The following is a 121,896-nucleotide window of genomic DNA, read 5'->3' on the forward strand; positions in this document are numbered from 1 at the left end:
CTGGCCCGCGGCGCCGAGAGGCATGCGGAGCCCGGGGAGGAGCTGCGAACCTGGCCTGCCCCCCGGGGCCGCGCGCCCGGACGCGGTCTCAGTCGCGCACAATGTTCTTCGCGGCTATGGGTGCAGGCGTGTGGGGAGCGACTTGCGAGGCTCAGGCCTCCGGGACGAAACCCGAGGCTGGGGCCTCGTGAGCACCGGGGTCCAGCAGACGCGGCCGGGTCTGTGCTGCCCTAGCCTCCAGCCGCGCGGGTGCGTCCCAGGCCGAGCAGCGCGCTCCCGCCCCTGCGCGCTCACCTCCCCTTCGCCTGCACGCGCGCCCCTGCCGACCACCGGTCCGGGGAATCCGATTTACCTTGCGAACGTGTAGTTTTTCTGGGGCCACCGTGGTCACCCACTGGTGAACACGCTCAGTCCTCGCGCTTCAGAAGAATGAGCTGCGGATCCTTCTCCCAATCTTTACAGTCTGCCACCGCCAGCGCCGGCGCCCCACGGCTCCGCTGCAGTCCTCTCTGGAAACGCGGACAGAGCGAGGCAGGCTGTCTAGCCCAGCACGAGGCCCCGAAAGCGGAATACCCGAGCGAGCTGTACGAGCGTTTCCAGGCTGACAAGGCGCCTGACGATGCAGGGGCACCTGTACAAACAGGGCCGTAGCACCTCGTCCTCGGGCCGCGATGCTGCTCCAGCCGAGGTCGCAGAGCGCGTTTGCGTCGGAAGAGCTGGAGACAGTCCGGAACCCAGCTCGGAGAGGGTAGCTCTGCGCCGTGCGGGGAGAACGCGACCCCGGGCTTCCTCTAGGTCTTGCTGGAGGGCCCTGCTCTCACCCGAGGAGAAGGTGTCTTGGTGGCACGGAGCGCCGGGCGCGATCCGCGGCCTGGTTCCTGGTGGTTCGGACGTCTGACAGTTAGCGTTTGGGGGAGGCCCAGGAGCTGTGTGTTGGGAGTAGAGGGTTATGGTCAGACCGCGAGGACCGGTCCGCGTCTGCAGGGCACAGTGGGAAAGCTTGCCGGGTTTGTGTGCAACTGATCTGGGAATCCGATTGGAGAAATTTACATCAACTAGGACCTTGCCTTTTCGCCTCCATCCCACCTCCTGCAGAAAACACCCGCATATCTCGTCATCTCTACCCAGTGGCTGGATAGGTTGTTCCATAAAATCAGTAAAATCTTGTTTTCCACCTAACCTACCACGTACTGGTTATCTATTTTAAAACTCCAAGTCTTTCTCGGTGCACTCAGTAGGGAGGTGGTGAAGCCGCCTGGTGTTAACCTTGGCAAGTCAGGAGGGGAAAGTCACCGAGATTTCCTGGGTGTGCTATCAGCTGACCTCCCCCACCTCCCAAAGTATCAATGCGCATCCCATCCCCTCTCTGGTCCCTAACCTCTCCCCGAAAATCCCCTCTGCGGTCCCTGGCCGCAGCAGCGCCTCCTGGCGCAACGCACGGGACAGCCAGACTTCGCCCTGCAGGCCAGGCCACCACAGAGGGGCCTCGCTACTGGCTTTGGAAACTCCGTTTTTTCCCACAGTATTTCACAATCATATTACTTTTAACACCCTGTTAGGCAGTAATAACACTGAACCTGCTAAATACTTCCATGCACCAAGTCAGCCCTCCCTCAATCACGGCCTTCATGGGCCTTCTCCTGGTGAGGAGATGGCTTTCTCAGCACGTGGCTGCGCTGGCTTCCTTCTCTCCTCTCCTGAGATCTATCTTCAGACCCTAGGAAGGTGGTCCTGGTGGTCGCTGCTGGGTGGGGGCACACAGCTGTGGAAGAGGTCTTAGCCCTGGCCTTCAAGGGTGGGAGAGGGGATGGTTGTGGGGTGTGGGAGGAATGGATGTGGGGACTGTTTCAGTTTTGGTAATTATGTCCTGCTAGCTGGGCTATTGTTCAATAAACAAGGCCTTGCTTCATACCAGGAGCAAGACAAGAAGTAAAACCTGGCCTGCACAGTAAGTCCTGCCTTGCCTTCAGGAGCCCCGGGGTGCAAGGGGTAGCATCTGGGCACTGAGGGGTCTGGGGTGGGGGTGGGGTTAGAGCCCAAGACCAGGTCCAAGAGCTTCAGAGCAGAGGAGAGGTCAGGCTGGTGAGGAAGCCCGGCTCCCTGCAGCAAGTCACCCTCTGGCTGTCGGGTGGATCCTGTGGAGTGGCACTTGCTCCCAGAGGAAGGGCAGAAGGAGCCTTAGAGTCCTGTTACAGTGCCCTGGACCCTATCGGGCACAGTCAACAACGTGGTCCTGGCCCTCCCCTGTGTCCCAGGCCTGAGTTCCCCGTGTGTGCTGCAAGGTATAGTGAGGGGGCACCTTAGCAGGACTGAAGCAGTGGTCCTGAGCTTCAGTCTGAAGAGTCCGGGGAAGTTAAGAGTGATCCTCTGCTGCTCCTCAGGATCCTACCTCAGTTCTTCCATCAAGGGAAGCTATGATATCTGCTCTGGTTGGGGTGGGAAGGAAATAAGTTCTAAGGAGAGCCCCTTATGTGTGAAGCAGTTTGCAAGCTGCATATTGTTTAATCTTCACCAACTGTAAGAGGAGTATTTCCAAACCCTATGTGTCTGCAAGGAAGCTGAGTTGCAGAGATGAGGGACCTGGCCATAGCCATGGATCTGTGCCTCCAAACATACTCCATGCCCCCTACTACCATTCCTACTACCTACTACCTATCTACTACATTCTAACCATGTCCTGTGAGTTGATGACACACCAAAGCCTGGGCCAAGTCTCCTGGTGACCTTGACAGGGAGTTGAGCTGCCTTCCATGAACCTCTAACATGCATTCCTAGAAGCTGATTGAGGTCATAGGAAATTCGGGAGCGGGAACTTGAAGCTTTGGGCACTATACAAGTTGTAGTGCTTTTCTACCGCTTCCTCCAAAATATCCAGGATAGCGGAAGTTCCCAGACTCTCTTCCTCAACTCAAGGAGCCCAGCATCCATCACATGTATTCCTCAGTGTCACTTATGGTGCCCCACACCAGCACTGAGATTGAAACTCTAATTCACTGGATTTGTTTCTGCTCTCCCACTAATATCTAACATGAGCCCAGAGCTCTCCCCTCAAGACTAGGGAGGCTTGGGAAGGGATTCACATGGTTCCTAACTTCCAAGGGCTGCCTCAGTTTTTTCTCCACTTGTTAGGGCTAGAGTTTAGAGTTGGTCCTGTGAGCAGAAGGGACCACCCACCCCTAAGCTAGGGGAGGAGGACTGAGTGTGGGGCCTTGGAAACTCATGTGTCAAGTTTTGGTAGTGAAACCCTGGGAGCCCCACCTCCTAAACATTGTTATTTGTGTGTATCCACCTCCCAGCACTTGTTCAGTGGTTGCCTCTTGGGGTCCTGGGCTCCCCTTTCATCCACAGAGAGGTGGTCTGGTGACTCTAGAGAAAATGCTTTAGATTTTGGATTTGAGGCATTGTGGAAGGTATGGTGAGCCAGAAGGCAGAAAAGGGGTGTGTGCAGGCCTGTGGCAGGAGATGGTTGTGATTTGAGAGTTGCTTAGGGAAGCGATTTTTCCGTTTCCTGTCCTACAGAGACAATCCCAGCCCAGATCCTCTCCATCCTCTATTCACTTTCTCCATTCCGTTTTTCTTTACTCTCCTGATGCTGAGCCTGGGAAAGGAGCATTATGGAGCAGGAGCCTACATCCTTCTTTTTAGGGCAGTCAGTGGCACAGAGGAGTGATTCCAGGTGGGCATTAAGGACAAATTGTTTTAAAGAACCCCTGAAGCCATACTCATCCCTGTTAAGCCCTCTTTTCCCTTTGGGCATGAAGAGGAAGTTCTGGAGCAGTTCCTCAATTTCTGCTTAATCTAAGAGCTCTGGACCCTCATTCCCTCTGGACCACTATTCCAAATCCGGAGGCAGCTAAATGAGTGGTCATTTAACAGGACTTTTAAAACCCTACAGGGTACATGAATTCATTTTGCATTCATGGGGGAGTGGGAAAGAGGGAGTAACTATAGTGATTTCCTAAATGCCAACTAGTAACTAGCCCCCCTAGCCTGCCATTTTGTTTAGTAAACAGTGATGTATTACGTGACTCTGGTGACGAACAAGACTGATAGACAAGTACAAACCAAGTTAGGGAGGCGCAATGCACACGTGGATTTCTCCTCCGTCATCCTCTGTCATCATTTCCACCCCTACTTGTGGCGGGTTGGCCACATTCAACTTTAGGAACACCAAGTCCAAGAGACTGAACAGAGACTGGGATTAGATCACCAGTCTGAGTTGAACTTGGTTTTTCTTCCTCCGACCAGAATGCCTTAACCCGGAAGTGAAATCTCCTCTCCTTGCAGGGACTCAGTCTGGAAACAGTAAAAACAAGGCACTCGAGATGGAAATGAAAAGGACCAGAAACTGTAGGAAGAGGAAGAAAGGGGGAAGTAATTGTGCACAACATTCGAAGAGCTTTCGGAACTCTGCGTGAGTTACCAACAACCGAAGCTAAAACTTGTTTGTCTCCATTTGGCTCGGTTTCTCCACACGGTTTCTAGAGCGCGTTCCCTAGCTCAGTATTTCAGGGGTTCTTCGCGTGGGAAGGGCACTTGCGAGCGAGGCTGCCCTCCTTCAGGGCTCTAGTCACCAGCGGTGGTACTGGAGGGGCACCGCGCCCACCGCCTCAGCGGAGCTTCTGGGCTGCTCGCCGTTCCGGAATACTCGGACCAGTGATATTATTACAGTTATGACCAGGGTGATTTCTTAAGCCAAAACCAAAAAGAAACAGCTCCAAATGAGAACACCAGAGCAGCTGGGCTGTGCGCGCTGGCTGAGTGGGGATGGCGCCGGCGACAACGCCCCCAGCTGCTGCCTTGGTTCCGTGCCGGCCGACAGGCGCAGGACAGTGGGCATCGAGCCGCGGAGGGTGCGATGGTGCCGGCCTGGAAGGCAGTGACGTGAAACGACTAGGCTAAGACACCCCTGGCTATTTAAGGAGAGTTACTAGCTCCAACTTCCACCCAGCAGCAGGTTTAAGGTAAGTCTCTCCTTTCCTGAGGATGATATCCCTCCCCCAAAGCCTTCAAGGGTTCAGACAGTTCCAGGACTCTTGTAATATTAGGAACGTCGCGATGATCCCGCTTCAGCTCTTTGCCAGCGGCTGAGTGGCAAGCGCCTTAATGCATTTCGGGGCCAGGCACGCCTGAGCTGAGTCCTGGCTTCTGGACTTGATGATTTGAGCCAGTATCTTAGCCTCGCGAAGTTTGTTTTTACGTTTGAAAAACTGGGACCTGTGCCCAATAAGGGTTTGAAAGTGCCGCTTCTAGCCCTGGTGAGCCTTATCACTGTGTATTTGTCTTTGGGGAAATCCGCGTCATTTTTTTCCTAGAAACGCGGGATGTGATGGAACTGCCATCCCCTCTCCACGAAGTGTGGCTTCCTAAGCGACACCCTGCCTCCCCTGACGGCCGATTCTGGGGTCTCCAAGTCCATCCCTTCGATCTCACAAGCGATTTGCTCCGAAATTTGCATTCTCCCTTCCCCGCCCCCAGTGGGCGAGATCTGACCCTTGCATTCTTGTGACTGCTTTCCAGTCTGTTCTATTATTACCCTCTCGCTGCACGTCTCAGAAGCCAACATTAGACGGCCCCACATTAGACGGCCCAAGAGGACCAGAACCTGTGCAAAAACCCACACTCCTGATGCAAGTAGAGCAAGGTCTCTTATTCACCTGCCAAACGAGCCAGGCCCCACATGCATGACTAGGGGGCTTGGGAGTGGAAATGTGCAGTGGCCAGCTGGCCACAGGGACCAAGGGGTGACAACAACTGGCCGGTGGAAGAACCCAGGGATTTGGGTGGTAGGAAGCCGCCTGGGCTTGGGGTCCTCAGTCCCTCCCCCTGCCTTCACCCTCGCAGAGAAGGGTTCAAGGTTGGCGGGCACTGGGCCCCTCTCACCGTGTGCTGCTTCCGAGGGAATCCTGCATTGTGTGTCAGGCTCTTTTTAAAATTTTTTCACTAAGGAAAGTTAAACATCTTGTATATATTTCCATAGTGGCCAGGCCCTAATTACACCCAGGAGGGCACTGGGACCATGGAAGACGCTTGCAATTATAAATAGAAAAAATAAAGTTTAGTTTGGACCGTTTTGGAGTGTCCAGAACCGACAGGTTGGCCACTCAAAGTGGGCACCTGAATCCATTCCAAAAAGGGAGCCTCTGTGTCACCTTGCAGTTGAGAGCTTGAGAGGCAGTAGGTTAGTGAGATGAAGCTGCCTCTCTTGGACTCCTTCCTGGGCTCATATTTGGCCCTCACCACATTCAACTGGAAACCAGTAAAAAATCTCTTAAGTTTGCAGACTTGGAAAGAGAGGACGGTTGCCAGGCAACAGAATTGCGGTCACGTGAGATTTACTGCAGATCAGGAAGTTATCTAACTGCCAAAAATCTTCTGACTCCAGAACTCCAAATGTTGACTATTTCTCACACCTCACCACCAGGGTCTGGGGTCTGCTTCCTTGGGGGGTTATCCAGATTGCCTATTCCTTTTCTGCTTCAATCTACCCCCACCTGCCCGGTTGCATTTGGAGATGATTTCCTTTTCTCCATTCCCGAGACCATGTGGCTCCCATACTTACCTGGGCTGGCTCTTCCCCCACCCACCCTCAGTAAGGGGAATTCCAGATCTCCTGAGGAGGGAAAGCCAGGTTGAGGAAGGGTCGGAAAAAGGAAGTGGAGCCCAAGTCCAGGCATGAAATATTATATTCTTCTCTGGGTGCCTTTGATTCATTCCAGAAAAAAGCACAACAGAAGAAGTAATTTTAATGTGCCCCCTCCTTTTTTTCTACTAATGCACTAATATCCAGTTCTGAGCCAGGTTCACGGGCAGAAAACTGGCCTTCTGTGGCCTTGGATCCCTCAAAGAGCTGGTAAAGATCTGAGCATACAGTAGGAGCTGGGACAATAGATCATGGTTGACAGACGGATGCTCCGAAGGAAAAGGAGCAATTGTTTGAGAGCAACTGTAAATAAAGCTGGGCATGTGCCTGTGCCTACCCACTTAATTTCAAGCTCATAAACGAGATCACCTCAGGTAGATCAGCTCCTACTTTCAACACAGCACTCAAACACAAGGGGGCCCAGTCCAGCTGACCCACTCAACGGACAGGGTATCAGTGTGATTTCTGCTGCCAGTGCTTCTCTCCTGACCTGCGAGTCTCTAGGCGACCTGAGCCTGCCCGACTGAGTTCACACTCAGGCCAGATTCACCCCAGACAACCAAGACCTTCTTGGAGACCAAAGCACATAAAGGCCGTGCCTCGTGTGCCTGGTGAACTTACCCTGACTAATGGGGCACTCGGGCCGTGCTCGAGTACCTGCGATGACAGGTGGGGCAGGGATGCTGCAGCGGCACCCTGGTCTTCCGCTTATGATCTCCCTTCTCTGAGCAGACGCTAACGTGCTTGAGAACTGGAGGTTGATCATGACTAACTGGAGAGGCTATAGTGTCACCCTCCTGGATGTTACCGTCGTCTAAGGTAGTTTACTGCTCTTTTGGCTCTAACCTTCGCCTTGAGTATTTGTAATTAACCACAGGCGCCTACACAGTCCGTGTGGCTGCACCCGGAAGTACTTCCAGAGACCTGGAAGTGGTGGGAGCTCTGATACAGCTGCTCTTGCTAGCTAGCGCTCTCCGCTCCGCCCACTCGAGGAGCTGGGATTATCCAAGGCTTGTGCGCCAGAGTCACTTCCAGGACTTCTCTGCCTCTGGGTCGCGGTGGGTGGCAGCCTTGCCCTCCCTATTGCTGGGAAGAGCCCTAGCGGATTTAGGGTCCTTAGAAGGTTACTGCGGAGGTAGAGGGAGGCAAAGGGAAGGAGGACTTCACAGTGGGCACATGAGGGCCTAACTGGGTGTTAGGAGTTAGATGACTGGGTGACTCCTAACTCCTAACTGCCGTCGATAGGACACTTCGGGTCCAGCCTGGCTGGTGTCCACGACGGGAGAGCCCGGGGCCGCGCTTCTGTCCACATGGCGGATCTGCTAAGGGCCTGAGGCCTGGCCTCGCCGTTTCCCTGTTTTGGGGTTCAGGCGCAGTTGGAGAAAGAATAATGTCTCTACTTTCAGGAAAAACATCAAAGACCGGGTCTGCGCAATATGGAACACATATGGAAGGTCTCGGAAGGCCGGGCCTGCCAAAACACGTTTCGCAGGATTTTCCTCCTCCTCTTTTTTGTCCATCCCTGCCCCACCCCCACTCTAGTCTACTTTTTTTTTTTTTCCTCCCGCAAATGGGAGGGAGCCACGGGCTTGGGTTCTGGGGGAGTCTGGCTTTCGCTTGAGGCGGCTGCGGAAGATCCACAAGGACTTTGGGAAGGTGATTTTCACCCAGAAGGGACTGTAGGAACCGCAGAGCCATGACTCTGCCGGGGGCCAGAGCAAAAGGGCCAGGTCGCTTTTAGCATTTTACCGGGTAAAAGCAGGTGAGTGTCCTGCTGGTAAGCACTCCCTTAATGTCAAGTTACACCAGCTGAGTTCCAGGCCTGCCTTAGCGCATGGCTTCTTCAGTTCAGTTCAGTTCAGTCGCTCAGTCGTGTCTGACTCTTTGCGACCCCATGAATTGCAGCACGCCAGGCCTCCCTGTCCATCGCCAACTCCCGGAGTTTACTCACACACATGCCCATCGAGTCGGTGATGCCATCCAGCCAGCTCATCCTCTCTGGTCCCCTTCTCCTCATGGCTTCTTAGGTAAGGGCAATTCAATACTTAATGAGTGTTGAAGCGAAGGGCGGGCAGGAGCCTGCACACTTGGCTCCAGTTTACTTATTACTTCGGTCTAAACAAGATTTGGGGCTTCCTAGGTATCTCAGTGGAGAAGGCAATGGCAACCCACTCCAGTACTCTTGCCTGGAAAATCCCATGGGCAGAGGAGCCTGGTGGACTGCAGTCCATGGGGTCGCGAAGAGTCAGACACGACTGATCGACTTCACTTTGACTTTTCACTTTCATGCATTGGAGAAGGAAATGGCAACCCACTCCAGTATTCTTGCCTGGAGAATCCCAAGGACGGCGGAGCCTGGTGGGCTGCCATCTAAGGGGTCTCACAGAGTCGGACACTACTGAAGCGACGCAGCAGCAGCAGCAGCAGCAGCAGGTGTCTCAGTGGTAAAGAATCCGCCTCCAGTGCAGGAGAGGTGGGTTTGATCCCTGGGTAGCGAAGATCCCCTGGAGAAGGAAATGGCAACCCACTCCAGATTCTTGCCTGGGAAATCCCACAGGCAGAGGCGCCTGGCAGGCTGCAGTCCATGGGGTCATGAAAGAATCACACATGACTTGGGGACAAAACAACAACAAGATTTATTTAACAGATGCAAACTCCTCTTCCTCAACAGCTATTTTAACGTTATTATTACTACTGGATAATAGTAACTATCACAGTTTTTTCAGTTACCTTTCTGAGAGAGGCATGGGACAGTTGGCCCAAAGTTCAGGCAGTTTGCTTCAGGAATTTCTCAAGATAAAATCTGAGCATGTAAGGGGTCATTAAAATGATCTAGTTTCAGCTTCTGGATTTCCCTGAAAATGAGCTGAGACCTAACAAGATAGCTACTTGCCCAGGGCACATACTAGGATGAAACTGGGGAACATGCTCTCTTTGAGCTTACTGCCCCTCAGTTGAAGGACAAGCTGGGTAATTTCTTCTCTCTTCGCTACTTCCATTAAATGGATTCCTATGATCAGCTCTGAAAAAAATGTTCTCAGGATATTCCTCAGCAAATTTACATGTAGAGTTGCTATTAAAGGCAGGGGCAAATTCATGGGTTCTCCCATTTAAAAGCAGATCCATGCTGTCACCAGGACATGCAGCTTTTTCTAATGCACTATTGATGATGGTGGGGAAGGAAACATGCCACACATGGAGCATTAAACATGAGTCTTACTGAATCTTCCAGTACCTGGTGACATAATTTGCCCACACCTGGGCCAGTGGGCAAATTTTCTGACAAGTAGTTAGAAAATCTGAACTTTCTACCTGGCTTTGCCATCAGCCTGCTGCACGTATGGACCAGTCGGTTTCTCTGGAGCTATTTGCACATACTTTTAATTTTTTTTATATACACATATTTTAATTTTTATTTACTTATATGGGTGTGCTATATATTTGTGTATATACATATGCATGTATGTATGTCATTCATTAAATTTTTTTTTAACTGGAGTATAATTGCTTTACAATGTGTTTCTGCTGTACAACAATGCATATTTCATTTTTAATCTTGGTAATCTGTTGATTCATAAATATTTGTCTTTATGTTGTCTGATGCTATTGTGTGTACCAACATACAGTGAGTCCCTTACTCATAGCAGATGGAGAAGCAGCAGAACCAACTATGGCACCCTGCTTATTCTTGTATTAAGTACGCAATGAGTGTTAAACTTGCAAAGTGCTTTAGAGTTGCTTCTGCCCCTTTCTTGCAGATGAGTATAGGAGCCCAGAGAGCTGATTTCCCCAGGTTGTACAGCTGGAGAGCCCAGGATTGCTTCTTGCTCTGTGCCACATTCCTCTGTGAAAATTTTTACAAAGACAGGTCTCTAGGAGCCAACCATCTGTACTCCTCACCCCATCTTCTCATTCAGAACAGCAATACCTGAACCAGAATATAATAGTCTTGGGTTCAGGAGTACAAAATTAAAGCAAAACAAAATCAGCACCTTGTCACTTGTGCTGTTTCTTTAAACATACCAACTCTGTTGTGTGAATTTTGAGCCCACGAGGACCTTTGGGACAAGGTTATAGTTCCTCTAATGAGGATACAGTGACAAGTCTCACTTGTTTTTAGAGTCTTGAACTCAGTGTAAGAGAGATAGAAATCAATGATCAAATAAAGAAGCAACATAATAATTAACAAATGTATAAAGTAAAGTCAGTGTTCAGAAGTGATCCTTTTCTCTCACATAACAGACTCCCAGATTATCAACAGTAGGGGCAGGTAGAAGAGCTAACAAAGGAGTTATTCACTACTAATGATAATATGGTAAAACTGCTTTTGCTTACTTTGGGGAAGCACCTCCTTGATGTGAGATATGATGTGGGGAACTGTCTGCCATGTTGGAAATTATGTCTGGGTGCTTTCTCCTGTTTTGATTGACCTTGATGAGCCTTGCTGGAATCCAGGGATATGTAGTAAAACAAGCAGTTTCTCTGCACTGAAGCAGTCTCTGCCTCTATCACCTGCAGGCTGGGAGACCTTGACAACTTGGAGGCTAAAAGAACCCCACACAGCACTGGGGCTGAGGGGTGTCCCTCAGCAAAGACCTTACGTCTGTGGGGATGGGCTGCCAGCCCAGACAACCACTCCTGGCTGTTGTCCTGGAGCAAAGATACTCACCTTCCACATTTGAGTCTGACTGATTATGTAAGGTGTTCATTACAACTCTACCTAGAGCTCTCCAGCCCCTACTTGTAAACCTCATCCTCAGGGTCCTGTTCTAGAACTTTTTCTCTGCTGATATGAAAATCTCTCATTGGGCAGTAGTCAGTCTAATCTAATCTAATCTTAGGAGTATCCCAGAGATTGTTATAAGAACTAAATGAGAAAACCTAATAGTAAGTACTAGATGCATGTTAGCAGTTATTATCATCACTTTTATTATTTTTAGCCATTCTGTGGTCACAGATGATGTTGATGGCAGATTTTTCTACAATTCAAACCTTTTCTAGGAGCGCTAGACCTGAATATCCAACCCCGTACAGGAGGGCATTTCCATATCCTAAGTAGATGTACTTAGATTTTTAAAATTCACCATTCTCAAAATGGAATGTAGTTATAGTCCCTGTTGCAACTCATCGTCTGGTCTAGTCTCTGTGAATGGCACTGATAACAGTCGGGCTAGGCCAGTAACCTGGCAACTATTGCCAGTTCCTCCTATTATCTTTCAAATCCACCTTCTTCACCTGCCCCCACCTCCTGCCTTAGTAATAACAGGTTCTGACTGTACCTGCATCGTTCTATCATTTCTCCTCCCACCCGTGTGCACTTTAGTTTGTCCTTGAAGCAACCAGAGTCATCTTTATATAATGTGATCATATCATTTGCCTACTGTAAGTCTTTCATTCACTTCCCACAAACTGTCAGGAAACGCTCCTTACATAACATCTCTTTTCTCACCACTTTCCCTTCTCACATAGTGAAGCCTGGCTCTGCTGAAAGGTGGTGGACACCAGTGGTTTTTTGCCTTCATGTCTCCACATGTGCTGTCTCTCTACCCCATGCACACCTCCCTCCTCCCTCATAAGTTAGAAGGATGTCATTCTATTGGTCCTTCAGGATTCAGCCTGGGTGTCTTCTCTTTTAGGAAGTCTTCATTAAGTCTCAGGCTGATTACGGAGTTTATATTCTACAGGATTGTAATTTCTCTCTCTTCCACTAAGTGTGAGTTCCCAAGAACAGTAGAACAAGTCTTTAATCTTGATGGCCACGGTGCTTTACTGGTGTATAGAAGGCGTCCATCACATATTTGCTGAATATGAGAATGGCCTGGAACTAGAATAAATATATTTGGTTTTATAGCTTCTTTTATGCTGATTCGAAGCCATCCTCACTTTCAGTAAATATGTGATAGATACCAACACAACATTTTTTCCAAGCTGCAGGTTTTTCACCTGTAAAATAGGGACTAATGATGCCCCCTAATGTTGTGATGATTAAATGAAAAGTGAATGTAAAAGTCTGCTTTAAAGTGTATAGCACGGTGCCTGAGTCATTATAAGAAATGCAAACCCACATTTTCATACATGCACAAAATGTGTGCATGTTATATGCATCCAGGTGTCTGTTGGTGCACCTGCATGCTTACTCGGAAAAACAGCTTCCAAAAATTCACTGCTCTTGATCCCTCCGAACAGACCTGCTGAAATAGGTGGGTAGATAATTTTGATAAGTAGTCCAGGTTTAATAGCAGTGCTGTCCTGTTAGCAGTCCTATGAATTCATCACATCCATACACACAAATGCAAACTCAGTGCGAACTTATACAGCACTGAACAGGTATTAGAATCCATTACAGCTTTTCTTACGGCTGTTGCTGCTTTTTCTACTAAAGCCTTTATGTTGAAAGCACTTCCCAGTCGGGCTTTTGTTTTATTTTCACATCAGTTCCTGAACGCGTAGTTTGCCCAGTTTGCATGCCAAGGGGGTCCGTTCGACAGCCCTCCCCATTTCCAGTGCTCAGCTGGGTGGGTGGCAGAGCCTGCCGTCTTTCCGTTCCCGGAGGTGGATGGAGGAAGTTTGTGCAGAATAGGTAATCGGTAAAATCCGCCAGAACCCATCAAGGCGTAAACCGACCGGTGCTTGTTTATAACGCTTTGAGTTGCCACCATTATGTTTGCGCTTCAGGCCTGCCCTAAATGTGGAATCTGCTCTTCTAACGTCTGTAGCGGGGGAAATTCTAGGTCTTTCGTTTCCCAGGAGGGTAATTGCCTCTCCTTCCGCAGCGCGGGTTGCCAGCTGCCCGGCTGCCCCGGGGCTTTGAAGTGGGAGGCGCTCCGAGGCGCCCTCCCTCCGCGGTGCCCGCAGCCCCTCGCCCACCTCCTCGACCTCCTGCCTCCCGTTCTGCTCTGAAAAGCCAGGTGGCGCCAGCCCGCAAGCCCTGCCGGAGTGGAGGGCGCGGAGTTGGAAGGAAGGCAGGCTGGGCTGGCGCTCCCTCCCCTGCGCACCCCTGGAGGGATACGAGGTGTCCTGTGTGCCACATGCAGCTTGGGGAATGGAAGTAATTAAAGCCATGAGGTTTCTGGCTTTTCACGGTGTTTTCGGTGGGTTTTGATTTGGGGAAGGAGGGCGAGGAGTGGGGCAGGCCTGTTCCAATCTCGCAGCATCCTGTGTCCGCCCGTCTGCTGCAGATGACGCGCGCACGCGCTGGCAGGGTCGGAGACCTGGTGTCCTGAGCCACGCATAACTGTGCCGAGTGACAGAGCCCCGAATGCAGGTCCTAAAGAGGCAGAACCAACCTGGCTGTGAAAGGAGGGCTTTGAGCTTCCCTCACAGGACAGTTGAGGGTCTAACTCTATTAGGGAAGGCACACGTTTCACCTTTCAAACCCCATTCTTTATCCTTCAAGTGCTTCCAGTCTTTGAGCTACTGTCATTTAACAGGGAGAAGAGAGAAACTCCATTATGCGATGATATCGATTTACTTGATTTAAACCAAACTTCATTGAACAGAAATGTTTGTTGAAACTTAGAAAATAACCACTTATCTGGTAATGAGAATTTAGCCATCTACATGTACTGCTGTTTCAAATCATCACCAAATTTTAAGATGAATCCAATAAAAGTAATTTTTTGGTATTTATTGGAAAACTAGGAACACAGAGTTGGTATTATGCCCTGTAGCAATTTTAGAACTTTAATAGAAATGACAGTAACACATATGCAAACACATAGAGCTCTCAGCAATGTGGGTCATGATGACAGTGTGCTACTAATGCTGCCTTTTCTGTGATGCTGGTGGTATGTTTATTACAGTGTGGACTTCAGAACAGTGTTTTTCATACTGCAGGTTGCTATCCATTAGTAACTTGTGAAATTAGTAATGTGCAATTTGACTAGCAGTTTTAAAGTGGCATAGAAAAGTTTTCCCCATGTGTGTGTATACATGTATACTGAGTCACAATGCAAAATGTATTTCTTGTCGTGGATTACATTAAAAAGTGTGAAAGTGACAGTGGTAGAGAAATCCAACAAGGACCCCATCAGTGTTACACTCTTGGAGTTTGGGGTGCAAGGCTGGGGCTCCTGCTGCTCTGTGGTGAGCTAGAGGGTATATGCCCTCTTGCAGACCTGACGCTGAGCATGATCCTCCGTGAAAATGAGATAGGGAGATGAGGATTCAGTTTTTCAAATCTGTGGGTTTTTTCCTGGTTATAAAGTAATACATGGTAACAGATCAAGTTAGACCTCAGGCCCCAGGAAAAAGACTGGCATGGAAGAGTGAGATGCAGCCCCAGACCTCAAGGGGAAGGTGGCAATGGTAAAATGGGGATATAGCAGAAGCCTGCTTATTCATTCTGGGTGTGAAGGGGAGGGCAGCTGGAGCCAGACATTGGAAAGGGAAGTCTTCATCTTACCTTATCTTAGCAGGGGAAGGTAGAAAGAATAGTCTTAAATCAGTTCTTAAACCAATTCCCAAGCTCGGGAACTGACACTGGGATGAGGAATGCTTCTGTCCCTCATCTTCCTCTCTGCCCCAGTGTCTAAGAGGAGCAGATGCTTCAGGGCCCTGATTAAACCGTATTTACTAGAGGGCAGGTCTTGTGTGTTAAGAGTCGATCTCCTATATCCTGGTATAGGAGCCTGCCCTGTATGACACCAGGCATATCAACCAAGGTTCTCTTCTTCCACTCCAGATACTTGGATTAGTTATCTGAGCCAGACACAGACTGGATGTGGCCTTCCTTCTCTGTCTTCCCTGCATTCATGCTGGTCGTGACTTTAACCCTATCTCATGTGGTCAGCCAGAGGGAAAGGAGACATAGGTTTAGACTTTGGGGTAATGGACCTAGCCCAGGCTCTATCTGAGCCTGACCGGGACCTCTGCTGAGGTATATGCTGTGTTCACCACTAGTAATCCAGTGGGCCTTGTTTCCACTTTCTGTTGCTCCAGAAATGCCTAATTTCCAACTGCAGGAGTTCTCAAACTTCAGGATGCAGCAGAATCAGCTGGAGGGCATTTTTAGGCTACAGATTACTGGGCTCTGTCCCCGCTTTGATGCACCAGGCCTGGGGTGCATTTTTAACAAGTTGCCAAGTGATGCCGATGCTGCTGGCCCAGGACCAGACCTTGAGAACCAATGATCTGTAGACTCTTGGGAAGGGGATTGGGGGAGAAGGTGACTGGCAGGGCAAGATGAAAGCCTTCCTGGTATCTTGTCCTTAATACCACCTTAATTCCATGAACCCTGCTCCTCCCCCCTCCACCCCAAGCCAGTCCCCTAACACTCAAGGCTGCTGGGGGATCAGATCTGGAGGAGGGTGACTCAGTAACGCTGGCTCTGAGTGGTGTATTTGCGGACTCTCCATCTTGAGGGGACTCAGGAGAGGAGGGTTCCAGGCATCTTCCTCTTGGCAGGCCACTAAGGATGTGGATGACTGTCCCTGAAAGAGAGCCCTGCCCATGCCTGTGGTACTCCTTGTGCTGGGGACCCAGGGTACACGGACTAGAATTCCCAGGACGTCTGCAGCAAGAGGCAGGATGCAGGGCAGGTTCTGATAATGAAATGCAGTCACATTGCATTTGAAAGGCAGACAAGAGGAAGATATTTGTCTTTCCTCAGCTGTGGGGGTGTCTAGGAGGGCTCTGGAAGGTGGGAGTTTGGGTAGTGGCCCCATCCCATTGCCAGCTGCCTGTTCCCCAACCTAGAGGGTGTGTGGGGCTCTCACGGTGGCTGTTCCTCCAGCCCTTCCACGTCTACGCTACTTAAGAGACTGTATTTTCGATTTCCAGCCTGAGGCTAAACAACTAGTTACTTGAGCGAGTTGGCCTGGCTCAATGTGACCTGGTTGCTAGATGGACGATGTGGATCCCAGCCACAGTGGGGCTGCTTCCTCTGTCCGCCTTGCTGCCTAAGCCCCACCCTAACACCCTGAATCTGCAGATAGTGTTCTGGAGCTGATTCTCTGGCTCAGCAATTCTTCCTGAGCAGAGGCAAGACTGAATCTATGTCACTTACTAATTTTTTCCACAAGGACTTGGTTGCTCTGCTACCGTCCCCCTGCTCCCGGGCGCAGTGCCCCTCCCTGCAGGGGGAGACCTCCCCACTGTGCCATGCTCTGGTGTGACCCCGTGAACTGGCTCTTGCCAGTGAAGTGGGAGTGGAACTGCCTGCCCTTGGTCTTTACTCCCTCTGACTGCAGGTCAGCCATGATGCAGATAGAGGCAGCTCCCCAGCCAGGGCCCCAAAATGATGATGACGCTGCAGGAACCCAGGAGGGACATGGTGCTAACACTCTCAAAAAATATTAATTCTCTAGTAGTTAATTGAGTTCTGTGAAGCAGTTGGGATTTTAGAGGCCTCATAGGTTGTACCTCTCACCCCAGCTAAGGTTTGGTCCAAAAGAGCCAGTGGTTCTTCCAGATGCACCCATGGGCTAGGTCAGCAAAGGGTGCAGGGAGTTACTCCAAAGGCAGTCCTGTTATCTGAAACTTCAGGGTGGGGAATAGGAGAGGTTCCCAAAGGGATTTCATTACTGTAGGACTGTATCACTCTCAGTATCTTACAGGATTTGCCAGAAATAGAAATATAAGGAGAGGCCATAAATGCCTTAATTCTTGTCTCATCTTCATTCTTGCATAATTGAAGGCCTAGGGAGACCATTCAAGTGACGGATCAAGGCATTAAATAAAATTTTAAGCAACGCTAATCCTATCCAGTAGAGTTTCAGCTCCTTACCAGCTGAACCGTGGCCGGAACATTAACAGGGTGGACTCTCTGCCAAGACATCCCTGATTCTGAGGCCTGGCTGCTCGTTAACTGAGGCCTGTGGCTCCCAGAACAGTGCTCTGCTCTGGCTGCCGAGCCTCAGGGAACTGGGTTGTTTTGAAACCCGGTGCTCTTAATGAAGCAGTTCCTGGCCCTGAAATGTGCGGAAAAATATCTAAAAGTGCGACGAAAAACTGGTCTGTTGAAAAGCTAATGACCTTTCCAGGGTTGATTTTTAAATAATAGATTTGTTTTATTTGACACTTTGGTAAATGATTTAATAAAACATAACAAGGTCAGAGAAATTGCTCAGTGTATTTCATGTCCTGAAGCCTGGAATATCTGAACCCTGTGCTTGCAAACGAGCATCATTATTAGTGAAAATTTTGTTGTAAAATTTTGCATGGACTGTTTTGGAGTGTCAGACTTCTAGGCGCTATCACAGAGTTGGCAAGGTTCAAGAGATCTTTTTTTACTGACTTAATAACATTTTTCTTTATTGTCTCCATAATCACCTGCTTTATGAACTGTGGCTAGAGCAGATGTTGCAACTGGTAATTTTCTTAGAACCCAAATGCATTTATATTTTTCCATCTTTTGATTTTCATCATTTCTGGGAATTGTTAGTAGATGGAAAAAAAAGAGAATACATTATAAACAATTCAAAACACTAAAAACAAAATTCCTTGGACCTTTTACAGATACCACACATGCAAATAAATGTGGCTTTGCATTCCAATGACATTTGAGTGGGGATTACATTTTCCTCATTAACCTCTTTCTTAACCAAACAGTATTGTTTTTCAAGTCTGTTTTATTGAAATCAAGTTTGACATTTTAAATTAATTCACATTGACTCAGTTCAAGTGAAGAGGCAGAATGTCTTCTTTTGATCCCAGTCATTTGTGCAGTCCTGGTTGAACTGTGCAAAGTAGGAATGCCTCCTGGTTTAGGATGAAATTGGGAGATTGATTGTATTGCTTGCAAAACCAAAACATTAGGGTACTAAGTATGTTTTTTCCCATCCTACTAAGGAGAGAGGTAGAAAAAGCAATCATGGATGCACACCTCAGATGTGAGGTGCTTATTTTCTGTAACTGAAAGTGTTAGTTCCTCAGGTATGTCTGACTCTTTTCAACCCCATGGACTGTAGCCTACCAGGCCCTCTGTCCATGGAATTCTCCAGGCAATAATACTGGATTGGGGTGCCATTTTCACCTCCAGGGGATTTTCCCAACCCAGGGATTGAACCCAGGTCTCCTGCATTGCAGGCAGATTCTTTACCATCTGAGCCACTGATGGCAAGCTATTTGTAAGATGAATATACTTACTCTAATCGAAGAAGCACCCAATCTGTCTTCCTTTGGTCATAACCCATGATTTCTCTGCTGATAAGTAGACTTAATTTGAAGCAGTGGGAGTCTTCTCTTTTCTCCAGGAAAGTCAACAGAGTTGTTTAGAAAGACTGCACAATTTTGGTAGGAACAGAAATCTAACTTGAGGTTTTATTTAAACTTATATAAACACTTAGGCATGTATCTGCAATTCTTGCCCTGACACAGAACAAAGGTATACATCATTTTCAGTGTTGATATTTGGCAGTAGATGGTGAAATATTTTGGAGTAGGAAATCACAACCCACTCCAGTACTCTTTGCCTGGAAAATTCCATGGACAGAGGAGCCTGGGTAGGCTACGGTTCATGAGGTCACAAAGAGTTGGATGCAAATGATTGAGCATGCACACACGGTGCAATATTTGTGAGTATTTAGGTATTCTAAGTAAAATGAGAGAGGTTAAAATAAGTCTGGGTCTGAGTTACATGCACCAATTTTAGGAAACCTTGTAGCGTTGTCTTCGCTCTGCTGTTGTACTCTCTTGTTTTGTCAGGGTTTCTTTTTCATTCCTCCACCTTCTCATGCATTGTTTTTAGCTCCTGTAATCCTAGCTCAAGATGGCATGAGTTAGAGTTGGAAAGAGAAGCAACACTAGTTTTCTCAGTGTCCACAGTTTCAGAACACACCCTTTCATGCTATTTGACACCGTTTTGTACGGGTGCTTTCTTTAGTGGAAAATACGTTATTGAGAGTTTGTCAGATGATACCATATTGCAAAATGTTTGCAAAACCGAATTGTTGACAAAATGCATGTGATTCTGAAAGGGACTGCTTGATTGAAAGCAGTTGCAGTATTTCAGCATGAGAATACTGTTCATTACTGTTTTTCACTTTTGGTTTTACAAAGCATACCCCTGGACTTCTGCTGTCCACAGATAGCAGTTTCTACACTGGTAACTTAGAACAGATTAGAGCTAAGGTTTCAGAACTCTCTATGCCTTCTACTCCTGGAGTGAGCATTCAGGAGAATCGCTGTCCTATGATCAACTCCAGTTCACAGGAAGCAGAATTCCCCTGCATGCCTGCAGTGTCTCACACCACCTACTGAGTGGTGTAATCATGAGTGTGTAGTCCTAGCATGTGCTTTGGTTGTCATGATACAAGTGTGCCCTCAGTAGGTCCTTTGAGAAGATGCTCATTCAGAATTGATTTGCTGTTCATGCCTTAGCACCCAACTTGGCTGACACTTAGCCTGTGTCTGCGAATGAAACTAGAATCAGTTCTGCCACTAATTATAATAGAAACAAGGCAATTTCATCATGAAAGCACAATAGCCTCATGAAAAATTGCATTTGCATACTTGGGGATAATAATTGAGATGTTTAAAAAATTTTTAAAGCCCAAAAAAGTAGTGTATGTGATATATAGTGAGAGAGAATTCTTCAAAAATATAATGTATTTTGCATCTCAGTTGCCTTTTGGCTAACACAGAATTAGCATCCTGAAAACTGACCAAAGAAGGAGAAAAAAATTTGCTATATTTTTTCATTTTCAATACACTTTCTTTGTCAAATTACTTTCTTAATTAATAAGGAAAACCATCCACAGCAATGTAGTTCATCTTTATTTGGAATTCAGAAAAGTTACTGTTCCCAACTGTCTTCTGAACTTTTCAAAGAATTTTTTGCTGTTGAGCTTAGTCTCGTTTAAAGATGTTAGAGCTGCATTGAAATTAATATCAACAATCAGAAAGTAATATCACAGTTCTGGTTGTCATTATCCTGTTTAGACATGCTAGAACTGGATTGCCTGTGTTAGCTTAATGGGTTAGAGAAAAGAAGCGTTAAGATTCATCATGATGGGGGCTTCAACTACCCTGGCATCGCCAGATGCCTCATTTTCTAAACTCAGAACAGCTGATAAATTCATGATTCACCTTAATTACTGTTCTCAGCCATGTCTGGCTGTTAGAATAATCCCATAATTTTTTTTTAATAGGTAGAGCAGGCTCTACCCATTCTAATTAAAGAAGAATCTCTTGGAGTAGGGCCCCAGACATTGTTTGTTTGTTTGTTTGTTTGTTTAAATGTCCCTGCCCCCAAGTGATTCTAGTGTGCAGCAAGGTTGAAAGTCACTAACTCACATGATAATTCCATCTTTCAGAAGGGAGAGGATTAACACTCTGCTTCTAATTCTGGCCAACTCAGAGGCCCTGCATGGAAAATCAGAAGTGACAGGAATCCTGGAAGCGGGCCACCTGGCCATCAGAAAATTCCAGAGGGATGTGGTCACTACCAGACACACTCAGTTAGTTTGAGTTTTAAAATATCTCAGGAAATTATAAAAGCTTGACTTTGCCCCTTGGTCTCCCCTGGTCTGAGGGTCCAAAAAAGAAGCAGGGGAGAGTTCTGAGAATGAAATTCTGATGCTAAAATTGTGAATGGTCCAAAGCGAGGGCTGGAGGCCAAGGGGAAGAAGAGAAGAAAAGAGAAGGGGGCAGCCAAAAAGATTTACTATCTTTGTGCAGGAAGCTGGCTGTTGAGATGAGATGTTTTTCAATAGTGTATATAAATGTGAAATATGATCTGAGAAACAAGCACGGATACAGAAAATCTGTCAAGAACATGTGAGAAAAGAGTCAGAAAGACTAAATGCAGAAGGAGGCCACCATTCCCGATAATGAAGAGGGTCATTTGAAAAAAAGCAAGTACGGAAGCCACACCTGGCTGGATGGCGTTTCAGCCATGTCATGTCAGCAGGAAAGGCACAGGGTGACCACACCCTCAGACTGTTTCACACTTTAGAAAGGATGGGACAGAGTTTGGTTAAAAGGGATTGAAGAATAAGATCACTTAGGAGCAAATGCTCGCTGACCTAAATAAGTTCAAACACTTGTCTGGAAATAACAAACTGGAATATTAATATAATTTTCAGACGAAATTGCTTTAATCTTTTAAAATAAGAATTTAAGATGAGCCTGAGGACTGTTCCACATTTTTTTAAGAGGAAAGTAGAAAATATCTTTGAAGTATAGACTCAAAGACCTGCTGATTCTTCAGTTCAGTAATTCTAGGTCATACTTTAAAATGCAGTTTGAATACATGACTTGCCACATTAAATCATACCAATGATGTAGTTAACAGAGCAGAGACAAGGAATTATAACCTTTTAAATAATCTAATTCAAATTCAGAAGTTCAATAAAGAGAATTTGAGAAAAGCTGAAAACCCTCTTGGAATAGTTAAATAATACATTATAACTGACCACCCCAAAACTCTGTGCCTTATAACACTATTAAATTTGCTCACAATTCTGTTTTCCTGGGCCCAGCTGGCTAGTTTTGTCTGGTGTCCCTTAGGCAGCTTCATTCGTCTTTATCTAGAATGAGGCTGGATAGACCAGGACAGCTTCTGCCACCGGTGGTCATTGCTGGCTGCCGCTGCACCACAGCTCTGCCTCAGGGATGCAGGGCTCATTTACATGGTGGCAGCCTTCCAAGAGAACAAGGGCAGAAGCTGCAAGGTCAAGGCTTACAAGTCACATATCATCACTTCTGCCTCATTCTGTTGCTCAGGGTGAGTCACAAGGCCATCCCAGACCAGGGGACAGGGAATCAGATAATACCCTTCGATGAGAGTTGTTGCAATTTGTACGTCTTATCTATCATTCTCTCCTCAGAGAAATGCTTCTACACTAATGTGCATGGAATAGTTTACTTTCAGGGGATCCACAGACCCTTGCAATCCATGTTAAGAGACTATTCTAACCATTGGCCTATTTAAACAAGGAAATTAAAGTCCAAAGACACTAAGGACTGTTTGTTTAGGACACAAGCATTGCAGAGTGGGCTGTCACATAAGTTTCATAACTCCCAAGCCTGTGCTATTTTCATCCTGCCCAGTTGATAATCACCTCATTATTATCAGAAGGGAATTTTAGTGATTTCAGAAGTCAGCTTTGATTCCCAAATCTGGACAACAATTCAACTGAAATGTATACAGTAGAATGTAAGTATTGAATATTTGATCTCATATTCTACACATATATCCAGGGAGGAAAATTGACTGGCTAAAATAGATGTGGGGATTGAATCTGCCTGCAGTGCAGGAGACCTGATCCCTGGGTCCAGAAGATCTGGAGAAGGAAATGGCAACTCACTCCAGTATTCTTGCTTGGAGAATTCCATGGACAGAGGAACCTAGTGGGCTACAGTCCATGGGGTCGCAAAGACATGCCTGAGCAACTAACACTACACCACTACGCTATTATTGATTTGTAAGCTGGCATAACAATTTATAAGTTATGGGCAGTTCCTTACATGTGGTTCTTTTTTTACTGACAGCTATTCTTTATGCTTCAACTTACTCATGCTGAAAAGTTGATTACACGGATAATTTGAGATTAGCAAGATTCTTTTCACTTTTACACCATCTATTTAAAATGCATTCATTAACAAGAACAGCACATTTTCAGTTATATTGATATTTACCAGGCACTGTTACCATTCAAGTTTTTGTTTCTTCCTCATAAGATAAAGACAATTAAAGGAAAGTTGAAGTGGTTTAGTTTAAATTACTGCCTTTTGTTGTTGCCAGTGGATGACTTTATGTGAAAACTGCAGATTTTACTTAACATTGATATTAACCATTATTATTTTATTATTTTATTTTTTTGGTAAATTTGCCAGGTGGATCTGGTCCAGATGGATGGAGAGAAATGAATTAGTTTTGAAACATCTACTTTTCAGAAATTATTGACTCATGAAGTTACAGGGTTTTTTTAAAAAAAACTTTTTATCATAAAATATTCAAGCAGGAAGAGAAATAGAAAAAAGTACAACAGATACCCATAATCCCATACTTTTAATCCATAATTGTCATCATTTTGCCATCTTTGCTTCATCTGTGTTCTGTTGTTATTAGGCCATTTTAAAGTCAGTCACCCCAAGCACTTCAGGACACATCCCCCAGAAATGAGAACATCCTTTTACATAATCCACTTAATAAATTAATTCCCATACGTAGTCCATATTCCAATTGTAACCTTGGCTTTATAGATTTTTTTTTTCCAATTTAGAATCCAATCAAGGAGGGCATGTTGCAGTTGGTCTGTCTTCAGTTTCTTTTTATCCAAAATAGCACACACACACCACTTTCCCATGCTCCTGACTTTTAGAAAAGGCCATGCCAGTTGTGTTTTAGAATGCCCTAATTCGGGACTGTTTGGATTCTTTCTTCATGTGGTTTAACACATTCCTTCATGTTTTATATGTCCTGTAGAGTCTCTATAAGGCTCAGGTTACACATTTGAAGAATATTCCATACATGAGAGCATGTGCCGCATCGTGTGTGACACCAGCTGGGCACTAAGCATGGCTGCCACACTATTACTGATGCCTGGTTTGACCCCTGAGTTAAGGTGATGATAGTCCCATCTCTCTCCATTTGTAAGGTGGGTTTTCCCTTTGTCAATTAGCAAATCATCAGTGGAGCCATGAAAATATCCAGTTCCCTAAAGTTAGTCTGTTTTTAAAGCATACCTCACTGTGCTTTCTATTTTAATAAAGAATTATATTTGGTTTTTCAACACTTTCATCAAGTTGGTATATTCAACTTAAAATTATGAAAACAAATCAATGTCTGCATTAAGCCAGTAGGTAATTATTCATTCTCTCCCTCCTGTCTTTGTCATTCTTGGCACCATTCTGGCTTACAGTGGTCATGCATATCTGGGCTAGTACATTGGCCATCATTTGGTTCCCAGAGCTGAGTGTTGTAGTTTCCTCACCCACTCTTGGTATTTTACGGTTGCTCCATGCCTATGTTCAGACCTAGAGCAATGTAGACTGCTGTGGACGTGAATGACATATTGTCCTGAGTAATGAAATGAGATCCAGGCAGGACCCAGTGACCAAGAAGGTGGGCTTTCCTGTAGGTATACGATGGCTGCTGGACTCTGACCATAAATGAATTGAGCCACACACTGGAACTGAAATGGAGGCCCCTCAAAGTGACTTCTTTGTTTCTTTTTTTTTTTTTTAGCAAGGTCAAAAGACATGAATGAAAGCAGAGCAGTAACCAAACATGGTGGTATGAAGCCTAATTAGGAATAGAAAATGATTTCTAAAATCTGTGTCTGTTCATTCTCTTTCTTCATTTGTTTTCATTTTGCCCTCATCTGTGATCTATTTGCCTTTTGTCATCTTCTACCATGGCTTCTGCAAAAATATCCATCTTGAAATGTCCAGCATGGCTCGCACCCACTTCAAACATTGTTTACAATCTCATTTATTATTTTGTGCTGTGGTCTCACTTAAAAGCCAGGTTACTGAAACTGCAGAGCACATACCTTTAATTCCCAGCGTTAGAAGGAGAAAGAGAGAGAGTGGGAGGGGGGGATGCGCTAAAACTGTGAGACGCTCCACAACAGACATACCAGGAAAATAAGAAAATTCAGAAGCCTTACAGGCAACTAAAATCTCTAGATGCAAGGAAACTGGGAACTGCGCAAACCTGGGCTCAGTAGAGTATAGAAATGTGATGAAGACCAGGACTGGTATTTTTTTTCCCCAACAAGAGGTTAGTTACTTAAGGACCACATTCCCAGGATTAGAAGGATTTGCCTGAATAGCCAAGGGAACACTTATCTGCAGTAGAACTAGTGAAATGAAGATGGGGATTCAGTGCAAGCTGCCTGTTATAGGAGACTATATTTAGAACTTGAAATTGGCACTGGGAATAATCATATTAGATTGATATGAGCAGATGAAAGCTATATTAAGTAGGAATTATGTTTTGCTAATTAGCTTAAATTTTCAGATACTAAAATCCAGGTGTTTGGGGGAGCCACTAGGGTTTAGCATTTCCTATACAGAAAAACAAACACAGACCATGTGGGGGACATATCAGGCCAGGAACTTAATCATATTCATTCAGCTTGGTTCCTTCCTTCGTGCCCAAATAGAAAATAGGCACCTGCAGTAGAAAACTGGGCTTCACTGGTGGCTCAGTAGTAAAGAATCCACCTGCAATGCGGGAGATGTGGGTTCAGTCCCTGGGTTGGGAAGATCCCCTGGAGAAGGAAATGGCAACCCACTCCAACATTCTTGCCTGGGAAATCCCATGGACAGAGGAGCCTGGTGGGCTATAGTCCATGGGGTTGCAGAGAATCAGAGACGACTTAGCAACTAAGCAAGGAATATATAACATTGCATTAGTTTTCAGGTGTACAGTAGAATGATTCAATATTTGTATATATTGCAAAATGATCACAATAAGTTCAGTTAACATCCATCAACATACACAGTTACAATTCTTAAAAATTTAACTATAGTTGACTTATAATATCGTATTAATTCCAGGTATACAACTTCAGCTTCTTTTCCACTGTAGATTATAAGATACTGAATATAGTTCCCTGTGCTATACAGTAGGACCTTGTTTATCCAGTCTATATATAATAGTTTGCATCTGCTAACTCCAAACTCCCAGTTCATCCCTCCCCTCTCTCCTGGGCAACCACAAGTCTGTTCTCTGTGCTTGTTGAGTCTGTTTCTGTTTCACAGATATGTTGATTTGTGTCATATTTTAGATTCCACATATAAGTGATATCACATGGTATTTGTCTTTCTCCTTTTGAGCTACTTAGTATGACAATCTCTAGGTCCATCTATGTTGCTGCAAATGACATTTCATTCTTTCTTATGATCTGAACAATATTCCATCGAATATTGGTCAAGAATATTGGTCTTCAATGACCAATTCATTGAATATTGATCAAGAAAAGCTATGAAAAACATAAATAGCATATTAAAAAGCAAACATTACTTTGCTCTCAAAGGCCTGTCTAGTCAAAGCTATGGTTTTTTCAGTAGTCATGTATGGATATGAGAGTTGGACTATAAAGAAAGCTGAGCACTAAAGAATTGATGTTTTTGAACTGGTGTTGGAGAAGACTCTTGAGAGTCCCTTGGACTGCAAGGAGATCAAACCAGTCAATCTTGAAGGAAATCAGTCCTGAATATTCAAGGGGAGGACTGATGCTGAAGCTGAAACTCCAATACTTTGGCCACCTGATGCAAAGAACTGATTCACTGAAAAACACTCTAATGGTGAGGTTAAAGGCAGGAGGAGAAGGGGACGACAGAGGATGAGATGATTGGATGGCATCACTGACTCGATGGACATGAGTTTGAGCAAGCTCCGGGAGTTGGTGATAGACAGGGAAGCCTGGTGTGCTGCAGTCCATGGGGTTGCAAAGGGTTGGACACGACTGAGCAACTGAACTGAACTGGGAACTGGATATTCCATTATGTGTGTGTGTGTGTGTGTGTGTGTGTGTGTGTGTGTATTTGAATTATAGCTTTGTCTGGATATATGCCCAGGAGTGGGATTGCTGGATCATATAGCAACTCTAGTTTTAGGTTTTTGAGGACCTCCCTACTGTTCTCCATAGTGGCTGCACCAGCTTTTATATTCCCACCAACAGTGCAGAAGGGTTCCTTTTTATCCACTCCCTTCCAGCATTTATTGTTTGTAGACTTATTAGTGATGGCTGTTCTGACCAGTGTGAGGTGATACCTCATTGTGATTTTAATTTGCTTCTTTCTAATAATGAGCTATGTTAAGCTTCTTTTCATGTGCCTATTGACCAGCTATATGTCTGCAATTAAATAATACTCAGATTAAAATCATTTTCTTGTAAGGAAAAAAGACAAAGCAAAATATGCATTTCAATCAAGATGAAAAATGTTGGCTATACCTGCCCATAGACATGAACACAAACAGGCAACCATCTAAGAGAAAATACATAAGAATTGAATTGATAATTTTTTTAAATTTATAAAATAAAAAATTTTAAAGTCACTGACAGCACCAGATGGAGTCACAGGTGATGGAAGCCCAGCCACATTATTCTGGAGCTTCCATGCAGGAGTCCTTGCCTGCAGAGTGCCTGCACCAAGACACTCTTTACCTCTGGGTCCTTGCTATGTGTGGTTTGCAGCAGTTTCCGAGAGAGGGCGTCCTCCACCCAAGAGCTGGGGAGCCTGATGGGGGACTTGGAACTCTCACTCCTCTGGGAGAACCTCTGCAATATAATTATTTTCATTTGCGGGTCACCCACCCTGCGGGTTTGGGGTTTAATTATATTGCAAAAGTCCCCTCCTACCATTTTACTGTGGCTTCTTTTTTTGTGTTTGGATGTAGAGTATTTGTTTTGGTAGGCTCCAGTCTGTTTTGTTTATGGTTGTTCAGTAGTTAGTTGTGATTTTGGTGTTTTTGTGAGGGGATGTGAGCTCAAGTCCTACTCCACCTCTTTTCTCTACCTCCATTTTGAAACTAACATAATGTTGTATGTCAGTTATATCTGGGGAAAAAATTTAAAAATCAACTTTACTTCCTAATTTATGTATTTGGCTGCCTCAGCTGCTGGGCAGGACATTAATTCCTGGCTGACAGGAATGGGTTTCTCTCCTTTGGCATCTGAATACCCCGCGTCTGGCACAGTGCCTGACACAAAATACATACTCAACTGATGTGTGCACGGTTGATAGATGATTTAATGAACTAGTTAAATAGTGGCTAATATTTGTAGAATTGTTTTTGGTGAAACAATAGTTTTTCAGGGAACACTGAAAAGGCCAACTAATTTTCCCTTAAGATGGCTCACTGAATCTTCAAATGCTCTATAACTGTATACTTGAACTTATGTTGCAAGCATAATTTTTCAAAGTAAATCTATCAACACTCATTTAATCTTATAATTGAATCTCACCTGCTGTGATGGTTAATTTTATGTGTCAGCTTGACTGGACCAAGGAGCGCCAGACATTTGGTCAAACATGGTTCTGGGTGTGTGCATCTGTGAGGGGGTTGAGAGTGAGATTCACGTTTGAGTCAGTAGACTGAGGAACGCAGTTGGCCTGCCCTCATGTGGGTGAGCCTCAGCCAGCCCACTGAAGGCCTGAGTGGAAGAAAAAAGTGACACCCCTGTGAGTGAGAGAGAACTCATCCTGTCTGAGCGCCCTTGAGCTGCTATATCAGCTTTTTCTTGCTTTTGGACTAAAACCAAAACATCAGCTTTTTGGGTGTCAGACCTGCCAGTTTTTAGACTGAGACCCTACCATCAGTGCTTCTGGTTCTCAGGTCTTCAGATTTGGACAGGAACTGCATCAGTTCCCCTGGGTCTCCAACTTGCTGACTGCAGATCTAATAATCTCAGCTTCCATGATGGTCTGAACCAGTTCTTTATAATAAACTTGTATGTAAACACATGCATGCATGCATATGTGTATCCTGTTGGCTCTGCTTCTCTGGAGGGCCCTGACACCGGCAAAAGAAAATCTAGTTTTGTCAGGTTCAGCCATGAAGTATCACAAAACTTCACATAAAAATAATACTTCTAAAGTTAATGTACTGGAGCTGCAACTTATAGAGGAAAGCACATACGATAAAGATAAAATATCCATGAACAGCCAAGCATTAGACATTAAGTTTTATTTTTCTGTTCTCCTCCTTTAAAGAGTCTTCCATGATAAACTCTCCATATAACAAATGAAAACTTTTGTTGAAACTAAGGAAGAAACAGGTAAGAAAAGGAAGAAGCGGAGGTAGTAAGAGGTCAGTGTGAGTCTCACTTTCAAAAGTCATTTCCCACCCCTACCTCCAGGAGCTAGTGCCTCTCATGGGCAGGCGGTTGCAGAAGCTACCAGGGTAACCAGTGCACTGTATAACCAGGCAATCCAATCCAAAAACTTCTTTACCCGATTTTTTTTTAACTCTCAAATGGCCACGAAAACCTTTAAAATAGATTTTAAATACTCATTGAGTATAAAATAGTGACTTGTTGGGAGGAGACTGTTCCAGTTTTCATATTGAGCTGCCCTGTGGATGGGTGATTCTCATCCAGAATCCAGGTCAGGACACATAACTACAATCAAGAAACCAAGAGGAGGGACTTCCCTGGCAGTCCAGTGGTTTAGACTCCATGCTTCCACTACAGCAGGCACAGGTTCAATCCCTGGTCAGGGAGCTAGATTCCACATGCTGCGTGGTGTGCCCAAAGAAGAAAAAGAAACCAAGAAGACTCTAAAAGCCTTTTTAAGCCTCCAACCTAAAAATGCATTGTTTTCTCCCAATGCACCCAATATTTATTAAGAACCTACTATGTGTTTGACATTATAGAGGATGATTTTAATTCTTTGCCTTCTCATGAATTTGGAATTTATTCCCATAAGTCAATCAGCTGATTTCTTGTTTTCTGAGTCTGTATTCCATTTCAAATCTCAGTATCCAGGACAACTAGACTTTAAAAACTTTGTGTGTAGTCAATATTATTTCATCACATGGGCCAAGTTCCTATGTTTCTTTTAATTTTCATAATATATATAACATCTTCAGCTTTTATTTCTTTGTAAATACTTAACCTTCAAAGGATAAAAATTATCACAGTTTTGAAATTTGATTTTACTCTTACCCTTTGATCTTTGGGAGAAAATACATTTAAAGTCTATTGCTCACAGAGGTTTTTTTTTTTTTGTTTTTTTTTTAATGCCATGTTTCCTAGAGTCCACTGATACTTCATGAGATTTATTCATTTTAGTCATGTTTTTGTATTGAACTATGAACATGTCTAACTTTAAAAGCTAGTAAGTAAAACTTATCAATAAATGGTTACTAGTTAGGGTAAGTGTTTCTAAAAGTTCACATAATGCTACAAAGTAACAATCAAGGTGCCAAATCAAGATAATTTCATTGAACTATATTGAAAAGAAATAAAGACAAAAGTTATAGAGCTTTTTTAATGTTGTATAATGCAAAAACTCAGTAAGGAAATGTTCTTATGAAGTACATTTAAAACAAAATGGTTTTCCCAGCACCACTTATTGAAGAGGCTATCCTTGTCCCATTGTATATTCTTGCCCCTTTCATAAAAAATAAAGTACTCATAGGTGTGTGGGTTTACCTCTGAGTTCTCTACCTTGTTCCATTGGTTTATATTTCTGTTTTTGTGCCAGGACCATACTGTCTTAATGACTGTAGCTTGGTAGTATAGTCTGAAGTCAGGAAGGTTGATACCGCCAACTCCATTCTTCCTTCTCAACACTGCTTTGACTAGTCAGGGTCTTTTATGCTTCCATATGGGTTGTGAAATTTTTTGTTCTAGTTCTGTGAAAAATGCCATTGGTAATTTGATAGGGATTGCATTAAATCTGTAGATTGCATTTGGTAGTATAGTCATTTTCACAATATTGATTCTTCCTACCCAGGAACATGGAATATCTCTCCATCTGTTTATGTCATCTTTGATTTCTTTCATCAGTGTCTTATAGGTTTCTATATACAGGTCTTTTGTCTCTTTAGGTAGGTTTATTCCTAGATATTTTATTCTTTTTGTTGCAATGGTGAATGGTATCGATTCCTTAATTTCTCTTTCTGATTTCTCATTGTTAGTATACAGGAATGCAAGTGAGTTCTGTGTATTGACCTTGTATCCTGCAACTTGTATTGCTGAATTCACCGGTTAGCTCTAGTAATTTTCTGATAGTTTCTTTTGGGTTTTCTATGTAGAGTATCATGTTATCTGCAAACAGTGAGAGTTTTACTACTTCTTTTCCAATCTGGATTCCTTTTATTTCTTTTTCTTCTCTAATTGCTGTACCCAGGACTTCCAAAACTATGTTGAATAATACTGGTGAGAGTGGACACCCTTGTCTTGTTCCTGATCTTAGAGGGAATGCTTTTAGTTTTTCACCATTGAGAATAATGTTTGCTGTGGGCTCTTCATATATTACCTTTACTATGTTGAGGTAGGTTCCTTCTATGCCCATTTTTTGAAGTGCTTTTATCATAAGTAGATGCTGAATTTTGTCAAAGGCTTTTTCTGCATCTAGTGAGATGATCATATTGTTTTTATCAATAAGTGGTGCTGGGAAAACTGGACAGGCACATGCAAAAGAATGAAATTAGAACACTACCTAAAACCATACACAAAAATAAACTCAAAATGGATTAAAGACCTAAATATAAGGCCAGAAAGTATAAAACTCTTAGAGGAAAACATAGGCAGAACACTTGATGACATAAGTCAAAGCAAGATCTTCTATGACCCACCTCCTAGAGTAATGGAAATAAAAACAAAAATAAATAAGTGGGACCTAATTAAACTTAAAAGCTTTTGCACAGCAAAGGAAAATACAAACAAAGTGAAAAGACAATGCTCAGAATGGGAGAAAATAGTAGCAAAGGAAACAGCTGATAAAGAGTTAATTTCCAAAATATACAAGCAACTCATACAACTCAATACCAGAAAATCAAACAACCCAGTCAAAACATGGGAAAGGGACCTGAAGAGACATTTCTCCAAAGAAGACATACAGATGGCTAACAGACACATGAAAAGATGTTCAACATCAGTCATTATCAGAGAAATACAAATCAAAACTACAATGAGATACCACTTCACACTAAACAGAATGGCCATCATCAAAAAGTCTACAAACAATAAATGCTGGAGAGGGTGTGGAGAAAAGGGAACACTCTTGCATTGCTGGTGGGAATGTAAACTGATAAAGCCACCATGAAAGACAGTATGGAGATTTCTTAAAAAGCTAGGAATAAAACCACCATATGAACCAGCAATCCCACTCCTAGACATATGTCCTGAGGAAACCAAAATTGAAAAAGACACATATACCCCAGTGCTCACTGAAGCACTGTTTACAATAGCTAGAACATGGAAGCAACCTAGATGTCCATCAACAGATGAATGGATAAAGAAGCTGTGGTACATTTGTACAATGGAATACTACTTAGCCATAAAAAGGAACACATTTGAATCCATTCTAATAAGGTGGATGAATCTAGAGCCTATTATACAGAGTGAAGTTAAGTCAGAGAAATACAAATATTGTATACTGACATATATATGGAATCTAAAAAGATGGCACTGATTAATTTATTTTCAGGGCAGCAAAGGAGAAACACAGAACAAACCTATGGACACGGGGGGAGGGGAGGAGGGAGAAGGGGAGATGTATGGAGAGAGTGACACAGAAACTTACCACACCAAATGTACAATGGGCATTTGCCGTAAGACTCAGGGAACTCAAACAGGGCTCTGTGACAGGCTGAAGGGTGGGGTGGGGAAGGAGATGGGAGGGAGGCCTGCGAGGGGGGGGACATGGGTGTACCTATCACTCATTTTTGTTGAGGTATGACAGAAAACCACAAACTTCTGTAAAGCAGTTATCCTTCAATTAAAAAAAGTAAAATTCAAAGCCAAATTTGGAATCGTAAAGGCTGGGATGGCTCTATGAACTGTGGGATGTCAGGATGATGACAAGGATAAAATAAATGTCAGGAAATCCTCAAAAAAAAAAAAAAAAAAAAAGGTAAGTGATCCAGTTTGGATCTTTGTTATTTAACAGTTAGCTTTGGTTGAAAGGTAATTTGTGTGTGGTTTTTTTTTTTTTTTTTTGGTCTTTGCTTCTTTTTTCTACAGTCTTTACCATCACTTGCTTAGCAATCAGTCTACCTGACACATTAATATGATTTAAACACCAAATCGCCTGTGAGTTGATGTCAGTCATTTAGACTGTGAATGCCAAGGGGGAAAGAGGGATCAGACCCATTCATCTTGCACCTCATGTCCCTTTGACTAGCATGGTGGAATGCTTATACAGTGGAGACGCTCAGTTAAAAGCCTTTTAACTTCTACTATAGACAGAGTGCCTGATGAACTATGGACGGAGGTTCGTGACATTGTACAGGAGACAGGGATCAAGACCATCCCCAAGAAAAAGGAATTCAAAAAGGCAAAATGGCTGTCTGAGGAGGCCTTATAAATAGCTGTGAAAAGAAGAGAAGCCAAAAGCAAAGGAGAAAAGGAAAGATATACCCATTTGAATGCAGAGTTCCAAAGAATAGCAAGGACAGATAAGAAAGACTTCCTCAGTGATCAGTGCAAAGAAATAGAGAAAAACAATAGAATGGGAAAGACTAGAGATCTCTTCAAGAAAATTAGAAATACCAAGGGGATGTTTCATGCAAAGATGGGCTTGATAAAGAACAGAAATGGTATGGACTTAACAGAAGCCGAAGATATTAAGAAGAGGTGGCAAGAATACACAGAAGAACTATACAAAAAAGATCTTCACAACCCATATAGTCACGATGGTATGATCACTCACCTAGAGCCAGACATCCTGGAATGTGAAGTCAAGTGGGCCTTAGCAAGCATCACTATGAACAAAGCTAGTGGAAGTGATGGAATTCCGGTTGAGTTTTTTCAAATCCTAAAAGATGATACTGTGAAAGTGCTGCACTCAATATGCCAGCAAATTGGGAAAACTCAGCAGTGGCCACAGACTGGAAAAGGTCAGTTTTCATTCCAATCCCAAGGAAAGGCAATGCCAAAGAATGTTCAAACTACCGCACAATTGCACTTACCTATTGCACTCACATGCTAGTAAAGTAATGCTCAAAATTCTCCAAGCCAGGCTTCAGCAATATGTGAACTGTGAATTTCAAGCTGGTTTTAGAAAAGGCAAAGGAACCAGATATCAAATTGCCAGTATCCACTGGATCATCGAAAAAGTAAGAGAGTTCCAGAAAAACATCTGTTTATGCTTTATTGACTATGCCAAAGCCTTTGACAGTGTAGATCACAATAAACTGTGGAAGATTCTGAATGAGATGGGAATACCAGACCACCTGATCTACCTCTTAAGAAATCTGTATGCAGGTCAGGAAGCAACAGTTAGAACTGGACATGGAACCACAGACTGGTTCCAAGTAGGAAAAGGAGTACGTCAAGGCTGTATATTGTCACCCTGCTTATTTAACTTATATGCAGAGTACATCATGAAAAATGCTGGGCTGGATGAAGCACAAGCTGGAATCAAGATTGCCGGGAGAAATATCAATAACTTCAGATATGCAGATAACACCACCCTTATGGTAGAAAGCGAAGAACTAAAGAGCCTCTTGATGAAAGAGGAGAGTGAAAAAGTTGGCTTGAAGCTCATCATTCAGAAAACTAAGATCATGGCATCCGTTCCCATCACTTCACGGCAAATAGATGGGGAAACAGTGGTTGACTTTATTTTGGGGGGCTCCAAAATCACTGCAGATGGTGATTGCAGCCATGAAATTAAAAGACGGTTACTCCTTGGAAGAAAAGTTATTACCACCCTAGACAGCATACTAAAAAGCAAAGACATTACTTTGCCAACAAAGGTCCATCTAGTCAAGGCTATGATTTTTTTCAGTAGTCATGTATGGATGTGAGAGTTGGACTATAAAGAAAGCTGAGGGCCAAAGAATTGATGCTTTTGAACTGTGGTGTTGGAGAAGACTCTTGAGAGTCCCTTGGGCAGCAAGGAGATCCAACCAGTCCATCCTAAAGGAGATCAGTCCTGGGTGTACATTGGAAGGACTGATGTTGAAGCTGAAACTCCAATCCTTTGGCCACCTGATGCAAAGAGCTGACTCACTGGAAAAGACCCTGATGCTGGCAAAGATTGAGGGCAGTAAGAGAAGGGGACTACAGAGGATGAGATGGTTGGATGGCACACCGACTCAATGGACATGAGTTTGAGTAAACTCCAGGAGTTGGTGATGGACAGGGAGGCCTGGCGTTCTGCAGTCCATGGGGTTGCAAAGAGTCGGACACGACTGAGCAACTAAACTGAACTGATAACATCCTATACCACCTGGTAAACATATATTATGGTGCTTACCAATGATAAACAGATATGAGAGAGCGTTGGGGAAGGAAAAAAAAAAAGGAAATGGACAGGTCACTAATATGAACTGTAACCCTGTTCCTAAATCTGCCTGGCTTCTCTGTCTGGGCTGGGCCAGACGCTCAGCCTCCCGATGAAAGTAAGACTCTGGAAAGGCTGTCTCTCATGTATTAGAGAGACATGCGTGCAGGCACAGAGCCTGGGCAGCTACAAGGCAGCATAAGCAACAACATATGCCTCTTACAGAGTCCATGGCCACATGCAGACAGTCAGGCTACAGGAGCAAGCTTCCCCCTGGGCTGGAGGGCAGCTCTTCCATACCTACACCCAGAAGGCCAGACTCCACGAGCCCCACCCCACCTTCCCCCGCCCCTCCTTCCTGCAGGCTGCTTTGTTGGTGTCTGATGCTGACAGAGGAATTCGCAGGTAAGAATTTATTATTCACTCATTTATTCAGCATCTTCCCTCCAGTGAGAAGAGAACTGCTGCTCATATCCAAAAATATCCTAATAGGGAATTTGCTTCCCATCAAAGCAAAATCCTCAATACATGAAATCTGAGATCTAGCCAATTTAATGAATTCCTTATAATTTTTAAATAGCATATATTATTTTAATGCTTTACCCAGTTGGAAAGTTACTGAGGGATAAATTGGCAGCATCTCTGTTTTCTTTTGAGAAAACAAATTCATAAAAATAAAATGTTCAACATTTTTTTATGTTATTACTTTGGGAGCTTTCTTTTTATGACCAAATTCTGAGTCATCTTATATTGTCTGAATTCTAAAAAGATTCAACTGATTGCAGAAAAGTTTTCTTAAAAATTTGCTTTTCCATTTTTTTCTCTGGCTAATCCCTGGGTGGTTTTATGCAGTACTTACTATTTAAAGGACCTAATTTATTTTTTATGGCACATCACCAATATCCAAGATAGTATCCAATTCCTTAATTCTGAACTCTGCCTTGAGTGACAGCCAAACTAAACGAAATGAAAATACCTTGGGCAGTCTTTGTTTACACACGGTGGCAGGATTAACTAAGTTACACGGATCACTGCACTGGGGATACTCCGAGTCGCTGCTCTGTATATGCCTGCCAGAAACTTTCTACTCCCAGCACTTCAGGTAAAACAAGACATTGTGAGCACCTACTCTGAGCAGAACATGGTGCTGGAAACCCACAGGCAGCCAGGCTCACTGCCTGATCTGCGGGCCTCGCTGGAGTCGGGTCTTGCCCTGTCCTGTCACTGCCTACTCTGTCTCTGGGGCAGAGAGTTCTCACTCTTGCTGTTTTTCAGGAGACAGAGTCTTATTCTTGTCCAGTACATCTATTAAATGTTTATCTTCATAGGTCTATCTGTGTTGCTGCAGATGGCAAAATTTCATTCTTTTTGATGTCTGAGTTATTTTCTATTGTACCTATATATACCACATCTTCTTTATCCATTCATTTGTTGATAGACATTTAGGTTGCTTCCGTATCTTGGCTATTGTGAATAGTGCTGCTGTGGACATTGTTGGGCACGTATCCTTTCAAATTAAGAGTTTTGTCTGGATATATGCCCAGGAGTGGGATTGCCAGATCATACAGAGTTTTAAGGACCTCCATACTGTTCTCCATAGTGGCTGTACCAATTGACATTTCTACCAACAGTGTAGAGGGGTCGGTCCCTTTTCTTTGAGTTTACTGTTGATGTGCATATAGTACAATTCATTTTGTGTGTGTACATTTCTGTAAATTTTGAGAGATGCACAGAATCATAGATGCACCACCATAAGGACCCAGAAGCAACCACTCCATCCCGCAGAAAGCTCCCGCTGCTGCCCTTTGCTGTCAGCTCCCTCCTTCCCACCGACCCCTAGCAACTGCCTTCTGTTCTCTGTTACTGTTGTTTTATCTGCAAAGTTTGTGTTTCTCAGTGGGTTTCAAAGTAGGGATGCATCCACTTTCCAGTCAGACTGCGTCGTTACTGTGCTGGCCTCTCCACAGTCAGGGTCTTTCTCTGATGTCTGTCAGTTGAAAAGGGGAGAGTCATGGGATACTCTAAGGACCTTTTAAGTCTCAGTCTCCTTCTTCTGGGTTATGTAAGAGCATCAGTGGGAGAGATGCAAGGGCATCGGGTGGCTGTCCTCGTCTGGTTGGAGCTCAGAGAATGGCTCTTGGAGCAGGGCAATCGCCCTCATACAGAGTATTGTCTGGATGCCCACCCACGTGCTCGGCACATAGCATGCAGGATGGAAAGGTTTTCATCAGTGAGGGGTAAGTGGGAGGAGTTTGTGGGCCTATTGGCCTAAAATATGTAGGGAGCACTGACTTATCATCTAGACATCATTGAAATAATTATTGAACACTATTGATTTTTTTTAATAATTCCATTTTTACAAAGCCTTAGTTCCATTTGGGTTCAATTATTTGGGGAGAAATCTCCTCATACCCCACCCTCTTGTAATTAAAAAACATGTTCTTCTTAGATGATTTCAAAATGTTCTCCAACTCCCAAGCTTGCTAGCTTGACTGATTTGATGTGACTCCACATCACTGGAATAGAAGAACACGTGTGGCTTTGGGAATTCAGGTGAAGTGGAACTGGGAGCAGGTTAAGGCAGCATAGAGACACTGAACCTTGGAGGACCATTTTAACAGGAGTGTTTTAATGCTAATAGTTAGCTCCAGCTGAGGGGTTACAAGAATTATAGGCAAATGTCCCAGTTGTCTTTATGAAATTGTTGGCAGCGTTCTCCCAAAATAATCCAAGGCAAAAAATATTCTGGCCTTTGGTGACTAGCAGTTTTTGTCAACAAATGCGGGCTTTTCCGCCTTCCTCTCAGTCACATGAACCCAAAAGGCAACAGCTGCAGGTCATGGGTCAACGGTTGTGCACCTGCGCTGGCTTGTCTCCTGCGTGGATTCACTGACTTTTAATCTGTAGAGACTTGAGTAGTCCATTAGGTTAAATTCTAGTGATTCTTTTGCATAATACAATAATGCCTAGATTCTAGACCAATGCCCCAAACTGGGTCCTGTGATTCTTTAGTACCACAGGAAAATGCCTTTTGTCAGTAGACTGTTTACTCACATCCAAATAAAGAATAGACTACATTAACTTGATAAATTATAATTAAGAAAAAAATTTAAAGCATTGCTTCAATTCATTGTGTATTCCATGAGAAATTTTTTGTTAGTCCACATGACCCAGAAAATTCCCAGTTTCCTGGAATTTTAGATACATATGTGTACAGCTACTACCCCTCTGTAATCTTAATATCAGGCCCACATTTGGAAGAGGGGGAGAACTCATAGCTGATAATAGTTCAGAAAGTAGGGAAACTAGTTGATAGGCTAAGTTCATTTTTTCCCCTGTGGACATTCATGGTTAAGGTGTCTATATCAGGTCTGTGAGTGAAATAGAATATTGGCATTTTCTTAAAATCTCAGATAAAGTAAATGAACATAATATTTCAGAATTATACATCTTAAGTCTGTCATAGCCCTCAAATTGATCATTTTTTCCAGTTCACAGTGTACAGTTCAATTCACAATATACAGTTCACTACGTTTTTATAGTTTTGCATATTAATGCCATCATTTTGTCACATATTACAGAGTTGAATGCTAAAATATCATTAAACCAACCACTTATCTCAGGTACCTGGGACAGGGCTGAGTTAAGTATTTGTACTGTTCCATGTTTGTGTCAGGTATTTACCAGGCCTGCCTTATTATTTTGTCCATCTTCCTCTTTACCTTCTGAGCCACCAGGGAAGCCTGCCCTAAGTGAATATATTGTACCAAACCTCAAATTGCTTTCTGATTGGAATCTGGGTCTCTCCTCACACCAACACAGCGTTGGGTCCCAAATTGTATAAGGTTCCAGTCCTAATTTTCCCATTTGACTATATCTCTTTAGGTGGATCTCCCCTGTAGCTCAGATGGTAAAGAATCTGCCTACAATGCAGGAGACCTGGGTTCGATCCCTGGGTCAGGAAGATGCTCTGGAGAAGGGAATGGCAATCCACTCCAGTATTCTTGCCTGGAGAACCCCATGGACACAGGACCCTGGCAGGCTACAGTTCGTGGGGTGGCAAACAGTAGGATACAACTGAGCAACTAACACTGCTACACTGCACTGCTCTAGACGGAAGATGATGGAAAAATCTTGTGAAACTTCTAATGAAAGGCCTTGGAGGTTTTTACTCTCTGCACACTGAACAAAGCTTGCTGGGAATTGTTCCTTGGATTCCCTTCCTGGGATAGAATGTAACATATTCCAGCTGGCGCTGTTCAAGGCAAGAAAATAGATCATGATTAAGTTGATGAATGACTCTGAACCTCTCACTGCTTCTTGGGAATTCTCCCTTCGAGCACACTGCCTAGGACAAGTCTATGTACCAAGTAAAGAATTTGTTTCATTTGACCGCAAGTGTAGTGTATTCTGCAGTTTACAAGGTTTTCTCCTCCTCCTGCTTCCTCTTCTCTTTTTAACCTGTCTCCCCACAACCTCTTTTTTTTTTTTTTAAACTTCAGATTGGCCATTTCGTCCATAAATGTTCTTTAAGCCAGCCAGATGTGGGCCTGGCTCTAAGGTAGCAAGCACCAAGTCTCCCCTAGAGCTGGTTTTCTGGTGCGCAAAGGAAGATGTGAGGAGAAGAAAAGGACACCCTGCACATGTGGGGAGACAGAACGCTTGCCCCACACACAGAAGACCAGGTCTGGACAGGGTGTGTATTGTCTGTGTCAGGCACCACTGACACTACACACACAATCTTGGACTAAGCCTTTGCTGTCTGGTATGGAAGCCACGATCCTCATATGGTTATTGAACCCTTGAATGTGACTTGTTTGAATTGAGACTCACCATAGGTATAAAATGCATGCCACACCAGGAAGACTAGCATAAAATGTGAACTATTTCCCAAATAATTTTATATTGACTGCATACTAAACTGATCATATTTTCTGTATATTGGGTTAAATAAAATATTTTAAAAAAATTTTCAGTTGTTCAAAATCTTTTTTTTTTTCATTAATTTTTATTAGTTGGAGGCTAATTACTTTACAATATTGTAGTGGTTTTTGCCATACGTTGACATGAATCAGCCATGGATTTACATGTGTTCCCCATCCCAATACCCCCTCCCACCTCCCTCTCCATCCTATCCCTCTGGGTCTTCCCAGTGCACCAGCCCTGAGCATTTGTCTCATGCATCCAACCTGGGCTGGTGATCTATTTCACCCTTGATAGTATACTTGTTTCAATGCTGTTCTCTCTGAACATCCCACCCTCGCCTTCTCCCACAGAGTTTAAAACTCTGTTCTGTACATCTGTGTCTCTTTTTCTGTTTTGCATATAGGGTTATCCTTACCATCTTTTTAAATTCCATATATATGTGTTAGTATACTGTATTGGTCTTTATCTTTCTGGCTTACTTCACTCTGTATAATGGGCTCCAGTTTCATCCATCTCATTAGAACTGATTCAAATGAATTCTTTTTAATGGCTGAGTAATATTCCATGGTGTATATGTACCACAGCTTCCTTATCCATTCATCTGCTGATGGACATCTAGGTTGCTACCATGTCCTGCCTATTATAAACAGTGCTGTGATGAGGTACATGTGTCTCTTTCAGATCTGGCCTCCTCGGTGTGTATGCCCAAAATATTAAAATTAATTTAACCTATTTTTCATATTTTTGATAAGGTTACTAAAACATTTATGGGCTTCCCCAATGACTCAGCAGGTGAAGAATCTGCCTGCCAATACAGGAGACACGGGTTTGATCCCTGGGTCTGGAAGGTCCCCTGGAGGAGGAAATGACAACCCACTACAGTATTCTTGCCTGGGAAATCCTGTGGACATAGGAACATGGTGGGCTACAGTTCATGGGGTCGCAAAAGTCAGTCACGACTCAGCAACTACATACTAAAACATTTAAAACTCCATACATGACTTGCATTTTACTTCCATAGGACAAGCAGAGCACTAAACAGTTGCTTACCTGCTTTTTGTTTCCCTGACTGGACTCACTTGTATGTTTTTAAACTTCCCCAAAACAGGGTCAGGACGGCTATACCCCCCCGCTACACCCCAGCCCCTAACAACCTATTAGGAGCACTTTCAGCTCTGAGTTCAGGTCACCTCAGTGAGTCCTGCCACCCTGAGGGCTGTGAAATTCTCGTTCCCCAGAGGGTATTCCAGTCCCAGACCAGCAGTGGTCTGTCCCTGGTGGACCCTTATGCCCTGCCAGGGAACCCTAGAATCCAGGGCAACCCAAGGCCCCCTAAATTCAGAAACACAGACCTTATACAAGAGATACGCGTTCACTCAGGGCACAAGAATTTCTTCAGGGAGACGAGAGGATGCTGAGGGGTGGGACAGAGGGCCAACAGGACACACGGATGGGCAGAACCTGACTCCATCTGTCCACGGAGAGCAGGTGTGACTTCCACATACTCCTCAGGACACGGCAGGTTTGTGAAGCATCGCCCCCATCTGCACACCCGCACGTGGGGCGGAGCCTCTTCTGGCTTGAGGTCACGCTCGCCCCTCCGCCCCCACCCCCAGAGCTCCGCCCCCGCCCCAGAGCTCCGCCCACCCACCGGAGGCCGGGAGTGTCTGGCGCTTCTTTCGTGGTGACTCGCTCCACGTGTACTGTGTCACGTTAGTCTTTGTTCCCCACGGCCTCTCCTCTGTCTGACATCTTGCAGGCAGAGACGCTGCCACCGGTGTTCTGGATGGACTGTCTTCACAAGGATGCCTCACAGTGGACGGCCTGAAGTACAGAGATGGAGTTTCCCTCTGCAGAAGGCCGGCAGCCTCACCTCCCATCAGACAACCCTTGCATTCCTTGAGCTCACAGTGCCTCTCCTGTAATGCCACCTGCTGCTGCGCAGCTGTCGCCCTATGGGGACTGAGGCTGGGAGCTGCCCCAAAAAAGACTGGCACTCAGACTGTTGCTGTAACTAAGCCTTTATCTCTGACCCAGGGCCCTGTGTCTTCTGCCAGCCCCCAGGACACTGGCATGCTGGCACCTCACTCACAAGTAGGAGAGAATCTCAGACATTCCACAGTTCTCAACAGGACCTTCACGCTGGAAATCTAAATGCACGTGGGCAAGGAGCAAGTGTCGGCGCCTAGCGAACAAGATGAAGGGAATAGGTTCCAGAATCAAGCTATGGTATAGACTGCTGATTGCCTCTAATTATTTGTTCTCACTTTTTTTCTTTGTAAAAATAATCCTAACTATTGTTTTAGCTGAGAACATTATGGCTAACTGAAATCATACATTTCTCAGTCTTCTTTGTAGCCAGACCTGGCAAATCATGGAGTTCTAGCTGAGGAGACATAAGTGGAAGTGGAAGAGAGTGTTCCTTCATTCTTGCTCCCTTTTTATTTTTGCTCCCTGGACTGCAGATATAATTGTTGGCGCTCCAGCAGCCATATTGGGCCATGAGATGAATTTGAAAATAGAATTCATGCATAGTGAGTAACAAGATAGGAGCAGAAGTCCTTGACACCAGGAAGCCACCAAACCATCCATGAACAGACTCCTGACCTCTTTTCATGAGAGAAAAATAAACTATTTTCTTTAAGCCACTGCTGTTTTGGATCTTCTAGCAATCTACTTCTAACTAATAAACAAACTCAATTTTCACTAAGTGTAGAGTATATTATAAATCACATTTACTAGGAAAGGTGCCATCCTATGTCTGTTTGACAGTCAAAATGTTGAAAAGTGAGGGCTACAATTAAACCATGTGCATGTCTCCATGCAACCCAAGAGCAAACCCATTTTAAACAAGTGAATTCAGTTCTATATTATGAAGAACTTACTCTTACACATGTGAATAGTATGTCTTAGCAATACTTACCTCAACCTACTTAGGAATGGCTTGTTTCAAATATTTTCTAACACTTTGAACATAGAAATTTTATCACCTTAAAAAAAGATTTCTTAGTTACTTTGAAAATGTTTCATAACACTGCATGCTGCCAGCACTGCCCAATTCAGGCCGGGTCTGGCTGCCAACCTTGGCATCCTTCCTGTTGTACCTCAGTCAGCCCTGATTTTAATTTCTCGGGCCAACCCCACCAGCACCACACCCTAGGACCTTGCCTCCAGCTGACCACTGCTGCCATCGGCTGCCTTGTGCAGAAGCATGGTCCTCAATAAACCCTTCCATAGGATGTGGAGAAGAAGCAGGGCGGGGCAGTGCTAAGAGCACTTGTGTTCTAGATTCTAGCCCCAGTCCCCGGGGTCCTAGCTGTGCTGCCCTCAGGAATGCATGGGCATTCTGTCTCCATGTCCTCACCTGAAAGAGAAGGAATGATACACGGGCTTTGAAGTTTGACTGAGCAATTCATGAGGAAGAGCTCTGTAACTAGAAGGGCCCCACTGTGTCACAAGCCATGAAGTTGGGATTCCTGACAGAAATCCAATGGAAAAAAGGAAAACAAGGGCTCAGCCCACTTGGTATAGATTGATTTTATAGGGGTGTCAGCCTCTATTACCAGTGACTTCCTGGGGTCTATCAACCCAAACCTACTAGGATCTTCCTTGGAGAAGGAGGATCTCAAACACCATGAGGAGAACTTAATGTTTTCCTGGAGTTCTTGGTCAGGGCTTTAGAGAGAAGACCAGGGTTCTGACACAGAGCTGCCAACATCAAATGCGGGGGCTCCTTGATTCACTTGCCAACCTGCTCACCCCTAGTAGGTGGTTTCAGTTTACATCCCAGCTTTGCTGTTCGCTCTGGTAAAATGTCTGCCGGCAAGGTGGAAAACCTGGGTTCGATCCCCAGGTCAGGAAGATCCCCTGGAGAAGGAAATGGCAACCCACTCTAGTACTCTTGCCTGGAAAATCCCATGGACAGAGGAGCCTGGTAGGCTACAGTCCATGAGGTGGCAGAGAGTTGGACACGACTGAGTGACTTCACTTTTCACTTTCACTCACGTGAGCCTGGTTCCATAACCAAACTTCAGTTTCCTCATCTACAAAATGGGAATAACAAAATGTACGAGATGCTTGTTACCCTCAATCCCATTCCTCCTAGTTTCAAAAAAAAAAAAAAAAACACAAAAGAATATCTACAAGATCAGAGACCACTGCTTCATGTGCTGGAGACTTGGGGACTGGGCCTCGCTTTCTGCATTGTCACAGGGCTGGGAAGAGATGAAAGCCGATTCAGAGATGTGCCCTGGAGAAACAGCTTCAAACATTGTGTTGGATGGGACTCTTGGATGACCTCAAATCAAAGAGACAGGATTGTGAAGTAGACAAAGTCTGTTTTCAGTTCCTCTGTCTCCTAATTCCAGGTCCCTTCTCCCTCCCAAGAAGGTGTCCCTTTGCTGCTCGTGGAGGCACCGGGTTGTCTTCCCCTCCCGTGGAAGCCCGGTGGCCAGGGTAGATCTCAGCCCCCACCCTCTCATCTCACCCATCCTCATCACTATTTTCTTATGCCCAAAGCTACCCTCAGTTCAGATGCTTCTCGAGGAAGGATGCTCAGCAGTTAAGGAGCTAGTAAGATTCTTGGACTTTCCCTGTTCAAGATAGTTTGCAGTTCCTCCTGTAGGAGATTTTAAGGCTAAGGCACCACTAAGAAGCCCTTTTTCTATCTTTCCTAATACCATCTTGAACCCACATGTGAGAAGACTTTTATTTGCCAAAGAGGCGAAGTAAAAAGCAGTCACTCAGTGCTTGCCATTGGCTGAAGCCACCAGCGCGGCCTGGGCCTCACTTGAACTCTGTGGGTAGCTTGTGAACCCATTACTAGGTTTCTGAGATTAGCCTTTAGAAATTTATGACCTTAAGAAAAGAGGATTTTGAAAATAGGCTGGTATCGTACCATTTTTTTTAAGGCCATAAACTATGTAAGGGTCCACTTATGTATCGACAGGAGAGGCACATCTTGGTCCAAAGCACTGCCTCTGTATTACCTGGCCTAAGAGAGGAGACACTGAGAAAGGGGGGAAGTCCTTTCAGCCTTAAAGGCTGGGAACAAATCAGTGCTGAAGTGGCAAAATAAAACCACCCATAAACAAAGCTGCCAAAGGACCCAGCCCACCTCAAAGGCCTCTCCCCCGACCCCCTGAAAACAGAGTAGCAAGAAAGCTGGCCCCCGCCTGCCTGCCCAGCATGGGCACACGGGACAGCAAACGGCCGGGTAGGAGGGGAAATCCCTGGTCACAGGACCCAGGGAAAGATGCTCAAGAGTGGAGACATTTGTGGGCCGTTGGAGCCAAGGGGCTGAGGCCAGGGTTGCTGGGTTGCTGCAGATGGAGTCCTGATGCTCTGTGACAAGCTGAGCTGAGTGCTGGGAGGCCCACACACAGACCCCACACAAGCTCTCCATGCCCCATCCCACCCCCCGCCCCATAGAGAGGCCTTATCATCTGTCACCCGGATATTTTCAGTCACACTTGGCTACAGGGAGAAACAGTGTCCACGATATCATCCTTGACTACAAAGGACATCAGGGCCAGAACTCAGGCCCTTTGCATTTGAAGATAGCCTTGTTCGCTACTGTGGAGACCAGGTCGTCTATTGTCAGTAGAGCTTCTCAAGCTATTTATACCTGCGGTGACTCACACGACATCACCCCCCACCCCGTGCCCCTGCTTTTAGCTGCTTCCCTGTGACACAGCAGAATGGAAGAAAGCCTGCTGGGCACAGTGACACTTCCAGCATTGGCTGGATGACCACTGAAACCACAACCACTGTGGGATTGAGGCCTTGCATTCTGGCAGCCTCTCCACCTCAGCCCATCTCTCCATTTCCCTGGGGAACTGAATCCATGGCACAGAACACTATCTCATCCTTCATCCTGGAAACTCTGAAAGCCTCCCAATAGGGTAAATCACTCTGTGAGACTCCTTCAACGCCCAGGCTCGACCATGCCTGCAAGGATTCTTGAAGAACCTGCACAAGGAGGTTGTTGTAAGCATGTACAAATAGATGACACAATTCCAAGGCTTACACCCTCCGCCAAGTTAAACTGCTGTGGAGCAGCTGTGCACATGTGAAGTGATGCCTGGCACCTCCGGAGATCCATAAATCAGCCCCTGCGTACTTTCATCCAATTAGGAGAGTCTTAGAAGAAAAAATCCGCAAATTAAGATGTGTCTAAGACATGGATGACATCGCCCTGCCTCTCCAAATGCAGAAACAAATACAAATAAGTCTTCATTTTGCTGGGGCTTCTTTTCAAGGGACATGAGTTTTCTAGCACCTGAATCCTGGCAGAAAACATTGTTCTGGACAGAGTCACATTGGGCTGGTTGGTGTATCTTTCTGTATGTTGCAGGCAAAAGAGAGAAGATGACTCAACCTGAGAGGCAGTTGTGCTTTAAAAGGAGTTGACGGGTAAGCCAGAGGCCAAACCCTCCTTGAAAATTATACGCTCGGGGCCCTGTCTCTGTGCAGTTTGTCTCTCTGTTCTGACTTGTTCATCTGCAGGACAGTGATACGTGGCAGAGGTCAGATGGCCAGGCCAGCGGATGCCTCTCTCCAGCTTTGGCTGGCCTTGGGTGAATAAGCTTAGCTGGAGAAGTCAGGTCAGACTAAGACGGACTGAAGTTGCATTACTAAGAATGCTGAAGTGGTCACCCCACTAGGAGACTGAGTTTTAGGCTATTGGGGAAAGCGGAATCATCTTTGAGTCTAAACAAGCTGATAATTCTCAGCTTCTCTTTAGCTGAGTGATGTCAACACAGACAATCCAGTCCATAGCTCAAATGACCATAGGATGGCATCGAGGCTGCCATTAACATAAGTTAATTGAGCCTTTGCTTTGTGCTCCATACGGCACTCTACTGAGTAGGGATAAAAAGGAAAGTGTAATTAATTCCTCATTTTATTAATACTTGTATTTATTTATTTGGCTGGGCCAGGTCTTAGCTGCAGCATGTGGGATCTAGTTCCCTGACTAGGGATCAAACCCAGGCCACCTGCCCTGAGAGCATGGAGTCTTAGCCACTGCACCACCAGGGAAGTTTGCCTTGCTTTCATTTAATTCTGCTTTGCAGAGTACAGCCAAGTAACCTAGGCTAGCTCCAAAGAGACTTGCTTTTATAAGGAGACTGGGGGCTCTTCCCGGGCTCCTCCCCTGTAGTTGGACCTATGGTCCTTCACAATAGCTTTCAAGGTCAGGGTCAACAAGCATACAGACTGTTAGCTGAAGCTGTTAGAGGAGGGAGGAGAGAGAATACTGTATCTCCGTAGAGAGAGGAGATCCGTTTCTTCTGTGGCTGACTCTTCATAGACAATTCTTCAATTCGTTGTTATTGTTGTTTAGTCCCTCAGTTGTATCCAACTCTTTGCCACCCCATGGACTGTAGCCGCCAGGCTCCTCTATGCATGGGGTTCTCAACCCACTGGAGTGGGTTGCCATTTCCTTCTCCAGGGGATCATCCTAACCCAGGGGTTGAACTCGAGTCTCCTGTATTGTAGGCAGATTCTTAACTGTCTGGGCCACAGAGGAAGTCCAACTCTTCAATAGGAGTCCCCCAAATGTCATGTGAATAAGTTTATGACCTCCTCAGGGAACTACAAGAAAGAAATGCTTTTATTTGGTTTGGGAAAGTTTCTTTATTTAAAAATCTCCCTGTCTTAGAGTCAGGCACATTAAATCCTTCTACACCACTAATAAAACGAAAACACGATGCTCTTATGTGGCTACCACTGTTAGAAGGCAGATAAATATATGCTCTGTGGTTGGAACTGAAATTCTATCCTTCCTGATTATAGGAGCAAAACATTTTTATTATAGAAAAGTTGGAAATTTTAGGAAAATAAAACTTAAATCACCTAAATTATTATTATTTTATAGTTTCATGCTATTCCTTTTCTGTGCACATATATTTTCACATAGCTGGAGTCACTGCACATCCATTTCAGTGTTCTGCTTTGTACCCCTGACATTGTATTTTCATGTTTCCTGAAGTACATTTTCAAGTTTGTGGTTCTGGAGCCCTTTACACTCTTTATAAATACTGAGTACCCTGAAGAGGTTTTGTTAGTTGTAGCTATTGACATGAATCATATTAGAAAATAAAAGGGTGAAATTTAAAAAATGCATTTACTATAGGACTTTCCTGATGGTTAGGAATCCCCGTGCCAGTGCAGGGAACACAGATTTGATCCCTGCTCCTGGAAGAGTCCACATGCTGTGGGGCAACTAAGCTCATGAGCTGCAACTACTGAAGCCCACCACCCTAGAGCCTGCGCTCCGCAACAGGAGAAGCCACCAGCCCAGGAAGCCTGCACCCCACAACAAGAGAGGAGCCCCCGGCTACAATTAGGGAAGGCCTGTGTAGTAACAAAGACCCAGCACAGCCAAATAAAAATAAATAAAATTTTAAAAATTATGTAAAAATTTACTATTCACTTTATGTTAATAATATTCCTTATGAAAAATAACATCTTAAAAAATCAGGGAGAAGTGTGGCACTGTTTTAATACCTTTGCAAGTTTCCTTAGTGTCTGACTTCATGGGAGGCAGCTGGTTCTCCTATCTTCTTGGGCAATCAGTCTACTATGATATGTTGTTTGGGTGAAATATATGAAGAAAATCCATCCTCTATCAGATATATCATTGGCAAAGGGAGAAGAGTTTTAACAGCCATCTCAGATGGTTGCAGCTCTTCCTCTCTGACTCTGAACCACAACTGGGCAAGTGGTGTTTGCTTCAAGTTTACATAATGTGATTCTAAAACCCTTCAGTGGACTTTGAATTCCTTCCAAAAGCTGACATGTTTCACAGTGCAATATCCAAAAAAAAAAAAAAAAAAACCACAGTAATTAGTAACACCACTGACTCATCAGAAATGCCTCCAGTATTGAGAAGCTATCAAGCTCTGACAGTAGCAGACACATTTTTCAAAATTCAAATTTTCACTTGAAAGTACACTATCACTGGCAACATTCCTTGAAGTAACTGGCTCACTTGGTTCATTTTAAAGAAAAGATATGCCAAAACTCAATCTGAATAACTGTAGTCTGTCTTTCAAGTAAAAATAGTGCTTAATGAAAAAAGAGGTTCATTTAGCTTGTAATGTAGATAATGACACAAATGCTTACCCATGTAGGACTTCACATGCAGTAGAAGTGCTTCATGCGTCATAGAATATTATTAGCATGCATGCTCAGAGTTGAGGTTGAATAAAAGTCATAATTTTTACTAATTCTTCAAGAACATGCTTAAATAAAGTGGGCTTTTTTGGGTTCCTGTGAATGCACGGCAATGAAGAATGCAAGGCTGACCACACAGCTGGATGCCACAGCACAGTTTCCCACTAAGGGGCCAGTTTCACCCACTGTTGCCTTGAACTGTGGGTAAAAAGCAGACAATGTCTTAGCATTATTGTGACCTCACAGGTCCCCTGAAATATGACACTTACATGGGCCATAGCCTAATCACAAAGAAAATAAATACTAATATAATCCTCACCAGCATGAAGGGGGAGCATTTTTATTCCGTATTGTCTGAGTTTTAAGAAATAATCCTGTATGATTTTACAGTTAATAAAGTGAGAAAATAATTGGCTTAGAAATACCTCCATTAAAAAAGTGGGTTTGGGGCTTCCCTGGTGGTTCAGTGGTAAAGAATCTGCTTGCCAATGCAAGAGACGTGGGTTTGATCCCTGATCCAGAAGATTCCACATGCAGCAGAGCAACTAAGCCTGTGTGCCATAACTACCGAGCCTGCGCCCCTCAACAGGAAACCCACCGCAGCGAGAAGCCCACCTACCGCTAGAGGAGGCCTGGCCCTCCGCGACCGCAGAAAAGCCCATGTGCAGCAACGAAGACCCAGTGCAGCCGAAGGTATGTAAAACTGATTTCAAAAAGCAAGTGTGCATGATGTCTTAAGAAGTTATCATGTGGGCCCAAATATCCTTCAACGTCTCCTCAAAGAGTCTTGTGAAATGTCCCCTAAACCCCCCAGTTGATTCTGAGATCTGCCAGAGTGTTTATTTCCTGCACTGAACATAACGGAGGAATTATGAAGGAGACAGAGGATGAGATGGCTGGATGGCGTCACTGACTCGATGGGCATGAGTTTGAGTAAACTCCAGGAGCTGGTGATGGACAGGGAGGCCTGGCGTGCTGTGATTCATGGGGTCGCAAAGAGTCGGACACGACTGAGCGACTGAACTGAACTGAACTGAAGACAAGAACTACATGTGATACATATTCACAAGAATCTGAATTTGAAGAGGCTGACTCTATTCTGTCCTAGTTATCAGTTACATGCTCTGTAAAAAAAACTTTCTAGAAATACATCATATATGTTTGACTCAACATGGCCTTTAAAAAAATTAATTTCTATAAAAAAGTTGGACACTGGGTTCTCTATCAGAACTGTGTTATGAATTGGGACTTCCCTGGTGGTCCAGTGGCTAAGACTCCATGCTCCCAAGGCAGGAGACCCAGGTTTGATCCCTGCTAGGGGAACTAGATCCCGCATGCCACACTAAGACCCAGCACAGACTAATAATAAATGTTAAAAAGAAATGTAATATGAAGTATATAATATTTCTTCAAAGAGAAGCCAGATTTAATTTACATCAATTTAACATCTTCTTAAACATTTCTGAGGTATAGGTGTATCAATTAGTATGCTTTCTTGCAAGGAAAAAGGCTAACTGGTTTACCTGAGAAGAACATTGATTAATTCATGTAGTTTGGAGATCAAATCAGAGTGGGCTTGGGTGAAGCACGTCAGGGTCTCTCTCTCCCCTGGATTCCCTCAGCCTTGTCATCCTGCCAATGCTGGACCATCTTCAGCCAGGGACTTCTGGTGCAGACCTCAGGGAAAGGCTTCCCTGAGTCTAACACACCGTCTCTTGTTTTCCTGTGGACCTTGCAGTGTTGGGAGCAGCCATTGTGTACAATGACTGCTGCAAGTCAGCACAGCTCTAAAATCATAGGGAGGTGGGAGGGGGGATCGGGATGGGGAATATATGTAAATCCATGGCTAATTCATGTCAATGTATGACAAAAACCACTACAATATTGTAAAGAAATTAGCCTCCAACTAATAAAAATAAATGAAAAATAAATAAATAAAAACATACTCTCTGTCCTCAAAATGCAGAAAGAAAGCTGATGGCATATCATCACACTGCGTGAATCATATAAACTGTGAGTCAAGGTTAAAGCACAGAGTCACAGACGTAGAGATCAAACATACAAGGGGGAAAGGGGGTGGGGGGTGGGATGAACTGGGAGACTGGGATTGACATATACACATTACTATGTATAAAATAGATGATTAATAAGAACTGACTATATAGCATAGAGAGCTCAGGGCTCTCTGGTGACAAAAAGGGGGATATACGTTTATATACAGCTGATTCACTTTGTGGTACAGTAGAAACTAACACATTATAAAGCAATTATACTCAAATAAAAATTAATTAGAAATCCAAGAAACATGAGAGTTCAGAGGAGAAAGTCATCAATAAAGGCAAGGCAGAAACATCTCCCCAGGACACAAATTCTCCTCTAGCTGTCTGGAGACACAACACAAACCCCACTCTCTCCAGCCTCCCTGGGTCTGGGGGCTCGCTCTCCACAGACAGGTGACCAGCATCTGCAGGTCAGTCTGGACCACCGGCACCACAACTGTAATAAGACCATCCCCTAGTCATCTCAGCCTTAATCATCCCAGGATGCTAGGGCTGATTCTAGATAAAAAATATAGAATTTCATCCTTGTTGACCGACTTTGTTGATACAAGTCCTAGATCATTTTCCACCTTTTCTGTGTTAATTCCCTCTTGTTCTCGACTATTAGGATGTCTTCTAAGGGGTCTGAAAACCCTCTTCATAAGAGGTAAAACTAGAAGCCTCACTCCAGTCAAGAGGTTTTACATTGAAAGAGATTAGAAAATCCTCGAACTGAATGAGAAAGGAATTTGTGGGTTCTTCTCCCTTCTCATCAAAACTACCACTTTTAGGCACTTGCTAACCTGATTATTCAAATGTCTGCTGTGAAGCACCATGCATCAGGCTAAAGGATGCATATTGAAAGGATCCAAAAATATGGAGAAACAGCCTTCAAATTCCTACCACATCTGCCCTCCAGAACTCCTCAGAACACGCAGACTGAAGCTGAGGTGATGACTTCAGATTTCTCATGAGTTTCATGAGGTGAAAACTAGATGGGAAGCAGCCATAGATTAACACAAGGAAAGGATGCCAGGCTGGTTGTTGTGTGTGTGTCTGTGTGTGTTGCTCTAGGTGTCTGACATAGTAAACTGTTTCAAGATTCTTCGGTAACCAGACTGCACGCTCTGGGAAGCTCAGGGAAACTTTGCTTCTTCTCTAAAGTAAGGGGCAGAGAGCTTACAGTAGAAAGAAGATGGTGAAAGCCGGACTTCATGTTAACACAAAAGACAGTCTGTCTTTCATGTTCTCCTGGATTCCACGGAGAGGAATCTTAACCTCATTACTGAGCCATAGATGTTTCTGGTGAATTTGGGTGTGTGGGCAGAAGCGGTGGAGGGGGCAGTCAGTCACAGGCCAGGACCCTAACTAATCACAGGTTTTGGAGATGCTTAGATGAGTGAGGCTGTTAAAACCAAGACACAAGATATACACACTACTATATGCTCAGCAGCAAACAATCTACTGGCCAGTGCAGGAGATGTGGGAGATGTGGGTTCGATCCCTGGGTCAGGAAGATCCTCTGAAGGAGGAAATGGCAACCCACTCCAGTATTCTTGCCTGGGAAATCCTATGGACAGAGGAGCCTCGCAGGCTACAGTCCATGGGGTCACAGAGCAGGACACGACTTAGCAACTAGACAGCAACAATGAATATACAAAAGAGATAACCAACAAGTCAATATCTTACAATAGCCTATAATGGAAAAGAATCTGAAATTTATATACATATATATATATATCTCAAAGTGATTCAATTATATAATGTTACATATAATACATATTATATATATAAAAAACTGAATCACTTTGTTGTACACCTGAAACTATTAATAACACAATATTGTAAATCAACTACACTTCAATTTTTAGGAGGAAAAAAAACAAAAAACAAAACAGCCCATGAAGGCAGGCCGGAGAGAAAACCGGAGAAGAGTGATTCATGGACACGCAAGCCCAGAAGCAGCGCAGCCTCTCTGTGCAGCCCACCAGGTGTCCCGGAGCCCTGGCACGCGGCCCGGTGCGCGCTGCACACAGTTGCCGAGATGTGCGCACAGCTTCAAGTGCACCCATTACACGTGCAAATATTTCATGCACGTTTGTGGGCGGCATATACACTGAAGAAAACAAGAATGCACAGAGCAGGATTGTTTTGCTTCGGTGTGTAGGTGAACTCTGATGGAACTTGGTAGAACTCAGAGCGTTTACGAGCATGATGGATGACCCTCCGGGGGCTCGTTTCCCACCCCCCGGCCCCGCTGGAGCGCAGGCCTGCGGTGACAGCACTGGCTACGGAAGGGACGAACAATGGGTCCTGTGAGTTCGCGGAGCTGGGGCTGCCCTGCCTGAGTGGGAGGTCCGAGCATCCGTCTTGAACAGCACATAATTCAGAGGGGAGTGGAGGGGTTCTAGTGGCATGTGGAAATAGCAAGGGGGTAAAATGAGAGCGAATCGTGAAAGTGCACTCCAGTAACCCAACGTGCTGAGGATTGTTCATGTCAACAGATCCCACCACTGAGAAGCTGCAAGTGAGCTTCCCGATCAGATCCAGGGCCCACTCTTCCGTGCTATGCCCCCTACAACATCACCCAGGCTGGGAGGCACAGGTGACCAGCCGGCTCAGTTAGAAGATAAGTAGTCTTTTCCATCCCTTTAAAAACTTGTTCGCTTGAACTTTTAAAATTCTAATACAGGTAAATCAGCAGGATGGGTTGCTTCCGCTGCAAGCCCAGAACAGGGCTGCCCCCTTGCTCCACCTTCCATCCGTCTGCGACAGTCATGGAACCGCTGCACCCAAGCCACAGGATCCCTATTTTTCTTGATCTTAACAGATCTGGCATGCTTTCCTCTGACTGTGAGCAAAAAGTTCCTGACATCCTCAATTTTGTGACAGGTGGCAAGGAGGTAGCAGGAAGAGCAGACACCCTTCTGCACATTTCCTTAAGAAGCGGGTCTTTGTTTGCTTCCTTGTTTTTGATACTGAGGCTGTCCTCTGCTCTATATTTCATTTCAAAGTCATAAAGCAAGAAAACTGACCCAGCTAAAGGTCAATGAAATTCTTTCTTGCTGCTCACCCTGGCTATGTACTTGCAAATGTTCTTTCAGATGTTCATAGGCAAATCTCATATGCTGGAAAGAATATTCATAAGGCCTTATTATTTTCAGAAACTATTAACAATGCAATGTCTATCATAATTTTATAGATCTTCTTAGGAATGGTATTACTGAGCCTCTCTTGGGTATCTATTTTACCGATTGCCAATACAGAGAGTATTTGGATCCAGCCTAAATTCTTCCTTCTGCAAATCAAACATATTTCCTCTTGTTCTATTCTTAATGGAGACCAGACTTCTTACATAATCACCCTTCTTTATAGTACTGAAGACCTACCCTCCCCGCCACACATTCCACTGCACTGTCTTAGTTACCCAGCCCGACAAGGATATCCTGCAGGGAACGGGGTGTCTCTCTTTATGAACCAAGTGCAATTTTCTCCTTTCTAGTTTTATTAGCAGTAAGAACTTCTCTTCAAACAATACACTGAAGTGAAAGGTGCCACAGAAAATGCACCACTTTCAAATCCCACAGGGGCTTGAAACTGTCGCTCTTGTAAATATTTTCCAAGTCATGCTGTTTGTAGGATAACTGCAGTCTGAGTTTTTCTGTCATCAGAATCAAGTGACTGCTTCTCTGGTGACTTTTTTCTGCTCTAAAAACATAATGATTCTGACTGTTTCTGGCAGATTGTATAGTCCAAGGGTAAACTTTAGTTCTCTCTCTGTTTTCAAAGTGAACTAAAATGGAGTGTCATCAATTCAACATCAGTCAGTCTGGATAATTAAATACTATCTCTTCTATTCACCATCTATCCTACATCCCTGCTCTTTCTCTACCCTAACCACATACAGTAACATAAAGTTCTTTATTCTCAATATTTGATTCTTATGCCTAAGATTTTCTGAATATTTATACATTTTCCCCACCTAGACCTTCTATGTTTGTTGTTATTGTTTAGTCGCTAAGTCATGCCCAACTCTTTTGCGACTCCATGGACTATAGCCCACCAGGCTCCTCTGTCCGTGGGATTTCCCAGGCAAGAATACTGGAGTGCGTTGCCATGCTGTCCTCCAGGGGATCTTCCTGACCCAGGGATTGAACCCATGTGTCTACTGCATTGGCAGGAGGATCCTTTAACACTCAACCACCTGGGAAGCCCGACCTTCTATATGCTGCTAAATCACTTCAGTCTTGTCCAACTCTGTGTGATCCCATAGCCGGCAGCCCACCAGGCTCCCCCGTCCCTGGGATTCTCCAGGCAAGAACACTGGAGTGGGTTGCCATTTCCTTCTCCAATGTGTGAAAATGAAAAGTGAAAGTGAAGTCGCTCAGTCGCGTCCAACTCTTAGCGACCCCATGGACCGCAGCCTACCAGGCTCCTCCATCCACCGGATTTTCCAGGCAAGAGTACTGGACCTTCTATATAGGTGTCCATTAATCCCAGAGAATAACCATGTACTCATAAGATCATTATAAAATAAGATAAAACTGTTAATTACAACCGCAAAAGCTGCTAATTGTTAAGTATTCCTTATAATCCAGTGTTTCTGTTAGGTGCCTCCTATAAATTACCATATTCCATTCTTTCAGCAAAATGCTGTAAGTTGAACTATATTCCCCCCAAAAGATACCCTGGAGTCCAGACTCACAGTACTTCAAAGTGAGACCTTATTTGGAAATAAGGTCTTTACAGAGGTAATTAAGTCAAGGTTATGTATCAGGGAGAACCCTCATCCAATATAATTTGTGTCCTTTAAAAAAAAAAAAAGAGGAAATGTGGTCACAGAGACACACACATGAGCGCCATGTGACTATAAAGACAACTGTCTACACCATCTACAAACGGAGGACAGAGGCCTGGAGCAAATGCCTCCCTCACAGCCTCAGAAGGAACCATCCCTTGGTCTCAAACTTTCAGCCTCCAGACCAGGAGGTAACATCCTTCTGTTGTTTAAACCACCAACTTTGTTACAGCAGCCCTAGAAAATGAACGCACAACCTTACAATTGCAGTCTTCTCTTTTTTAAAATGAGAACTCTGTAGCATAAGGCAATTAAAGACCTTCTCCAGATCCTACAGGCAGTAGTGGTAGGGCCGCCATGCAACATAGATCTGTTCTGTTCCTAACGCTTGCTAGTCTGTCTTGCTGCCTCCAACCTAAGCTTGCACATGGGCTGACTGTGCACACCTATAATTGCACAATCAGGGATTTTTATATTGCTTACTCTGAGGAGAACTTTCTGGAGACCCACTTCCCTATGTTTGGGGAATGAGTTATCACAGGAAGCTTGAGAAGGAGGTAGAGAGAGCGACCTGGTTTGGAAAAGGCAAGGTTATATAAACAAAAAGTGAACTTCCCTGGTGGTCCAGTGGTTACGACTTTGACTTCTAATGCAGAGGTTGTGGGTTCGATCCCTGGTCAGGCAGCTAAGATCCCACGTACCTCTTGGCCAAAATATCAAAACATAAAACAGGGACATGCTTATATTAATTTTTTCCCTTGTTTAATTGAAATTAAAATTTCACTGGTATTTTTGTAATTTTATTTGTTAAATCTGGCAATTAAAATTCTACCCGAGGAGAACTTTTAGTCTGGGGCCTCAGTCCCCGAGCTGGGAGTGAGGGCATAAAAGTGGCAGCAAAGGTGGGGACACCTAGGCCTGCTCTGCATGTAAAGTTCTTGAATTGTCTGGTAAATGCTTGGGAATGTTCAATGAATACTGCCTAGTTTTATTATGGGGGCTTCCCAGATGGGCCAGCAGTAAAGAATCCACCTGCCAATGCAGGAAATGCAGGTTTGATCCTTGGGTCAGGAATATCCTCTGGAGAAGGAAACAGCAACCTGCTCTAGTGTTCTTGCCTGAGAAATCTCATGGACAGAGGAGCCTGGTGGGTTACAGTCCACGGGGTTGCCAAAGAGTTGGACACGACTTAGCGACTAAACAACAACTCTCATTATTATAGCAATTGGGAAGTAACCCCTTAGGTCCCAGGAGAAGATGCAGGGGAAGGCAGGAGGCAAGAAGAGAAGAGCTGTTATTATTATTCCAAGGGTGGATTGGCACTGGAGGGCTTATGTAATGAGGTAAAAGAATGATAAGATATGCCAGTTTAATGTCGAAATCTGGTCTTCCCGTGCATCTCATTGGGCATTGAGCCAAGGGAATGAAAGAGCACAGAGCTCTGACCACACAGTGGACTGAGGCCTGGAGACACAGTGGCCGCGTACTGACTCCTTAGGGGATGCGGGAGAGACTCAGTAGATGTCTGACACACATGGAAATGGATGTCTTTTAAATTAAGTGGAATGAAAGAGTATTATGGCATTGGAAAACTGCCGGGAAGCCCAGCTACCAATCAAAACAAGCAGAAAATTCCTTGCTGCTGAATGAAACTCAAGAAAAGCATACAGTGATCTTTTCGAACAGCTTACGCCTTCTGAGTTTCTGGCTAGACACTCCTAAGGAGTCATGAGAGATCCTTTGGAAAATGGAAAGAATGCCACAAGACCAAAAAAAATTAATTCAAAGTCGTGGTCATGAAAGTGGAAGCTCACTGATAACCCTTTTTTTCTTTATAGTTTCTTTTTTAAAAAAAGGATTTTATTTATTTTCTGCTGTGCTGGGTCTTCGTTGCCGCACAGGCTTCTCTCCAGTTGTGGTGCACAGGCTTCTCACCGCCGAGGCTTCTCTTATCGAGGAGCACAGGCTTTAGTGTGCATGGGCTTCAGTCGTTCTGGCTCCCACACTCTAGGGCACAGCCTCAGCAGGTGTGGTGCATAGAGTTAGTTGCTCTGCTACATGTGGGATCTTCCCGGACTAGGGCCTGAACCCATGTCTTCTGCATGGGCATACAAATTCTTTACCCCTGGGCCACCAGGGAAGCTCCATCTTTTTTTTTTTTCTTTAAAATACACTTCTACTGCTGGGTTTACTGGATGTTACAGAACTATGCAAGTACTTCCAAAGCAGCCAATTCTTGTCACTTCAGGAATCATAAAGTACATATGTTGTTTTCTTTCTGATGACTGGCATAGGAACATGGAAAATTGGCAGAAATAGATGATGACTGACAATCTTCCATGTTCCTATGCCAATAGGAAGAGATTCAGTAGATGTGTGAGAGAATATTTATGATGAAACCTTATCAATTCAAGACACCAGGTAAAGCAAAATCTCAAATTTCTGTAACTTATTTCAAATGGTTTTTGACATCAGATACTTTGAACCATTGTATAGGATCCTCCTCCTCTACAGAGGCAAACTGTTTAACTTTAGAACTGTTGTTTTCCTCCATTATCTTTATGACAATTCTCCTACCTTTCAACCTTTTTATTTCCTAAGATGTATCCTTTGATGGTGATAAAAGGAAAGGGATGAGATTCAAATGAACACTTACACTCATGACAATTCTGGCAAATGTGTGGATGGGGAGGGGTGGGATGTGACTGGCTACAGTTAGCACCAAGTACATGTCTGTGAACAGAGAAGTCTCTCCATAAATCCTTCAATAATTAATTAATGAGGGACTCAACCAATTTCTGCCTTCTGGCCATTATCACACATAATCAGAATTTCATTGTAACTATAAAACCATATGAAACGACCAGTGACCGCAAGTTATATTTTAAAAAATTAACGGGCATGTTAATGCCCACTCTACTAAAGGCACATGTGCTCTAGTTTTCCAGCCTCACAAAGCATTGGAAAACCACAGCTGTTGATAATGCTTTCTACTTGCCAGATACTGTAACCATGCACTTGCCCTCAACATGGCATTTGTACCACATTAAAGTTTGGCAAGCTTAATCTTCACTAACCACGGGCAAATGGGAACATGCTATAAAATATAAAAATAAATTTCAGCCGAAAGCCATTATCAAGTATATGTTTGTTTGGATTTGACTAAGAACCTCTCATTTGTTCATGCACACTTGGCGTCTTTACATTCCGTGTATCGATTACACTCGCATTGAATATATCACATGCCTAATAGTCCAGGAAGGCTCTCAGCCCAGGAGAGCAGGAAAGAGAGGGGAGAAGAAGTACTATTTCACTTCGGTCAGAGTGAAGATGTACCTCCTCTGTAAACCTTTGGGGGGACTCTTCCTCCTCTCCTGCCCAATGTACCACACTAAAAGTGTTGTTGAGTAGTTGGTAGTTGATTCTTTCACATCATCAGAAAGGAGAATCCAACCTTGCATTTATCTAGCAACAAGCTTCATAATAGAATAAAACTATGTTATCTGGCTATTTGCTTCTCAGGTGGCTCAGTGGTAAAGAACCCGCTTGCCAATGCAGGAGACTGGGTGGGTTTCAATACCTGGATCAGGAAGATCCCCTGGAGAAGGAAATGGTAACCCGTTCCAGTATTCTTGCCTGAGAAATCCTATGGACAGAGTCTGGTGGGCTACAGTCCATGGGGTCACAAAGATTTGGACGTGACTGAGCTACTACACAACAACAACCCCCCTTAGTGCTCCATCCATGCCTACCTTCCAGTATCTTGAGATGGGAACCCCATTCCAGGCATCCTTTTTCAGTGTCCAGTAAATGGACATGTGGTACGAATAAACGCCAAACATATGTACCCACATTCTGGGTTTCAGTTGGATTTTGTTCTATCGAGGAAATAAAACAAAGCAGCCCCCTAAAACAAACCAAAACAAAGAAACAGATCCTTTTCTTAACAGTCATCGACTCGCTCGCTTCTTTATTCAGTCATTTTTGAGCTTCCACTAAGTACTAGGTGTGACCTTTGACACCATTCACTTCAGGGAGTGGACAAGATGGCCCGCTTAGCACAGTGCCTGTACCTAGGTGACTGTACTTAGCACAGTGCCTGGTATGTGGGAGGCAAGCCACGAAATTAGATTTCTTTCTTTCTCTAATCCTTATCCTTGAGCTCATCAATCGACCAAAAGCCATCAATCGGCCAACCTGAAGAAAACGATTAGCTTCCAACCCTGTGTCATTGTCCCTTTAAGTCCCCCCACCCACCACGCAGTCATACACTGTGAGGTTAAGATGTAAGTCAGGGAGAATAAAGCCACACAGGCAGAGTCACGGCTCATGATTCTTGTTTTGCCACGTTTTGTTGTAAAAGAGGAGAGGAAATGGTCAGTGAAGGGTTCCAGGATTTCTAGGCTGTATCTGAACGTACACACAAATACACATACACACACTTTGGGGAGGTTGTGTTGTTAATCTAGGCAAATAGCTTTGCAACTGACACTAAGCATTTACTATCCTCTCTGGTTGTTCGTCTAAATTTAACTTTTATTTACAAGCAACTATTATAGATACCTTAAAGCCAACACTTTATGCCCCATTTTCATCCTACTTGACATTTTTTTCCTTGGCTCCCAAAACTAGGTCATAGACGGAGAAGAAAACAATCTGAGGCATCATCAGTTTGTCACTTTCAGCAGTTTTCATGATATATATCAAATGCCACCACCAGATTGATCACTGCCACAGGGCAACCCACACTAATCCCTGAGACATCCAGAGTGAACAGACCCTGACATAAAAGCAGATGTAGAAGTCTTTGTGGGTCCAAGGTATTTAAAGAACTCATCTATGACCTCTACTGGTCAAGCTATTAAAACACAACAGCTACCATGATTTCAGAAGTGCTTTCATTCATTCTTTGATCAAACACTTTTTAGCGTCTACTATGTGCCAGGCTTCCCTGGTGGCTCAGATGGTAAAAAATCAGTCTGCAATGTGAGAGACCTGGGTTCAACCCCTGGAGAAGGGCATGGCAACCCACTCCAGTATTCTTTCCTGGAGAATCCCCAGGGACAGAGGAGCCTGGTGGGTTGCAGTCAGTGGGGTCACAAAGAGTTGGACATGACTGAGCGGCTAATCACACATATGCCAGGCACTGATGAAGGAATGACAATAAACAAAACAGACCTAAAAGCTCCTTTCCTCTTAAAATTCACCTGGGCAGCATTTAAACAATATGTGTTGTAAATAAGTTGATTGTAGAGTATTTTGGAAGGTAATAAGTGCTTTTAAAAAGAGGAAAAAGGAAATCAAGGGAAAGAGACTCAAAAGCACAGAGTAGGTGGAACTGGAGAAGCAGCTTGCAGAATTAAATCAAATCCTCAGGATACGTGTCAGTGCAAGGGTAGAATTAAGCAAGGAGTCCAAGGAGGCGAGAATCTTAGTAACTTCAGATGTAACACACAGGAACTTCCCTGCCAGTGGCTAAGACTTCTGCAGTCCCAATGCAGGGGGTCTGGGTTCGATTTCCTGGTCAGGAAACTAGATCCCACATGCCGCAACTAAGGATTCCACATACCACAACTGAGACCCAGTGCAGCCAAATTAGTTAATTAATTTTTCAAATACAAGATTCATTTAAAAAAAGGCCTAACACATAGATTCTCAGATTAGTTAAATTAGACATCGACTGAGAGCAAGTTTCTTTTTCACAGTTTCGCAAGAGATTCTAGAGCCAGTCAGACTTGTGTTCAAGCCTGTATGGGTCAGCTTTGCTGCAGCAACAAAAAACCCCAAATTCTCAATGGCTTAAAGGACAAATATTCATTTTTTTGCTTATGTCTCATAAAGGCTGGAGGCTAACTCTGAGTCGATGGTGACTGGTGGGCTCAGCCCTGCTCCACGTGTGTCCTATTTCAGGGGTAGAGCTGAAGGGACAGCCACCTTCTGCGGTATGTTGTCCCCACAGAGGACCGGGCTGCACCACGGAACTTACAGCCTCTTCTCATTTGGGGCATGCATCAAGTTCATTCACATTCCATTAACCAAAGAAAGTCCCACTGGCCAAGCTCAGAGTCAGTGGGAGCAGGGAAGTGTAAATGTGGTCCAGACACAAGGGCACGGAGGGAGTGGATAACGGTGAGGAAATAATACAGCATCACTGTGGTGAGTCACTCAGACTCTCACCTTATCTATCAGTGAAACAGGAATAGGAACAGGCTACCTGTGAAGAATAACTGAGATATTATAAATGTACTTAGCAAAGTAACTGGTTTATATGAAGGGATCAGTGAAAGTTAGTATCCTTTTGTCATCTTCTTCCAGAAGTTGCATCATCACTCTGGCCCAATTCCTCGGGAGGGTTGGGTGGCTGTTGGGTGGGAGGTGGGGTGGAATTCCCTGGCAGTCCTGTGTTTCCTTTGCAGGGGGTGTGGGTTCAATCCCTGGTTAGGGAGTTAACATCCCACATGCTGCATAACCAAATAAACAAATAAGCCAAATGTACCTTTTAAAAAAGTGTTTAAAAAAAAAAAAAGAGGTTATGGGGGCAAGGAGTGGATGTGTGGGAAAACTGAGAAGCCTGGGACTTAAATCTTGATCCAGTTCTTTCTCTAAATCCTGGATAAGTTACTGATCTATAAAGTGAGGCATCCATCTAAATGATCTCTAAGGTTCTTTTCTGGTGCTAAAGATTCTCAGTTTGGGATAAAACATTAACAGGGTTTTTTTCTTTTTTCTCTAGAGCCGCTGCTGCCTAGTTCTAACACCAGGTGGCGCTAGACAACAACTTAATGGAAAAAGATGAGCGCTTTTCTGTGGAGATTGGAGAGTCTAGAATTATTTTCTTATAGATTTGTTACAAAGCAGAGCTGTTGCATCTGATAGCTTTTCAGAAAGCACCACTTTGAGGAAAAACCACCCCCAGACATCAAATGCTCCCTCTAGTCCTAGGACCTCATGATTTGGGAAAGGACTCTGGGAAGTTGGGAACCACCAGTTTCTAGGGATTTTGGAATAGGAGAGGTACTTTTTTTTTTTTTTTTTTTTTTGAGCAAAAGCATGAGATCATTGGAGCTGTGCTATAAGATGATACAGATAGCAGCCATGTGATGGGAACAGAGGAATTTGGCATGGGGGAGAATTATTCAGGAGACTCATATGACAGCATGGAATCCATGTTCATGGATCTGAGACAAAAAAGTGGGAGTGAGCACTGCAATGGGTGAGATGGTGCAGCAACAGACTCTAAAACTTGGCAACTATTTACATCAAGAGGCTTCAAGTAGGATAAATCATAATGAAAGATGGCTCCCAGATAAGTAGGAAGATGTTAGGCCACTGACAGAAATCACATGACTTTGGGAGACAGTATGACTGTTATTCCTGCACTTCCAGATGCACACCCAGAAGAAGGAAACATGATGGTTCCTGCCTCTTAGGTTCCAAGAAACCCCGGGTGCACGAGTATGGGTCCTAAAGGGGCCAGACCTGCCAGCTGTGTAAAGCACTGAAATGCTCCAATGTGACAACTAGCCTTTTCTCAAGAAATGTTTCCTTATACATTATTTTAACGGTGGTACTTCATAATCTTGGAGTAGGAAATGGCAACTCACTCCAGTATTCTTGTTTGGAAAATTCCATGGACAGAGGAGCTTGGCAGGTTACAGTCCATGAGGCTGCAAAGAGTTGGACATGACTAGCATGCACACACACACACACACTTTAAAATCCAGAGGCATTTCTCTGTTGATAATGGGGAAAGGGCTATATTGGATATCTCTGTACCTTTCAGTCAATTTTGCTGTGAACCTAAACTGCTCCAAAAAAAAGGAAATCTTTTTTTTTTTTTTTTAATTTTGGCCAATTCTGGGAAGAGGATGAAGTAGGAAGTTCTGAGAATCTGTGTCCCACCCTGGATAACATTTGAGCTGGCAGAATCTGTCTGATGTAACTACTGTGGAACTCTGGACAGTTTGTTGAAGGTTTGCAATGTCCAAGAGAAGATGTGGACAGTTAATTTTGGCCAATTTCAACTCTCAGGACCACAGCAGCCTTGCACCCTCACTCCATGGCAGGCAGCTATGCACGGTTCCTGGAGCAGCTTGTCCACAACTTGCAGGAGCCTGGGTGGGCAAAATGGATACCAGTGGTCTGTGTTCTGATCACTGGTCGCTGCTTGTGACCACATAGGTCCAGACAAAGACGCAGTGTCACTGTTATAGCCCCTCTCCCCAATAATGAAAGTCCCTCTTCATCTGGCTTAAGTGACAGCCAGGAGATTTAAAGGGAACAGCGTCCTTTTCTTTTTTAAAACAGTGCTTGTTAGTGAGGTGCTAACAAGCAAACAAACACACACATTCTAGAGGTCCCAGAAAGAGAAGAGAGAAAAGGGCAGAGAGGATATTTGAAGAAATAATGGCTGAAGACCTGCTAAACTTGATGAAAAACATGAATATAAATATCCAACAAGTTCAACAATGTTCAAGGATGGTGAGCTGAAAGACTTCCAAAAAGAGAACATCCAGGAAGCAGCAATATAGCAGCAAATAATCACACACAAGGGATCCTTAATAGGACTATCAGTAGATTTTTCATTAGAAACTTTGGAGACCATAAGGCAGTGGGCTGGTAGAGTCAAAATGCTATAAGAAAAAGAACCCGTCAACCAAGAATTCTATATCTAGCAAAACTGCTCTTGGAAAGTAAGAGAGAAATTAAGATATTAAGATAAAAGTGAGGGAGTTTGTTACTAGTGGACCTGTTGTGCAAGAAATGCTCAAGAGAGTCCTGCAAGGTGTAATGAAAGGATACTTGAAGCCATGAGAGAAACTCAAATCTCTATGGAAAAATCACAAGTGTTAGTCACTCAGTCCTGCCTGACTCTTTGTGACCCCACTGTCTGTAGCCCACCAGGATCCTCTGTCCATGGAATTCTCCAGGATTGCCATTTCCTTCTCCAGGGGATTTTCCCGATCCAGGGATGGAACCTGGGTCTCCTGCATTGGAGGCAGACTCTTTACTGACTGAGCCACCAGGGAAGCCCATCAGACAGAAAAACTTTTATCTTTTTCTCGTCCTCGAGAGCCCTGGACCCCTTTGTCCTCCTCGAGAGCCCTAGACTGCTTATCCACCTACCTATGAATTAACTCTTATACAAGATGCAAAAATCAAGATCTCAATAAAGGTAAACACATGGATAATTATGAAAACTAGTATTGTTGTAACAATGGTTTGCAACTGAACTTTTTGTTTTGTACATGGCTTGCTACTGCTGCTGCTAAGTCGCTTCAGTCGTGTCCAACTCTGTGTGACCCCACAGACGGCAGCCCACCAGGCTCCCCCGTCCCTGGGATTCTCCAGGCAAGAACACTGGAGTGGGTTGCCATTTCCTTCTCCAATGCATGAGAGTGAAAAGTGAAAGTGAAGTTGCTCAGTTGTGTCCGACTCTTAGCAAACCCATGAGGCTAAGGCTCCTCCGTCCATGGGATTTTCCAGGCAAGAGTACTGGAGTGGGGTGCCATTGCCTTCTCCTTTGTACATGGCTTGACAGTATTGCATTTTAAAAATATAATATTTTACATTTTGGGGCACATGATGTAGACAGAGGTAATTTTATGATAAGAACTGAAAGGGATGGGGGTGGAGCTGTAAAGGAGTTTGGGTGTGTTATTGAAGTTAGGCTGGCATAAACTCAAACTATACTGTTATAACTTTAGGATGTTAAAGGAAATCCTTGTGGTAATCACAAAGAAAACAGCTATAGAAGATACACAAAAGGAAGTGAGATAGGAATTTAATATTTCATTACAAAAAATCAACTGAACACAGGGTCTTCCCTGATGGTCCAGGGGTTAAGACTGTACTACTTCTTTGCAAGGGGACCTAAGATGCTGCAAGTCACACAACAGGCTGAAATAATAATAACTTTTAAAAATTAAATTAAAAATCAACTGAATACACCATAAGAAACCAGGAAGTAATGCAGGAGATGAATGCTTAAAAAAAAACAAAGCTACAAGACATTTAGGAAACAAATAGCAAAATCACAGAAGCAAATACCAGTAATTATTTTAATTGTAAATAAACTCTTGTGTGGATCACAACAAACTGTGGAAAATTCTGAAAGAGATGGGAAGACCACACCACCCGACCTGCCTCTTGAGAAACCTGTATGCAGGTCAGGAAGCAACAGTTAGAACTGGACATGGAAGCACAGACTGGTTCCAAATAGAAAAAGGAGTACATCAAGTCTGTATATTATCACCCTGTTTATTTAACTTATATGCAGAGTACATCATGAGAAATGCTGGGCTGGAGGAAGCACAAGCTGGAATCAAGATTGCCAGAAGAAATATCAATAATCTCAGACATACAGATGACACCACCCTTATGGCAGAAAGCAAAGAGGAACTAAAAAGCCTCTTGATGCAAGTGAAGTTCAGTTCAGTTCTGTTGCTCAGTTGTGTCCGACTCTTTGCAACCCGATGACCTGCAGCACGCCAGGCCTCCCTGTCCATCACCAACTCCTGGAGTCCACCCAAACCCATGTCCATCAAGTCGGTGATGCCTTCCAACCATCTCATTCTCTGTTGTCCCCTTCTCCTCCCGCCCCCAATCCCTCCCAGCATCAGGGTCTTTTCAAATGAGTCAGCTCTTCGCATGAGCTGGCCAAAGTACTAGAGTTTCAGCTTCAGCATCAGTCCTTCCAATGAACACCCAGGACTGACCTCCTTTAGGATGGACTGGTTGGATCTCCTTGCAGTCCAAGGGACTCTCAAGAGTCTTCTCCAACACCACAGTTCAAAAGCATCAATTCTTCAGTGCCCAGCTTTCTTTGTAGTACAACTCTCACATCCATACATGACCACTGGAAAAACCATAGCCTTGACTAGACGGACCTTTGTTGGCAAAGTAATGTCTCTGCTTTTGAATATGCTGTCTAGGTTGGTCATAACATTCCTTCCAAGGAGTAAGCGTCTTTTAATTTCATGGCTACAATCACCATCTGCAGTGATTTTGGAGCCCAAAAAATAAAGTCAGCTACTGTTTCCACTGTTTCCCCATCTATCTGCCAAGAAGTGATGGGAACAGCTGCAATGACCTTAGTTTTCTGAATGTTGAGCTTTAAGCCAACTTTTTTACCCTCCTCTTTCACTTTCATCAAGAGGCTCTTTAGTTCTTCTTTGCTTTCTGCCATAAGGGTGGTGTTATCTGCATATCTGAGGTTATTGATATTTCTCCCAGAAATCTTGATTTCAGCTTGTGCTTCATCCAACCCAGCATTTCTCTTGATGTACTCTGCATATAAGTTAAATAAGTAGGGTGACAATACAGCCTTGACGTACTCCTTTTCCTATTTGGAACCAGTCTGTGGTTCCATGTCCAGTTCTAACTGTTGCTTCCTGACCTGCATACAGGTTTCTCAAAAGGCTGGTCAGGTGGCCTGGTCTTCCCTCTTTCAGAATTTTCCACAGTTTATTGTGATCCACACAGTCAAAGGCTTTGGCATAGGTCAATAAAACAGAAATAGATGTTTTTCTGGAACTCTCTTGCTTTTTCGATGATCCAGCGGATGTTGGCAATTTGATCTCTGGTTCCTCTTCCTTTTCTAAAACCAGCTGGAACATCTGGAAATTCACGGTTCATGTATTGCTGAAGCCTGGCTTGGAGAATTTTGAGCATTACTTTACTACTGTGTGAGATGAGTGCAATTGTGTGATAGTTTGAGCATTCTTTGGCATTGCCTTTCTTTGGGATTGGAATGAAAACTGACCTTTTCCAGTCTTGTGGCCACTGCTGAGTTTTCCCAATTTGCTGGCATAATGAGTGCAGCATTTTCACAGCATCATGTTTCAGGATTTGAAATAGCTCAACTGGAATTCCATCACCTCCACTAGCTTTGTTCATAGTGATGCTTGCTAAGGCCCACTTGACTTCACATTCCAGGATGTCTAGCTCTAGATGAGAGATCACACCATCGTGATTATCTGGGTCATGAAGATCTTTTTCGTACAGTTCTTTTGTGTATTTTTGCCACCTCTTCTTAATATCTTTGGCTTCTGTTAAGTCCATACCATTTCTGTCCTTTATGGAGCCCGCCCATCTTTGCATGAAATGTTCCCTTGGTATCTCTAATTTTCTTGAAGAGATCTCTAGTCTTTCCCATTCTATTGTTTTCTTCTATTTCTTTCCACTGATTGCTGAGGAAGGCTTTCTTATCTCTCCTTGCTATTCTTTGGAACTCTGCATTCAAATGGGCATATCTTTTCTCCTTTGCTTTTTGCTTCCTTTCTTTTCACAGCTATTTGTAAGGCCTCCTCAGACAGCCATTTTACTTTTTTAAATTTCTTTTTCTTGGGATGGTCTTGGTTCCTGTCTCCTGTACAATGTCACGAACCTTCGTCCATAGTTCATCAGGCACTCTGTCTGTCAAATCTAGTCCCTTAAATCTATTTCTCACTTCCACTGTATAGTCATAAGAGATTTGATTTAGGTCATACCTGAATGGTCTAGTGGTTTTCTCCACTTTCTTCAATTTCAGTCTGAATTTGGCAATAAGGAGTTCATGATCTGAGCCACAGTCAGCTCTCGGTCTTGTTTTTGCTGACTGTATAGAGCTTCTCCATCTTTGGCTGCAAAGAATATAATCAATCTGGTTTTGGTGTCAACCATCTGGTGATGTCCATGTGTAGAGTCTTCTCTTGTGTTGTTGGAAGAGGGTGTTTCCTATGACCAGTGTGTTCTCTTGGCAGAACTCTATTAGCCTTTGCCCTGCTTCATTCTGTACTCCACAGCCAAATTTGCCTGTTACTCCAGGTGTTTCTTGATTTCATACTTTTGCATTCCAGTCCCCTATAATGAAAAGGAAATTTTCAAAATATAATGAAAGTGAAAGAAGCGAGTGAAAAAGTTGGCTTAAAGCTCAACATTCAGCAAACTAAGATCATGGCATCCGATCCCATCACTTCATGGCAGATAGATGGGGAAACAGTGGAAACAGTAGCTGACTTTATTTTTCTGGGCTCCAAAATTACTGCAGATGGTGACTGCAGCCATGAACTTAAAAGACACTTGCTCCTTGGAAGGAAAGTTATGACCAACCTAGACAGCATATTCAAAAGCAGAGACATTACTTTGCCAACAAAGGTCCGTCTAGTCAAGGCTATGGTTTTTCCAGTGGTCATGTATGGATGTGAGAGTTGAACTGTGAAGAAAGCTGAGCACAGAAAAATTGATGCTTTTGAACTGTGGTGCTGGAGAAGACTCTTGAGAGTCCCTTCGACTGCAAGGAGATCCAACCAGTCCATCCTAAAGGAGATCAGTCCTGGGTGTTCATTGGAAGGACTGATGTTGAAGCTGAAACTCCAATACTTTGGCCACCTTATGTGAAGAACCAACTCATTTGAAAAGACCCTGATGCTGGAAAAGATTGAAGTCAGGAGGAGAGGGGGAAACAGAGGATGAGATGGTTGGATGGCACCACTGACTCAATGAACATCAGTTTGAGTAAACTCTGGGAGTTGGTGATGGACAGGAAGGCCTGGCATGCTGCAGTCCATGGGGTCGCAAAGAGTCAAACATGACTGAGCAACTGAACTGAACTGAAATAAAATCTTCAGTCAAAAGACAGAGACTAGCAGAATTGATAAAAACACATGATATGACTACATCTACAAGAGACCCATTTCACATCCAAAGACATAAATAAAATGAAAGTAAAAGGATGAAAAAGTTATTCCATGCAAACAGCCACCAAAAGAGAACATGAGTAGATGTATGAGGTACTAAGAGTAGTCAAATTCTTAGAGACAAAAGTAGACTGCTGGTTCCCAGGGGCTGGGAGAGAAGGGAAGGGGGAATTATTGTTTAGTAGGAACACAGCTTTAGTTTTATATGATGAAAAATGTTACAGAGAAGGATGGTGGTGATGGATGCAAAATGTTATGAATGCATTTAAGTACCACCAGGAGAGAGTGAAGAACAGTGCTGCAGTCCATGGAGTCACAAAGTCAGAGAAGACTGAGCACCTGGACAACCACTGTATCCACACCTCACTTCTCCTGTGTAAAACTGAGCAGAAGAGGGCATGTTTTTTCAGCTTTGAAGGTACTCTACTGCCTGGAGAAAGTTACTTCATCTCTCTGCATCTTAATTCCACCCTTAACATAGGGGGAAATAATATCAGTCTCACAGTTTAGCCATGAGAAGTAAAGATAGGGTGGTTAAATGTAGGTTCTTGTTCCCTTTAAATACAAGGCTGTTAGGATGCCCTTGTATGAATTTGTCAGACAAGCTCAGCATCAGCAGAGATAAAAATAAGGCCATAGCTTTCTGTGGGCACTTTTTGCAAGAACCGTTGAGCTCTCATGATATGAGATATTCAAAAATCAGATCTATTAAACTGGCCTATAGCTTGATACTAGGGATATTCACTGGTTCACAATAAATAAAGAGGAAGAAGGAGTTACACAATGCATCTCTGTTCTAATTACTCAATCACTACCCAACTGAAACCTTGCTTCATAAGAGATTAGCCACAGCTTCTGGGAGCAATAAACATCTTGCATTGCAAACCCCATTTTGCCATCTCACAGACCCTTCATAAATCTCAGTTGTAAGTGAAGGCATCTCTTATTTTATCTATGTAGCGACTATTTCAAGCTCATTTTTACAACAGTCATCATTATTAGTCCTTTGGCCAACTCTCCCAGTCAGGGAAAGAAGACATTAATATGCAGTGTTGATATTTCTATTTTGCATTTAGGGCCTCCCTGGTGGCTCAATGGTAAAAAGTCTGTCTGCCAATGCAGGAGATATACGTTCAGTCCCTAGGTGGGGAAGATCTCCTGGAGAAGGAAACGAAAACCCAGTCCAGTATTCTTGCCTGGAGAATTCTATGGACAGAAGAGCCTGGCAGGCTACAGTCCGTGAAGTCCCAAAGAGTTGGACATGACTTAGCTACTAAACAATAAATAACAACAACCTCCGCAGAGAGTATTAGATAACCAGCAACGAATTCCCATTCCATGTCTCCCCTTTTCTAAACAAACCCAGATTATCTGTCTACCATACCTCCAGCCACATTAACCCCAGACAGGGTTTCCTCAGATGGAGCACAACACAATTCTGCTCTGTTCATATTCAGTCAGTTTTCTGAGTCTGTGCCTGGCTCATCCTAACCGTTCCCCATCTTCTCAGCGTGTCATTAGAGGCTCTCAGAGAGAGTGGACTGTACGGTCTCTCCCCTTATGTCCTGATTCTTATTACTTCCATGGATGGAGTGATTTTCCAGGTCCGGGAGCACTTTCGTAAGTGTGTGACAAGTTCCCGCAGCCTTCCTGGAGCGGGATGATGCCTCTCACTGCCTGGCTCAGCACCAGTTATTCTGTTCATCTGTGGCATGCCCTTGCGATGTGTTGTATTTATTTTGCCTGCACGTATTCCTGCCTTCCTAGAGGAAGAGGTGAATAAACCACCCGGTCTTTCCCCGCAAGAAAGTCATTTTTCACCTTAGGTGGGCCATCTGTTTCTCTGAACACAGCTCTGCTTTGACTTGACTTGAATACATCTTGTCCCAGGCGTTTTGCCAGCTGTACCAAAAAAAAAAAGCTGTAGGCTCCAGGAAATGGAGCAACTAAAAGTGGTTTCCCTGTGATGTCAGGTCACTTTTTCTTTCTGAAATGCAACTTACGGAATTAACCTAAAGGAAATTGTGCATCGCTCTCCATAGGGGTGGTTTGCAGAGCGGCAGGAGGCCCTGATAACAACCAACCATGAATTTCCTAAGACTCAGTCTCACTGAGGTATGTCACTAGATCCAGCACTGTGCCTACAAATGGAGAGGAAAACTGGGTGCTTGTACTGGGCCCCAGAGGACCCCTAAGCTGAAGGTTCTCCCCAACACCAGACGCAGACGCAGTCCAGACATGGAGCTTCAGTATTCATTTCTCAGTCTCACTCAAATGGTTGCTCCTTTCTGTTTTTTTGTATTTAACTTTTTACTTTATACTGGAGTGTAGCCAATTAATGATGTTGTGACAGCTTCAGGTGGACAGCAAAGGGACTCATCAAATGGCTGATTCTGGTGCCCAGGTGTGTTAAGAAAATTTTCCTTCAACCATTTGGGATTAAAGATCTCTTCTTAAGTGCCCAAGCTATTGGGGAAAAAAATATTACCCAGGGCAGAAACAGTGTCAAAATATTCAGGCTGCACAGCAAAAGAAACACTCAAGAAAATGAAATGACATCCTACATAATCATAATGGGAAAAAATATTTACAAATCTTAAGTCTAGTAGGGGATTGATAGCTAAAATATATTAAGAATTTATTCTAAAATCCTATAGGAAATCAATCCTGAATATTCCCTGGAAGGACTGATGCTGAAGCTGAAGCTCCAATACTTTGGCCAACTGATTCAAAGAGATGACTCACTGGAAAAGACCCCAATGCTGGGAAAGACTGAGGGCAGGAGAAAGGCAACAGAGGATGAGATGGTTGGATGGCATCACCGACTCAATGGACATGAGTTTGTGCAAACTCCAGGAGACAGTGAAGGACAGGGAAGCCTGGCGTGCTGCAGTCCATGGGGTCACAAACAGCCAGACATGACTTAGTGACTGAACAACAATAAAGAATTCATATAACTCAGTAGCCAAAAAAACTCAAACAAATAATCCAATTTAAAAACGGGCCAATTCTACTTTTGGTTTATTTAAAATGGAACTACCATATGATCCAGCAGTTTTACTTCTGGGAATATAACTGAAGGAAATGAGAACACTACATTGAACAGATATCTGCATCTCCATGTTCATAGCAGCACTGTTCACAACAGTCGGAACATGGAAACAACTGAAGTGGTCACTGATAAATAAATGGATAAAGAAGCTGTGGTCTCAGCAATCCCACTTCTGGGCATACACACCGAGGAAACCAGATCTGAAAGAGACACGTGCACCCCAATGTTCATCGCAGCACTGTTTATAATAGCCAGGACATGGAAGCAACCTAGATGCCCATCAGCAGACGAATGGATGAGGAAGCTGTGGGACATATACACCATGGAATATTACTCAGCCATTAAAAAGAATTCATTTGAATCAGTTCTAATGAGATGGATGAAACTGGAGCCCATTATACAGAGTGAAGTAAGCCAGAAAGATAAAGACCATTACAGTATACTAACACATATATATGGAATTTAGAAAGATGGTAATGATAACCCTATATATGCAAAACAGAAAAAGACTCAGATGTATAGAACAGACTTGTGGACTCTGGGAGAAGGTGAGGGTGGGATGTTTCAAGAGAACAGCATCGAAACATGTATATTATCTAGGGTGAAACAGATCACCAGCCCAGGTTGGGTGCATGAGACAAGTGCTCGGGCCTGGCGCACTGGGAAGACCCAGAGGGATCGGGTGGAGAGGGAGGTGGGAGGGGGGACCGGGATGGGGAATGCATGTAAATCCGTGGCTAATTCATTTCAATGTATGACAAAACCCACTGCAATGATGTAAAGTAATTAGCCTCCAACTAATAAAAATAAATGGAAAAAAAAAAGAAAAAAAAATGCAAAATAAAATAAAATAAAATAAATCAGTAAAAAAAAAAAATAAGTAGAGAGGAAATCTAAAAAAGAATAAATATAAGATATTTTCTGAGGAGAAAAAAAAAAGAAGCTGTGGTCTACACACACACACACACACACACACACAAAATGGAATATTCAGTCATAAGAAAGAAGGAAATTCTGCCATTTGCAAGACATGGATGGAACTTGAGGGCATCATGCTAAGCGAAATGAGTCATACACAGAGAGACAAATACTGTATGACCTCACTCACACGAGGAACCTTGAAAAGAAAAACTGCATTGAAAAAGAGATCAGATGTGTGGTTACCAAAGGCAAGGGGTAAGGAGAAGACTCGGGACCCTGAGCTACTCAGAAGGGACAAGACCATGGCTGATATTCAGCCTCTATGCACTGGCATGGTGTTCCTCCAGGTTAACACACAGAACTATGGCCCTGAAGGTTGGTTAAGAGCTGAGGTTAGACCACGAGTCACTAGATGACCATCTAAGGTCACCCAGCAGGTGGCAATGGACTTGGGATGCTGGTCCATGAGCCAAGCAGCTCAAGGTTGGTAGCTGCATGGACACAGACCCCGTGGGCGCTCAGGAGGGGCCCAGGTGAGCAGGTGGCCAGCGGGGGACAGCACTGCAGGTGGGGACGGAAGCAAAGGGGCTCCAGGTACAGGCTCCATGAGCAGCACCAGCATGCAAAACACAAGGGTCAGCTGATGCAGAACACAAGGAACAGCTGCCCAGGCACCCTCCCACTACCATGAGCTCCTGGCCCCAGGGGTAATGACCACTGACTTCACATGGAAGACATCAGAAGAGCTCGTTTCCTTCCCAGAACTGTAGTTTAGAGAAGGGTAGTGCTCAGCTTCCTGAGAGTTTATCAACCACAAGCCCAACCAGTAATTTTTTTTAAAGATTTTTTTGATGTGGACCGTTTTAAAAGTCTTTACTGAATTTGTTACAGTATTGTTTCTGTTTATGTTTTGGTTTTTTTTGGCCAAGAGACATGTGGGCTCTTAGCTTACTGACCAGTGGTCGAACCTGCACCCTCTGCTTTGAAAAGCGAAGTTTTAACCACTGGACCACCAGGGGAGTCACCACCAGAAATTTCTAAACATCAGTAAGAGACTTAGAAATAATTAGAATGGTTTGGTGATCATTTTATCTTATATCACAGAGTAAGTGGCTTCAGGATGAGTTTAGTTTAGAGAATACACAGGGAAAATTTAATGGTTTTACTTGTATAATGATTTACTAAAATACATGTGTTTATAAAATGTATTTTGCCATATAAGTGGTTAAATACTCTGCACATCATCGTTAGACTGGGCAACGGTAAGCTGGGGGATAGCGACTCAACTGGTGGAGCCTGTAAAGCCTTCACTGAACCCCTGTTCCCCACCATCCCAGGATGACCAGACTTGGGCAGATATGGGCTTCATTTGATTGACAAGTGAAATGTCATTTTCCATGTGTGGCTGAGGACTGGGCCCACCACACCCAATCAGGAGTTCCCAGCCGCTGCTGCTCTCCTAAACTCTCCAAAGGGTCTAACCTGCTGTGCAAGTACAGACTGCAAAGAAAATGCCGGGTTAGGTTGCTAGTGACTTTGCCAGGACACAGAGGGCCAGGAGCTCTGTTTAACACATAGCTCGTGAGCATCTAAATCGGGCCAGGCAGAGTCTGGGCACTAAGGATGCACAACAACAGAAGGGACAAAAAACCCTACACCCAGGGTCAATGAGGAATTGTAGGTGGTCATTATTCAAAGGCCGAGGATGGACAGACTGAGCCCAGGAGAAGCCTCTGACTTCAAGTCAGCACCCTCTGCTCTGCCCTCCTCAGGCTGGAGTATGAGAACACGGTGATGAATTCCACAGAACGGTGGGGTGATCTACCCTGAGACGGATCAGCATCGTAAGGACAGGCTCCAGGAAAGAACTCCTGCTGTACATTGACCGCTCCTTTGTCACAATTTAGTGTCTAAAATTCTGCCATTCGAAAAGCATTTCCCAACAGGTGTTCCTTAGAATCTCATCCCTCAAGATTCTTAGTTAAAAATATTTTTTCAGCTGTTAAACAAATTTGGCAAACACTTGAGCTCTTGGTGAGTCACAATGAACTGGCATACTAATCTGTAGGACCTCGTTAGTTTTGGATTCAAAATTGGGGCATCTCTATGTTTCTAATTATTTGTTTAAGCCTCCATCCCTCCACATTGTAGGTAATTCAGTATCTCTCTCTTAGGGACTCTCCATTCCCCAAATTGTTCATAACCTGGGAATTTACTTAGTCCAAAAGGAGCAGTCTTGTTTCAAAGTTCCAGAGAGAAAAAACTCTGATCTGCCCATTAGAAGTTCTGATTTTACAAAACAACGTGGAATTGGCACAAACAGACATATGGGTCAATGGAACAGAATATAGAGCCCAGAAATTAAACCCATGCAACTATGTCCACTTAATCTTTGACAAATGAGGCAAGAATATACCATGGAGAAAAGACAGCCTCTTCAGCAAGCTCTTCTGGGAGAGCACCTAATCAATGAAGTTAGGACACACTCCCACACCTTACACAAAAATAAACTCAAAATGGCTTAAAGACTTAAAAGATAGGACACCATAAAACTCCTAGAAGAGAACACGGGCAAAACATTCTCTGACATAAACCATACCAATGTTTTCTTAGGACAGTCTCCCAAGGCAATAGAAATAAAAACAAAAATAAACAAATGGGACCTAATCAAACTTACAAGTTTTTGCATGGCAAAGGAAACCATAAACAAAACAAAGAGCGAGCCTATGGACTGTAGAAAATATTTACAAACAATGTGACCAACAAGAAATTAATTTCCAAAATACACAAACAGGTCATAAAACTCAATATTAAAAAATACAAACAACCCAATCAAAAAAAATGGGCAGAAGACCTAATATAGACCCTTCTCCAAAGAAGACACAAAGAGAGCCAATAGGCACATGTAAAGATGCTCAGCAACGCTAACTAGTAAAGAAATGCAAATTGAAACTACGTGAGGTATTACCTCACGCTGGTCATGTATCCCTATGGCTGATTCATGCTGACATATGGCAGAAACGAATACAATATTGTAAAGCAATTATCCTTCAATTAAAAATAAATAAATTAAAAAAGAAGTCTACAAATAGGGCTTTGCTGGTGGCTCAGTAGTAAAGAATCAGCCTGCAGTGCAGGAGACACAGATTCAATCCCTGACCTGGAAAGATCCCACATGCCTCAGAGCAACTAAGCCTGCGTGCCACGGCTATTGTTCAATAAAATACATTTAAAAAATAAAAAAGAAAGAAAGAAAACAAACTTATGGTTTCCAAGTGGGGGCATAAATTAGGGATGTGGAACTAACAGATACAAACTACCATATACAAAATAAACAATAAGGTCCTACTGCACAGCATAGGGAATTATATTTAATATCTTGTAATAAACCATGTTGGAAAAGGATACAAAACACACAGACACACACATATCTGAATCACTTTGCTGTATCACTTTGCTCACACAGCCTTGTAAATCAACTATACTTCAATTTTTAAACTAGTTCTGATTCTAATCCTTTCTGCGTGGTGTCACTGTTGAGAACTGGTTCTGTCGGGCTGAAAGGCTGTCCTTTCTGCTTCAGAACTCCAGGCAGGCAGCAGGGTGCCCCTGAGGACACAGGATCCCAAGTCAACACTATTGGATTTGCACTCACACAGCCAGCCTCTGTTCCACAAACACGGCTGCTTTGCCAAGGTGCCCTGGCGTAACTGGGCTTCTAACCACAGCTGCACACTGTATCTAGAACACACTATCCCCCACAAACCTCTAGGCTCTGGTCTGGAGCCCAAGCCCCTGACCAAGACTCCCTCTTTTTTCTTGGGGGAAATTTTACATTTTCTTGCTAACAGTGCTAGGGCCATCTCAGTTCTCAGGAAGCTGAATCTCAGAAGGGAAGAGGAGAGGGCCTTGATCCCTCTCCTGGAAGACTCTTGGTAAGTTCAATTTAGCACATGGTGGGGGATACTGAGAACAATCTTTGTAAATCTTCCTTCACTAGAAACATGAATATCAACTCACTTGTATTGGCATCATCGACAGTATTCAGGGAATAACCCAAGGAGATCCAGAGGGCCAATGTCTTGCTGCTCCTCCAGTCAAAAACAAATTAAAACAAACAAATACATATTTTTGTGAAAGAGAGATAGAAGAAGATATTTTCCCCTGCTAAAATTTTACATATTAAAGGGAAAGGGTCTCTCTATAGAAGCCCGTTGGATGGATCATAAGGTGTGTTCTGCTTCAGAGAGAATCAAGTTCCCAAGAATTCTCTCCTGAATTTCTTCCACTGAATTAAAACCCTAAGCACCCCTCCCATCCCCCATCCCCCACCCTACCATGAGCTTTCTAGAAGCTAGTCCTCACCTCTTAGTGAGTCAAATTCCTAGTGGAGAGATCTCCAAAACTTTTAGGCCAGGGGGAAAAATTCCAGCATTTGCCAATATGGTTTGGACTCATTAATTTTCTGACCCTAAAAAGGTTGTCATTTCTATGCAGAGGAGAAGTAAATGGAACTTGTATGATGGTCTTAAATCCCTCATTCTGATACTTGAACACCATTTTCTGAAATATTTTACATCGAGTAACTTAAGACACAAACTAAAACATAGCATACACTGCTACAGCTCTCTTGATGTGGGATATTTTATACTTCAGCCCTGCTGGTCCATCAGTACAAGTCACTTGGATTCTGTGGGAAAACTCAGTAGGGTTCTGTAAGGTGGTCACAATGTGGGGACAATGTTTGCTAATTCATTCCCAAAGGAGCTCTCTGTGGAATACCAGTAATAAAGGCAACGGCTGACTTGCCATTGATAGGACACTGTGTTGCAGAAAGGCTTTTGGGTAGAATTGTTATCATGTTTTAGATTAATTTTAGTGAATGTATAACAGGCTTCCCCCGTGGCTCAGACAGTAAAGAATCTGCCTGCAAGGCAGGAGACCTGAATTCGATCCCTGGGTCGGGAAGACCCCCTGAAAAAGGAAATGGCAACCCACTCCAGTATTCTTGCTTGGAGAACTCCACAGACAGAGGAGCCTGGCCGGCTACAGTTCATGGAGTCGCAAAGAGTCGGTCATAACTGAGTGATTAACACACACAGTAAACATATTTGCCTTCCACTCTAATGCATGCCCATACCCTATGAAATAGTAAGTGATGTAACTTTTTTTTTTTTTAACACATAGCTTATAGATCTTAGTTCCCTGAGCAGGGATCAAACCTGGGTCCCAGAAATGAAAGCACAGCGTCCTAATCACTGGACCACCAGGAAATTCCCAGTAAGTGATGTTTTAAAAGGATTATAATATATGTAAAACATACCATGTACTGAGAGATGAAACATCCAGGAAAAATATTTCCAAAGCTTATTATTTCTTGGCATTTCCTGTGTCCTACTTGATAAGTATATTCACAAAGGGAGCTGCTTTTAGTTATCTAAGACCCTATTGTATTTATTACTTCAACTTGCAAATGGTTTTATTTGGATTTCCAAATGTGTAAATTTCAACATGTTTTATTAGTGAGGTTACAGCAATAAAGGAACAATTTTGAGGCTCATTTAATGCCTATAAATTTCCCTGTTTGCAATGTAAAAGAAATGGCCTCTGCAGACCACATGCCTGCTCATATTTCAAAGAATATGAAATCTAAATACATCTAAATTGCTCTATATTGAGAGCTCTCTTCTTCCATAAAACACTAATGGGCTCATTGTTTATACTTTTATAAAAATGATACCTGATTCTGAACAGATTTATTATATGAAAATTATTTTTTCAAATAGCTATATTTGAGAAGCCATATAAAAGTTAGTTGATTATAAATCAACAATTACAATCAACCTGAAAAATGTTAAAAAGACATTGATCAAAATATTTGAAAATGTATGTGTATACAAAGCCTGCACACAAATGTTTATAGCACTTTTATCTATAAATGCAAAGCTGTAAGTGACAAAGATATTCTTCAACAGGTGAAAAGACGAACAAACTGTGGTATATCAGTATCACAGAAAATTATTTGGTGATAAAGAGAAATAAGCTAAGAAAGCTTAAGAGTACATGAATGACTCAAATACAGATTGCTAAGTGAAAGAAGCCAGTCTATACAAATTACATACTCTAGGGTTCCAATTGTATGACAGTGAAGAAAACATAAAACTATAGAAATAGTGAAAAGATCAGTAATTGTCAGGGTTCCAGGAATAATAGGTGAAGTCCATGAGAAATAGTGACAGACTTTAATTTCTTGGGCTCCAAAATCACTGCAGATGGTAACTGGAGCCATGAAATTAAAAGATGCTAGATCCTTGGAAGAAAAGCTATGACAAACCTAGACAGCATATTAAAAAGCAGAGACATTACTTTGCCGACAAAGGTCCATCTAGTCAAAGCTATGGTTTTTCAGCAGTCATGTATGGATGTGAGAGTTGGACCATAAAGTAGGCTGAGCACCAAAGAATTGATGCTTTTGAACTGTGGTGTTGGAGAAGACTCTTGAGAGTTCCTTGGACTGCAAGGAGATCAAACTAGTCAATCCTAAAGGATTCATTCAGAGGGACTGATGCTGAAGCTGAAACTCCAATACTTTGGCCACCTGACATGAAGAGCCAACTCATTGGAAAAGACCCTGGTGCTGGGGAAGATTGAAGGCAAGAGAAGAAGGGGATGACAGGATGAGATGGTTGGATGGCATCATCTACTCAATGGACATGAGTTTGAGCAAGCTCAGGGAGATGGTGAAGAATAGGGAAGTCAGGCGTGCTGCAGTTCATAGGGTCACAAACAGTTGGATACAATTGAACGACTGAACAACAAGGAGATATTTTAGGGCAATGAGTTTATTCTGTATTAAAATGTAATAGGGGATAGTGAATACTATGTGTTTGCCAAAACCCACTGACCTTTACAGTATGAAGACTGATCCTTAATGCATGCAAGTTTAAAAAGTATATTTAAGAGGTTGGGGTATTGCAGGATGGAAAGCAGAATGTGACAGAACAAGCTAATTATAAGACAAATGTACAAAGCAACCTTTCTAGAGGGTGGGATGAAGAGAAAGGTGCTGACCTGAGCAACTTTGGAAATAGCCTATAAAACCGAGGGCAAAAGGCACTGCATGTAAACACTGTGCCCTAGCGGGTTGCCATTTCCAACTGCATTGTAATTTTAGACTCACTCTCATTCCACTCCTCCTATCAAGGCAACAGGCTAGCAGCACAATTTTGTCTTCTTTCCGGCCTCAGCTCCACTGCTTACCTGCTGGGGAAACTTGGGCTCGCCGCTTGAGCTTTTGGAGCCCCAGTTCCCCATCTGAAAAAGTACCTCAGGAAGGAATTTTGCCTGGGTGAAATAAGCCAAGATTTCTAAGTGTTTGGCCAACTTGGCAATGTCGTTTTTATCACTAAAAATGCTGATACAGGTATTGTCCTCATTACCAACTGACCAGAGGCTTGTAGAGGCTTCAGCACTCATTTGGAGTCGACAGAGAACACCCGTGGGCAACTTAACCTTTTCTCATTCTCGGTTTGATAAGTAGGTTGTGTCCAACGAACCACACAATTATTGTTGGGATCTGGGCTATGATTCCATTTACTGTCAGACCAAGGCCTCTTTTAGACTGCCAGGAAACCAAAGGGCTCATTTTCAAGTTTCCTTCTTTCTTGGCCTCTTTTCCTGCCAGGGTTTTTTTTTTCATGTGAACATGATCATTCATTCTAAATATTCCATGGGCTCCTAAAACTGGCCAGTTCTCCTCGATTCACTTTTCTCCTGAGGTCCATTTTTCTGACTTTATTTCTATAATATTTAAAGATCAGTTTTTGTCACAAGATAAAGACTGCAGTGTCTGAGAAATGTAATTGATTATTTACCAGCAGGTTTAGCTCCATGTATCAGGATTGACTGACCTCTTAAAATTTGTACATAGTCACCAAACAATTCAAAGAAATTTCTTGGTTCTGCTTTCTTCTCACTCTTTAGGAGTCAGGTTGTTGGCCCTAGATTGCATCTGGTATTTAAAGGGACAAGCTTTACACTAGAAGATCAATATATCTAAAATAAAAACATGTGTTTGGGGATAATTTTTATTGCTGGGGGTGGAGGGGGTCAAGCTAACAAAAGCTTGTTCTTGGCTTTCCATGTCTGAGTTGAAGATTATATAGAGGTAAATATCAGTAGCAGATTTCTGTTGAAATGAGTTATCTGTTCTTTTAAATCTCTAAGTAGCCACCAAAGAAAAGGAAGGTTAAACCTTAATCTGTCTACTAGGCTATTTATTGTTCATAGGTGTCAATGATGCCTATAAAAAAATATTGTCTTATCATGTCAAAGTGCATTTAAGCAATGGGTGTTCTTTGATCTGAGGGCTTCCCAGGTGGCTCAGTGGTAAAGAATCCGCCTGACAACACAGGAGACATGCAGAAGATGCGAGTTCAATCCCTGGGTTGGGAAGATTCCCTGGAGGAAGAAATAGCAATCCAGTCCAGTATTATTGCCTGGAGAATCTTGTGGGCAGAGTAGTTTATGGGATTGCAAAGAGTTGAACATAACTGAGTAACTGAGCATGCACGTGCCTTGAGCTATACTTAAAAACATAAAATACTTTAAATTGTGATTGCTGTTATACTAAGCTATTTCACTATTAAAGTGTTCATTGTTCAGGCTTTTCTGACTCTTTGCAACCCCACGGACTGTAGCCCACCAGGTTCCTCTCTCCATAGGATTTCCCAAGCAAGAATACTGGAGTGGGAAGCCATTCCCTACTCCAGGGGATTGAACCTGGGTCTCCTGCACTGCAAGCAGATTCTTTACTGTCTGAGACACCAGGGATTATTTTGAAGCAAAGTGAACGATAAGTTAGTGTATTCAAAAACAAAAAATAAAGATCAGATCCAAAAGGCTATTCACCACCTCTACAGGTCAGGGAGCATTGCTATGCACACCCAGGCAAAGGAGATTGTGTATTTGCTCTTCTGAGGAAAAATTTATGAGCTGGAAGATTCTCCCCTGAGCCCCATTACAGTCACAGCTGCCTGTCTGGGGTCCTAGCAGTTCCCAAGTACATCCTAATTCCAACAGGAGGGCCTTTGGGAAGCAGGTCCCTTCCTGCAGCTAGTGGCATAAGCTTGACATCACAGGCCACAGCCTCTTGGTGATTAATTCTGCTGTCTCCTCTGGGCCTCGTGGAGGCTCCTCAGTGGGTCAATGTTCCTGTTTCTCTGCAGTAGCAGAAAGCTAAGTCTGGGTACTAGAGGTTATCTTTTTCAATCCACTTGCAAAAGCCATTCTCAGCACAAACGTTCCAGGTTCAGAGGGAACTTTAAACAGTTTTCATCAAAAAGAATACTCTTATACGGAGCTCAAAAGTAATTAAGTTAATAAAACCGGTAAATTGTTTCTTTTTAACAGATGGAAGATTTTGAGGGACCATTTCAAAGGTGATTTTGTGGGACCATTTCAAAGGCGATTTTGTCTGTAGCTCAATATTATGTTAACAAATATACTGTGAATTAGTTTTCAATTAGCTTCATTGTTGTGAAAATCCTTCTGTCAAGATACTCACCTAAAACAGGTCCTCCTTCTCTCCTGGGAGGGGACCTGTGAAGGTTGAAACTTGAGGCTGCTTCTCTCTACACCTCACCCTCAGCCACTCCAGAAGGATTTAATCCTGGAGGAAACAGGAGAAAGGGGCTGGTTAGGGAACAGCAGCGTATCCTAAATCTGGGCACAGGCATAAGCTCCCAGGTGGGAATCAGGGGGACAGTTTACCGTATGTTCCCATTTATTCCCCACAAGTTTAAGATGTCAAATGTCTGCAATTACTTATACCTAAAACATCTCCTGTGACTTTCTCTGATTGGGAGCATTTTGCTGTTACTGTTACTTGTTTTTTAGGAAATACTAATCAGCCTGCTTTTCAAATTTAATACTGATACTTTTTAACAAATGCTTAAGCTCTGCATCATGAGCTGGCCCTGTCGTTCATCTGGGGGGAATTTTTCTATTTGGTGGCTTCCCTGGTGGCTCAGACAGCACAGAATCTGCCTTCAATGCGGGAGACCTAGGTTTGATCTCTGGGTCAGGAAGATCCCCTGGAGGAAGAAATGGCAACCCACTCCAGCATTCTTGCCTGGAAAAGCCCATGGATGGAGGAGCATGGCGGGCTACAGACGATGGGGTGCCAAAGAGGCTGACACGACTGAGCGGCTTCACTTTCTTTCTGGTGGATCAGATGGTAGAGAATCTGCCAGCAATGTGGGAGACCCAGGTTCAATCCCTGGGTCAGGAAGATCCCCTGGAGAAGGGAATGGCTACCCACTCCAGTATTCTTGCCTGGAAAATTCCATAAACTTAGAAAAGCCTGGAAGGCTGCAGTCCATGGAGTAGCAAAGAGTTGAACACAACTGAGTGACTAACACTTTCTATTTGTAATAAACTTTGATTGGACATAAAAGTGATAACATATATATATATATATATATATATATATATATATATATATGCATGCAGGCATGCTAAGTCACTTCAGTCATGTCTGACTCTGTGCGACCCCATAGACTTGGCAGCCCACTAGGCTCCCCTGTCCCTGGGATACTCCAGGCAAGAATACTGGAGTGGGTTGCCATTTCCTTCTCCTATATATATATATAAAACATACACACCCAGACATACACACTGGATTGGCTGAAAAGTTCATTTGGGTTTTCGATACAACCAGGAATGCTTCCCCCCTGTTCTTCATCCAGATAATCCTGCTCTATTATAATCTTTCTAACTCCTGGAACTCTGCTCAAAATTGAATTAAAAAAACAATGACTAAAGGATAGTTAACAGATGCTACAATTCCACTTCACTCCAAACAGAATGAAATTCCTTTCATGCCTTTATTTTGAGGCACAGAATAGATTTCATTTTCAGTCATTTTATGTTTTGTTTTCCAGTGATGGATAACATTTGGGTGAGGACCTGGTAAGCCGGGATGGTTGCTGTTAAGTCACTAAGTCGTGTCCAACTCTGCAACCCATATGAAAATAAGACATCTAGATGGTGAGGAAAACTTGGCAAAAACACACAAAGAAACTGTGAAAGGGAAAAGATCCTCAGCCAACCGCCTTCCTAAATCACAGTGGCCATTCCCCCTGCTCCTCCTCCCTCCTCTCCTCTGCCTTCTCTGCCCTTATCTCTCTCTCTCTCTCTCTCTCTCTCTCTCTCTCACACACACACACACACACACACACACACACCCTGAGGTAAAAATCACTCTGTGCTCTCTGCCTGCCTGTCTCTCTCTCTCTCACACACACACACACACACACACACACACACACACGCCCTAAGGTAAAAATCGCTCTCTGCCTGCCTGTCTCTCTCTCTCTTTCACACACACACACACACACACATCCTGAGGTAAAAATCACTCTGTGCTCTCTGCCTGCCTGTCTCTCTCTCTCTCTCTCTCTCTCTCACACACACACACACACACACACACACACACACACACCCTGAGGTAAAAATCACTCTGTGCTCTCTCTAAGTGCCTCAGGTTCTACACTTCATTACTGTGACAGTCCGCCTCCCTGAGGTGCCTGTGCAGACCAGCTATTTCCTTCTGTCAAGAAGCTGTTAGTTCACTCCCACCTGGTTTGGAAGAGTCCAGGGGGCCGTTCTCCCTCTCGCAGCCCCGTCTCTCCCCACCGCCTTCTCTCCCGTCTTGGCTGCAGTGGCCTGGCAGGCGGGCTGGCGAGGGATGAAGCAGACAAAGGTCCACTTGTAACCTCCTTCCAGCACCTCCTCTTTTCTCCTTTTGCCCAAACTCACCCAGTGAGTTGGAGCATTTAAGGAGATTCCTCTGCCAAGAAGACCAAAGGAAAGAAGAAGAAAAAGGGTATGTACTTTTTTCCTTAAAAATCATTTTAGGTAGTTGATTCTACTGCAAACTACTGCTATAGAATAGGGCAGAAGTGTTTTTGTGTCTGAGTCAGAAGAGAAAGGGAGATGGAGAAAGCCTCAGAGGAGGTGATGTGTACACTTTGAGAAAAATGATACTTGCCAGGTTAGAGGGAAAGAATCAGATGAAAAGAGAAGAGAAAATGTACATTTCTTAACAGGAAAGGCATTTAACTGGGGGCTTAAAAGGAGGCAGCTCCCTTACTGCCGGTCCTTATTAAAGCCCCCCATCTACTCTGAATCTGGTCCCACAGTTTCACTGTTCAGGACTATGTGAGACTGATGGAAGTATATGAGCTCCTTTTAGAGGCACTAGCTGTATCCCTATATTCCTACTTTACATGAAGTATAAAAACGGTGAGAAAGCAATTTTTTTTTTTTTTTTTTTGCTTTTGAAAATCCTGATTCCTAAAAAGAAACTGGTATGAATATGTGAGACAAAGAGGGAATTCATGGAATTTATCCTCGGCACCCTCAGGATGGAATACTGTATCACAGTGTCTGTACTGCTACAATACAGGGAACCCTTTTCCCCTTTGGGACTTATGAAAATTCCTCTTTAAAGGTCCTTCACTTAGTTACACAAGCTGTGAAAAGCTCTCCCAAATGCTGCAGTGATGATGATTTCAGGGAAATAATGAGAATGATGCAAGCCGGCATATTCATAGCATCCTCTGTGATGCTCCAAGGCAGATCACCTTCAGGGCGGATGTGGACTTTGTTTTTCCACTGATGAGGGTCTCTTGGAGCTGATTGTGTCTGTTTTAAAGATGCTTGGAAGGCTTATTCACCTTGTAATACCACTTCTGTTCCTTTAACCTACACTTTGAGAAGTTTCAATTCAGTGCTCAGTCATTCCAATATAAATCTCTTCTGGTACAGTTAATAAGAAAGAGAGGGAATTGTAAATAAAAAAAAAAAAATCACTGATTTTCATCGGCCAGGAAAGATGAATGGAAAACATTATGGACTGGATGGCAGTTTTCTTCTCTTCCAACTGTAATTTTGATATTTTAAATGTCAAGCTCTGGGTTGGAATTTTCACTTGCTTTTGCAGCCTTCACTTCTTTCTGGCCGTGTTACAAAAGGAAACATAAAAAGGGCTGCCCTTTCTGTCTAATTCATCAGTTCTGCTTCATCCCATGCTCTTAATGCCAGTTTCTAGAATGGACATCAGCTGTCTGCAGCAGCATTGCTCCCTGAAGGTCTGAACGCTTTCACGACATAACCCTGAAAGTTTTGGCCATTAAATAAGATAATTTTTCTTTTTCAGTTTCCCCTAAGTCCAACCATTCAGAAGCTTGCTGGTGCCGAATACCTTTACACAACCAACATTTGCAATCCCCTCCCTATATGATGGTGGCAGTGATTTATTGTTTAACCGGAAACATCTTGCCTACAGCCCTATATCCTCTGCATTGATCCTTTAAAAATAAGGCCACTATTGGAGGGAGTTTGAGGGAGAACAGATGCATGTACATGTATGGCTGAGTCCTTCACTGTTCACCTGAAACTCTCACCATATTGTTAATCGGCTATACCCCAATACAAAATAAAACGCTCAAAAAAATAAATTTATCCAGGGTTATGATTAATCAGACATTTATCAGGTGATCTATATTTTTTGAGGTTTTACATCTGAACTGTATTTGTTAATAGCAATTATTAAACATGTAAAATGAGATACAATATAACTTTATTGTAAAAAATAATGCTGCTATCCTATTGGGATAGGAATGACATCTTACAACATTAGGAATGTTAATTACATAAAATTGAATTAAAAAAAAACCAATCTGTAACTATCTAAAGATCTCTTGTTATTTCCTCAGACGTTCAGTTTTTAGCTTTATTTGCTGTTGTAATTTGCATGTATTCCAGGAGGAATTTAAAGGGCACATCCTTCAACAGAATGAGGGAGAAAAAGAGCGATTTGCTTCAAATTGGTCAAAATAATTTCACTCTTGTTGGCATTTGAAAATATATGGTCTTGATGGATTGCTAAGGATGAAGGTCAGTGTCTTTTAATGAAAAACAAACCAATGTATCATGAGAACATACTGGTTTAGACATTTCCCCACTTGCAGAATAATAGTTAAAGCTATTTACCTGTACTTAAGTAAAGGAAGAAGAGAAGACTTCAGTTTAAACAGGTAATTTATAAAGTGTTTTAAAAAAAAAAACCTTCAAGTGAGTACTTGCCAGGTGTGGAACTTTCCATCCTAGTATGTGACTAAGGCAGACAGAAACACCATTCTGTGCCCTGGCCTGGACACAGCCAAAGAGGCACACGGTGTGGCAACATACCCACTGCCTTCTTTAGCAATTTACTTGTTCCTTCTTTCAGCGGATGCTGTGTGAGCCCATCCTGTGAGCCTGGCCTGGAGGCAGGCCTCTGAGATGAGGGAGGAGGCGAAGGTGCGCTCCCTGCCTTCAGGGAACCGGCTTTGCCTCCTCCAGTCCCCACGCAGAGGCTGGCCCTGGCCTCCGCCCCTCCTCTCTTCTCTCCCAGTCTGCACTCACTGCCCTGCAGTCTCACCACGACAAAGTCGAGCGGTAAACATCCCCAAGTTCATACCCTCAAATTCATACCTCCAGATATGCCTTCTGCTGTCTACTCAACATCTTCATTTCACATCTGATGGGCATCTCAAATTAACTTGTCCAGAAATTTACTCTTAAATCCCCCTCTGCTCAATAAATGTCAGTACCATTCAGGTCAGAAACCTAATAGGCATCCTGGAGTCTTTCTCTCTCACCTCATCTCTTCCATCAACTTCTTTCTCTGACATACTTCCCACCCAGAACATAAATGTTAGTTTCCCAGTGTCCCTGGTCATCTCCATTTCTCCTTCTCAACATCCTTGCCACTGCATGGGAGGCCCAAGCGGGAGTGGATATATGCAAATGTATGGCTCATTCATTTTGTTGTACAGCAGAAATTAACACAACATTGTAAAGCAACTATATCACAATTAAAAAAAAAAAATTAGAAGTCCTAAGTGAGGTTAACAACTGTCCTCTCCACATTGAAACTCTAGTTGATTTTTATTCTATCTGTGCTTTTCTGTATTTTCCATGCCTTACACTAAGTATTACTATTTTTTTAGAAAAATAATTTTTCTTAAAAAAAATCTAAATGGCTCTCATTAGAACCATCTAATAGAAAGAAAGCATAAGATGTTAACAGTCATCGAATGAGCTTAAGAACCAACTACACTTAAATGTGGGAAATTTAAGAAAGGTAATAGGAGCCTAAGTTGGCTAAATGAATGAGTTTGTTCAAAAGTCACAAGGTAGACAAAATTAAGCTAGATTACCAAAAATAAGTACATGATTACATAGTCAACTAGGAAGATCAAAGCTCAAAAAGATATGAAAAATGCCAACAATCTAAAGTAACAGAAAAATTCTAACACATTAAGGCAAAAAGATTAAAAAGAGCTTACAGCTCTCCTCCCAACTCCTCCCCATACTCCCAACCTTTTGAAAGATAGGAATCAGGGGAGGGAGGTTACAGAAAAGGCAGGTGATGTTCGTTGCCGAATCATCTCATAATTGTACACATACATAGAAATATATATATTTTTAAGTCAAGTATGGGCTAGTCATCCAGAACAAATGCTAGTTTTGACAAAAATCAAGCAAACAAACAAAAACCAGAAATTGGGATATACATTTTAAAGTCAGTATTTAGAAAAAGTTAAATACAATGAATTAATTTATTTAAATTAAAACAATAGTACCTGATGACATGCAAATTTAAGGATCTGGCAGCTCACTAACCTCTTCCAGTTATAAACAGCCCTCTGCAACTAGCTACTGAGTTTAGCAATCTGAGAGACTCATCCTTCTCTGGCTGTAAGCATCTAGAGATGAGGATGTATTATTTATTCTTTCACTAACGTGACAGGCACTGTTAAAGGTGCTTGGGATACATATCAGAAAAAAGCCTGTCTTCCTGGAGCTTCCTTCCATTCAATTTGGGGGAGACACAATAAGAATATTTTATAATAATTTAGAGGTTTATAAATTCCATGGAAAATTAGAGCAAGAAAGGCAGATTAAGAATCTGTGAAGGAAGATAAAATTTTATTAAAAATTTTTTTTATTGTTGTTGAAATACAGTACAGTTGATTTACAATGTTGTGTTAGTCACTCAGTTATATATTCTTTTTCAGATTCTTTTTTTATTATAAGTTATTACAAGAAATTTAGTACACTTCCCTGGGCTATAGAGCAGGACTTTGTTATTTATTTTATATGCTGTTGTCATTTAGTCACTAAGTTGTGTCCAACTCTTTTGTGACCTCATGGACTGTAACTCGCCAGGCTCCTCTGTCCATGGGATTCTCCAGGCAAGAATACTGGAGTGGGTTGCCATGCCCTCCTCCAGGGGATCTTCCCCACCCAGGGATGGAACCCCATCTCTTATGTCTCTTGCACTGGCAGGTAGGTTCTTTACCACTAGCACCACCTGGGAAGCCCTTGTGACCTTAGAAATGACACCAAAAGCACGTTACATTTTAAAAAACTGAGAAATTATACTTCATTAATTTTAAACTTTTCCTTCTTTTAAAATTTTAAAACATTTGCTTATTTTAAATAAGGTGAAAAGGAAAGTCATAGATGAAGTAAATGTTTGGAAATGTTTGGAAAGTATATATCTAATAAAGAACTTGTGTTCAGAATATGCAAAGAACCCTCACAACTCAAGAACACAATCCAATTTTTTTAAATGGGAAAAGATTTGGACAGGTCAACAAAGAAGATACACAGATGAAGATAACATATGAAAGAGGTTTAATACCATTAATCATTAAGGAAATGCTACCTGAAACCACAAGACACCTATCAGAACGTAAAAATTAAAAAATACTGACCATATCACGTGTTGGAGAGGACATAGACAAACTGGAACTCTTGCAGACTGCTGGTGGGAATTTTAAATGGTACAACCACTTTGGAAAAACAATTTAGCAATTTCTTAAGAAGTAAAACATACACCCACCTATTCCACTCACAGGTATATGCTCAAGACTAATGAAAGCTATCCCCTGGAGAAGGAAAATCCCAAGGACAGAGGAGCCTGGTGGGCTACAGTCCATAGGGTAGCAAAGAGTCAGGCACGACTGAGCACGCACACACATGCACACAATGAAAGCTATGACCTTGCAAAGCCTTGTACACAAGTGCTCATAACAGCTTTGCAACAGCCTGAAACTTAAAAAAACTCAAATATCCATCAACAGATGGATGGATAACAATTTATAGCATACATAATGCAATAATTCTCACCAATAAAAAGGAGTCAGCTATTGATACAGGCAATGGACAGATACATGTCTCTCAAAGTAAGTATACTGAGTGATAAAAGCCAGATAAAAAGAGAGTACATATTTTATACTCCATTTATATGAAACTGGAGAAAATGCACCTTAATCTCAGGTGAGAAAACAGGTCAGTGGTTGTCTGGATGGGAGTGGGGGTCAGGGATGAGTGAGGTGGAGAAATGACAAGAGGGCAGCAGAAAACTTAGGGCTGATGGATCCTCTCACCATCTTGACTACAGTGATGGTATAATGGGAACATACATGTGCCCAAACTTACCAAACTGTATCCTCTAATATCTATACTTTAGTATATGTCAATTTTACCTCAATAAAGCTGTTAAAAAAAAAAACTTTGCTTGCACAGTACAGTTCCGTCTTAGACTTCAATATGTCTTTTAAAGCTTAATGACTGTGCTGATTCTTAGCAAATAATAAATGCTCAATTAACAAGAGATTTAATTACCCTTCTTTGAAGAGTAATCTGAAAAAAATGTCAGGAAATGTAACTCTTTTTTTTTTTAACGTCAATTACCTTATGGAGAAAGAAGGCCGGAATCAGAAGTAACTGAGAACTAAATACCTCATAGAATTACATTTTAAAAAAATGCAACTTATGTTACAATTTGCAAAGTGTAAGGTATTATTATTGGAAGGTATTATTCTATCCATACTAGATTGTGATGTAATGCATCACTGTAGTGCCTTGTTCTCTCAAATCTGAAAAAAGTATAAAGTGAAATAGATCTCATTTTTTGGTCCTTCCTTTAGCTAGTATTTGGGGGTAAGAATTAAATTGAATATTTATAATTCTAAGAAAATATATAAGCAAAGCCAAAAATGACTAATTCAAATCAGAATATAAAATAAAGAAAATCTAAAACTCTGTCATAGTATGAAAGAGTATTTTCAGTTTCTAAACTCATAAAAAGCAGTGAGTGTCCTTCTTTAGATGATATGATTAGATCTGTATCTACTAAAGAAATTGAATCAATAATTAATAACCTCCCAAAACAGAAATCACCAAGGCCAGATGGGCTCCCTGGTGAATTCTACCAAACATTTAAGATACTTCAGCACCTGTTACTTCAGCATCTTGTTAGATGAAATCTGAACAGCTGTGGTGTCTGATTCTGGCTCCTCCACTATCTTGCTAGTCTCCCTTTACTGCAAAAACTTCTATTCTCTTCATGTTTAATATGGAGGCCAGAGAAGCTAAATTCAATAGATCATGAATATTCTATGTTGTTCAGTCGCTCAGTTCCGACTCTGTGAGACCCCATGGAGTGCAGCACACTAGACCTCCCTGTCCCTCACCGTCTCCCGAAGTTTGCCTAAGTTCATGTCCATTGTACTGGTGATGCCATCCAAACATCTCATCCTCTGTCACCCCCTTCTCCTTTTGCCCTCTATCTTTCCCAGCATCACGGTCTTTTCCAGTGAGTCGTCTGTTCACATCAGATGACCAAAATACTGGAGCTTCAGCTTCAGCATTGGTCCTGCCAATGAATATTCAGGGTTGATTTCCCTTAAGATTGACAGGTTTGATCTCATCGCTGTCCAAGGGATTTCTAGGAGTCTTCTCCAGGACCACAGTTCAAAGGCATCAGTTCTTTGGCACTCTGCCTTCTTTTGGAATATTCCATACAAATACTATACTTGAAGTGTTATCTCCTAAAAGAGGGATTTAAACTTGCTTGGTATGACCACAAGAGTTCAAATTAGAACTGATGGGTGGAAGCCACAGAAAAATATTTTCCAGGAAGGGAAACATTAGAACTATATCAGTGAAATATGTGGATTTAGTCAACAACAGAGTTCCCCATAATGGTGGGTGTCTAAGGACAGGCTAAAGATCTCTTATAGGGAATTCAAGCCTTTGCTTTCAACTGAGGCTCAGATGTAACCTATGTGGGAGAAGTGTTCACAAATTACTAAAAATATGCAACAAAAATCAGTCCCCTAAATAAGTCTGAAACTTTTAAAAACTTAATTGTAAATATATCTATAGAATATAATCTGTCAGTGTCAGGACGAGTAGGCTTTTTGTTTCTGTCAGGGTGGGGTCCAGGTTATTTGACAATGTTGTTAGGATATGCAAAGTCAAGAAGCACTGTACACAATGATGATATCTACTCTAGAAATTTACTTCAGTTTTATCATCTTAAAAGCCGTTTTCCTCTACTGAATATACTGGGAAAAAAGTGAATTTGGGGGACTTCCCTGGCAGTCCAACAGGTAAGACTCAAGGGGTGTGGGTTGAAGGAACTAAGATTTCGTATGCCTCATGGTCAAAAATAAAAAACAAGAACAACTCCATGCCTGTGATGATAGTTACACAACTCTGTAAATATACCAAAAATCATTGCATTGTACAAGTAAAGCAAGTGAATTGTATGGTATGAAAATTACAGCTCAACAACAACAAAAATTTTAATGAATTTGAGTACTTGAAAATGCAAGTGGCTCTTCCCACTTTCTCCTTCTCCCTCCCTCACACAACCCTCATTCAATATTTTTTTGTAGAGCTCAGGCATGTCAGTTTAAAGAAATATAATAAGTGGTTTTTATTGTAGATAGTCATAAAACTTTGAGAAAGACAGTCAAATAAAGTAGGAAAAAAACCAATTCCGACTCTTTCAATTTAAGAGTTAATGAGGATGCTGCAGAACTTTACGTTCAGGTGAGCTCCATCCTTTTAAAAAAACCTACGAAACAAACAAACACTGACACATGTTGGGTTTTCTTCTATCTCAGAGCCAAGAGCCAAAATGAAATTTACAGTACTTGCTGTCGCCGTTGGACTAACTTTGCTGCTGGGACTCCAAGCCATGCCTGCAAACCGCCTCTCCTGCTACAGAAAAATACTAAAAGATCGCAACTGTCACAGTCTTCCAGAAGGAGTGGCTGACCTGACCAAGATTGATGTCAAAGTCCAGGATCACTTCTGGGATGGGAAGGGATGTGAGATGATCTGCTACTGCAACTTCAGCGAACTGCTCTGCTGCCCAAAGTAAGGAAATGCAACCACAAAACGTACGGTTGTCAAATGTTTGCAGGACAACTTGCTTCAGAAACCTTCACAAGGAGTTTGCTGAAACTTATCACCCTTTGCAATAAGATCCTATTCAGATCTCAGCTATTTTTTTAGGATCATCAACATTATGTACTGAACTGGATGTTTTCATTTAAGAGACAGAGTTTGGCAGATTTTAGTAAAGCTGAATGAAAGACAAATTAAGAACACTCCAGTCTATTAAAAGGTTTTGGATAAAAGATCCCAGTGAACAGATCAAGTAACAGGATGGAAAAGTTTGGTAATAGTGACAGAAAAACTTTCTAGTTTTATATATGAGTTAGCCAGAAATTAACTAAATTGAAGTTTCTACCAACTTGGAAAGTAGATGTATTTTAAGTATAATACAAAGGTAGATAAATCAATAAAGATTTTTAGCTCTTGACTTTAATGTAATCTTTTCCTGGTTATTGGGGAAGCTCAAATACTATGATCTTGCCTATTTCATCTGAAATTAGCTCTTCCAAATTACTTTCAACATATGTCATCATATTTTTTCATTTTTCTAAGAAATCTGTGAGAGAGAAAGGACAGATAAAACCGCTTTATCAGGGAAAGGTGCAGAGAGGTAAAATGACAAGCACCAACCACATAACTGGTTAGTATCAGCTCTGACACTAGAACCCAAGACTTCTGATTTGGACCAGGTAATTTTTCTACCAAGCCAGTTGGTTCTTAGGTGTGGTTCCCAGCACAGCAGCTCCAGTATTAGCTGAGTTCTTGTTAAAAATATAATTCAACCTTGGACCTCAGACCAAACCAGCTAGATCAGAAACAATGGAGAGGAAGCAAAGCAATTATGGTTTAAACTCTTTGAGTGATTCTGATGCATCACAAAATGTGAGAATCACTTGATTAGAAAATGATATCAAGAACTCAAGTTAACTGATTCCATAAAATGACTTAACTTTTCCTGCATAAATGAAATGCCACCTAACATTAAAATATCATACTTAAAATTTTCTTATAAGGCTTGAAACTGATTTCCTGAAATGTAGTTATTTTATAATTTTGTGATCATCCATTGTTAATGGATGAGATAGAAGTATGAATATATGAAAGTAGTTTCTATCTGATTTTGGGTTACTGCTGTCGCAGTAGCAACAAATAGCTAAGTATATTTCTTTTTTTTTTAACCTGTAAACACAAATTTTGCATCTTTTTTTTTTCAATTGCACTGAGATATAGTTAAATACAGCACTGTTCACTTCAAGGTGTACAGCCCAATGAGTTGAAAGAAATAGACAGTTGACCCTTGAACAACACATATTTGAACTGCATGGGTACACTTACCTGCAAATTTCTTTCACTAAATACATACTATAGCATTATATCATCTATGATTGGCTGAATTCTCCAACGTTGAACTACAGGTATGGAGGACTGACTGTAAAGTTATTCACGGATTTTTGTTTGCACAGAAGGTCAGTACCCCTACTGCTGTATTGTTCAAGGGTCAACTGTATTATGAAATGATTACCATAATAAGTGCAGTTAACACAAATCACCTCACATAGTCAAAAAATTGTTTTTCCTTGTGATAACTTTTAAGATATATTATCTCAGAAACTTTCAAATATATCATACACAGTGTTAGTTATGGTTATCATGTTGTACGCTGTATGCTAAGTATATTTCTACTTAGCCATAATCATAACACTACCTTGCACATACATATCATTTTATATTATTCCATGCATTTTTTCAAATGGAGTGGCATTTTATTACAAACAGCCCTCATTTTCCTAGTTAGTTGATCCATATTTTCCCACCTTAATAATTCCAAGTCCTGTGGGTCATATTTCGATTACACATAACATTAGTACAGAAGGTAGCATCACATTTTTATATATCACCTTAAGTGATTTTTCCAACAAGAGTAAAGTTGAGTAGCTCAACATTTCACCTTTCCCTATAAAACCTAGAAATGTATTTATTTGCTTCCCTAGAAAATTTTAAACTTCTGTTTCTTATCAGTAGATTTAAACATTATGGCCCATCCCCACCCATAACAGAGAAGTGAATTTTTTGGTATGATTGTAATGTTTTGAAGTCACCCAGTCTTTGCTTTTCTTTATCAATAAATGATAGCATAATGTCAATGGCAAATGGGGAAAAGTAGAAGAATTGATTACCTTCTTGATCTTTGTTGCTCCTGTGGCACGTCTTCCCACTCATTCTCTTTGTACTTTATTCACCTAAAAAAAACAGTTATGTCTGAAATCCTGGAAATCACTATTCATTTTTAGCCCAGCAAAGACTAATATATATCTTAATTTCCAGCTGGATTTAAATCATGTTCTACTCTTTTTCAGAGATGTCTTCTTTGGACCGAAGATCTCTTTTGTGATTCCTTGCAACGATCACTAAACATCTTCATGTATTCCAGACAAACCACCCATAATTCCCCGCAAACCGCGCTATAATAGTGTAACTGTATGTCTGATTTCTGTGCCGTGCAATAAAGCACAGATTCTATAAATTCTTACTTGTCTAAGCAAACTTGTGTTAAATAAGTAGTAATAAAAATTCAATTTAATTTTTCTTTGTGGACATTGTTTAAAATTTTTCACTAGAAAATTTTCATCTACAAGATGTTTAATATACTTGATAAGAGAATTCTGTTTTTTAGATGCAAAGCCGTAACTGTGGATCAAAGATGAAGAATACTTTCACTTCTTCATTGACAGTTATTGACCATGTACACTTAATGGAAAGAACCAGAGATAAATTGAGGTTCTTGGAAGGGAAACTAGAAGTTTTCTATTAATAGTAAGAGGGGGAAAAGGAGCCAATATGTGAATAAATATCATGCATGCCAAATACTTTAAGCATATTTGCATTTTGCTCTTTTAAAAACAACAAAATTGTCAAGATAAATATTCTTAAACCAATCTTTCAGATGCTAACTTGAGTTTAAGATGTTTGCTAAAAACTCAAGACAGACTTTGAATAGAGTTCTAGTTCCAAAACACTCACATAGCTGTATCCTTTAAACTATGCAGCATACCCCTGACATGTCCCTTTTTGGGGGGACTAACAAAACACATATTAAAAGAAATGGATGTTGGATGAGAATTTAAAAGTCACATGAATTTTAAAGATAAATAAAACAGATTCTTTCAAAGATGCTTTCTGGTTGTTAGAGGCAGTATTGGACTATGCTCCACACCTTAGGTGTGTTCACTGACTGGTAGCCAGCAGAAGTAACTTCAGAAAATCCTTCATGTTATAAAAATGTATTAAATACTTGCTCAGTGCCAGTTATTTGGGGATGTTACAATTTGGGGATGTAGTAATGAATAAGATGGACTTCTCTTCTTGGAACTTGTATTCTACCAAAACAGTAATCATTACAAATATTTATAAATGTGAAGCCTGCTGCTCCAAAGGAGAAGTATAGGATGCTTTATAAAGTATTGCTGTGGGGAAACATTTGAGAAGCATCACACATGTAGTAAAACTAGGAGATAACCATTTTGGGCATTAAAGTGACACTATTTCATTGAAATACATCCTTTGGGGTCCCTGATCTGTTTCTGAAGACCATATCCAGAACATTATCTGGTATCTATTCAATGTTCAATAGGTGTTACTGGGCTGAACAAAATAATTTTTTGAGGTAGTCAGAATTCAGTTCCTCTTAAAAGCTACAAAAGCATAAGTCAGAACATGTTTTCAAACAGTATGACCTGTGCAAAAATGCGTGAAGTGGAATTGTTTAAAAAACTCAAATATATTGTTTTATCAACATAACATATGATTTGATTGAGCTTTTTCTCCTTTACTGAATTGACAGATATTAAAGTCAAACTAACTCATTAACAGAAATCTTACAGTTCCTTTCTGGAATAGTGCATGGAATAGATAAACAAAGAAAATTATCAGTAAACCTGTTACATTTTCTACTCAGCATAGACTGTCTCTGAGGAAGACAAAAAAATCAATTCAGCAATGGCTTTTTATTAAGTATCCCCTTAATGCTGCAATCAAACCCTGATGAGAAAAACAGTACTTCAAAAAAGGCTGAATATTTAATAAATGGAACTTTATAGATAATTATGATGATTTTCATCATATTCTTTCCTTTCTGGAAATAACTTGTAATATCCAATTATATTATATTCTTTTAGAAACAAATGCACTATAGAAGCACACATTGTTTTTTATATAAATTAACAAATAAATGTAAAAACATGAATGTTCACACAATTTATGCAACAGTTTCTGACCTGGTCAACATGTTTTTAAAAGCAAACATTTCACCCAATTATTTAATGAATAGATACTTTTTTCAATAGCTTTTAGCTACAAGACGACTAAGCTTTTATTGAAAATGTACTAACACCATCTCTCAACTGAATGAGGTATGTACTACTATCATCATCCCTACTCTATGGACAAAAATGGCAAGGCTTAGAGATTAAGTGGTTTATCCAGAATTACATTATCAGAGCAGTAGAGCCAGGTTTTGAATATGGCCAGTCTTCCTCTAGAACTCAAGTCTTAACCTCTGCTTTACTTAATAGCATCATCTAACCTATTTCCTTTTCAGGAAAGCAAACTTACTTGTATGAGACATACGACTACATTTCACATACTTCATATATGCTAAATGCTTACTGAATAACAATTTCTGTATTGTTGTCCTTGACTTTCTATATTTCTGTTCTTACTATAAATTCCATGGTGCTGAGCACAAAGTTGATGGTTGTGGGGAATACTTAACTAATATCTCATCTCTTCTTGATGAAATTTTTCTTTTCCTCATCATAATGTATAAGGATGACTTGCTTTTTTTGTTTGCTGGGATTAAGTACTAATCCTGGAGGATTATTAAAGATTGGAAGCAACATGGAGAAATAAAACAATGAGCAACAATTCTGAGGGAGAGAAGGACAGGTAAGAATATTCACAGATTATTCTGCAACTTTAACTTCCTTATAATTGCTCATAGATACACATGAATTCTTTCAATAATAAATTGTTTTAGCAAAGTATTATGGCAGGTGCTTCTAAAAATGTAAATAATCTTGTCAGTAAACACTATGGGCTTTAAAATAATTTTCACAAAAGGAAAAAAATTATCAAATTCATATATTTCTAAATCATATTGCGTTAACAGCTTATACCTGAATTTTTTCTCAATTAAAGAGAAACTGATATTTTTAAAGTAGAGTAAACTGACATTGAATTAGCTCCCTCAATTTACTTCTATAAAATGATATCACCAAAATGTTCTCATTTTTGTATAGTGTTATAACTGGAGAGCAAAGCATGGCACACATGTAGCCAATATACTCTCAGAATTGTACAAATAAAGACCTATAGTAAATTTTAAATGAAAAAAGTATATGTGATCTATATTTCTAGAGTCTTAGAAGTCAAAATATAAGTCTGTTGGGTATTATGGATATAAAACTGACTTGATGCCCACTTTAAATATACATTAAAATGGATGTACATACACCTGCACATAAACATGATACACATGTACATAAACATATGATAATCCAGTAGCAATTAGTATGATTATTATTTGAGAACTATAGTTGACTATGTAGACTATAAATGTAACTGGGACATAACACATACAGTAAACGAAAGTTTATAGTATCAGCTTTTAGCTACAAATAAATACAAGCAATTTTATGATCTCGAAAAAATGAATTCTATAATAAATAGTACACACACCTGAAGAAAATACATATACATATATAAGACATTTCTTGACACTTTTAAACTAACTTCAGATAAATGAATAAGCAATAACATGACAAAAATTTATTTTTGAACCAGTCACTTGCCTAGATCATAATCTAAATTTTGCTATCAACACTATGCAAATCCATGTAAATAGCAGTAAAGATAGCTGATCTGGCTATACTAATATCAAATAATATAGATTTTAAGTTAAAAAATTGTACAAGAGATATTTTGTAGTGAAAAGGGTCAAGCTACAATAAGATTTAAAAATTACAAATATATACACACCAAACAACAGAGCCAGAAAATATATGAAGGAAACTAACAGAAGTGAAAGGAGAAAAAGACAGTTCTACAATAATAGTTGGAGACCTCAATTCCTTAGTTTAAATAATGGAAAGACATCTAGACAGAAAATTAAAAAAGAAATAGGGGATTTGAACAATACTCTAAACCAACTAAACCTAACAGACATATAAAACACACTTCACCCAGTGATAACAGAATACACATTCTACTCAAGCGCACATGGAAGATTCTTCAGGATAGACTGAAGCATCTTTATGTTAGCACATAACACATTTTTTCATAAATTAAAAAAATTGAAATCATACAAACTATCTTCTTGAACTATAATGGGATAAAGCTAGAAATCAGTAACAGAAGAAAAACAGGAAAATCAACAAATATGTGGAAATTGACAAATGCATACTTAACAATAGTGAGTCAAAGAAGAAAAAGATAGAAAAATTAGAAAATAATTTAAGCATGAATGAAAATAAAAATAAAACCAAACTTATGAGATGCAGCAAAAGAGGACCTCGGTGGAAAATTTATAGCTACAAACATATACATTAATAAAGAAGAAAGATCTCAAATCAACAACTGAATTTTGCACTTTAACGCTAGAAAAAGAAGAGCACACTTAATCCAAAACCAGTGGAAGAAAGAAAATAAAAACATTAGAGCAGATATAAATGAAATAGAAAATGGAAAACCAATAATCACCAACGTCAAATAAAAAAGAAACAAAATTGATAAATCCTAGCAACACTACTGAAAAAAAGGAGAGAGAAAGCACATATAACTAAAATTACAAATAAAAGCAGGGGCATTACACTTCTTACAGAATACCCTCTAAATCTCATTTTCTGAGAATTTCCTCTCAACCTCATTTTCTCAGAGCTCTCTCATACTCTCCTTCAAGCACAATTCCACTCACTCACCTTCTCTCAGAAACCCTTCTCAAATTCCTTCTCTCAGAAATCTTCAAAATCTCTTCTTTTCCCTCAGATTCCATCAGAAATCTCCTTCTTTTTCTTAGAATTCCCTCAGAAGTCAGATTTTTTTTAAACTTCAGAATTATCTCAGAAATCTTCTTTCCCTCAGAATTCCCTAAAGAAATCTTATTTCCATCAGAAATCTCCTGCTTTCCCACAGAATTCCTGAAGAAATATCTATCTCTGAGAATTACCTCAGAAATCTGTTCCTTAATCTCAGAATTATCTCAGAAATATACAGAATTTTCTGCAAAATTCCCTGAGAAAACACCTTTCCCTGACAAATATCTAACTTTCTCTCAGGTATTTCCTACTTTCTCTCAGATATCTCTGTCTTTTCCTCAGAATAACTTTAGAAATTTCCCACTTTCACATAGAAACCCTTCAGAAATAACCTCCATTCCCACAAAAAAAGCCTCAGAAATCTCCTTCTTACCCTCAGAAATCACACAAAACTCCTTCATGACCTCCTTACTTAGGTCATTTTAAATCAGAACCTCTTCATTTCTCATAGATTTTACCTTAGAACCAATAGTTTGTGTCAGGTTTTTGAGAAACCTTCTTTTTCTATCAGATTGAGTTCAGAAGTCTCTAGATTCTGTCAGATTTTACCTCAGAACCCTCTGGTTCTGTTATATATTACCTCACACCCCTCCAATTTGGGACAGAATTCACCTCAGAACATAGTATGTTCTCTCATGATTTGACTCAGAACCCTCTACTTTCTGTCAGATTTTACTTCAGAACCCTCTAGGATCTGTCAGATTTTACCTCAGAACCCTCTAGGGTCTGTCAGATTTTACCTTAGAACCCTCCAGTTTCTGTTACATTTTACCTCAGAACCCTGTGGCTTCTGATAGATTTTACCTAGAACCATATGGTTTCTGTTAGATTTTAGCACAGAACCCTCTAGTTTCTGGCAGATTTTAACTCAGAGCGTCCTAGGTTCTGTCAGATTTTACCTCAGAACCCTCAAACTTCTGTAAGACTTATCTCAGAACGTCCTAGATTCTGTCACATATTACCTGAGAAACCTAAGGTTCTGTCAGATTTTACCTCAGAAACCACTATGTTCTGTCATATTTTACCTCAGCACCCTCTAGGTTCTGTCAGAGTATACCACAGAACGTTCCAGTTTCTGTCAGTTTACCTGAGAGTGTCCTAGGTTGTCGGGGTTTACCTCAAATTCCTTTACTTTCTGTCACAGTTTATTTCAGAACCCTTGAGGTGCTGTCATATTTTACTTTAGAACCTTCTAGTTTCTTTAAGATTTTACCTTAGAACCAATAGTTTGTGTCAGGTTTTTGAGAAATCTTCTAGGTTAAGTCAGATTTTACCTCAGAACACTTTGGGTTTTGTCAGATTTTACCTAGAACCCTCTAGTTTCTGTCAGATTTTAACTAAGAACCCTCTGGGTTCTGTCAGATTTTTACCTCAGCACTGTCTAGGTTCTGTCATATTTTACCTCAGAATGTCCTAGGCTCTGTCAGATTTTACCTCAAAACCCTTGTCTTTTCTGCCACATTTTACCTCAGAACCCTCTAGGCTTTGTCAGATTTCACCTCAGAATCCTCTAGGTTCTGTCAGATTTTATCTACAAACGTCCTAGTCTCTGCCAGATATTACCTCAGAATCCTCTTCTTGCTGTCAGATTTTACCTCAGAAGGTACAAGATTCTGTCAGATTTTACTTCAAAATTCCCTAGCTTCTGTAAGATTTTACCTGAGAACTGTCTACTTTCTGCCATATTTTTACCTCAGAACCCTCTAGGTTCTGTCAGATTTTACTGCAGAAGCCTCTAGTTTCCATCAGATTTTACCTGAGAACCCTCTATTTTCTGTCAGATTTTACCTCAGAACCCTCTGGTTTCTGACAGATTTTACCTAGAACAATCTGGTCAGATTTTAGTTCAGAACCCTCTAGGTTCTGTCGGATTTTAACTCAGAAAGCACTACGTTCTGTCATATTTTACCTGAGAACCCTTTTAGTTCTGTCAGACTTTACCTCAGAACTCTCTCAAATCTGTCAGACTTTACCTACCACCCTCTGGTCTCTTTCAATTTAACCTCAGGACTCTAGCTTCCATCAGATTTTACCTCAGAATCCTCTAGGTTCTCTGAGACTTTACCTCAGAACCCTCCAGTTTCTGTCAGATTTTACCTCAGAATCTTCTCATTTCTATAGGTATTACATAAGAATGTACTAGGTTCTATTGGATTTTATTCAAAACGTCCTAGGGTTGTCAGATTTTACCTCAGAACATTCTAGGTTACTTCAGATTTTTACCTGAGAACCCTTTCGGTTCTGTCAGTTTACCTCAGAATGTCCTAAGTTCTGTCAGAGTTTACCTGTAGTTTCTGTCACAGTTTACTTCAGAACCCTTTAAGTTCTGTCAGATTTTACATCAGAACCATCAGATTTTATGTCAGAAAACTTTCAGTTCAGTTAAGTCGCTCAGTTGTGTCTGACTCTTTGCGACCCCATGGACTACAGCATGTCAGGCCTCCCTGTCCATCACCAACTCCCGGAGTTTACTCAAACTCATATTCATTGAGTCGGTGATGCCATCCAACCATCTCATCCTCTGTCGTCCCCTTCTCCTCCCGTCTTCAATCTTTCCCAGCATCAGGGTCTTTTCAAAACAGTCAGCTCTTCGCATCAGGTGGCCAAAGTATTGGAGTTTCAGTTTCAGCATCAGTCCTTCCAATGAATATTCAGGACTGATTTCCTTTAGGATGGACTGGTTGGATCTCCTTGCAGTCCAAGGGACTCTCAAGAGTCTTCTCCAACACCACAGTTCAAAAGCATAAAGTCTTCAGTGCTCAGCTTTCTTTATAGCCCAACTCACATCCACACATGACTACTGGAAAAACCATAGCTTTGACTGGACCGATCTTTGTTGGCTAAGTAATGTCTCTGCTTTTGAATATGCTGTCTAGGTTGGTCATAACTTTTCTTCCAAGGAGCAAGTGTCTTTTAATTCCATGGCTGCAGTCACCATGTGCAGTCATTTGGGAGCCCCCCAAAATAAAGTCTGCCACTGTTTCCCCATCTATTTGCCATGAGGTGATGGGATCAGATGCCATGATCTTAGTTCTCTGAATCTTGAGTTTTAAGCCAACATTTTCCACTTTCTTCTTTCAACAAGAGGCTCTTTAGTTCTTCGCTTTCTGCCATAAGGATGGTGTCATCTGCATATCTGAGGTTATTGATATTTCTCCCAGCAATCTTGATTCCAGCTTGTGCTTCTTCCAGCCCTGCATTTCTCATGATGTACTCTGCATATAAGTTAAACAAGCAGGGTGACAATATACAGCCTTGACTTACTCCTTTCCCGATTTGGAACCAGTCTGTTATTCCATGCCCAGTTCTCACTGTTGCTTTCCGACCTGCATACAGATTTTTCAGGAGGCAGGTCAGGTGGTCTGGTATTCCCATCTTTTTCAGAATTTTCCACAGTTTGTTGTGATCCACACAGTCAATAAAGCAGAAGTAGATGCTTTTCTGGAACTCTTTTTGTTTTTTTGATGATCCAACCTCTAGGTTCTGTCTTATTTTATCTCAAAACTCTCTAGGTTCTGTCAGATTTTCCCCAGTACTCTTCAGTTTCTATCTGATTTTACCTCAGAAGTATCAAGTTTCTGTCAGATTTTACCTCAGCACCCTCTAGTTTCTGTCAGATTTTAGCTCAGAATGTCCTACATTTGTCAGGTTTTACTCAGAACATCCTAAGCTTGTCAGATTTTACCTCAGAACTCTAGGTTCTGTCAGATTTTTTCCTCTGAAGCCTCTTCTTTCTGTCAGGTTTTAGCTCAGAACATCCTAGGTCCTGTCATGGTTTACCTCTGAACCCTTTTTTCCCTTGAGAAATCTCTTCAGTCCCTCAGAAATCTTTTTCTTTCCTGCACAATTTCCTCAGAAATCTCCTTTTCTTTAGAATTCCCTCGTTATTTCCTTCTTTCTCTCAGAAATCTGCTTATTTCCTTCAAAATTCCCTCAGAAATCTTCTTTCACTGAGAAATCTTCTTTCCCTCAGAATTTCCTTAGAAAGCTTCTTTGCCTCAGCACGGGGTGGGGGTGGGGTGGGGTGGGGGGAGGAAGCAAGGGCATTATTAGCAACCTCACAGAAAGTAAAAGTAGTATAAGTGAAGGGTATGAACAAATATATGAAAACAAATTGTCTAATCTAGATGAAACAGACAAATTCCTAGAAACACACAATTACCAAAGTTGACTCAAGAACAAATAGAAAACCCCATCTACCTTATAATAAGTAAAGGATTCTATCAATAATAAAAAAATTTCCATCAGAGAAATGTCCCAGACCAGATGGTCACTAGTGAATTCAATCAAACTTTTAAAGATCAATTAATGTCAATCCTATTTAAATTTTTCCAAAAAAACAGAAGAGGCAACATTTTCTAACACATTCTATGATGCCAACATTATCCTAATAGTAAAGTGAGATAAAAACAGTAGAAGAAACTACAGACCTATGATATCTATATTCATATCCCTTATGAATATACATGCAAAAGTCTTCAACAAAATAGTGACAAACCAAACCCAAGAACATAATAAAAGTATTATATACCAAGTGATATTTCCCTCAGGAATGATAGGGTGGTTCAACAAAAGAAAATAATTGAATGCAATACATTACATTAATAAAACAAAGGAAGAAAGCACATGATTACTTCAATATATATAGAAAACATATTTGTCAGAATTCAATACCCTTTCATGATAGAAAGAACAAACTAAGAATAGAAGGAAACTTTCTTTATAAAAGAAAGAGCATTTATGGTATACCCACAATTAACATTATACTCATTGGTAAAAGACTGAAAACTGTCTTCATAAGGAAAAGAACAAGACACAGATGCCTACTTTCATCATTCCTATTCAATATTGTACTATAAATCCTAGCCAGAGCAATTTTGCAAGAAAAATAAATAAAAGGCATCAAATTAAAAAGAAGTAAAATTATCTCTACTTAAAGATAACATGATTCTGTAGATAGAAAATCTCATAAAATCCACTAAAATACTACTAGAGCTTATAAATGAATTCAAGATAATTGCAGGGTCAACACACACTATCAGTTTTCTATACACGAGTAAAGAATAATGGCACAAAAAGATATTGAGAAAACATTTCCACTTATAATTTCACCAAAAGAATAAAATATCATGAATAAGTTTAACCAAGAGGGTAAAAGACTTGCCCACTGGAAACTAGAAAACATTACAGAAAGAAATTAAAGAAGACCTAAAATTAATGGAAAGACATTCCATATTCGTGGATTGAAATACTTAACATTTTTAAGATGGCAATTATCAAGTGATCTACAGAGACAGTACAATCCTTATCAAAAGTCTATGGTCTTTTTTGGGGGGGCAGAAATAGAAAAACTAGCCTTCTAATTCATATGTAACTGCAAGGGTCCCCAAGTATCCTAAACCATATTGAAAAAACTGGAGAAGAAAATGGCAAACCACTTCAATAGTCTTGCCTTGAGAAACCCATGAGCAGTATGAATAGCCAAAAAGATGTGACACCAGAAGATGAGTCACTGGGGTCAGTAGGTGTCCAATATGCTACTGGGGAAGAGCAGAGAAAGAGCTCCAGAAAGAATGAAGAGGCTGGGCTGAAGTGAACAGTCAATTGTGGATGTGCCTGATAATGAAACTAAAGTCTGATGCTGTAAAGATCAATATGGCACAGGAACTTGGAATGTTAGGTCCATGAATCAAGGTAAACTGGACTAGGAATTGGTGTACTAAAATGAATGGGAATGGACAAATTCAATTCAGATGACCATTATATATACTACTGTGGGCAAGAAAGAAATGGAGTAGCTCTCATGGTCAACAAAAGAGTCCAAAATGCACTACTTTGGGTGAAATCTCAAAAACGACAGAATGATCTCGGTTCATTTCCGAGCAAACCATTCAACATCACAGTAATCCAAGTCTATGTCCCAACCACTAATGCCAAAGAAGCTGAAGTCGAATGGTTCTATAAAGGCCTATAAAACCTTCTAGAACTAACACCAAAAAAAGATGTCCTTTTCATTATAGGGGATTGGAATGCAAAAGTAGGAAGTCAAGAAATACCTAGAGTAACAGGCAAGTTTGGCCTTGGAGTACAAAATGAAGGAGGGCAAAGGCAAACAGTATTTTGCCAAGAGAATGCTCTGGTCATAGCAAACATCCTCTTCCAACAACACAAGATTCTACACATGGATATCAACAAATGGTCAATACCAAAGTCAGATTGATTATATTCTTCGCAGCTGGAGATGCGCTATACAGTCAGCTAAAACAAGACCTGGAGCAGACTGTGGCTCAGATCATGAGCTTCTTATTGGAAAATTCAGATTTAAATTGAAGGAAGGGAAAACCACTAGACTATTCAGGTATAACTTAAATCAAATCTCTTATAATTATACAACAGAGGTGATGGATAGATTCAAAGGATCAGATCTGACAGACAGAGTGCCTGAAAGACTATGGACAGAGTTTCATAACACTGTACAGGAGGCGGTGACCAAAACCTCTCCCAAGAAAAAGAAATGCAAGAAGGTCAAGTGATTGTCTGAGGAGGCCTTACAAATAGCTGAAAAAGGAAGAGAAGTGAAAACCAGAGGAGAAAGGGAGAGATATACCCAACTGAATGCAGAGTTCTGGAGAATAGCAAGGAGAGATAAGAAAGTCTTCTTAAGTGAACAATGCAAAGAAATAGAGGAAAACCACAGAATGGGAAAGGCTAGATACCTCTTCAAGAAAACTAGAGATACCACGGAAATGTCTCATGCAAAAATGGGCACAATAAAGGACAGATACAGCAAGGATCTAACAGAAGCAGAAGATATTAAGAAGAGGGGACAAGAATACACAGAAGAACTATACAAAAAAGATCTTAATGACCCAGATAACCATGATGGTGTGGTCATTCACTTAGAACCATACATCCTGGAGTGTGAAGTCAAGTGGGCCTTAGGAAGCATTAATATGAACAAAGCTAGTGGAGGTGATGGAATTTCAGCTTAGTTATTTTAAATCCTAAAAGATGATGCTATGAAAGTGCTGTACTCAATATGCCAGAATATTTGGAAAACTCAGCAGTGGGCACAGGACTGGAAAATGTCAGTTTTCATTTCATTGCCAAAAAAAGTCAATGCCAAAAAATGTTCAAACTTCCCACAAATTGTGCTCATTTCACAAGCTAGCAAAGTAATTCTCAAAATACTTTAAGCTAGGTTTCAACAGTACATGAACTGAGAACTTCCAGAAGTATGATCTGGATTTAGAAAAGGCAGCGGAACCAGAGATCAAATTGCCAACATCTGTTGGATCATAGAAAAAGCAAGAGAATTTCAGAAAAACATCTACTTTTGCTTCATTGACTTTGCTAAAGCCTTTGTGTGGATCACAACAAACCGGAACATTCTTAAAGAGATGGGAATACCAAACCACCTTACCTGTCTCCTGAGAAACCTGTATGCAGGACAAGAGGAAACAGAACCAGACATCGAACAGACTGGTTCAAAACTGGGAAAGGAGTACATCAAGGCTATATATAGTCACCTTACTTATTTAACTGCTATTTAGAGAACATCCTGTGAAATATTGGGCTGGATGAATCACAAGCTGGAATCAAGTCTACCAGGAGAAATACCAACAACCTCAGACATGCAGATCATACCACTCTAATGGCAGAAAGCGAAGAGGAAAGAGCCTCTTGATGAAGGCGAAAAAGGGGAGTGAAAAAGCTGGCTTAAAACTCAACATTCAAAAAACTAAGATCATGGCATCCAGTCTTATCACTTCATGGCAAATAGATGGGGAAAAAGTGCAAACTGTGTCAGATTTTGTTTTCTTGGGCTCCAAAATCACTGCAGATGGTGACAGCAGCCATGAAATCAAAAGACACTTGCTCCTTGGAAGAAAAGCTATGACAAACTTAGACAGCATATTAAAAAGCAGACACGTCACTTTGCTGACAAAGGTCTGTATAGTCAAAGCTATAGTTTTTCCAGCAGTCATGTACTCATGTGAGAGGTGGACCATAAAGAATTGATCCTTTTGAATTGTGCTGGAGAAGACTCTTGAGAATCTGTTGGTCTTCAAGGAGATCAAACCAGTCAATCTGAAAAGGAAATCAACCCTGAATATTCATTGGAAAGATTGATGGTGAAGCTGAAGCTCCAATGCTTTGGCCACCTGATGCAAAGAGCCAACTCATTGGAGAAGACCCTGATGCTGGGAAAGATTGAGGGCAAGAGGAGAAGGGGGTGACAGAGGTTGAGATGGTCGGATGGCATCACTGACTCAATGGACATGAGTTTGAGCAGACTCTAGGAGATAATGAAAGACAGAGGAGCCTGGAAAGCTGCAGTTCATGGGGTTGCAAAGAGTCAGACCAGACTTGTGACTGAATGTAGTGAAAAAAAAAAAGGACTCACACTTCCTGATTTCAAAACTTATTACACAGTTAAAATAGTCAAAAAAATACAGTACTGGCCTAATAGAAATACAGCCTAAAATAGAACTGAAAATATAGAAATAAACCCAAATATCTATGCAAATTGATTTTCGACAAGGATGCCAAGACCATTCAGTGGAGAAGAACAGTTTCTTCAACCAACAGCGCTGAAAAACTGGATAAACTCATTCAAAACAATGAAGCTGGAACTCTACCTCACTCCATATATACATAAATTGACACAAAATGGGTCAACAACCTACATTTAAGAGCTAAAATTATAAAATGCCTAGAAAAAAAATAGGGGCTAATCTTTATAACCTTGGATTTGACAACAGATTCTTAGGCTTGACACCAAAAGTATGAGCAAATGAAAGAAAAAAAAATAGTTGTACTAAATAAAAATTTAAAACTTTTTTTGCATCAAAGAACGTTATCAAAAATGTGAAAAGGCAATCTACAGAATGGGAGAAAATATTTGTAAATCATATATCACATATACAGTTAATACCTGGAATAAAGAACTCCTACAACTGAACAACAAAAACAAACAACCCAATTTAAAAATGAATAAAGGAATTGAAAAAAATACAAATCAAAACCACAATGCTATCACTTCACACCCAGTAGGATGGCTTAATTTAAAAAAAGAAAAAAAAAGGGAAATACAAGCCTTAGCAATTTCGAGAAATAGTTGTTAATACAGCCACTATGGAAAAGTTTGGAGGTTCCTCAAAATATTACAGCATTACCATGTGACTCAGCAACTCCACTCCTAGATATATACCCAAGAGAAATGAAGACATGCCCACACAGAAACTTGTACACAAATGTTTATAGTAGCATTAGTCATAACAGCCAAAGGTGGAAATCAAAGTGTCTAAATGTTCATTAATGGATGACTGGAAAAGCAAATATTCACACACACATATGCACACACACTGGAATGTCATTCAGTCATAAAAAGGAGTGAAGTACTAACATATGCTGCAATTTGGATAAATCTTGAAAATGTCTTAAGTAAAAAAATCCACACAAAAGGACATGTGTTATATGATTCCCTTTACATGATATACCATAACAGGCAAATCCATAGACACAAAAAGATTAAAGGTTATCAGGGGATGGGAAGAGGTGGAATTGAGAATAATTACTTGTGGGTGTTTCTATGGGGTGATGAAAATTTTTTAAATTAGAGCTGGTGGTTGCACAACATTGTGAATACACTTTATTGAAATTTTCAGTTGCTAAATCACGTCCCATTCTTTGCAACTCCATGGACTGCAGCACACTAGGCTTCCCTGTCCTTCACTATCTCCTGGAGTTTGCTCAAATTCACGTCCATTGTGTTGGTGATGTTATCGAACCACCTCATCCTCTACCGCCCTCTTCTCCTTTGGCCTTCAATCTTTCCCAGCATAGGGGTCTTTTCCAATGAGTTCATTCTTTGCATCAGGTGGCCAAAGTATTACAGCTTCAGCTTCGGCATTAGCCCTTCCAATGAATATCCAGGGTTGATTTCCTTTAGGACTGACTGGTTTGATCTCGTTGCAGTTCAACACTCTCAAGAATCTTCTCCAACACCACAATTCAAAAGCACCAATTCTTCAGCACTCAGCCTTTATGGTCCAACTTTTACATGCATACATGGCTACTGAAAAAACCATAGCTTTGACTATACCAATCTTTGTCAGCAAAGTGATGTCTTTGCTTTTTAATATGCTGTCTAGGTTTGACATACCTTTCCTTCCAAGGAGCAACATTTTGTCACAACTCTCCACTATGACCCATCCATCTTGGGTGACCCTACATAGCATGGCTTATAGCTTCATTGAGTTACACAAGTCCCTTCACCACAAGGCTGTGACCCATGAAGATGTGAATACACTAAATACTACCAAATTGTATAAAGTGATTAATTGTATATCATGTACATTTCAATTAAAAAAAACTTTATGTAGAAATAATAGACCTTACTTTATTAAAGAAATACATTTCAGACATTAATTTTTAGCCTTTCCCTAAATTATTCAGTAAAGGGTTAGTTACCAAACAACTTCTTCAGCTGCTGCCACACATTCTACCCCAACAGCAGTCAAATTTTGATACTTTTCCTGATGTTCTAACACTAAACATAATCCTTATCCTTTTAGAGATATGAGTTTCCATTTACTTTCTCTTGTTCAGATACAGATAAGTACAATAAAGATTTCCATAGAACTCATAATTTTTAAAACTCAGTAAGAATTAAAATTTCTATGTAAAAGTTTTACTTTGCAGCTTCTTGAGTCTCTTGTCTTTGAGGGGGAGGCTCTTAAATTCTGTTTTTCATGTTTTAAATTGCTCTAACAAGATTTAATTTCATTGGATAAATCAACACTCAACTCTCATTATTTCACTTTTTTATACAACTACATTTTATGCAAGTAATTCTATGAAATTAAGATTGAGAGGCAAAGGTTATATTCATAAACATGGATTTTAATGGCAGCAAATAGCTTCAAGCTTTTTTCATAAGAGGTAAAAATATTTAAAAGAAAACTGACAGAGAATGAAATATAAAAGGAGGTACAACAGAAATCAAGTCAGAGCTATATATGACCAAGATTTCAAGTTTATTTCATAAAATATAAGCCTGCAGTCAAGTTTCTACTGAAAAAGAAAGTTTATAGATTTAGGCAAAAATATAACATAGAAGTGATACTTTTTTCAAACAAACCACCACATTTTGTAGTGTGTGGTTGGTTCATCTTCATTCAGCTAAGAAAAAACTTCTCATGGAGATTTCTGGAGTACTGGAAACAAGAGGTTTCTATATACTAATTATTACAGCCTCTGGCTCATCAATAAAGTTGCAAGTAAATCTTTAAATGGCCTAAACACCAGGATGGTGTTACTGTTCACCATATTTTCTAGCTGTCAGTACACTCAGAACACTTAAAAATACAGACTCACCTTCTATTGAAATAAGTTGTTCTTTAAACTTATCTACATAGTGGTTCCCAAGCAGGGGTGATTTTGTCCCCCCAGAGCCATTTGACAATGTCTAGGAATATTTTTAGTTATCACCTTTGGAGCTCTACTGCATTAGTATGTGGACGCCAATGACGCCACCAAACCTAAAATACACAGGACAGCCTCCCACAATAAAGAATTATCAGGACCAAATGTTGACTTTGAGATATCCTGAGCTGCATTAATGGGCTCATCCATTTCTATCCTAAAATCTGCACCACATGTTTTGTTCTGATGTCACAAGCTATAAATTTGATTTGTAACTGTAAGCCCTTGGCTAAATACTACAATCTCATGAAAAGTAGAGGTAAAAATATTTAGGAGAAAACAGACAGAGAATGAAATATAAAATGAAATAAAACAGAAATTATGACCAAAATTTAAAGATCTTGATAAATTCTTGATCTCTCCATCTTAATAGTTTTAATTTGCATTGTAAACAGTATAGAACATGACTGAAAATTAAGGGGCAGTGCAGAGGTTCTTTCTATATTTGTGCCATGTAAATACTTTTTCACTAAAACAAAATTTAAAGAAATGACAAACTATTTAATTCTACATTCAGATTTCAACTTTCAGCACTGCATTTACCTTTGCTGACATATTAACTCTTCTTTGGAAGGAAGTAAGCATCAAACTGTTTGTTCTTTCTGCTATTTCGAACCTGTTAGTACTAAAAAGCACTTAAAAAATAATACTATTTAGGATATCCTTAATTCCAAATCAGATTGCCCCAGAGAGAGCAAATGGGCAACATCTATTACTTTTGTTAGTTTCTCAGAACTAAAAAAAGGGAAAAAAGGTAATAAAGTGATCTTCAAATTAAAATTTCAATTAATACTGGTCCCTAAAAGTCAGTTTAAAATAAAAATCAAGTTCCACAAAATAAATACACTGAAGCAACTATAATAGTAATAGCCTTTATTTAAAATACCTTTAATCTAGGAAAGCTCATTTTACATGAGCTTCCAACTAATTAGAGTCAAAACAAAGAAAATAAAACCAGAGAAAATCCTCTGTAGAAAAAATACACAAGGAACATTTCTACACGTGAAAAAGCAGTAAGCGGTCTTAACATCTGAACATCCAAGTTTTAATTCCATCTCTCCTAGTGAACACTACTATCAACCTTGAGATCTGACTTGTTCTTGTCATTCTTCACTGAGTAGATGAAATATGTTAAGGTGTCTTTTTCATTCACTGGAATAGACCTAAAGTGGCAACCAACTATCTATAAAGAAAAAAAATTGAGGAAATTAAATTATAGATATTAATAGATTTTATAAACTAGGTAAAAAAAAAAACACTGTCATCAAAAGAAAAAGTGTGGTAAGAGCTTTTTCCTTTCAAAAATAAATTGTATTTAACAAAATACCAACAGGACGAAAAGCATATAATAATAAGATGTTATGAACAAGAGATAGTGTAATTTCAAAAGACCCCTTAGCCCACTCAATTAAGTATATAGTAATCAGAATGTGTACTTCACTTTATTTTAAATTTTATAGCTGAGACCTAGATCAAGAGATAAATACTTTTACTTGTAAACTTCAAATGTCAATGAAATAAAACAGAATGTAAGAGTCCATGTGCATTATATAATGGTTTAGTCTCTACTTATGGAAAAAGAACAACCATTAACTCGGAAAAGTTTTGGTACGATAGAAACAAACCAAGAATTATCTTACAAATATGTTTGCTACAACTTAACATTCATTCATTCATTGGAAATATTCTTTGTTAAGACTCCCTGAAATTTTTTCTGTATAAAAATTATGGATGAGAAACGAGAAGGGAAAGGATGTCCACTGAAGAATGTTTACCTGCCTTCTTGCCTTTTCATTCTGCTAATGTAACACATGCACTGCAACTACCAGTATAAGTCTATTAGACTAAACTAGGGACTGAAATGCATACTTAGATTCCAGAAGGTAAAACTTCTTAAAGAAAAAGATAAGAGACTTACGGAGCCTGGTCACTCAATTCTGGAACTGTTTATAAATATCTGCATTTCTGACTAAGTTATAACACTCATACTACTTGGATTTCTCATTTCTAAATAAGAAAACAGATCTTTAAGAGAAGATCAGATTATCAAAAATATCAGGTTTGATTTCTGCATTTAGAAAAGATATATTTAAAATAACCAGTTCTTAGGTTGTCATTTGTCCCAAAATAAAAGCTTCACTATGTATCTGTATATATATCAAAATATTAATAATTTCATCATGGCAGGAAATATCTTTATGTTATATTAATGTACTATATAACTTGAAAAGGACTTGATTTTTTAAATCAAATTTAAAGAAAAATTAGATTGTTGTCTAAGCAAGAAGGAAAAAAGAAATTCTGGCTAAAGCCTTCATGTTAAAAAGCATTCTGCCAAAGAAGTATACCTTCTATTCATCTATGTTATTCAATGTGGACATTTTATAAAATGTTGGTTTCCTAACAAACTGAATATAGGAAAACTGATTTACATATTTTATTTATACTCTGTCAAGTAAGCATTTTTATTTTAAACATGATAGAAGTATAAACATATAAATCTATAGATATCTTAATATGACACACAGTTTCTTGGCTCTATTATTTCCTGAGAACACAAGCACTCAACTTCTCAAAATTCACTGAAGGACTGCGAGTCCTATTTTCAGGAACCTATACGTAAAAGCATGGATAAAAGTCCTTGCGTTTTCTAGTCATAAAAACAGGGATGTTTCAAATAAAACAAACTAACATCAACAAGTTCTGAAATAGTTAAGTCAGCAAGTTACGGGAATACTGTTTAGAGGTTTATCTGTAAAATCTATTCCAACAAAAACTTCAAGAAAACTCTAACAAAGACATCAAAGCTTATTAAGTTATTATTATGCCTCAATTAGGTGCTCAATAAGTGTTTACTGAGTAAAATAGAATTTTAAAAGAAACAGGTTTCTAGAGAGAGAATAAAAAAACTTTTACTTACTATTTCTAAAAGTCAGTATTAAAAGATGCTTAGAAAACTGCATACAATCTACTGAGTAATCATTATATAAAGGAATTTCCTAAGTGGTAGACAAACGTTTCTAGACAACTAGATTCTTCCACAATAGATTTTTTATTAACTTTGATTTTTATAATTAAAATGTATTGTTATATATGCTAAATTAACATTATTAGCATTTAATGACTTTTTTTGTATTATAGGTTAAATAGTTTAAAACTCATATATACCTCAACAAGCTGTGCTTTATTAAGTCCCGGTCTGGTTGGGAGTTTGAAGTGTCTTTTGTATCTCCTAAGTGTATTCACCTGTAATTGGTATAAATCAACCTAGAAAAAATTAACGTATATGAATTAGTTCATACCATTTGCTAATGACTAATATTTGCTATAAAAAACATTTCAACTTCAACACAATGAAAATTTAATTCCATTATTTTAAAAGGCTTAAATAATCAAAACTAAAAATGCATTAAACACTTCAATCTTTTTGAGGATGATTATTAAAGACTGGGGACTATAAGAATTGTCAATTGAGGAGGGAGGTTCAAGAGGGAGGGACATATGTACACTTATGGCTGATTCATGCTGAAGTTTGACAGGAAACAACAAAATTCTGTAAAGTAATTACCCTTCAATTAAAAAATAAGTTTTTTAAAAAGTAAAAAAAAAAAGTTGTCAATTAAAGCCATAACAAGTCAAACTGCATAACTGAATGTTAACTGGCTATATTTAATTTTGTTTTCGTTTTTAGAGTTTTCAAATGCTTCAAGTATTTTTCGAATTTGTTCATATTTTTAAAATAAAACTTTCAGAATAGTGCACTTAAGTTTTATATTTAACTTACAAAGCTTTCACCTACCTCCGGAGTATCAATATCTTGAACAGGTGAATCTCCTCCATCATCATCACTCCCTTTTCTCTTTCTCCTGTTTCGCACGCTCTGAATTAAGTTTTTATGATAATCACAAATGTAAAGATGTCTTGCCTGAAACAGAAGAGTTTCACAGACTATTTATGATCACAGGAAAATGTGTCTATGTATTAGTAAAATACATAGTTACGGTGAATTATTAAAAATATAAACATTAGTAACAGGCCATTGTTAAGACAACGCACATTTCTTGCTACTCTTAAGTTCTAAACCCAGTTAAAACATATCATGTCTAGCAATATTGTTAAAGAGGACTGGGGGGTGGGGCAGGGAGAAGGGCCAGTAACGGAAGGGAGAGAAGCAGAGAAGGAGAAATTCCTACGCTCTGGATTCTGTCATCAAATTGCAGCGATGGTGAACTAGATTAGTTCAGCTATGCCGTTTTTTTTAAACAAGCGAAAAATGATGCTGGCCACAGTTTTGCTATTTGAATAGTATTTTCTTTACTTAAAAGCGCATTTAAAAAAAGTTAACACCATAGTGAATGCTTCCTAATCTAACTTAATACTCAAATTATAATCCAGACACAAAACCATCCACTTTTTACAAATAAATTGATTTCACATCCTTACTAAATTTAAATTTGAATTATGAACTTTCCTGAGTATTAAATAAAAGCATTTATTTATAATACGTTTTTCCAACCAAAACTATGTGAAATGATTCAAGTATACCTGGAAAGTTTCTCAAGTACAGAGCTGACTGAATAGGCAAAATGTATCCCAAATACAGTTCTCAAAAACGTTAATTACATAGTTCTGAGAGCTGTACGGTAGCCTCTGAAATACTGGGCATTGTACATCAGCAGTTACTTCTTTAAAAAAAATTGAGAGTGAGCTAACAGGTTTTCAAATTAAACTTTGAGCTAAAGTGCAAGTTAAGAAGATGCAGGACGTGTGCTGGTTCTCACATCTTGTGATTTATTACCGCTCCCCAGGGCTCGGAAAAGCGGAAACGGTCGTTTCTAAAAACCTCATAGATGGTCAGAGGAACAGACCTGTGAAAGGACGAAGAAAGAAACCCTGATGGCTGCCAAACGGAGGGCTAACCCGCAGCGGCTGCCCGCTCCCCACGTCTTGAGCAGCAGCCCTAGATGATGACACGGCCGCGCGGCTCGCAGCCGGGGGTCCCCCACCCCGCACCCGCGGGACCCGGGACAGGGTCCTAGTCGCCCGCAGCGTCCGGTCCTGGCTGATCTCCACTCCTGGACCGGGGAAGCTACCGCTCGGGCTGCAAAACAAAGAAGGTAACTCGGTTCCAGAAGGAGCCGTGGGTTGCAGGACAGCTACTCTGGGTTCTCGGCGCGGCCGCCCCCTTTGTTTCACTACCGACCCCCGCAGAGGAGTGGAGGCCCTGCGCGGGTGGGGGCGCTGGAGCGGGTCCCGGGGGCGCGAGAGTGTCTACTGCGGACGGCGGGCCGAGTTGCAGCACTTTGTTGTTTGTTTCCTCCTACTAGGGACCCCGGAACGGGAACGCGAGGCACCCAGGTCTGGGGCTCCCGCACCTCCACCGACATGCGTCTGCTCCTCTCCCCGAGCGCCCCTGGGTGCGGGCAGAGCAGATTCGTACCGCCGTCACTTACGCTCTTATCCAACTCGATCTTCACCTTCTTCTGGGAGATGCTCTTCTGGATCCTCTTGCTGAAGCTGGCGTTGCCGGCAGCCCGGCCGCACCGCTCGCCGTCCTCGCGCAGACAGCACAGCTGCCCGGGGCCCGGCCCTGCCGCTCCCGGCGGCCCCGCCGCCGAGACAGCCCCTGCGCCCGGCACCTCGGTCCCGGCGCCAGCCCCAGCCCCGTTCCCGGCTGACGCAGCGGCGGCAGCAGCGGCGACCACGGCGGCCACAGCGGCGGCCGCGTCCCCGCCACGGCTCATGTCCTCGGGAGTGAAGCCGTTCATGTTCCCGCACTCGCAGCGCCGCACTGACAGAAGCCCTGCTCTCGCGCCGCCTGCCTCTCTGGATGCCGGGGGTCTCGGCGGTCCCTCGCACCTGCTTGGCGTAGACTACTAACTCTGAGCCAGGGTCCTCCGGCCAAGACCACGGGGTCCCGGCCTGCTGGTGTCTGCAGGCACAGGGTCAGTGGACGGGGCGTGGGATCAGGAACTGGAATCTGGCGTCGCCAGGAGCTGGGACGCCGCTCACTGACACATGGAGACTCCTCAGCAGTTGGACCTCGATACCTCCGCCTCCCTTCGACCCTCGATCTGCGCAAGCGCGTTGCGCCGTTGCCCGTCCCGCCCCTTCCACTCTGCCCGCAAGGCACCACGGGAATTGTAGTTCTCTTTTGGGGAGCCAACCTGAGCTCCACTCTGACATCGAGCTTCAAGGTTTAAGGGAACTACTTACCCCAGCATTCATCGCGCGGAGGCGGAGCTGGATTTTTTTTCGGTAATACATTGAGAAAACAGGGACGTGTGGTTGGAAGGGGTTGCTCCCGGGAAGTTGAGCTGTGTTTAGCTCCTGGATTTTGCAGAGCTGGCACTTTAGACGAAGAGGTCACTTAACTCCTGAAGCGAAGCACAAAAGGCGGGAGGCGGGGTAGGAGGGGAGGGGATGCGAGGGTAGGAAGGGAGGGGTTGAAAGGGGAGGGAAGGTGTGGGGAAAAAAAGTTTTGGGCCCTTTTTGTATCTGTGAAAAAGTTTTTGATGTAAATACGTCTTTTGTGGGGCTTCCCAAGTGGCTCAGTGGTAAAGAATCCGCCTGCCAAATGCAGGAGACATGAGTTCGACCCCTGGATGGGGAAGAGCCCCTGGAAAAGGAAACCCGCTCCAGTGCTGTTGCCTGAAAAAGCCCATAGACAGAGGAGCCTGGCGGGCTACAGTCTGTGGGGTTGTAAGAGTCAGACACGACTTAGCAACTAAACGTTTTTGTGGGAAACCCAAACCAAGGAAAACGGCGCTCTGGCAGTTTTTGGGTCCCAGAGGTCCCATGTCTAAACCTGGGTCTGGGTAGCGGCTCTTCCGACTGACACCCGAGATGGTCCATCAGAGCGCCTGTGGGGGCGGTGGGAAGGGCGGGGAGACGTGCGTCCCAACCTCCCCTTCGGCAGGAGGACTGGAGGTTCTCCAGATCCGAGCATTGTCCGTGCGAGGATCGCGCTGGCTTGCGGGGCGCACTCTATCTACGGCCTCCTGAGGTGGAGCTCTGAACGAGTGGACTTAAAAGGGCTGCTTTCCGCCTCCAGCCCGGGCATCTCCACTTTGTCCTCGAAGGAACCGGGAACCTGTCTAATAACACTTGAAAAATAAAAAGCAGAACCCCTCCGAGTTCTGGTCAGCCACGAGCTCCCAGAGACCGAAGGCGCGCGCTCGGCCGAGCGCCGGGAAAGTGGCGCTTCGGGCTCGTGAGCGCGCGCACGCGTGTGTCTCTGTACGTGTCTGTGTGCGCGCGCGTGTGAATGTACGTGTGTACGCCTGCTTGTGGAGGGCGGTGTGGAAGGTTGGGAGTGGCTGGTACGAGAGCTACACCTTTGCTAATGGTAGCGCGTCATTTATCAGTACGTATATCCTGTTCAATCCCATTGTTTAAACAAAAATAGAAAGCAGTAGGGTTTTTTTGAAAGCTCTTTTGTATTTGCTGAGTAAACTGAGTGATAGATGAGTTTTTAAAAATGTAAACTTTCATCCACCCTGAAATTCACAGCCATCCAGCCCGTCTGTGCACTTCCACTCAAAAGAAACAGCAAAGGAAGAAAAACATTTTAAATAAATTTAGTGGGCAAAAGATGCTGAATGGTGAGTGTTGTGTTTTCTTTTCAAGCTGCGCCGTCCAATAGGGTGTCTGCTTGCCTTATTGGGCTATATCGAGCACTTTAAATGCGGTTAATTGTGAATGAAAAACTGAATTGTTCATTTTAATTCATTAAAAAATTTTAAACTGATTTCACTTATTGGAAAACTTCTAAATATGTTTGTAACAATCTATTTTTTCGACTTAAATGTTAAGTCTAAACTTAAAACCTGAACTGAGATATGCCAGTATATATCAACTACCAGCAGGATTTCAAAGACTTAGTAACATTTTTCTTAAGAATATTTAGTAATTTTTTTTACATTAATTACAAGTTCAAATTATATTTTCGCTGTACTGGGTTAAATAAAATATAATATTAAAATTGACTTGTTTCTACTTTGCAAAATATGCCTACTGTGAGATTTAAAACTACACATATAGCTCACATTGTTTATATTAGATATTGTTGGCTTAAAGTATTAAAATGCAGAATACTACTTCTTGTTTATGGATATGGTTTCTTAAATAATAAAAATGAGAATATATGAACAGGATGGACCAACTTCAGAGTGGTGGTCATGTTAGGAGAAGCCAATGGATTAACATCTGGGAATGGCTGAAAGGTGGTTTCCATTTACAATCTAAAGCAGACATGATATTAGGATGTTAGATTTTCATATTTTGGGTACTTTTATATAATTTAAAATAATTTATAATACTGTGTGGTTCTTGCCCTTTAAAAGTTTATAACCTATCTTCTGCAAATATGATCAAATCAGTTCATGTATGGTATAGTTATATATCAGTTTCATATGAATTTTACTAGTGATAAACTGACTATGCCTCCTTTACATAGAGACAATGCAATGTTTTTAAAAGTTCCAATCAAATACTCATTTATTGGCATGCCAGGATCTTTTCTGGGCCCTTGGGATAGAAAAATAATTGGGAGAGGGTACTAATCATTTTGGAGCTCAGCCTAAATGGGGAGACAGGTAGCTTAACAAGCACATGATACTTGCTGCTGAAAACGAATGTTTGGGTCCCCACAAAATTTTTATGTTGAAACCAAATCCTTGTGATGAGATCTGAAGGTCAGGTCTTTAGGAGGTGATTAGGCCATAAGAGTGGAGCCCCCAGGAGTGGGATTAGTGCCCTAGAAAAGAGGCTCTAGAAAGCAACCTCATTCCTTCTGCCATCCATGTCAGAAGATTGCCACCTATTAACCAGAAAGTGGACACTCACCAGCCATGAACCTATCAGCACCTTGATCTTGGACTTCCCACCCTCCAGAACTGTAAG

The 121,896-nt window shown here is 41.8% G+C and overlaps 2 protein-coding genes across 6 annotated transcripts; one reads left to right on the plus strand and one right to left on the minus strand.

Annotated features, from left to right (window-relative positions):
- Positions 1-42,071: 42,071 nt before the first annotated feature.
- On the minus strand, positions 42,072-120,627 carry SAP30 (Sin3A associated protein 30). 5 transcript variants are annotated; one of them, XR_011492861.1, is made up of 6 exons: positions 118,446-120,627; positions 116,792-116,917; positions 116,161-116,259; positions 96,589-96,651; positions 83,664-83,768; positions 42,072-42,253 (listed from the first exon to the last, which is right to left on the minus strand). XR_011492861.1 is itself a non-coding variant. In XM_020898303.2 (4 exons), the coding sequence occupies exons 1-4, from the start codon at positions 118,758-118,760 to the stop codon at positions 114,053-114,055; spliced, it is 663 nt and encodes a 220-aa protein (XP_020753962.1). In that variant the 5' UTR covers positions 118,761-120,611; the 3' UTR covers positions 113,851-114,052. The 5 variants fall into 5 exon arrangements, 1 of the variants encoding a protein (XP_020753962.1); XR_011492862.1 differs by having other exon boundaries at positions 42,072-42,614; XR_011492860.1 differs by lacking the exon at positions 42,072-42,253 and adding an exon at positions 49,636-51,396.
- SCRG1 (stimulator of chondrogenesis 1) lies at positions 85,332-97,006 on the plus strand. The gene is made up of 3 exons (XM_070480681.1): positions 85,332-85,985; positions 94,135-94,390; positions 96,769-97,006. The coding sequence occupies exons 2-3, from the start codon at positions 94,149-94,151 to the stop codon at positions 96,821-96,823; spliced, it is 297 nt and encodes a 98-aa protein (XP_070336782.1). The 5' UTR covers positions 85,332-85,985; positions 94,135-94,148; the 3' UTR covers positions 96,824-97,006.
- Positions 120,628-121,896: the final 1,269 nt, after the last annotated feature.

The sequence above is a fragment of the Odocoileus virginianus genome, chromosome 18 (assembly GCF_023699985.2).
Source record: "Odocoileus virginianus isolate 20LAN1187 ecotype Illinois chromosome 18, Ovbor_1.2, whole genome shotgun sequence".
Classification (NCBI taxonomy): Eukaryota; Metazoa; Chordata; class Mammalia; order Artiodactyla; family Cervidae; genus Odocoileus; species Odocoileus virginianus.

Coding starts and splice junctions, on each gene's coding strand:
- SCRG1 (XM_070480681.1), top strand. CDS start 94,149: ATGAAATTTACAGTACTTGCTGTCGCCGTTGGACTAACTTTGCTGCTG. Junction 94,391..96,768: donor GAACTGCTCTGCTGCCCAAA/GTAAGGAAATGC, acceptor ACTCTTTTTCAG/AGATGTCTTCTTTGGACCGA.
- SAP30 (XM_020898303.2), bottom strand. CDS start 118,760: ATGAACGGCTTCACTCCCGAGGACATGAGCCGTGGCGGGGACGCGGCC. Junction 116,918..118,445: donor AGATCGAGTTGGATAAGAGC/GTAAGTGACGGC, acceptor CTTCTGTTTCAG/GCAAGACATCTTTACATTTG. Junction 114,176..116,160: donor ATAAAGCACAGCTTGTTGAG/GTATATATGAGT, acceptor TTTTCTTTATAG/ATAGTTGGTTGCCACTTTAG.